This window comes from Corvus cornix, chromosome 1 (assembly GCF_000738735.6).
Source record: "Corvus cornix cornix isolate S_Up_H32 chromosome 1, ASM73873v5, whole genome shotgun sequence".
Classification (NCBI taxonomy): domain Eukaryota; kingdom Metazoa; phylum Chordata; class Aves; order Passeriformes; family Corvidae; genus Corvus; species Corvus cornix.
Window position 1 is genome coordinate 89,813,459 of NC_046332.1, and position 144,179 is coordinate 89,957,637.

The following is a 144,179-nucleotide window of genomic DNA, read 5'->3' on the forward strand; positions in this document are numbered from 1 at the left end:
TATTTAAAATTAATGCCTACATCTCAACACTAGTGTGTTTCTGTATGCATACATGTGCTTTGTTTCTGTGTGTATCAGCCAGCCTTCCTATGAATGCATGTATGCGGGAGGGAAGGATATGATTATGGATTTGCATAACATCCTGCGTGAATGTAGACTGAAACTGAAAACATGGAGGAAATTATAGAATCTATTTTTAAAGTCTACATTACTGCAAATGTTGCTTCATCAAGCTCTTATCATTGCTGATTAATTATGTAGAATGAATGAAGATGAGTTCTACCATCTCTGCATTGGAGAAGAAATTTAAGCAGGGTGTTTTGGGACACTCACAAAGAGGTGTTTCAGCAGACAGTGGAGTACCATAACATTATTTTTTTGTCCCCTGGACATTCCACAGTTACTGGTGTCTCTCTCGTGCATGAGATTATTGATCTCCATGGTAGTAATGAAAGATGAAAAGGTCAATTTTTAACTGTGAACAGTAGGGACCACTTGCTACTACAATGGCTGATGTAGGAAATGTGCGCCCTTGCCTTTTGCAAAGATCTCCATTATGTCAACAAGATTGATCTACTGTGGGAAGATCTTGCTTTCCTATCGTTTTGTCTTCATACCACTTCTGTCCAGCACTTCCAGAATGAAACCTTTTATAGTTTTGATGGCTCCCTGCTTTCTAATTTTCTTCTTTTCCAGCATGGGAGGCACTTGTGTTAAGCCACCTGAAGCACAGCTCTTGGCTGTGCTAGTCCTTTCCTGATGGCTGCTGGAGGAGGTGACCCATCTGGAGGGCACCCTCCCCACTACAGCACCCCAGCCTCTCCTTGCAGCCCCCAGTGGTGCCAAAGGGTGCCAGCACAGGCGGGAGCCCCTATGGCTGTTCTCCTAGGAGGGCAGTGCAGCTGCTGGCTGTGCAGATCCAGGCTCCACCACAGGAGACAGAGGTGGGATAGAGAGCACTAATGTAATTTGGTGCAATCAGATGAAGAAAAAGGGGAGCAGGATATGGGCAGTTAGTTTATTATATTTTATTATATAAGGAAAATGAAGACTGCGTACCAGGGATGAGAGCCCAGCAAGAGAATCTGAGCAATCCCAGGACTGACAGCCTCACAGCTTGGGAATACAGGGACCAGGGAACACCCCACCCTGATATCAGTGGTACGACAGTTACAGCTACTGCAAATATCAAGGCATTGCTAAGCTGCAGACACAGCTGCATCATGTTTCAGGTAATAGAGTGCCTCAGTCTTGTCAGTCATTTTAACTTCCTTCCTTCCTTCCTTCCTTCCTTCCTTCCTTCCTTCCTTCCTTCCTTCCTTCCCCTCCCCTCCCCTCCCCTCCCCTCCCCTCCCCTCCCTCCCCTCCCCTCCCTCTCCTCTCCTCTCCTCTCCTCTCCTCTCCTCTCCTCTCCTCTCCTCTCCTCTCCTCTCCTCTCCTCTCCTCTCCTCTCCTCTCCTCTCCTCTCACTCAATTTTTCTCTCTCCCCCTCCGCCTTTCCTCTCCTGCCCCACATGCTGAAAGAACTGAACCAAAAATATCCTAATTTCTTTCCATGTTTTCTTGAACTCCCATATTTCTTTTTTTTTTAACAGTATCACACAGTTGTAGACAGGAAGATTGATCTGCGATTTTCTGGTTTTCTGAGGGCTTACTGCAGCTGGAATACTGTCAAGAAAGATATTAGCCTGGACTTATTTCTGTTCAGCAAGGGGAGGAATTAGGTATGTGAGAAAAATAGGAAAGTTTGATGCTGGTATTCACAATGATTCAAGTTCAAGTAAGCAAACCCAAAAAGGCATTGTAGAGGAGACTCTCACTAACAACCAGGAGTTTTGGATTAGATGTTTAGTACAGGAGGTAAGAGGCACAGAAGAACATTTGGAAGGTGTACAGGAAACTAGTCACTATGATGCAATGGAATACATCAACAAACAAGCCAAACAACATGAGTTTCTAAGAAAGTTGGGGAACTCAAAAAGAAACCACAATTGCAGCATGTCTGTCTACATTCCCCACTACTCCCCATCCCTGAAATAGAAAACAGAATAGAGGAAGAAGCAGGCAGTGTGCCTTTGGAAATCCTGCTTGTCAGGCTCTGCTCAAGTTCCTGGGAAGAGATAAAACTAGCAAGAAAACAGAAGAAGTGAAGGGCAGCCAAAGGGGCATCAGATAAGACAAGTGCTGTGCTAAAGAGGAAGCAGACCCCATTTTAAAGAGGCAACTGAAATAAATTGCTGTGAAATGGGAATGATGCACAACTATATTTAAACTTTATTTTATGTAAGCTAAAATGAAGATGGAGTGCTGGCAATTAAGAAGCATCGACAAAACTTTAGCTGTTGATAAAAAAGCATGTGAGACAACATTTGGTAAATTAGCTGCCCTGACTAAATAAATCCACAATATTGAAGGGATTAATATTGAATTGCCTATCATTTCTCATGTCTCAAAAAATGGAAAAATACATTAAGATGGGGAAACAATATAAGGAAAGACTCATCTTGCTGATTTAAGACAATCATAAGCAGGGAGGTACCTACAAATGATGGAGGCATCAAAAGTCCCATTATAATTGGTAGCAATTTAGGGCTTTGTTCAGTTGCTTACACATAGGCATGGCCTGATGGCCCCAGGGGACAGCAGATATGCACTGGAGACTAACAGCTGTATGACAGGAACTACAGGAAACCCACATCTCTCCAGAGCATAGGGCTGGAAGCCAGGCAGCAGAGGGCAGGCCTTGGACATCTCAAAATGACACCTCTGGTTCACAGCCAAATCAGGAGCTGGGAGCAGGAGGTAAGTCCAACTGAAGGGTCCAAATGCCCATTGCCACAATTTAGCTAGATGTTAGACCTCCTACTACATTCCCCTAGTGAAAAATAACTCAGTCTAGCTATTGGCATCTAAACATCATACCTAAGGACTATGTCAGCTAATCTAAGGTATGGGCACCTAAGGCCCTTGAGCGAAAGACGCAGCGGACAACATCACTGGGCTGTGTGATACGTGGTTATCTTCACTATCCTGGTCTCACTTCAGACCTGTCCTTAGGAGAGGTTTATGATGGAGCAAGCTCCCCCTCCCCAGCTAATGAAGAGAGAGATGCACGGAGGTGCAATCCCTCTTGGTCCAAAGCAGACCTCTAAAATAAAAGGGATTCCCTTTCTCAAGTGCTTGTTGCTTCTGAGAGAGTGATTTTTTTCAGCGTTTAGAGCAACAAAGCCAGCTTCCTGGTGGTCCACGCAAGAGGAAAGCAGCTCTTTTTCTTCTCTCTGGCATTTGGAAGTGATTTCTCCTGAAGATGCTAGGAGGCCCCATTATATACAGCAAAATTAAAAAAGAGCTGCAACATGCCTAATTTTCATTTGTGGTGTGTTGGCAACCATGCTGCAAAGTGATCCGAGGCCTCTGCTCCCCTCCCAGCAGAGCTCAATCTCCTACAGAGCTGGATCTCTGCCCCAGGTCCTGCTTGTCCTGACACGCAGAGTCCCATGGGAAGGGGCACCCACATGCAGGGGCTGCTGCACGGGTCCCTAGTGAGGATGGGACACCCGGGGTGAAGTGTGACACCCTGAGCCACAGTGATGGGCCAGATCCAGGAACTGGGTCAGTCACTTGCCTTCACCCTCTGTGGCCCATCAGGGCCTCATTAGGTACAGGTAGCTTTATTTAAAAACAAACCCCCTTCAGTACATAAATGCATCATAACTTGACACCACAGCACAGCAGCCCTTGCTCACGGCTTCCTCCATTTGCTGCCTCCTTGGGGTGAAGTGAATCCCAGATCCCCCTAGGTGAGAGTTGCAGCAAGTGTGCCCACAACAACACAGTTGGATTGGGTGATGAGCTGGAAAAATAGGGGGTGATTTTTCAGAGGGGGTGTTGAGAATACTTCCTGCTGACAGTTTTGTGCCCTGATGAAATACTGCATCACATCTCTACAACTCCCACTGCTGAAGAGGGCAAATAAAATGCCAAGGGGAGGGAGGGGATTCCTACAACATGTATGTATATATATCTCATGCAACTGGAAGAGATTCAATTTGCAGATATTAAGGTGAACATTAGAGCAGAAATTCCATAAGGATGACGTCTATGAAATTACAGAGAGCAATTTGGAAAACTGTGCTTCTTAAGCACGAAGGGGAACAAGAGTGCATTGTAAGGCACAGGATCTCTCATAGTTAATAGCTGTATTACACTGATGTAGTGTTCATGCTATAGTTTAACATGAATCACAATGCTGACTGATGCATAAATACCATATTATTTTATATAGGCTATATATGCACTGTGTCTATGACATTATTTTTATCTGTCCCTATAATGTAAGTTTAGAACTTCCCTGAGCTAGCCCATAAGAGTATTGTACAATACTGGGCAAAATCTGTATGAAGTTTAATTTGACCAGTGCTCAAGGAATGTGCTAATTTTTTTTTTTTTTTTTTGCATTAGGAAGTAAATAAAGTTCAGAAGTTTCCCTTGACAGTAAGCAAAAGTTTATCTTCAAGTGGTTTTGGACTATAATGCTGTACTTGTAATGAAATTTGGGAGTTCCAGTAGTTATCTGGCAAGTGACACAGATTAGGGTTAAGAATGTGACCATCCACTATGAATAGTTCCCACTTACATCCTTAGTATGTGTATTTATAGAACTACTTATTTTATGCTTAATGCATTTAGTGGTGAGATCACCGGAGTTTGTTCCTGGGCCTACTTTCTTTTAGAAAGCAGCACAGACTGCTGTCTGCTAGGGGTCTGACAAGAGACGGTATTTAACATTTATCTTGTTTACACCTAAAAATGAGGAAGGAGTGAGCCTGGTATGTATAGATGTCAGCATTTGCCTGTCCATTTTCTAGCTGAACATTCAATCACAGAAGTTGCACAAACAAATTAGGCATACAGCTATACAAACCTAGTTTGAAAAATTGGGCCATGCGTGGGTGTGTGCATCTAAATATTTTACAAGCTGAACAATCACCCTGGAGTATTTTAGGTTAGAGATAGATAAATGATATGTCCATCCAAATTTACATCTAAGCAAAGATTCAAAGATCTTTATGCATAAAATCTTTCAATTATCAGGTTTTCAGGTGTTATGGGCGTCCTTCCTTCAGAGCAGTGCTGGGCAGAGCTCCATGCTTTTGCAATTCAGTTACGTGACACAAAAGCAGCAATAAGGCTACTGCCAGAGTCCAGATTAACTAATAATATTTCCAATAATCTATTTCATTGCTGCAGTATAGCAGATGTTAACAGTGACACAAGCACCCGAAGAGGTAAACCAATGGAGTGACTGGGAGAGGGGATGCTCAGCATTGCCACTCAGCCACAGTGAGGAAGGCTCACTGGCAGGTTCAGGAGTTTGGGGGGGGTTTTGTTGTCTCTCCACAGCATTACTTCAGCCCACATGCAGAGCCTGGAGCCTAGTGATGCGGGGCTTCCTATGGATGGGCGGTCTGGAGCCTTGCCTTTATATCTCAAAACTCCTGGGAGCAGGCAGCAACATCTGCTCCATGGTATCATCCACATGCCAGCATAGCTGGACTTTGTCCCCTCTCAATGGCTTCACCTCCTCCTTGATGAGGGCACAGCTCCAGCAAGAAGAATGATGAGACTTATCCTCCTGAAATTACCATGCTGAACCATTTTCTTTTCTGAATCCAGGACTTTATTTTTATGTCTCATGTTGTAATCACAGAATCTGAGCTACTGGCCCATGAAGTGGTCTGCCATAGGCAAGCCTATGGCTAAGTCATGAGCAGAATTTGGGAACGGATTTGGAAAGGGGCACTGGCTTAGACCAAAGGACATTGTTTGTTTTCCAGCAGTTTAGCCTTGCTGTTCAAGGGTGCTCCCAGGATTTCCCAGGTGACTGACATTACCTCCTGGCACCAAAGGCGTCCCTGCTGTACTCAGTCCTACCACAAGGCTCATATCCCATTGCCACTTAAGTAAATTATTACTCTTATTGAAACACTCCCTTTTAATTAATGGGAGAGTTGATGATCTCATATGTTTATCTGTCAGCACTTTTGTTACTTTTTAATAATGAGAACCCTAGAATGACACAAACCCGCCGCATCAAATGATGGTGGCTGATTGTCACCTGAAATGGTAGAGAGGGCTGTGGTTTGGGGGAAAACCCTGCTATTCAGGGCCACATTCTTCCATGTGGTGTTTGGTGTACACCACCAGCTAACAACCACTCTGAGAGGTCCAGCAAGTCTCTTTGAAGGACAGGCAATGGAAGGGGAAAAAGCAAGTCAACAACAATAAAGTAGCAGCCTTTTACGTGACACACCTACAAGTGAGCAGTTCTCATTCCTAAGAGGCTGGCACATTACCACAGTGATTCTTGCAGCTGGTTGATCTGTCAAAAATTATGATTTTCTCTTCTTTTCTGCAAGGGAGATCTTTTTATTTTGCCTGCTGACTTGAAGAAGCACCCGGAAATATATTTCCGTTTCAGTTTCTGCTCATCGGGAGGAGGATGAGAGGGGAAAGGGAAGAAAAGGCAAACAACTCCCCATGTGTATTTCCTGGTAGTGTTGCCTGAACTGGTACATGTCAAGCCCAGAAATACAGAAGACAGAGTGCACCAGAACTGCCTACAAACTATCACCTTTACCACTTTTCCAGCAGCATTGCCAACGTCACATTTCTCTGCCCAGAATGTTCCTGAGCCACCAAGACTGGGAAAACCTGTGGGAAAAGTAAAGAAAGCCCAAGCTACCTTATTTGCCCACAACAGTCCCTATGGGCAGCACCTATATGTGTGCCTCTCCTCCTCCTTCCCCTGCCCTGAGATGCTGAGGGTTGGTGCTCATGGGTCTGCAGGGACCTACTGAATGGGCACTGCAGAGAAACTTCTGGGTGTGGGATAAATGCAGACTGTTCAGAGAAGATCCCTCCTGGTACAGATTTCAGAAAGTATGCTTTCTTCATCAGTAAACAAACAATGAGTCATTGGCTGTCACAAGGGAGAAAATGAGATTACAAAGGATGTATAAGTAAATAAATTAGTTCCCGTTAGTCATGGCAACAGCTTAGTGTTTCCACCCATGTGTTTTATTCCAATTCATCTTTCTGTCTTTATTTTTGTAATATTGTTGCTCTTTTACTTTGGAGAATAAAATTCTAATAAGATTCTCTTGGAAATACAGATTTTAAAAATGCAGTTCTTGTGTTAGACTACTTTTGAGGACACAGTCTTTATTTTTTGACACTTACGTTCAGGGATGGAGCTGTGGGTGAAGAAATGAAGTTGTACCATCCTCTGCCCTGATGCTGCTGCAGGTCTTTCATGTGACATTTGTCACTTGACCTGCAAAAGGAGCTTTCACCATACAGGCATCTGTTGCTCAGCTCCCTGCCCCAAATATGGGTGCATTACACTCTGTTTTACAGATGCCATCCAATAGACCTCTGGAGGTCTGCTGACCCCTGTCCCCAGGCACTGATGTCAGAATACTGTGATCCAAAGAACTGTATCTCTCTGGGAAAATGTCTGTTTTAAAACATGCTTCTGCTCCAGTCCTTTCCTTTACATCTGCATCTCAGAGTAGTTGCTGAAAACTTCTTGTGTTTTCCCCAGATCCTGCAAAGATGGAAATCTTGCAGAAGAGCTGTGTTTTCTTCCTTGGTTTAAATTTTTTTTTTTTCAAATACCTTGTTTTGCTATAGATGTTAAATAGTCTACAAATTATATAAGATGTTCTAAATATGTGTACTTATTACAACTCCTATAATCTCAGTCCATACCAAAAGTGTGCCCTCCAAAGTAGGGGAAGTTGGAAATTGTCAGAGTCACATCTTGGTTTAAATGTCACAGTTCTCACCTATAGGCAAAAGTGGTTGTTACTGTTTTCACTAAGATATGAAAAAGACTTCAGAAACTATTCCAGAGAACTGAATTACTTAAGTATTACCATTATTCACAGATTTCCCCAAAACTACTTTCTGACTGGTTTTGTCTCTTATTATAAGATGTAGGAGGAATTTAGGGAGATGGCGCATTTTCTGGTACATTCTTCAATACATGAAACAAAGAAAATCACTTCTTTTAAAATATTATCAAAAAGCATGTCTCTCCCTCTCTGAGTACAAGTGTTTTTATATCTGCAGATGTGTTAAATATATCTCTTCTAATTGTAAAATTCACTTCAAGCTATAAAGGTGACAGCACTGTCTTGGGGCAGCTGCTCAGGAGTGACTTGGGAGCCACTCAGCAGGACTACAGAAAAATGCTCATTGGCAGCATCAGCAATAGAAATCTCTTCATACTATGAATGAATCAGTTTGACTTGGTTTGAATTTTTGGGTCAGTGGACCAAAATTGTACCTGGACCTTTAGTTCCACTGTGTTTCCTGTATCTTCAATGACAGTACTTTATGGCCTTTATTGTCTTCTTGTCTAAAGACATTTAATAGCCATTACCCAGCAGAGGTGATGACTGAGGGAAGGAGAGGAGGGAAAGCAGTGTGGAAGGGGCTTTAGCCCCTGTATGCACCAGCAGGTGCTGCAAGGTTTGTGAATGTATCAGGTAGACAGCCTGGAGCCACCTCTTCCCTGCTGTTTATACAAGGACTCTTCTTATTCCTGGTCTTTGCAAACATGTTTAGGCTGCAATAAATTGAAACTTCCCAGTCAAATTCTCAAGGCTCTCAAAACTTGGAGATAATGTTTCTAAAAATTTAAAATAGGGGACTTCACAGATTATTCATGCAGTCAACTTAAAAGGTTGTGGGATTTGTTCCAGTACAGCAGAGAATTTTTTCATTATTGTTGGTAGCAATAATCATAAGCTGAGGCCTGTGATTCAGTTTATGGTGGTCTTAATTTATGATGGAAGACTTTATTTTTAACAACAAAAGTGAGTGGATAACAAAATTCTGTTAAAGGTAATTAACTCCACAGATGCAGGGCTGAAGGCTGCCCTAAAGAGTGAAAAAAACCCAAACAAATCTATATGGGTGATGGATTTTATCCTCTTTCTTTTCAGCAGGTTAACTTTAAAGTATCTTTTTTAAAATTGACACTCTTAATGAAACAATTTAAATACTACAAAACTATGTTTAGTTCCACTTATTGATGTTGTCAAGGTCATTTCTACGTGAAACCTGAACAAGAACAGGTCAGGTGGAGCAATCTGTGGGTGAAAGCACTTCCTCTACACAAAGTATAGCAAGACAGATTGTATGTAAACAAATACTGATTCATTGTCTTGTCTTTGAATGAAAAGGACAAATTTGTTTCTAAATTATCCATCTTCACTTCTGACTGGAGAACTGATTCTCTGATGCTGGACTGAATAAATCACAGCTTGTGCTCTGTTATTTTGATTTCTGCTTTTATTTAGAGGGTTTTTTTCTTTCAAGAATGGAAAGTAAATATATGAGTCTCACAGAGAAAAAATAAATTAATTTCTTTCAAGGCAATCCATCTGGTTTGAGTTGTTCATTTAACAGAGGAAAGTGAGGTTGAAAACCAACTCTCCAAAGGCCAGCTCTGACAGAGCATGAAGGTAAGAATTTACCCATCTCAAACTGTCAAGAGCTGATGCTATTAATCCCTATGCTGCTGCATAACAAATATGTAAGGTTAACAATTAAAGGATGGATATTTTCATTTGTTTAAATTATGGGCAGAGTAAGAAATTGAGGAATGAATTTATTTTTTTTCAATACTTTTGAGGCATCAAAAGCACTTGAAGCAAAATAATTTTGATTCTTATTTTATGAATGTAAAAGTATTTGTGTTTTCTTGTTGAGACAGTGGGTGGGAGCAGTGGAACCAGGAGTTTTGTGTTGAATTTTGTCTCTGATAATGAATTCCTTTTTGATCAAAGACAAGTCTCCTAACAGCTGCACACTGTAATTTCTTTGTCCTAAATGTAGCTGTATATAAAGTATACCTGTCTCATGGGATATTTCAGCAATGAATAGAGCTGTATATATTGAAAGTGCTACATAATGCCACTATCGGTGATATTTAAGTTGATGCTTTACAGCCTAGGTGCCCTAAACACTTTTCTCATTACCTCATTATTTTCTTTACTGCTTATATTGTGGCCCATCCAGGCAGAACCAATTAGGCAGTGACAAGGAAAGAGGCAGAGATCTTTATAATCAAGTCATCAAGAAGTCTAGAGACTTTTTTCTTGATATATTTGAAATATTTGCAGCCAGAGCTGGAGGGAGGAGGAGGGGAGGCTGGAGTTTGGGGTTTTTGTTTGTTTTTTTTTAGGACTCTGGTATTTGCCAACATTTGGAAGGATTTCATGGTTCCCGAGTGTTGTCTAGCTCAAGGTGATACATAATATGTAAATGTACCAGCTATTTTCTGAGATTCTTGGGAAGTCACAATAGAGACAGAGTCACACGGGAAATGTAAAAACTTGTGCACCTCAGAGTATCTATTTAGGTAAGAAAACTTTATGCAGCTTATGGAAGAATCACTCTGTGACGAAATTCAATTTCAGTAGCTTTTTTATCTCATTTCCTCAGTTCCTCTGTCATTCCCCAAGTTCAACCCTTTCTTTAGGAGCCCTGAGTGAGCAGGGAAAAATGTACCGAATGTAATGGTTGGCTTGGGAAGTCTTCCCCAAAGGACTGTTTGTCCATTATAACTGGCTGTCTGCTGCACTTACTTTGTTTTACTGGCTAAAAGGACATGAGTACTTACATTTTCTCTCTTTCTCAAAATATTATGCTTTGGCTGAGTGGTTTAGACTAAACTGAAGAGATGTATCAGTACTAGAGAGGATGGTTTATTTTGGTCTTTTTACCTGGGTGTTTTCAAACTCCATCTGTACTGCGAGCATCGGGCTGTGTGTGGGAGTGGTGCTGCGGCGGGCGGATGTGCAGGAACCCTTGTCGCCCATTCCTACACACACACACACACACACACACAGAAGGGTTTTCTCCAAATGCTCTGCTCTGTTGTAGAGGGGAATTTGGAGATGGGAGCAAGGCCAGGGCTCTCTGCACAGAAAGCTTGGTGTGCTGGGGATAGGCAGATTTCACAGGGACTTAGTACCATGTTCCTCACAAGCACTGTGCAATTTAGCTGTAGGCAAGGCAGGGTTGACCACACTGTGACTTGCATTAATTGCACCACTCAGACCGAGCCAGAGGACAGACTGCCGTCAAGGTCAACCAGGGCTGTCCTTGCAGTCGCCCTGGCTTCGCCCATGCTACAGAGGACATGCTGAAGCCACTCACCGCCCCTTCAGCTCGGCTGGGGTGCACTGCTGCTCCTTGAGGACCCCACACCGTTTCAGCTGCACTGCCTGGCTGTGGGGCTGTTCTGCTGAACAAAGGGATACCTACGTTTCACCAGAATCAGCTTTGATAAAATGTTTCTTCAGAGGGGCAGTCAATATGCCTGGGCCCTCGCAGCTCCCCAGTGGCTTGGCCTCCACCTCCAGGCCGTGTACTCTGGCAGCCTGTCTCCTGCAGTCCTGGTGCCAGGACGCCTGCTCGCCCACGGACAGCTGGGCTTGGCGCCTGAAGAAACCTGTTCGCACTCTGGCTGCAACGAGTCCAGCAGCCTATTGCTTGCTCCTTCTCTGGGAAAGACTACACTTAGACCAGCAAGGCAGCCCCGAGCACGCTCCAGTCACGTGCAGAAAGGATTTGGATTACAACTCTCCAGCTGCATGCGCAGCCGAAGCATCCTGGCCTTGTGCAAATTCAGTGCACTTTGCCTATTGATCTATTTTTTTCCTCTCCAAGAGGACTTTCATATGAGACAGTTGTTCAGAAATTAATTTGTGCAGCAGTAGTTATTGTATTATTATTGCTCCCATGCTGCTATGGATATAGATGATATTTTACAGGAAATCATGAAGAAAAGACTATTGCTTTGAGCAAGGCTGTAATTTAAAGTTGTCCAGACAATATGACCCATACTCGTATTCTCACCTCTATAGCACTGCAGTGGTCCAATACCAGCTCTAATCCAGGTGATGTTCTGATCTAGGTTTTTAACATGATCGTGTTTATTCTAATTGATAGATTTAAAATTTTAGACCTGGTTCATCAGCCTAAAATATGAATTAGTGAGCACTTAAACTTGAAGCAAAATTTTCTTGCGTATGAATAAGAGACACAGGAGTCCAGGACATGTACTCAAGGTAGAAATGCCTTCTTTCTTTTCCTGCCTGGGATGTATGAGATGTGTCTGCAGTTCATGGTTTTATTTTATAGAGGGTATATTTTATTGCCTCAGACTTCATGAAAATGAAAAAATCAGTGATCATATTCAGTTAGTCTAAATAGCATCACTTCATCATTTGTAATAGGAGACAAAATAACCTAAAAATATGCCCATGTAAATTGCTTCTTGCATACATACTATTTCTTTTATGTTGTCCTAGAGTGAACATCCCCCTTAAATACTTTCCTGTATTGGACATACTGATTACACTGTTCATTTAGCAAGCAGAAAATGAATGGAAGTGCTATTAAATACTCCAAATCATTTGGATCAGAATATATCCACTTCCTTGAAAAATGAAGGTTGGGAAGAGCATGTAGGAATAACAGCAAATATGTAAATTTAGGAGGTGCAGTTCAATCTGGGAGCTGAAAGTGGAGGTGATGCTCATATGTCTGGCTCTGCCTGGGCTGGCAGCAGCCGCAGGGCAGGGTGAGCCAGGGCTTCTGCTCTCTGGGGCCAGGGGTGTAACTGGGAGCAAAAGAAACCGGGTGGAGGGGATAGGATTACTGCCTGCTGTCTCTCCCAACCAGAATGAGGGTCATCCACATTCCACCGATTTATTTGTGGGAGAGGAGTTACAGGAATTAATTTACTAATCCTACACCCAGCCTCTCTCTTTCCTGACTGCAGTCTTCCACTAATTTCCCAATATAGATTCTGTCTTCCTCTCTGCAGCTGTTTGTTATTTGTAATTTTTTAAAAAAAAGTGCTATTTCCTAAGACTTGGAGACTTTTATCTCTTCATCTAATCCACTTCCACCTAATGTACATAAAGGATTTGTTCCAAATACATGAAAATCTGTAAACTTAGCCACTTCTAGTAGATTTTTTTCTTGTCTAAATACATCTATCAATTTAATCTGAAGAAATTAGACACCTGCTCTAACAGTAAATAAATGTTCAAGAAAATTAGGGAGAATAGGAAGGCTGATTCTTCAACCACTTAAAAATCATGAACATATACTTTTTCAGTAGCCCTGAAATAGCTTGCAGGAGTAGTTTTTAGGTGGCTAAGAATGGCTCACTGCACTCCTGTAGTTGTTCAGGAAAGACAATGTGGGGGCAGAGGCTCTACATGACATTGCTTCAGCTTCCTGATTGTATGACTGCAACTTAATGAGCTGCTTAGGGCTTGACCCAATGAAAGGTTTAAGTGACTAAAAAAAGGCTTATGTATTATTAAGATTCCTGTACTCAAATCCATACCTTCCTGTTTAATTTCACAAGTCTCTAAATGCTGCCAGCTCTGCAGCTGCATGTGTCTGGGACTGTCCCTGATACTCTTGTCATGTCTGGGTGTGATTGCAACCCAAAAATACATCACTTTGCCTTAAGGGTCTGTCACAGTAGGCTTGGCACACAGCCATTGGATGGATCCACCACAGGAGGCAGCAGTGGTTATGGAGCAGCTTTGACGATGAATATGCTCCACCTTTGTTTTTGAAGGTAAAGGCAAATTTATGGGGCAGGAGAAAGAGTGTGTAGTGCCACTGCGTAATATGTCAGGTACTTACATGGAAAAGAGGGAGTCAGTAAAATCCAGGGATCTCTATCTCCTAGTCAGCAAAGCAAGCTGACGATCCCTTCATCCTGACCAGAGGAACAGGAGTGGGATCTCTAAGAGATGCTCATGCACCATGTCTCTTGGTGCCAGGTTCCTCCCTGCAGAAGGTGCTGGCTGAGAATGTTCATATTCTGACCCCTTTGCTCCAATGATTTGGTATCACAAATCCCAGGGAGTCAAATAACCACTTTGTGACCCCAAAAATGGAGGTCCCACCCATCTCTCACACCCCTGCCACCACAGAGTTTCTTTCTGTATCTCACAGTGACACCAGCCCTCACGGGTTGGCTTTGTACTTGAGTCACCTCAGTTCAACAACCTGGAAGAAAACAAACAACAGCAAATCTACATAGCTTTATGCCACACTAGTGAGTCAAAGGGAGGGTCCAGTCAGGGCCAGAGCTGGTATAAGCAGGATGCAGGACTGGGAAAGGAGGAGAGGCACATGTTGCATTTCTTCTTTGTCCTTAGCTGAACATTTTGGTGCATGCATCCACAGGTTGCTCTGCAAGGAACACACTGCCAAGCTCCAGGTTTGGGCCCTGCTTGCTCATAGTGACCACTTCTGCTGGTGAAGACCAGTAAAAATTCATTAGAAAAAGATTAAGTAATGTAAGCATAGGCACCTGTACAAATAGTCACATACAGCTCAAATGGTGGCTCCTGGAGATATGTTTGTACTAGATACATGCTCTCATAGCTTTGGATAAATGTTTTATCTCAGAGCATAAACATTTATGATTTAATCTAGGAATTAGCCTTAGAGACACCACAAATGTCTAGGGTAATATTAACCTTTGTCTCAGAAAATCAATTGTTGTTGGTCAGCAAATAATTAATCTGATTGAAGGAGTTCTTAGGTGACACTGGTCAAACTCACACACTTCTGCACTGCTGCAAGCAAAGAACTGTGACCAAAATGCAGCTCCAAATGGGACAGGTTGCTTCATCCTTGGCACTAGCTCAGCTGATGTATGTAGGCAGTAGAGATCAAGTTTACCAAGACCCTTCTGCCCACCCTGCCCTTTAGAAGGCAAGGAACTGACAGATGAGGGCTCATAAGTAGATCACAATTTGACCTAGAGATATATAAAAGCAGTACAGCATTCATCTAACTGAGAGAAACTAATTGGTAGATATATTTCTCAAGCTGCTTTATTCTGGTTATGTATAATGTTACATTGATTGAAGACATAAGCAGGAAGTACCTGGGAAATGACAACTGAAAAGTGGATTTGCTATATATCTTAAATTTACATCATATCAAAAAATTCACACAGGCCTATTTGAGATTGAAACCCTTTTTTAATATGCATATTATTAAAGAGAAAGAAAAAGAGAGAAAGAAGAAATTAAAAGGGAAAAAGGAAAATAGGAAAAGGAAAAGGAGGAAAGAAAAATGTCTTTTAAGAGTTAATTCTTCAGCCATTTTCCTCTGGTTTTGAGCTGGCACTCCATGACAACATTTCCATTATATGCTGTTTCTGGTGTATTGCTATCAAAGCATACAGGACTTTTCCATTGAGTGGAAAATTTGCGAGGCTTTCTTGTTTACAACTGAAAAGGTAACAATTCTGATAAAGTAATGGACATAATTATGACACCTTTAACCAAATTGTGGGAAAAACAACTTTACGTTCCCTTAGCCTGGCCATTGCACCTGAATGTGTTATTCTTAAAATCGACACTGATGTTGCTCGTTAACAGCATCCCTGCTCGGAGAGGGCTGTGCGCACTCAGTGACCTCCTGGCTTCAAGAAATCGTAGTAAAAACACTCTCCCTGAAAGTGTAGCTTAAGGATTTTCACAGCAATTGGTGCTCTCAACAGGCTCAGCTTTGGAAGAAGAGTGTGAGATTGACTTCTAGAGGCAGCAAGTGAAGCTCTGGGCTAGAAGGGGACTGGGCAGTTGTATCCATCTCAGCAGAATCCCTCTGCAGTCCTTCCAGGCTCTGCTGTGGACTGCTGCTTCTTCCCAACTGCCCTTGAAAGACCAAGTCCCACCTAAGACTGAAATATAAATGGGTAGATGCTGCACTGCTGTAGTGACCATGCCATCCCCATTATAAAGATTCACAGACAAAGCGGTGTAGTGCAAGTCGCATTAAGAAAAACACTCTGAATGCAGTGGAAAGTAGATCTAGGCTGTTTAGAAGCTCTTAAAAAACCACAGGACTACTACTCCTTCAATGTTTTCCTTTTGCGGTTCTCAAAGTGCTTTATGGACGTTTATCAAGCTTATAACACCTGTGAGGTGTTAAAACACTGCTACTTTCCCAAGGGTGGGTAATGTGATTTTTGGGCACCCACATGGAGATGTGTGAAAGTTTCAGAGATATGAAACACCCAGAACCACCAGCTTCTGGTACACATAACTTGTGACCCCAAATAAGCATGATTAAAAATGCAATGGTGGGCTTGCTTTTATTTACCTCCTAGGAAAAAAGAGTTTAGAAGTAAAAAACATTTTCAAGTGTGCCTCCACAGCTCTGAGAGCAAGAAATTTTTCATTTGCTTGCGCTTTTTTGCCTGAAGGAAGCTGGGACAACTTAACTAAAGATGCAATTCCGTTTGGTCTGTAAGTAAAACAAAGTACACACCATATTGGATGACTCACAGTGAAATTGCAAGAGCAGATGAAATCAGTGGGAGCCACGAGCTTTTCCATAAACAATTTCAAAGTTACTGACACCAAAGCACAAGGCAGTGCAGTGTTAGGCACCTGTTAGGGGAACATACAATTAAAATACACAGCATTGTGAGGCAATGTGTTGAATGGGCAAAGAGCAGTGTGGGGACCAGCACAAAGCAGGGTTCACAACACCTTAAGACCAATGTGAACAAAAACATGTCAACATAAAGGCACATTTCATTCCCTCTGGCTTGGATACTTCCCAGGAATTCCCCTCCCAGGGGTATTTCGGTGGAGAGGGCCCAACGACTAGGAGGTTTGGGACAGGAATGGGGAGAATGCAACCACTCCCTGTTATCATTTTTCCCACCCACCCTCCCACGGTGAGGAGTTTTTCTCTCTCCCTATGCTTTCACAGGAGCTCTGAAGCAGCTGGCAAGGGGAGGGAGGCATGCCAGCTACAGCTCTGCTGGCAGGGGCCCTCAAGGGGGGCTGCAAAGACAACCGACCTCAAGCTCTGACCCTCTGCAGGGTTCCCTGTGGTCTGCTGGGAAACTCCTAAGGTAAATGAAACTGTTCTTTGGGGTGAGGGCAAAGGAAATGGCCTTGTCCTGAGTGACCTGCAAAAGGACCATCACGACCTACCAGTATCAACACAAAGTGAATGAGCTGTGATTAAATTCGCCTACACAATTTACCCTGTCAGCTAGGGACTTCACCCATCCAATTTTAAATCCCATGAAAGCAGGTTACTGCAGTGTTGAGTTCTAGAGAAAGTCAAACTGTAGGTAATTTCAAACCTAGAACAGACTTTATTGTTAGTATTGGGTCAAATAACTCATTGATTGGACCGCTACATTTTCATATGCCAGCTGAACAGCACTGTGCCTCCTGCCTGGTGTGCACTCACAGCTATAGCAAGCAATCTCCACTCAGGAGAGCTTTGGCATTGAAAGAGCTTCAATATTTTAAATTGGGAATTTGGGGAACCATGTGCACCTTTAGTCTGGAATAGACTACTTCCTGCTGAGAGTAGAAACTGGTCCTGTATTTGGCAGATGGCACTGACTCAAGTGTTCATCCAGAGTGCTCTGATGCATATGTCCATGTATGTTCACAGACTACAGATAAACATGTAGTCACTTAGGTTAGTGTGACAAAGGTGTTTGGCTAATGAGTGTCAAAACTACAAACACAACTGATCTTCCCAAAATTTGTTGAAGAAAAAATAGCACCTGATATATTTCAGCTGGGTACTGGATTTTTCAGCTAAATCAGGACTGACTTTGCTGCTGCAAGCCATAAGGCTAAAATATACCACTTGTATAGGATGACCTCTGTGCTTTACATCTACAAATTATCCCTCTATCTTCCCAGTGAACTATTACTATAATCGTATAAAACCCAGGAATACCAAACTATCAAAGCTTTACTGACCAAGCCAAAGCTATACAGCACTTGGGTGACAGTGACAGCTGGAAAACAGACTAGGAACACTGATTTCTGAATTATTTTTCCTGTCTCTAGACAATTCTTGTATGTAATAGAGATGAGGTAAAAGAATGGTAGTGAAGCAGATCTGAGTTTACATATGCTCAGCCATTTGCTATTGCCATGTTACTGTCTATGCAATAGCAGCTTTAAAAGGGATTGCTTTAAAAAGCCCCAGCCAAGACATCCCTAACTGTATTTTGAAACCTGATTATTTTTTCATAGCCCCTTCGTCAGTACTAAAAAGTTTGTTCCTTAATGTAATTTATTGTGATACAATCAATATTTAAAATAAATTTTACTTTACTTCAGTTAACAACCCATAGTTATGATTTTGTATAGTTAAAATTTTCTCCATCTCTGATTTAAATTCAGTGTTTCCAGATTTTTTTATGAAGTATTTGTATTTGACCACTGATTTTTATAATGCTGTATGTTATTCGGTTTTTCTGTTATGTATAATCATTCAGCAATTTCAATTATAACTGACAGAGTCAGGAAAATTTCACTTTCAACCATATTAGTTCTTCACACTATTTTTCTCTCAGCTAATTCTAATTTTAATTAGATTGAGCAGCAATTGATTGTACTGATGTACTATTCAATTAATTCCACAGTGATGACTGAGGTTATTTGCTGAGAGACAGCAAAATACCAGAGTACACCAAATTTTACAATAATTACGTACCAGTTCTACTGGAAACAGTGGTCCATCACCTTTTCTACCCAAATGCTGATTTTAAAGTCACACCTATTTAGATACTTTTTAACCTATTTCCCATTAGAAAACAAGGACAACTTCATTTGTTAAGTGTAGAGATCATAAGCTCTCTAACATTAAGAAGGAACTTTAAAGACTGACCATACAATATATCTTGAATTTAAATTTTTCATCAGAGGCAGGTGGAGTCTTGGTTTGTTGTTGTGTGCCCGTTGTTTTTTGCCTCCTGTTATTGTAGATCATGTAGATACAGGGAAAATCATCGACTGATCACACTACTCTTATGGTCTTCTTTGTCTTTTAATTCTGGATTGAAAAGTAAAATACAGGCTACACTTCTGTATTTTCTGAACCAGAAAAAACCCAGATTAGACTATGGCCATTGTAGATGATGTTTGATCTGCATGGATTGTGCATCTGTCTAGACTGTAGGCTAAAACCTTTTGCAGTGATCGGTAAGAGTCTGCACTACCCATTCAAGTAGGAAATGTTGCATGAAGGTAAAATTCATGCCAGCATATAAAAGCAGAAAATTACTTACACTGTCTGACCTAATTCAGAATCCTCAACCTCAAACATTCAAAAATTCAGTCATGACACCAATCATGAAACTAATGTAAAATCCTCATTTAAAAGCACATTGATTTTTCTTTTATCTACAGGTCTCTAAGTTCACAGAGAGCAGGCTTCCAGACTTTCCCTGGCAGTCATGAAGGATGAAAACATTGTTTTGAAGGTTGCACTTTTCACATAATCTTATGCTTCTTGGGATCAGTGCTCTGAGAGATATGAAACATTTTGTATAATAATTACAATAATTGGCAAAACAGTTTTCAAAGGCAGGGCCTATGAATAGTCACCAGTTATTAGATTATAATTGGGAAGGCTAATGAGGAGCATTTGTTTCCTTCTCTGCAGTTAACTACAGTATTGTCAGTTTATGAAACTGACACCAGTCAGACCTCTAAAGGGTAAAGTCAGCTCTTTGATATGAAGTTGATAATTAAGGCTGTAGACACATAGTAGAGAGCCAAGCAGGAACTTAAACCCAAGTCAGCATGATGTCACAGGATTGTTGCATTGCCTTCACTCACAACCTGAGCTGCTTTTTCAACCTCTTGGCCCAACTCAGTGCCACCATCCCTCTGCTCCATTTGCCCAGGCTCTTGGGTAAACATGGTCCAGTAATGTAGCTACGGATCTGAGGCACAACACTTTGCCACTTTTTCAGATCATGGCTGCTGTACCAAGCCGGGATGGGCCAGAGAAGAAGTCCTGTTCAGGCACCCAAATGCTGCAAGGTTGTGGCTGTGGGTCCTCAAGGAAGCTGCCTTGGAGCTTGGCCCAAGGAGTTTGAGGGTCCATGGGATAAGCCTCCCTGCATCAGTAAACAACTATGTAAACTTGGAAAATGTTCCTCCCAAGCAAAGAAAGAACTGGTTCCTGGGCTTATACAACTCATAAATTGGTCATGCAGCCTGCTGGATCTCCAAGTAAGACAACCTCCTCTGTTTCTCTTCTGTTGTCTCTCCCTACACATTTTTTCCCCATGAGAGGGGAGTATCAACTTGCAGTCCTGAACAAAGTCCAGTGTGGGCAATTGCATTTTGCTGACATAACCTACCACAGCAGTGGAATGCTGTATCCTGCACCACTGGCTCTGAACTGTTGAATGGTTCTGGCACACGGCAGGGGGTTGTGCTCCTCCCTTAAAATGGCTGCACCTCATGGCTGGAAGATGCAACGCCCATGTCTCTGCACTGTGCAGAACAGCCAACTCTGGACAGAATTTGGTATTTAAGTGCAAAATGGATATTACACAGCAGAGTCAGAACATTTAACAGCAGTATTTTGAATTTCAAAACTGTATGAAAGATCAGTTTTAACCTTTGAATAGAGTTCAAAAGATGTCCCTCAGCACACTTCCACTTTTAAATAAACAGGAGAATCAAGGGCCCTGACATTTCCAAAGCCCAAAACACCAGTTTGTTTTCCTTACATAAATACTTTGAATCTCAGCAACTGTCTACAAAAGATAATGATAGAATTTGTCATAGTAAAATGTGATCTGCTGATAGATTTAGCTTGCAGTTTTACAGTACCTTTGGGGAGCTTTGGTCCATTGAATAGAAGAATTTGGATGTATTGTGAGCTCTAAGGACACGTTCTTCCCCTCAACATTTTTCATAAATGTCACTGAAGATGCAGCAGCCATGCACTAAGTGAGAAAAGCAGCTGCCTTACCGTCAGGCTGAATTAGAATCATAGTGCAAATATACTTAAGTGACTCAGCAGTAACTAAGTGAGTATTTGGGATCTATTCTCCCCTGGTCATGTAATTCCCCTTCATCTACATGGGAATTGAGCATATGTTTTAAGCAGAAACTAAACGTGTAGTGCAGTAAACCCTTCAAGAAGATTTTTTCTTGAGGGAAAAGACACTGATAGAAATTTTCTTCTATCATCTGTTATTCTGTTGTTTGTGGAATTAAAATGAGCATTTTTTTTCAGGTTAGGGAGAATTAAAAAATCACCTTTTTTTTTTCCTCCAGTGCCCAGGGTTTTTTTACCTTTCCATTTGTTAGTGACACAGTATTAACAGCCCACCTGTATAAATGGAATTTATTAGACTATTGATACCTTTAAAAGGCAGTTTTGAAAGTTAGGAGTAGTGGTTTTTGAAAGAGGTTGATCACAGAATCATAGAATAAATTAGGTTGTGAAAAGACCTCTCAGGTCATGGAGTCCAACCTACATTAACTCAGATTTAGGTATACTTTGTCCCCAATGGACTAACACAGAGTGACCAAACACCTTTGCTGTCTACCTCTGAAATGGACAATGTTGTTTTCCAGATTTTCAACTTACCAGTCCCTCTTTCTCACATCCCTGTTAAAATGTCTCCCTATGGGAGTGGGTAATAGCTCATACTCTAGATAGAGCAGCTGGTGAGCAAACCTGATGCATCGGGAGAAAAGATCAGGTATTTGGGCAGAAGGCAGAAGCAGCCGCATCTGGGGGGTGGTGGTTGTCTCCTTCCACAACCGGTGTAAATACATTTGTGTGGTTAGGATCTGTATGGCTGGGATCCATATGGTCACATGCCCTTCCTGGGGAAGCCACTGCTCTGCCAGGCAGGTGGTAAAGCACAAGCAGCATCACATAGGGGACAGAAAATGGGTAGTAACAAAAAAAGAAAGGCCAAAAATAATAAAGAAGTTTAAGCCAAAAGACACACTATTGTTTTTTTAGCCTCTTGTGCAAGACATGAACAGAAAGATGAATTGACTGCCATTATGTAATTGTAAAATAGATCTATGACACATCCTCTGGATTTGGGGTTTGCATGTAGCCCTGTTTGAAGCAGCAGCATGAGGCATGCTGTTTCTTTGCCAAAGACACAGATACATATTTCTATTGCTTAACCATATTTTTCTTTTTTTTTAGTATATAGCTATGGCCTCAGGCTGGGAAAAACATTCATGCTCTTCTCTCCGGTGTATGTATTTTCTAAGGACAGCACCACTCTTATGCATATGCAAAAGTGCATGCTTTACATATTTACTTTCTTTATACAAAACAGCGTGCCTGCCACATCATGTACTGCTTTCACTTCTGTGCATATTACCCCAAATTTATCATCTTCTCATATTTAGAATGTAATTCTCACTCAAATCATAAGCAGCCAGCTTTTCTTAATAACAGTTATTCCAGAGATAACAGCTAATTATGACATTTCAAAAGGCGTACATTAATATTTCAGTAGGCTCAATGTTTTGAAATACTACTCAGGGCAACATCTTGGTTGTTTTTGCGGGGAAACCTAAGGATCCATTCAGCAAGTAGGCAGTTAAAACATCCTTCAACATACAAACCCTTGCAAACACTTTCTACAGTGTCTTCTGTTCATCATAAGCCACAGTTTGGAAAAAAACAGCTTTAATGGATCGCTTCTTAATGCAATTAAGTATATTTAACAACAGTATGCTTCAGAGTCCTTAAATTAGTCCTTTGCCTCAAGACAATGTATTCATCCAAATCCCTCCCTAAAACATTCTTATTTTGTAAATCCTATTAGCATTAATCTGCTAAAGTTAGGTGTGCTTTATCTTTTTTTTTTTCAGATACCTGGAAAGCTTTGAGAGCTACTGCTCATTCAGCAGCTTATGGTTCCAAACACTTCTGGAGGTCTAACTTAGCCTGGAAGCTTTGAAGGATTCATGCCACCTTGCTTTGGACATCCTCAACTGAACAGTGCTATAGGGAAAAGAACAAAGTGCAGGGATTTACTGTAGGATGGCATTAGCGAGGGTGTGGTATAAGAAGGGACAAAACTGAGACCGAAACCTAACTGTGTACTATAAATGCAAAGGAGAGAAGGGATAATTCATGTCTCTTTTACCACTTCCACAGTGCAACTTGTTCCAGAAACAACAGAGATTTTTAACTGAAAGTCCTTGGATGACCGATCCCATTTAAACTCAGCCTAAGTCTCTGCAAGCTGGAGTGAGGCCTGACTGCTGTGAGGCAGAGATAGCCGGGACCCCAAATATTTTCCAGCTCTAAACAAGCATGGTCAGATTATTGTTTCAAAAGGAAGATTAACACCACTCTGAATTGAAGTCAAATGCACGCACAAAAAGCCAGGAAAGGGCCCTTCTGTTCCTCCCTGAGGTGCATGCAAAGTCTTTCTTGGAAGAAAGAAGTGGCCACATTTTCCTTTCAGGTTTATCTCACAGGCACGTGAAAGGCACTTGGGGCTTCCCAAACCCTCAATTAAATGCTGTGAGAATTTGTAAAAGTTAGCAAGCGGAAGAGGGAGTTATTTGAGGATTTCTAAACTATTTTAAGCAGGAACATGGAAAGATTGCGGAGGAAACATTTTTAAATCATCATATTTCAAGCATTTAAAATTTTTGTCCTGAGATCTCACTGCCAGATTAAGCTTGGTCACAGAAAACAAGACAGCAGGGCTGCTGACTTTAATTTGGATTCAGAAAGAGTGGTGTTGCCTAGCCTTGCCTCCCAAGCCAAGAAAAGTCTCCTGAGGAGAACCAGTATGGTTAACACTCCAGCCTCCTCTCCCTCGAAGCTGCCATGTTGCAAAGGGCTTACAGTGTTTTAGAGTGGCTTCCCCCTTCCCCCTGCCCACCCCGAGGGATGATCTTTCCCCATAGCCCAGGGACACTACTGGGGGGAGTGTGCCAAGGGGAAGGCACTGGGGCTGGCAGGTTGGCTATTCCCACTAGAGACCAGGGCTACCATGGGAGGCTTCTGTTCTCTGCCTTTAACCACTCGTGGAGGTGTCTCCCGTGCGCGGAGGGGCACAGCGGCTGGCATGGACTGGACATACACCCAGCCACAGGGCTCTATTTTGGAACTGGTTTACCCCAGGGACTGGCCTGAAGTTGTGTCAGGGAAGGTTTAGGTTGGGTATTAGAAAAAGATTCTTCACCCAGAGAGTGGTTGGGCACTGGAACAGGGTCTCCAGGGAAGTAGTCACAGCACCAAGCCTAACAGAGATCATTTGAAGAAGCATTTGGACAATGCTCACAGCACATGCTGGAATTCTTGGAGTGTCCTGTGCTGGGCAAAGAGTTGGACTCGACGATCCTTGTAGGTCCCTTCCAACACAGAATATTCTCTGATTCCGTGACTTGGGGCGGCTGCCGTGCCCACCACCCTCTGCCAAGGGCACAACACCTGCGCAGGTACATGCCGAGTCCCCGTAATACCAATCACCGCCCGACCCGGCTGATACGCGGGGCGCTGAGGTTGAAACTTCGCCCCGGGCTGGCAGGGAAGAGAAGGGCCGGGAACAGCTGGGGCTGCGCCTGCCGCGCGGCCAATGGGCGGCGGCGGAAGCACCCCGATTCGGCGGCTGGAAATTCCCCGGCGGCAGCGGCCCCGCGCTCCCGGCCCGTGGGTCTCCCGGCCCGTGGCAGCCCCGGGCGAACCGCGGCGCGCCCCTCCCCGCTCCGGGGCGCTTCCCCCGGCCCAGCCCCGAAGCGCGCGCGTCCCCCCATCCCCGGGTCTCTCAGCGTTCTCCAGTACTTTTCCCGGACGCTTCCGCTCCCAGCGGGGCAGCTTCTCCGGGAGCGCCGGGTCTCACGGGGCTGGGCGGGGACCAGGGAGGGGCAGGAGGCATCAGAGCGCTCCTGCCGGGCAGGGCCCCCTTTGCCCCGCCCCGCGGTCCCGGAGAGGTCCTCCCGCAGAGGGGAGGTAGCCACCCAGGCTGTCCCTGCCCGTCCTTCCTGCGCTGGAGCGGGGGAGCAGCGGCCCTCCCGGCGGGCAAGGGGGAGCCCAGGGAGCTCCTCCCGCGCGATCCCGGCAGCGGCAGCGGCAGGAAGGGCAGGGCGGGGGCGGGGGCTGTGCCTGTGCCGGGGGGGGCGGTTCGCGGAGGAGGGGCCGCCGCCGCCGCCGCCGGGCGCAGCAGGCAGAGGGAAGGCAGTGAGCGGAGCTGCCGCCGTCGTTGCCGCCGCCGAGGGCCGGGGCCTTGGACGCGTCCGGCGAAGAGCGCAGGAGGAGAAGGAAGGAGAAGGGGGGGAGCCAGCCGGCCCCTCTCGGAGGACGCGGCCCGCATCCGCCCGGGGAAGGGCAGAGGGAAGCGGAGGGGGAGCGAGCGGGCGCCGCCGCCGAGGAGACAAAGAAGCGGAGCCCGCCTGGGCTGGGAGCCTCCCCGCCGCCGCCGCCCGCCCCGCTCCGCTCCCCGCCGGCCGGCCGGAGGTGAGCGCGGCCGCGGGCGGGACGGGGATGGGGCCGGGGCGGGGGCTGGGGCCCGCCGCAAAGTTGTGGCGACCGCGGGGGGCGACGCGGGGAAGGGGCGCCGGGAGCGGGGGAAGGGCGGGTGTCACCTGGGCGGCCGAGGCTTCGCGGCCGCCCCGCGCAGGGGGGGGGCCGGTACCTGCTGGGGGCGGCACGGGGGGCCCGGAGCGGGAGGACGTGTTTGTGTGCCACGTCCAGTTGCGGGGGGGGGGGGGGTCGGGGGCGGCCCTTCCTTCATCCTCCCGAGTTGCTGCTTGTGTCTGTGTGCGTGTGACAGCCGCTGCTTTGTGCCGCTCGGCCGGGGGGCAGCGCCGGGCCGGGACACCACCCCCCCACACCCCTCGCGGGGCTCCGGTGAATGGAGGCGGCGTATCCGGCGGCCGCGGGGCAGCGCCGGGGGAAGGCGGGCAGCGCCTCCCGGCCGGAGCGCGGCGCAACCCGAAAGTTTCCCGGGCGGGAGCGGGAGCGCCGCCGCCCCGCACGGGGACCGGCGGGCGGGCGGGCACACCGGGCTGCAGCGGGGACATGGCCCTCGGCCCGCTCGGTTCTTTTTTCTTTCCGTCACCGACTTTCGACTTTAGTAGGGCTGAGGCCGGAGGTTTTCTCGAGGAGCGCGGTGCACTGTGGCCCCAGTTGATACCAGTGTAGGAAAAGGGCACAAAGGTAAAATTACACCTCATGTACTGAGTGTTCAGTGAAGCGCATCCCTGCGTGTTTTGGGAAGAAAATTACTGAAGTTTGTAAGTCTTCTCGCCCTGTTTTTAGTTAAAAATGTGCCCAGGCTAACAGCTACCCCTTCCTGGTGGGGTAGGCACTTTGGCCTATCTCAGATCAGGTTGTCAGATTGGGATTCAGGTTTGTAATTCAGGTCTCACAGCTGGCTGATCATGAGTGCTCTCAGTTCTAGTTCCTATGTTGATATCTTCCACTGTTTTTTAACCGTGAATGTGGCCCTCTGCATGCATCAGGGTTATTCCCTGAATTCCATGTAATATTTCACTCGGAGCTGTCATGTTTTTGTAAAACAAAGTGAAACCTTTTGTTGTTTTAAAAGTTAAATGGTGACTGAAAGTCGGCAAGAATTTAAAGTGTTCTTCAGCTTGAACAGCGTTTCTTCCCCTTCTCCTTCCCATGAAGCATTTTTGTTTCTGAGGAATATACTGCTACTGTTCTAGCAGCTCAACGTGGGAGAATTAGACTTCTCTTTCATGAAATGTGGTAGTGGCCTTTGTAAAAACCAATTTTCATGGCCCAACCACGCGTGGTTTGTATCATCGGGAGTTTGGATTAGTAACTTAACATGGAAGAATTTGAAAGGACTTACTGGGTAGGAGATTATGAAGAATTTCTGTTTGGAAGTACTTGTTTTGCCACTGCTTTTTAGGAATCTGAAGCAGTCTGCACCACATAGATGATGTTAATGGTACTGTGTTTTAATTTTTAGGATTATAATTTCTGATGCAATGTTGTTGCTTCTCTGAACTATTGATTTCACAACTTTGGAAATCAAAATCCTCTGTCTTGCTCAAGTCTGTTTAAGAAGTTGAGCAGATCGCTTTGTCTTTGTAACTGACTTTCTTCTTGTGACTTTGACAGAAGATGTCACTTTTGGGAACAGTGAATAAATGTAGCAATAGAAGGCACCTGTACCATGAAGATCAAGGCTGTAATTAGCAAATATTTTTATATAGGCCATGAAACAGATACAGATTCATTATATGCAAGAGCTTGTTGCTGTTGTTCTGTATTGCAACATTAGCTGTTGCATTTGCCTCTTACTTCTACCAGATTATGTTTCCGATTGCTTTTGTGAAAAAAAAAAAAAAAAGATACACAAAATCACTTTTGCTATATTTTCCCAAAACTAACAGCAGAGTTAGCCCTTGATAGTCTGGATGATCCTTTTTATTGCACCCTGGTTACTGAACATATGATAAATTCAGAACTTCAGCCTTTGCCTTGTTGCTGCACAGAAAGGGAACTCACCTCCCCTTCCTGTCTTTTCTTCTCTAGTTTCCTGGCTTGCTGTCTGGAAGCTTATGGAAAGGTGTTTGTTCTCTTCGGTGTCACCTTGCATCTTCTGTAGCTAAAGAAGAGAGACAAGGTCAGCCATGTCTGCTGCTTTTCCAGCCTTTGTTTTTTTGTGCCTTGTGTTGTTGTTGGTATGTTAATCCTTTGCAGTGGTCATGGCTTTCTTTGGTAGAAACTATAACAGTAGTGCCTCGAAAAGTGATACCCAGATAGCTCTGTTTGCTGGTCGTGGTCTTGAGCAGCAGCAAAACTACCCAGAGTATCTGCATTTTTCATGCTCCTTGAGCATAAAAGCTGCTTCCAGACTCATGGAGACAGGTGCTGTATCAATTTACTTGCCGCAGGTTTGAAATCAAAACCAAGGCATCTTTGAATGCAAAGCGCATGTTCTAGAAAAATATTTTCTGTTTGCATTGAGGGACTGATGGTTTCTAAGCTGTGGCTATTCACAACCCCCCATTCCCAGTGTGTTTTGAGGAAGGAGGATTACTGATGTGGATTTATTAGAGGTGTTTAAGGGAGTTTTTAGATAGCTGAAAACTGTGAAACCAGGTGCTGCCGTGTTTCAGTTAGTTTAGTCAGACAGGGGTGGGGTGCTGGGTGCTCGTCGCTGGACACCCTGCTTCCCCAAAGTAGGTCATCTGGCGTGTCAGAGAGGCGGAGGGTTGAGGAACTCTGCAGGAGAGCTACTTTCTGCTTCTCATGAAATAATAAACTTAAAGGCAGTGCTCTTTGTCCTTGTATTTACTAGGTATAGAGAAATGTTGTAGAACAATAGTTTCCAGGGAGTGAAAGTCAAGGATTCTTACTAGCTCCTGAAGTGAACAATGTTCAGAGACAGCTGGGATGGTGTTTGTAATGTGGGAAATAGCAGTGTTTCTTCATCCTGAGGTGGAGAAATGAGGCCTGCACTAATCACTTCACCTGTGAACCATTGTCCAGTCTTTTGAAAAAGTTAGTACATGAGATCCTGGTACACCTTTTGAAAAAATGAGCTTTCTGTTTGTTTTGCTTTGCAGATTTATGCATATTGGCCCAGGAATCCAGAAGTTATTTCTGTTTTAGGTAGTTCCAATTTAAAATTTTCTTGCAAATTAATTAGACCCATTAGTTTTCTCATAATAATATAGTCATCGGTGTTCTGCCCAATTAAACTGTTGCTCTGTTCAGTGGTGGGTAAAGTAATTCTTCCAAATGTTAAATTTTTTTTTTCTTGAAGTAATCTTTTTTCCTCTATCATAAGGATTCTTAATTGTTTCATAAATGCTAATGGCATGAGTAAATTGAAAGTGCATTGAAATATGAAATATATATATTTATATTCAATTAGGTATATGTGACACAACAAATTAATTTGTTTCTCACCATTAATGGAGTTCATATTTTAAACCCAGCATAAATAATAACTTTGTGTGCAATGAGGTGGCCTGACAGTGTACATTTTTAAACTTTAATAGAGTATTGCATATTTTAAGAATTCAGATACAGAGGAATATATCTTGATTAGAGAATACCAACCCATTGCATTTTAAATTACTGCAGCTATACACAAAACCCTGGTGTCAGTAAAGTTTTAGAAATACTCATGCTAAGAAAAACATATGTTAGAGTGGAAGCTCGGGCATGCTGGTATAGCCTGTATTTGTTCACAGTTATAGAAACAAACTTTGTGGTTTAGAGACTTTTTGGTACTATAGGTTTGCTGTGCTGGTTTTGGTCCTGATCTCATTAGCCAGTATTAATATGGTGACATGTAACTACTGTTGATCATTCGGTGGAGCAGACAGTGTGGTGAACATGGCATGCTTGGCAGATCCCTGGATTCTCAAAAGTGTTGCTTTTCTCTTACAATCATGACAAAATACAGGTGCAAAATAAAATGCTATTCGGGTGTGTTTTTACCTTACCCACTTTTCCTCAATTCATATCAGTTACCGTGTGCAAAGTATGCACAACCATAGAAGCAGACGTGAAAACAGGTAGTGAGATATACCACAGATAGAATATGGCTGAAATTTTATCAGACAAAAATGGTGAATGTAGTATGTTTACAGAATCGGGTAGCAATTGTCTTAGGCAACCTCCTTTTCAAAGTCTTTTTTTTAATTAATGAAATGAAATACAAACTTTGTTTCACATAAGATGTTTAAGCAAGAAAGGAAATATAGTTAGGTAGCCTGTTGTGTTTCAGCAGTTGTGCTGTTTGGATAGGTGGGGCACTGGTTTCCTCTGTTGCTTCAGAGGTATCTATTGTGTGGTGCTTGGAGTTGATGTGGATGGTACTTGCTGTGCCAGGACTGGGCTGATTAGCCAAGATGGATCAATAACCAAAAATAAACGAGCAGGCCTTCAGTTTATTACCTATTTGTTACAAAGGCAGATTTTAGCCTTCTGAGCTGTTTGAAGTTTCTACATTCTAGTAATGATCAAAGTATTTATGAGGGCCTTAATGAAGAGAAGTGACACAAGTGTGAAAGCAGGTACTGAAGTTTATGGAGAAGCTAGAGGATGCGGATGCTTTGCTGACGCTGGGTCATGTCCTCTTACAGTGCGAGAAGCTGCTTTTAGCTGAGTGCTGTCTCTTGCTTGTCTTTCCCTATGGGTTATGCTGGATCAGCTCTGTGCAAATATGGAGGAGCCATCAGACCCTATAGGAAAACAGGAAGAGGGTTAACAAAAGCAGGTGCGTTTTACTCATGCTGGAGTGGGATTATTGGTTGTGCTAGCAGTGCAGCGTTTAAGAAGTATGTGTTTTATTTTTAAGAAAATAGAAGCAAGCTCTTGGAGAAAAATTTGTCAATTTCTCTTTGGATTTAACTATATTGTACTTATTTATATTATTTTCAAAAAGTCATTGAACACTGTTTTAGAACCTTTCCTTCAAAATAAGATTAGATCCTTGGAAGGGTGGGAAGGTTTAGAAAGGAACGATGATATTCATTAGGCATATAAACTATAAATGAAATGTGGTGGGATTTTCTAACTCATCCTTGTCAAATTAAAGTTGGCTGAAATAATGCTTTTTGTATACCAGTTAAACATTAGTCAACTATATAGTAAAATAAAACATTCCATCAGTCCTTTCACAGGTTTGGGAGAGGAGAAGAACACTATATCCTGTTAAAACTTACTCTGTATATGGAGAGTTAAACTGGCGTATTACTCTTAAATTTTTTTAGCGGATTCTGGAGTAATAAACATTTCAAGGAACCAGCAATAAATTAAGCCTCTGGTTTAGCAAAACCTGTCACTGATACCTAAGAAGAGTCCCAAGCATTGATGATACTGACCTCTTGGTTTTAATGCAGTAAGAGCACCCTCAGCATACCATGGCTGCAAGGTTTTTCCTTCCTGTTCATGCAGTAGCGGTGTATCCATCACACTTGTTTTCTCCCCCATCCATTGTGTGTTGGACTTGGCTCCCAGTGCCATCTTGGGCCACTGCTGTTTCAGGGGAGCCGACTTCTTAGTTGACATCCTAATGATGTTTCAGATGACGACAAGGAAAGTATTTTTCAACCTTTTAATGCAGAAGGAGAGATATGTGGCTCTATGATATGCTCTCAGGCTGAATTTTGATAGCTGTCATGACAACAAATGACACGTTCATTTGCCTGAATGGATGGTGTCCTTCCAGACACACACAGAGTGTTATCAAATTTGACAGGTCTTGAATGATGGCATGTCAAGAATTCTGGATTCCACCACAGGAGACTTGGGCTGCTGCAAATGCACTCTGCCACTTAGCTTAGCAAAAATTACTGTAGGCTTTTTCTTGAGTTTGAGTTCAGAGTTTTTTTAGTTTGTTTTTACAAGTATCCTTTGAGTTTTCATTTTAAATAGATTTAATGTTGGTTAAAATATAATTGGTAATTTTAGATTGAAAGTTTGTTTGCTAAATAGTAGAAGAGGAAAAAAAGGTAGTTGAACTTCATCCAGTCACTTCAAAGGTGCATGTGTTTTAGACGCCTTCAGTATTTTTAGTAAAAATGTCAGCAAAACCAGAAGGATAGGTTTTGAGTATTTGTTAAGTTGGAAGCGAGCACTCTGTTCACTGATTTTTTTCATTTTGTGTTAGTGCTGTCAGTCAGTGATGGTACAAACACTCCATGGTAGTTCAGCTGTAGAGTGCAGGGCTAGGAGCTGACACCTGTGTAGATGGGCTGCAAACAGGGGCAGTCAGTGGCACAGATGGCTTATTTGGTTTATTTATAGTCTTGGCTGTTGTTTATTTGTAAGGGTGCAGTCTCGGTTGGCCAGGTGTTTCTGGTTTAACCGGACTGAAGAAGGTCCTGTAAGTTGGGCAAAGTCCTATAAATGCTGGTTTTTGTGTGTTTTGTATTGGAATGTTAAACTGCATTACAGTCTGTCAGTATCTAGTGCTCTGGTAACTGACTCAAATGATCTGCAAACAGCAGTTTTTCATGCATGGTGGTGTATTTATTTGCTTATAGTTATGGATTACTTTTGATAGCAATACTGTCTGGCTATACCTGTAATATAAGTGACTTGAAAACTGGTACCGTTTAGGTGCTGGGAAGGAAGTCCCATGTTTGTATCTTTAATTAGTCCTTCCTACCAGAACTTGAAATTCTGTGTATGGACCAACTTTGGAAATGTAAGTTGCAACATAGCATTTTTCCCAGTGAGCACTGAAATTTTGTAAAAATCCCTGCTATTTTTTCAGCTTTGTGGTTTTAATTAAGAATGTTTTTGTTCCAGTCATAAAAGAGGGTAGTTATGGTATGTCTTGTTTAAGTGTGCTTTCCTTTAATCATTGCATGTTGAATGCAAAAATATGTAGGTGGCATTTATAGGTATAAAGATGTGTATTTTTACCTCAAAAAAAGAGTGAAGGCATTTAGAATATAAACATCCTGAGCATCACCTTTTCTGTCTCTCAGAAAAAAAAAAGAAAAGAAAAATTGATGATCGATCTCCTTCCTTTACATTTTCAGGTCTGTTGGCAGTCTTTGTGCTAGTGCTGCAGGGATAATATAGAAACAATTATATTGTGGCCTATTCATAAATTCACACTGTTTTGAATTCCGTTTAATTCAAATAGAGAAAGAAATTAATGCTAATATCCCAAATAATTAATGCTATAATAAAGGGTCTGCCTTCCACTTGACACTAAATGACTTATGTTCCATTACATCAAAAGACTTAAATCATTTTGAGCATTCAATATTAAAATTCAAGTTCATGAATATTAGAAATTTAATCAGATATCTCAGTAAGGACTGTGTGGATTGTATTGAGTTTAAACACTGGTAATCACAAAGCGTGTGTTTAGCACAAGTATCAAAATATGACACACCATTTTTATGAGCTTTGAGGCTCTTAAGGGATGCATGGGGATCATAATGAACTCAAATGTTATAGACTTCCCATGGCAGGAAACTGTTAAAGTCTGGGTAATGTTGTTACTGTGACAATGTGTGTCTTCCTCTGTTAATCTTGTCTTGTAATACTCTTGGTTGTATTCCTTTAGGATCTTTTCTGGTTTTGCTGACAGGAGATTCTGGATGTTTATTTTATTCAGATATTTCTTTCACCTCTCTGGAAGGCGCAATGTCAAAGCTTTGCCGAAGTTTCATTCTTTGTTTTGTATCCCAACTTTTCCTTCCATTGCTGTGGCCCTGTGAAAATGCAAGCACGTGCTTAGTAGCCCTGGTGGTCCTATTGGAATGAATGTCTCTTATTTACAAAATATGAAGCTCAGCTGTAAGTACCTCTTTTCCAAGACAAGAACCACAGTTACATTGCAGGTCAATTCTTTTTTAGTTACACATTCTTTACTTGTCATGATATGTGTATTGAATTATGTGTTGAACTTCTGCTGTAGTGTTACACAGCGTATAACTGTGTTTAGAGACAGACTTTATACCTATACATTGTGTATGACGTTACTTTTCCAGCAGTCCCATAATGTCAGTGTGGCTCCTAGTAGTTCAGGATTGTTTAATGAACAGTAATACTGAGCTGTTGTAGAACAGGTGTGGATCAGGCAGTGCTTGATATAATGGCTGCTTAAGTTGATGGAATAGGAAGTTAGTCCCTCGGGGGGGAAACAAGGAATTAGTTAGTTTGGTGTATAATTTAAAAACATAGAAACCTAGAATGTGAAACAGAAAACCAAAATGTATGAGAACAGGAAAAAAAAGGGAAAACTAAAATGTGATGCAAGAAAAGCTCTTAAATGCATTGCGGTTTGTAATTCCTGTTTTGGAGGAATCAAGGTTTAAAAATATTAATGCAGATCATGGAAATTCATAACTTTTAAAATGCTTTGCCCCCCATGTTTTAACTGTATTAGATTGTTCAGTGGTGCAGCTAGACACGATTTCAATGTTCTGTTATAAAAGTCTTTTCAACTTGCCCTTGCGATTTGTCTGTTCTGTTCTTCGATATTTTTTTCCCTTCTTTCTGGATAGATAATTTTAGTGGTTAAGTAGCTGGTCATTTGGATTCCTTTGAGTTAATATAAGTGATATACTTGTGGTTAAAAGAAGATACCATACATAACTGCAATCTGAATTAATGGCCATTGACTTACTCTTCTGCAGCAATGGCATACGTACCATTACTGAGTATACATAGCATTTGAAACAGCTTGGTATTTAGTAGATTATACTGTGCTTGCAAAGCAGGTAATAAAATTTTAAATGCTTCATTCTTCAAAAGTAGCAATCCTGAATCTGATGTCAGTGAGTCATGAGTGTGGGTGAGTCAAGGTGGAGTTGTGCTAGAGAGGAGGTCATTTTTCCAGTGCCACTCCCTGGTCAGCTCTGCCTGCCTGTTGCCCACCTGAATGGTAGAAGCCCTTGGCTCTTGTTTCTGCACCATTTTCCTGCCACAGGCTTTTTGAATGTGAGGGATGTGCCTAGTTTGCAGGATGTCATGCCTGATGTTAAGCAGCTGGATTTCAGTGGATTTTTAAATTGCTGATACTGTTGTTCTAAAACTGTGGTGCCTACTAGATATTAAGAAGACCCCCACAAAACCCAACAACAATCAAAACTCCAAACCTCAATATTAATACTTGCACCTGGTGTAAATATAATTCTTAGTTTTGGCAGTTGTGTAGATGCACCTTTAGATTTTCTTAGGTAAGTACAGTTTGATTTTATGAATCTGTAAATACTTACTCAAGAGAAATTTGATTTAGTTGGTGATTATCTTTATTGTTGTGCTGTCTAAACTGATGGTGATCACCCATACCTTTGCTTAATCTTTTCCCTCCTTCTTTTCCATTTTGCTGTATTTTGTAGATAATTAGGATTGGGAATAGCCTTGATTGTGAGTGGACGTGTTTTAGGGTTGTCTGTAATCCATTCATATGGCAGAAATATTTAAGCAAAGAAAATAAAATATTAGATAAAACTAGAAAAATATGTATTCTGTTTAACATGATTGCACACATTTGGGAATGAGTAAGATTTGACTGGAACATTGCAGTTATGTGATGTGCAGAATTAGAGTTGATGAGATTTCTGAAATGAGGATACACTTGAACCCTTGCTTACAAGATTTCTGTATAATTGTTTTTAACTTTCTTCTTCTATGAATATATTCTGGAATTGTGTTAGGGTATTGGGTTGGGCTCCCACATGGGTCAGTCAATACATATCCTTCCTTAAATAAGAAAAAACATTTTTTACATTGGGAAATGTAATAAATAAGTGTTTTGCATTGTTTTTCTAGAATTTTCAGTGGCATTGATTTGAAGTACTGTAAATTTATGGAAGGCTAAAATGACCGTGTGTAACTATTTTGTGGAGAAATCTGTGTTCCTGCAGCTGCTCCGTGCTACTGATCATCATATGTTGTCTTGCATCATGCAGCCCTTTGCTTTAACACCTCTTTCAAAGCATCCAAATCTGCCTCCTTACCCCATCTCCCTTCTGCTCCCTTTGCAGCACCGGGGAGCACAGGTCAGTGCCTCAGAAATCACATCCTCTGCTTAATGCACTCTTTCCATGCAGCACAGGGGCTGCCGGGTAGCTGAATGGCGTCCAGCTGCTGTGTTATGAAGCCCTTTGTCTAACGATCTGCTGTTAAAGTTCCCGTGGAGGCTATTACTCATGTATTCTTCATGCCGGAAGAGTCTTTCCATTAAATTAACAGCTGTGAATAGGATTTGGATGAAGATATTTTTGTTAGTGTTTTGTTGGCTCACTGTTCTAACCCTGTAGTTGCACACAGTCACAGAAAGGAAGTTTGCCGCTTATGTCTGCTCAGGGTAGGAGTAACTGTAGGGTGCTTTACAGGTTATTCTGTTGAATATAATGTTCTCGTTTCCTACCTTCATATGTGTATGCTTGCAACTTGGTATTTGGGAATGATTAATTAAATCTGAACTTAATGTGGTCCAAATTGGGGTAGGATTTACCAGTATGGACTGGCTTTGGGCTAAGACGAATTGTATAAAAATAACACTGTACTTTCCTTCACTGTACATCCTCCTCCTTCTGCTTGTCCATTCTTCATAGTGTGGGAGAGCTGCCCCAGAGAGAATTGTGTGATGAGGTTCAGCACTGGATCCCAGTTTCATAGGATGTTGGGGGAATGGTGGAAGCAATATTATTTCAGTTTTTCTGTTTTCCAATAGCTGGATATGCTCTTTTCTGTAATATTTTTTCAGAACTTTGCTGTTCTGAAAAGTCTGTGTTGTTCTGTACTGAAATGAAATGTAACCTGGAGTTTTCAGCTTGTAGATATGCTGTAGTATACTTACTGACTGTTACTGATTCTGAGGACTTTATATGCAACATTGGTCTGAAACTTACAAATTTTAAAGGGCAGGTAAAGGAATGAGAGTTGGAAAATAGAAATCTTGAGTTCAGGAAGAGTTAGACAAAGGATATATGATTCACAGTTAGTAGCCTTAAATGTATATGTATATTTTAAAAAGTTTCGTTTGGGCATACTTCCAAGATTTGTTTTTAAAGTAATTGTTTTGTGGATATCAGCTTTTGCTGCAAAGTGGACGTAATGCAGGTTGCTGAGTCATTGACCCTTGTAACCAACAATTTGTATATCTTCAGCTTGTTTAGCTTCATACCAAGAAACAGTAGAAAAGTGATTTTTATATAAAATCACTAGATGAATAAACTGTTCACAAAGGAAAGACTTAAATTTTTCTCTGGTATGTCTAATTTTTTATCATTATGTATGGACTTACAAAATGTGCTCAGCTGAGATTGATCACTGGTGTGTGAAATGACCAAATTATAACAATGGAGGTTTTTCTGAGGTGGGTAATATATTTTCATATGTAGCTTCCAGCAATGACTTTAATACACTGAAGGCCACACTTTCAATGCTTCTGTTATTGAAATGTAGTGCTGTGACTGTTTTTCTGCTGAACTTCAATTTAGAACTTCATCTGGAAAACATCCAAGGGAAAAAAGCATCAAAGCAAAATAATAAGAATTGTCTCGGAATGCAGGAAGATCTTTAAGTATAGAATTAAAATAGGTAGCAAGAGCTTGGAAAAGTGCACAGGACATATTAAAGGCTAAACCTGTAAATAAGAAAGGAAAAGACTGGCACATACCTTGATGTTGTAATAGTTTGCTAGCCTTGCATACAGGAAGTAAACTTTTGCATTCTTACTGTTTATAGCTTCATTTCCCGTCTTGAATCTTTTGGCCTTACTTTACTTAAAGGGTTGTTACCACTTTACTGATAGATCCTCAAGAAGTATATTGCCGCTCGCAGAGCCCTGAATTGGTCCTCTGCTGCACTTCAAAGCCACCAGGTAAACTCTTCCAAATATTTAATCAACTGAGTTATGATACTCAAGCTACTTATGAATGTGTTTGGTTAACTTTTCTGAGGTTTGGATTTGGGACTTTGTAAAGAAAGGCACATATGGGAAGAAGAAAATGATGATTAAAAGAAGTGTATGCACAGTTGAGAATCAGTTCTGGCTCTTGGGCATTTTAGGTGTGCCAGTGAGAGAACTGTTTCTCTAGGTTTCTCTAGTTCTTCTACCAGCGTAGTAATAGCTGTGGCAGGATGGTGGTGTGCTTGAGGCTTCAACAGCTGACAGCTTTTTTGTTTTCTACACCTACAATTAAAAATGCCATAGAAGTTGAATTTCACACTGCTTTTATTGAAAGAATGATTAAAGAAGAAATGTAATCTGTATTATCCAGGAAAACCTTTATATATCATGCTGAAGTCATTCAGGTTTTCCTTTCTTTACAGTAGGTCTGGACCTGTCAAACACAGATTTTGGTGGTTCCTGAATTGTTCTGGGAGCATCAGCAGATGGTTTCAATGCAATCTGCAAAGTACATGGGAAGTTCGGTAAAGTGCAGATTTTCTAGGGTTTTTGTTTGGTTTTATTCTGCCTTGCAATGAATATTAAAATGTTCAGGAAGTTTACTTCATTTGTCTGCTGGGCACAGTAAAATTTTGCTGTGGCATGTGGAAGCTGCTTTTCATCTTACCCACAAGCTCAGTGTACCTGAAAAATCCGATTATTGGCTCTGGAGTGTGTTGGGGGAGAGATCTGCTCTTCAGCCTACATCTTAGCAGACATGGGGATTTTCTTCACCTCTTGTATTACAGAGGACTCTTCTGCTTGCTTTAGTTTCTACATTGTCTTTTCAGCTCGGCCCACACATTTATCTTGCTTTTCTAGGAATAGCTTCCCTAAATGGCAACACCGGCGGCTGGCAGCTCTGTGCTTGTTATGGCTGGGAAAAAGCCCTGTCTTTCTCAAAGCCCACTGCCTCTAGCAGCAATGAGCAGATACACTCATTGTTAGGAGATGTGAGTGGCAGGTATGTGGTAGTCTTGTCTCTGCGTGGCCGAAACCATTGTCAGCTGGAGCAGCTGAATGGATCCTGGTCTTGGATGAGCTCGATGGGTTAGTGTAGTGGAAGAGTGTCTGCTATGTAACATATGTCAGTTGATGCTGCCATGAGTTGTTGTAGGTGCTTGCAAATATTCTCTCCCAGATACGGTGGAAATGCTCTCGATTTTCTTGTTTATTCATAGATATGTTGCAGTAGGTCTGAATTGGACTCTGATAATAGAATCACCTGTATTTCCACCTGCCATCTTTTTCCAAGTCACCTCTGCTTGCTGGATAAATAGCACACATACGCTTGTCTCCAAACCAAGGATTTCTGTGGAATACACACATGGGAAGTTTGTTACAGATTTTAAAATCTATCCCTCTGTAGTAAGACTATTTCCTTGATTTCTGTATGTGTTTAAAAACATAGTATCACCCCCAAAGCAGGTCTTGTCAACAGTTACTACTCCTTGTTAATTTTCATCCTTGGGGTAAAAAGTTGTCTGTTAAGGTAACTTAGTTTCAAGATGCGATATGAGGTGTTAAGAGAGGACCTGTATGTGCCTGCAAAAAGGTGAATGATTCCCTGTTTCTCTGTATCTGTGATTCCGTCTGTGAAAGAAAAGAGCAAGGAGAAAAGTCATTCCGGTCATGTAATGTTGTTTGATTTCAGCTAGTCTGAGTTTTCTTTCTCAGAAAAGAAAGATCATTTAATCACAGATTGCAAATAATGCAAATTAGACACCCCTGGAAAGTAGAAATGATAGTAGAAGGATGAATTAGTTGATTTCTACCTACAGCACAGGACTTGCTCATTTTGGCAACAGCAAGATGTTTAGTTCAGCTCCGCCAGTTTTTTTTTTTGAAATCTCGCTCTAATTTGCTGAGCTTGGAAACTGTGTGATTATTTCAGCCAGCAGGAGAGCCTTATTTCTTTTGTCAGGGTTTTTTTAAAATCTGCTTGCTAATTCTTCTGGGTTTTGTTTCGGGGGTTTTTGGTCTTTTGGGGTTTTTTTTGAATGTAGCTTCATCATGTGCACCATTAAACATTTTATGCAGGAATGAGAAGTAATTATTTCTTCTTCAGTTGGTTCACAGTGGAATAGCCATAAAACCCTTGATCCTGATTCTCCCCTGTTCTGCAACTTGTAAGTCATTTACTTTGTGCTCCAAGTGCAATATGTTTGTATAAATCTACTATTGATGTTGATGTATCATTTCTACTTCAGTCTCACTTAAGGCAACTGTAAATAACTTTACAGAGTTGCAAAACAGTAGGGAAATGAGCCTCCACAAGATAAGGCATCAGATTTATTTTCTGGGGCAAATGAAGAGGTTCTTTGAAGCCTGATCAAAGCCCAGGCTCTCCTGTTGTACATAGTATAAAGCTGGTGGCGTTTGAGCAGAATTTGTTGGCTTCAGGAGTTTTGGTTTTGTTTTCCTTTTTTTTATTTTTTTATTGGGGCTTTATATCTCTGGAACCCATATTCAACATATTTCTGGAAATGACAAGTGTACTGCCATATGGCATACCAGATTTCAAGCCACTCTGAGGTGCATGTGTGAATTTTAGAGTGCCTGGAAGAAATGAATGAAAACCACATTCTCAATTTTATCTGTTGCCGAGCTCTGTAGGCAGAGGAACGGGAAGGCTTTGAAGTAAATTCTGCTGGAGGGGTTGTGTGCTTATTTCTGAGCCACCATGCTAATGCATCAAGGTATAGAAGTAATTTGTGTTTCAAAATATGCACTAATTTCAGCAGGACTGTTGATTTATCTGCTGCTGTGCTGTTCTGGGAGATGGTAAGAAATACTGAGCATCCTTTTGCTACTGGCAACTGTTACCATTTTCAATTCTTAATTTCCAACCCTTTCTGTGCCTAAACCTCTCTTTCAGACTTTGATGCCTGAACTTAATTCTTAAGTATTGTTGAACTGTTATTCTTGTATATGCTGTGCTTCCTTAAAAGGTGCTGTATTGATTGTACTTTGAGTAGATTTCTTAAGCTTTTGTTGGTTAATAAAAGCTCAGGAAGCATTACTGAAGGTATTTCTACCAGGGTTATTTTTAATCCTGGAGACTTTATGTGGACTTTTTAAATGCAGAAGAGATGTTTGGGGAAATTGTATCAGGTTTTGGTTAGAAAAAGCATCTCCTGCTTGCAGAGGGCAAGCTATTAAGGTAGTTCCTTAAGATCAGTTGTGTGATCAGCTTACACCATTCTGTGAATTTTCTTCAGAATCAAAGACAATTAATTTTGAAGGCTTTTTTTTTTAATGTAGAAAGGGGGGAGAAACTTACTTGTGAGATAGCTAATTTGAGTGATTAATATTTTGCCACAGTAGTTGCTTAGCTGGTCGAATTTGTTAAAATTAATTCTGTCTTCCTCTAACAATAAGAGAGTGTTCACAGGGGAAATAATGTTACTCTACTAAATCCTTTCCTCCAAATTTTTCTTTTAAAAAATGTACCTTGATACAGTAACTGTTCATGATCACTTCCAATGCACAGCCTCATGCTCTTTGATTTGTGTGAAACCCCAAGGCTTTTCATAAGATTCTAAGTTTCCTCTGTGTTAGGTCATCTCCATGATTCAATTTAATTTTCTGTGTGCCAATTAATTGCTGTTTCTGACCTTGAATGAAAGAGTATGTTGTGTGTTCCAGTTGTATGAAAAAGGTGACGGCAAAGGAATGATCCTGAAGTGATGTAAAGCAGCAGTTTTACGTGTATTTATGATTACCAACATTTCTGATGTTCTCACACACGGTGGAAAAATGTTTTCCTTCTTCCTAGAAAGTACTGATTTGTTAGGTCTGTGTTGTTTAATAAATCAATTTGACAAGGTTGGATGTCCTCATGGGTCGAGAAGCAGGAAGCTGTGGTTCTTGCCAGTGGCAGAAGGGCCAGGAGCTGCACTTGGGATCTGTGTGTGTGGAATCCTCCTCTGGCCCTTGGGACAGCTCTCTCTGGTTAGAGGTCACAGTCAGAAGCCTGAACAGACACAGAGTGAGGGGTTCCTGATGCTGACAGCATGTCCTCTTGTAGGTGACAGTGGGCAATGATTGGAAAATTCATGGCGTTTTCAAGGAGGAGAAAACTATATCCCTTCTTTCTTTCTGAATGCTTTTTGGTGATTTTTTTTTTTTTCTTGGTGTGTTACATGTTTTCAAACTATCTTCCTCTTTCTGAGAAAATGGATTTTTAAAATAATTTAAGCAAAGTTTTTTTTAAATACAAAATCTTAGTTCATATCTGTCTTCCACTTAAAGACTTCTGGAGTATAGAGATTCCCACAATAGTAATAAGCCATTGTTCTTTGCTTTTGAAATTCTGTGGCACCATATGTAGCACCAAGTATGTATTCAATGTAATGTTTATTTGAAATCAAGGATTTGGCATTTGTGAAATGCAATTTCTGTGTGTTTTGGTAGGAATAAAATAAAGGACATTTTAGAGTTTTTAGCTTTACCTGCTTTTATGCACAAACAATTTTGAAACATAAGGTTTTGTGTCAGAATGGCAATACGCTTATTAAATTGCCATCCATATAGAAACTGGTTTTGAAATGGTTTAAGAAGGGTATTAGTACACTGTGAATTTGTTAGTTAGTCCTCTTTCTTCATACATTTGTTTCAAAACTCTTCTTCCAACTTCTGTAGAAATTCTGTGTATAATCATATCTGTAAAGAAACCTAGATAAGAAACTCTTGGAAAAAATCACAAAATGGAACATGTAGTCGGCCATTTGAAGAATTCCTGTATGCTGAACCTTTTCATCATATGTCTCTGATGTGGATCAAAATTAGCTACAAACATCTCCCCAGTTCTTCCCTTTCTGAAAGACTGACTTGAATTTGTTAGCATTTTATCTTTCAGGATTATAGTTTAAGCTGTCAATACAAAACCTTAGCTAAAACCTGAGCTCTTTTGGTGTAATAAGTCATTGCAGGTGATGTGTGTTTCCTTTACTGTGTATAAATTTTCTTAAATGTATTATCTCTGAAATTTTGGTGTATCAAAAGTGATGTTTCTTCCAAGGCTACTACCAACCAACCCTTATTTTCTATCAAATTGTTTTGAATGATGTAATAATTGGTGGTTGCTTGTCATCAGTTTAAGTAAAACTAAGCTCTGCATAGCTCTTCTGTGTGTATTTGTCCTTCCCTGTCTGTGAAGGGAATTGCTAATTGCTTAAAACATTTCTGCATGTCTTTCAGTGTTTCTCCAAAATTTTGGCTGTTTTTGTCTTGTTTCTTCCTCTACTTTTGCACTGCTTGACCTTCTCATGTGAGTTATCTTTACCAGCCACTTACTAAAAGACTACATCTGCTATCCATGCTCTTGTTTTGAAAACACCAGCAAAGAGCAATTCTGAAATAAAATTGTGATTGCATGCCCATCCAAGCTTTATTGCTTGGTAGATATTGCAGGTAATGGCACTAAGGAAGACGTGATAGCATGCTCTAGCAATCAAAGTACATCCCTGCTAGATTTGTACTCTCATTCACATCTTGGTCCTGTTTGGAGAAGCTCTGTAGACCTGAAGCAGAACTCTTGCTGCCCTTAGGCCATCAATTTACACATACTTCTAGTTCTGCAAGTTTTCTTTGAAATCATAGATGTGTGTGGTTGGCTTGTTTTGTTTTGTTTTGGGTTTTTTTAGTGAAGAGTTGTTTCATAACATTTGGCGGCAATTAGCCTGAGTCAGTCATTTGAGTTGGGGGGGGGGGGGGAATCCTGCCCTGCTGAGAATCACAGAAGTCTTGTGATTCTGATATTTGAGGACCCCACAATCTCGTTCCATTTTGCAGTAAAGCTTTTGTATGGGCACGCAAGATGCCTTTAGAAGTTTGTGGATGTGTGTGTATTAGTCTAATGGCTTATTCTTTGTTATTATAAATTCGACTGATAAACATGTGCCAATAACTTTAAGATGGTGCTTAAATCAGGATTACTTACTCTTCTGCTCACCAGTGTAAGTTGCCTTCAAAAGTATCAGGTCCAAGCAGTCCTCCTGCCTCTCTGCTCCAGGGAGAGCATTGATAGGAAAGAGAAAGTTTTTTGCCTATGGGTACACTGAAAGGCTGGACAAAGAAACAATACCACTGTCCTTTGAGGTGATTCTTCCTTCAAGCTTCCTTCAAACAGGAGGCATTTTTGCCCTGTGACAATTTTGAGCTTGGTTCTCAGACCCAAAGTGCTCATTTGAAGATCCCATCAGATTGTATTTAGCAGAAAAGAGGAGTTGTGTTTCTGTGGTGAAGCCAGCTAGCTTTTTTAGGTGACAAAGCTAAAACTGGCTTCTGAGATACAAGCTAAGCAAAGTGTGCAACATTTATCCTTGCAGTTTATAAGTGTGGCACTACCTACTTCAAAATTTTGTTACTGATAAGTAATAGGCATAGAAACCCATGCTAGAGATTTTGGTTGCTATGTCCTCTGGAGGGTTGGTCTTTTTTCTGTCCTCTCTTTCCTTTGTATCTCATGAAGTAAGACAGTAATGTCTTTAATAAAAATAAATTGCCCCCAGTTGCTTTGTTTTGGGTATTTTTTGACGTGTCGAATATTGATTGACCCTTCTTGAACTCATTAATGCCTGTCATCAGCAGGAAATATAAGAATTCTGGTTGAAGAAAGCCTGCACGTGTAAAGTTACTATAAGCTGGTAAAATGTAAGGTGAGAATAAATTTTTTTTTGGCAAAGGAATGAATGAATGGTGTACCCCACTTATGGGGTTAGAACCAGTACTAGATGGTGCATCATGCTTTTTATCCTTAATATTGTTTTGTCATGGTAGATTTATTGCTGAATCTTGGAGCATCACCAAAATTTTGAATCCTGTTCACACAGTATGTCTGTTCCTGGGCTGTTTTTTCTTTCTTTTTTTTTTTTTTTGTTTGCCACCATATGTCAAATGTGCAAAGAACATGAAGCTTGTTGTACTCCTTTCTTAAGGTACCTAGTGCTTCTAAAAATACAGTAGCTATAATTTGAGAACTTGATATGTTCATAGTCTGTAGGTTCTAGTTCTGAAAATACTTAATTCTTACTGGGAATGGCTACTTTGTATTTGTCAAGAAGAAAGCACTTGTGTCATCTGTGATAATTGCTGATTTAAATGAAAGGTTGCTATAACTTTTTTAAAGCAAAATTGTGTGTATGCTTTAGTAATTAACAGTGAGTTTTTGAGACTGTTGCTCTTAGGCTTCATGGCAATAGACTTTGTGTTCTGAAGCATGTGGGATATTTGTGCTGTTTTGCAGTTTGAGATGTGTAACTTCCCTAAAGGATCTGTTCTTATTACATAAGGATCCATACTTCCATCATAGTCTACTGAAAGGAATGGTAAATTACAAAGAAAACAAATACCATTAAAATCACACAGAAAGGAGAGGAAATTGTTCTGCCTCCTTTAAAGTTAACCAGAATTTTCAAAATTATTTAAGTATACAAGTACAATCTAGTGTTTTCAAATCTTTATTAGTTTTAAAAAACTCAGAGATGATACTCTTAGCTTTATTTTTAGGCAAAGATGTTTGGATCATGAAGCTGGTGTCTTCATATTTCTCTTAGCGAAGCTTCTGTTCCTTCAGGTCAATAAAGACATTTTAAAGTGTGTGCAGAAGACACTATGGAAACACACCAGAAAAGCCCACGTGATCAAGTAATATGCATGGAAAAATACCTCTGCCTTTTGTTTCCTTTTGTCGCAGAAAGGAAAAAAAAAACCAAACCTCATGTTATTGTCTTCTAATCTCCCCTGCACCGAGAAAGTTCTGGCCCAGATCTTCCCATTTTAATTGTGGAATTGGAGTACAAACCTTGAAATTACTTAACTACCCTCCTTCCCTCCATCAGCATTTTCTCTCTCTGTCTGGAATTTATCTGTTTCTCAGGTTGTCAGTAGGCATGTAAAGGACAAAATTTAATAAAACTATAACAAGAATTGTTTAATGAAATGACTGAAATATTTTAAAGTCTGTTCTTGAAGCTTTAAGCCTTTCTGTACTAGAAACAAAGTGTTTGGCATGTGTGTTTGAAAGTGGACAGCATATGTTTTCTTGGCTTTTGTATTTTAACAACAGATCATGTGTTTAAATGGCATCGTGACATTTTGATTCCTAGCCTGCATGAGGAAGATGATTTAGTCAGGTTAGCTCTTGAGAAAGAGCTATTCAACAAGGCTCTTGTGTACCCTTCAGAGAGAGCTTTGACTGTTGTGACTGCCTACTACAAATGAGGGATTTTTTTATTTGTTTTCTTTGAGTTTTTTGTTCCCAAAGAAAGGACAGACCTGGACGTCTATAAACATTTGGTTTTGGGTAGTTGGATGAGCTTGGGAAATACTGTATGAAGAGAGAGACACGTGATCATTATATATCCATAAATAAACTGCACTGAACTGGTGAAGCATTCAGAGCTTATGAAAGTTATCTAAACTTACATGGAAATATTTAGCAAAGATAGTTTTTAAAATCCAGATAGGATAAGAGCTTATTTTTAAGAATTTAGTCATCTTTTCAGTAGCCTTCAGATTGGTGAGTTTGTTTTGATCTCCCTCTCCCTGTTTTCCAGCCTGATGTAACCCTGTGTCAAAAGGTTCCTTACCCAGGAAATCTTTAAAAAACAACAAACAGAATAAAACAACCCTAGCAAACAAGAAAATGAGAACTGGGACACCATTGGAATAAATGTTGAATTCATCTGGTGGTTGTTATGGTTTGCATACGTTTTGAGCATTGGGACCAGCACAAACTTCTGTGCTGCAAGCAGAATGAACTCTTGTTTGAGAACTATGAAATAGCAACTGGCTTTTTCAATGGATGGTGGGAAGAACAGGCATTTCCCAAATCTTTCTGAAATGCCTAGCAGAGAAAGGTAGCTCTGAATTTTCTTTCTTGTAAATGAAATTTTATTAAGCTATGATTGCCATCTATGTCATACTGTAAAGATGGTTGAAAAATGTGCTGATTCTCATTTCATTCAGTTTATTGTCGTACCGTATGGGATTTAAATGAGACCTAATGGAGTAGTAATTGGATTTGATTGGATTTGCAGTGCCTGTGTGACATGAAGGAGGATTCATGGTACTGTGCTCAGTCTGTTGTAGAGAGCAAATGCAAAAATTAAATCTCATATTAAACTGGAAACAAATAGATTGATTGAATATATCCTTAAACTTAAAAAAAAAAAAAAAAGGAAAAATTGTAGCTGAAGAATTTCATTCTAGGCTTTGTCAAAATGCTTCTGACAGGCTCATTGACTGTGTGATTCAGCTGGAAGATACTTTCAATTAACTGTATATTTTCATATATATATTAACTTTATATTTTCAGTCTCTTAACTGTATATTCTAAGTAAATACAATAAAGTTATTATTAGTTTAGAAGTTTAGTTAAAATTGTTGTCTGATATTCTCTGTTATGCTTTAACAGCAGAAAACATACGGGTTATTGATTTGAATTTGTTCCAAACCAGTAATATCCAAAATTGCTGCCTTGCAAAGAGATGTCTGTGAATACCTCTGAAAAGGATTTTGGGACTACATGCCCCAAGAAAATGGTAGCTGCTCTTCATTGGCACTGCTTTTGAATTGAGGCTATCTTGAGTTCTGGAATGCAACCCTGCATTTGTGTATTACATTTTTCTTTGAATTTCTTTTTGAATTAGCTCTATACTCTAGAATGTTCCCCATTTTGACCAAGAAAGTTTCTTGTTTTCAGACTTTTCTGAGTATCGCTAATGACTGTATTCAGGAAAAAATCAGTCAAACAGAAACAAAAAATACCCAACTCTAATTGTGTGAGTCTTGGTGTAAGAAGCACAGGCTTGGAATATGCAGTTCTAAATTTAGCCACATTAATAATGAATGCTTTACTCTCTCCTGAATTTTATACTGTCTTGATACCAGAAGCACTTGCAATATATATAAAGTGAGTTATATCCTTACCATTGAAAGTGCTCTGGACAGATCAGGGTTAGAAACTTTGTCTAAACCAGTCTGCTATTTTTAATCATCATTTACTTATATTTAAAGGTTTATTCATCTATTCGTAATAGAGATAAGGGATTCTCGATAGAATGTATTTACTAACCAACATATATTGCTCCAGTTATTTGGCATGTACAGTTTTTTTCTTTCGTTTCGTAGCAGTTTCTTGAATAGTTTCATTTTAAAAACAGGTAAAACAGGTAAACTTATATTTTAATGTGCCTGCCACGAAGGAAAAAAAATTCCTTATATTTTTTTCTTTGTTGAATTAAAATACTGTTTCCCTTTTTCCTTGATCCTTATATGTTTTAAAACAACGAATAAACAGAATCCTGTTGCAGGGTTCAGCAAGCTGAATTTGCCACATAATTAAACAGTAACAGAGACACTTCCAAGGAAAAAGGAAAATCAACAGTTAAAATGGTTTAAGGGAAGCAGCAAGAAATCATACTCTTAAAATACATTTGTCAATGAATACCATTTGTCAAAGTGAGGGGGAATATTATTTTCTTTTATGTAAACTTCATATAAATTTATTTTGTGCTTCTGGGAAGTTGGCATGTTGTACTACTGCTGTTAGTGTTTTGTCGGGAGAAAGAAATTTTGGGAAAACCAAAATGGTAGTTGAGGATGAAGAGGTAAGCAGAAATCTTTGTAATGACTTGAGTCAGTATGTCTTTTTTCAAAGAAGTGGACCTGGAAGCTATTATCTTGGGGGGCAAATTTGGAGAAGGTAATTGGCTTTGACCTTTAGCCAGATGTCTAACAGTTCTTTTTCCCCTCTCCCTTGCATCCAGATAAATGTCATGCCTTCAGGTTTTTGTTCCCTTGTTCTGGTTTCAGGAGTGGAGCTGCTTATGTAGCTAATCTGCGCTTAAAATTATTTCCACTTCTAACCCCAGTAGGACGCTCTTTTGGGGTATTCAGACAGAATTGACATAATTGGATTTCTGCCCAGATACTGTATTTAGATAGCTTTGGAGATGTCATTAATTTGACAGCTGCTGTAGGAAATCTTTGTTTTGACTATTGTTACAGGGCCTGCAATGTTTCTATTGCATTTTCGTTCGTAGTCTGCCACTGAATTGCTGTGATTAAAATGAGTAGAATAAGACACCATCAAACATGTACAAGACATGAGAGAAAATCAGCGCTAAAAACCTCAGAAGGTAGACTGTTGCCAAATTTTATTTGAGTATGATGAGATTCTGGAATACCTAGTTATCTTCCAAACACCAGTAACAGCAGAGCCTGTGGCTAGAGCTGCTGTGTGCTGTGATGGAACCAAAGCTGTGTTAACGTTTCTCTTGTTGCCAACCTAAAGCAAAGTTTCTGTGTGGTTCAGGCAGAATCTGCTTCAACTGCTTTTCTGATGGTTAACTTGGAAGAAAAACAGTTTTTTTGGGGGACTGTGTTCTTGGGAACTAGCAGTCTTAGCAACTCAGCCATTATTTCCAAAAGGCAACATGGATCTAAGGATCTTTGTCCTGCACATTGAAGGTGGTGAATTTGGAGGCTGCTGTTCTGCCACGTTGAAAGAGGATGGTCACTCTACCACCTACCAAGTTGTGTTAGTGGTAAAAACACTTCAAAGTTTCATGTGTTTGTCTTCTGCTTCCCTTTGGCTCTTATATGTGAACCTCTAGTTTTGGTAGTTTTGTACTTGAACCTTATGCAGGTTGTTGCAACTTGAACCTTTTTTTTTGCCAATTGCATCATCAGTGGAGACTCAGAAAAACTTAAATGTGAAATACCAGTTTTTCACAGCCTTTGACATACAAATAGACTGTGACAAAAATATCTTACTCCTTCCAAGGAAGATAGCTTTCATCAGTGCATTACTGAGTGCTAACACCAGATATTATTTGAGCCTATTCCGGTTTCAGTAAGGCATTTTGTGTTGAGCCTGCCTCAGTTGTACTATTGCATTCTAGGTTAGTGTCTGTTTATGTGAGTTCTTCAGCCCTGTGCTTTTTGGCATTGTAAATGAAATACTGAGTTTCAGTAAACAGTAGATATCTGCTCTTTCTGATGGTTATGGTTTAGAGAGGTTTCTTCAACTTGCTCCCTGAGCTGAAGTCATTATTGATTTCACCTGAGGGCCAGGATGCCTGGACTTTTCTGCTGTCCTGTCCAAGTCAAGTGGCTCGTTCATGCTGGCAGTATTTCAGATTTGCCTAAAGAGTATAGGGCAGAACTTGCAAAATCTTTGGTGTCAGATATTCTACTTGGACAATAATGCCTAGAGTATCATTACATCTGGTGGCTGAGCATCTGGAGGAAGGGTAAAACCCAGACACCCTCAGCAAACAGGCTCAGCTGTGGGGCGTGATGGCAGCAGCTGTTGGTGATGGCAGCTTTTGCTGGGGAGTGCCCAAACCAGGCCTTGTTCTGTCAGTGTAAATTATCCCCTTGCCACCTTGCAGTTTGAGTTACAAAGAAGTTTCTGATAGTGGTTTCCTTGAAGATAACAGTCACAAACTGCTCTGTGCTTTTCTTCTAGTTCTCTGTATCTGCCTGGTGGCTTCAAAGGCAAACACTGACCTTGACCCATCCCTCTTAAAATCACCATTGCCATATATTTTAGCACCAAGACAGTAGTGGCAATATTGTTTTAAATTCGGACAGTGCTGTGTTGAATGTACACATAGGAAAAAATTTCTTCAGACTAAGAAAGAATGAATAATTTACCACAACAGAAGCTCTAATAAGGATTTCAGTCAGCCTTTAAGTTTGAATTGCCAGAAGGCTAAATCTGCCTTACTTGACTCTGTAGCCCCTGGTACAGTCCATTTTCTGTTATATCTCACCCTTCCAATCTTCTCAAACTGTGTAACTGTGAGATTTATTTGCTTATTTTAAATGTTAATCTTTTTAGCCATGAGAGGTAACCAGTTGTCTCTGCCTGGTTTTTCTCTGATACTGAGTTAATGTTACATCCTTCTGTGGTAGCTAATTCATTAGAATATGTGGTTTTCAGTTCTCCAAAAGGCATCTGTGAATGTCTTTTTCCAGTGGAGGTGTTAATTTTCAGTAATCTACATGTACAGATTACTAGATTAGTATAATATGCTATTTGTAGTCATCTTTCACAGTCCTGAAATCCACAAGTATTGAATTAAAAGCTCTGACTCTAGTAGAAAGGTTTGGAAGAACTGGTATAATTCAGTGGGTCATATATGTCTGCAATTACAATGTTTTACATAAAGATGCAATAGGAAAAATAGATTTGTGAAGGAGTTGCTTGGGGCTGGTAAGTTGCTAACCACTGAGGTCATCCTCAAAGTTTCTGAGAGGATTGTATATCTAATGGAAAAGACTGTCATCGTACAGTTTTTACAGAGCATTAAATTATTGGTCAGAAAAAGGCTGAAGCTCAAATGCAACCAATTATTAAACTGTATATACAAAGTACTAGTTTATGAAATTTTTACTGACTGTAGATGCTAAGATGTTTCTAAAAATGTCTGTAATTTGAATAATAAAGCATCCTATTAAGGAAACCAAAATAATTAATTATCTCATGCTCAAACCATGGCCGGAGAAGCTCACTTAGGCTGAAGTCTAATCCTTTCCTTTCCCTAGAGATGCTGTGAGGCAAAGTTTAAGAACAGCTTTGGTACATATAGTTCAGTTTCTGCTTATCTATTGGCAGTTATAATTGGTAATGCAAGTCTTTCAGGGTACATTTGTAGGGGTTCTTGAAGTGGTTAGAGCTGTCCTAAGCATGAATCATGACCTTTGTTGCTTCTCATATGTAGGCTTTTAGGGGTATTTATCCCTATACTTACAGATCCAGCTTGTAAACCCCTAAAGAAAGAAAACCATAGAGGTTGTGAGCTCTGTTTCCTTATTGCAAATAAAAAAGAAAAAAAATAGGGGAATTGATATAAAATGGAGTTTGAATACTTCACCTTTCACTGATAGTTCTTGAATAGGAATGCTTAAAGAAACTGGAGCTATGATGGTGGCACAGCACATTTGTTGTGAGCTTCCTTCAGCTTGCAGAGTGACTGGTCGCAGCTTGCACTTATTTTGGTGCTTGATTATTGGTCTGAACAACAGATGTGTGGGGTTTTGGTCATGGGTGTTACTTGGTTTTGGTTTTGAGACTGCAATAGTGCATGTCTTCTCAAAGAGTTCATAGCCTTCCTGTCAGGGAAGCTTTCTGGCCACCCATTCATGATTTTTCCACTGTGCTTTATGTTTGGTTTTTTTTTCTTTTTCTCATGCAGGGGCTGCCATGGACGTTTGCAGCTCAGCATAATCAAATATGAATTAGATCAATATCAGCAAGTATCAAGATGGAAAATCCTGCTTAATCCAGGAATTTTAAAAATTGCATATTACAATGAGTTTAGGTAGTAATTTGTTATTAGGGGTTTTTTATAGCTTAGACTTTTGGTGGAGAGCTAGAGAATGTAAAAAGCGTATGATTTCTCTTAAAATAATGTAAATTTGTACAATATATGTTGTAGAATTCTTAGCAGAGGCAGCCACTAACAGATGTAACCCTCCTCCTTTCTTTCCAGTTTAAAAATTTGCTAGTCATGCAAGTGATTAGAGGATATACATACAATACATAGGAAGCTTGCAATGGCAGTTAGGTTTTGAAAGACAATATTTCTTTTAAATACTGGTATTATTTAAACAGCCAACTACTTGTGTGTCATGAGTAGATCAGGAGTTGGTGGTTGTGCAAATAGATGTAAAAAATATCCTTGTTTTTTGAAAGCATATCATGTATACACCAGTCTACAGAGCGTATGCATTTGACTGCAGGAGTTAAATGAGAACACAAGTCAGCATAGATTCTTTAATTGTGTGTGATTAAAGTGTGAGCCATGCATTTTTTTCTAGCTGCATTTCTTTTCCTATTCTCCCCAAGTATATGTTTGTTTTAAAAAAAAAAAAAAAAAAAAGAGTTGTTTGAAGGACCAATGATACGTGTCTAAGTGCTTCCTATTTGATACAGACAGCATGGCCAGAGGTGCACGACAGCTCTTGCATCCAGACAGGAGCACAGAGAAGATGCACAACCTCCTGCCTGTGTGCTGTTCAATAGAGACATGAATTTCTTGGGATAACCTGAACAGCCTCTGGTGATAGCTCCAAACCTGGACTGCTTAAAAAAGCCCATTTAAATACAGTAATTTGTCTTTGCTTCAAGGGCTAGTCCCATTTTTATAGCTGGCATATGAGCACAAATCTTTCCCAGTGTTTTAAGGATCTCACAGTCTTTTCTGCATGCAAGGCAGTGAACCTATTCTTGTGCCTCATTTCACTTGCTTTCTTACTGTTAGGGAACCACAATATTAAGAGAAGAAAAGCTTAGTTGTATAGACTATATAGCATGACAGGATTTTAACTTTTTTGTTTGTTATTAAAATGTTATACACGTTGTAATGCAGCATTGTAATTTGCTGCCTTTTTGAAACCTTAAATATGATATAAATCCAGTTTCCCTTATTCTTTTCTCCCTGTGTTTCTTACTGACTCTGAAAGTGTGTTACTATTTTAACATAACCATTTTCTTAGCTGTAGAAGAAGGTAATATTAAGTGAGTTTTGAGAGGATTTATATGACTAGGTGGTTTAAAATACTAAGCATATACTAGAGTATTAAAAAACTTGTCGGGTTTCTTTTCCCTTTAAGCAAATTCAGGCATTGGGCTTTTGAGTGCTTAGGCTGATCTGTCTGCTGCTCCATGGAACTGGATTGTGCTTCCCCAATTGTCTGCATAGTTAAAATATTTTGAACATTGCCTATTTTAATGTAACTTCTTTTGAAATATCTGCCTAATGTAGAAGTCTTAATGGAATACTTTAATAGCCCAGAGTGGTTACCTGCAATTGCTCCAGTGTATTTGAGTCAATTACAAAGGAAGGCAATATTTAATGTTGGAGTGAAGCTAGATGGTATAATGAACTGGCAGATTGCCAACTTGATCTTCTCCACAGGAGAATTTGTATTAATGTGATGCTTTTCATTTGTTCTCCAGAAGGTCAGCAGTAATACGTCAATTGGAGTTAAAATTCCCACTCTGTGCAGTACAGGTTTATGGTCAGATCATTCTTGTGTATTAGCATATTAAGTATCAAAGAGATTATTTTAGCTATTTCATGTCAGAATTTAAATGGGAGGTGGCTGGATATTGGGAAGAGAGCCTGAGAGAATTGTCGTTGAAATTGTTGCTGTAAGGCTGAATCTGGATTTTAGCCATGGAGATGAAGAAAATGGGGCACATTAGAGCTATTAGTGAAAGATGAGGTGGTTAATAACTGTGGATGTTACTTGTAATGTAATCATTACAAGACCACTAATTTATTCTGTGAGGTAGTAACCTTTTTAATAAGGTGCTTATTATATTAGATGTTACTGATATTTACCTTCTGGTGCTCGTTTGCAAGCATCAAGTTCGAACTTTTATTTCTGACTGTTGACAGGAGCTTTTTACAGTGGAACTTTTATAGTCCTTGTGTTTGGAAGACCTTGGTTTAGAAAGCAAATGAGTGACTAAAGTTGCTATTGAAAAGTGGATAAATTTGTCTTTTTGCCTTATGTGTTTGTAATCACGTGTTCATCCAATTGCTATACTTTGCCATTCCTATTCTTTGTCATAGTCTTCTGTTCCTCTGCTTTGGGCCTCAAGGGAAATGTAGGATATGAGGAGAGTCATGAGTGGTAAGGTGGTGTGGCATTTTACATGGGGCAGGGCTGGCATTACTCCAGTAGCAGATGCATTGAGTGAGGTACGGCAAATGGACATCATGCTAAATGTACAGAAGTGATGGGCACTGGGGATACCATGGGATAAGACTGTCTACCTCTGTGCCTCCATTTGCTTTGTTGCCTTCCAAAAAAAAGCTGTTGACTTGATTTCCCAAGTTTTCCAGTGTTGCACCAGTTTGTCTTTTGGGTGAACACTAAGTCCTGTGTGCTGCAAGGCTTTTGAAGGTGGTTGGAGATGATCGTGTACTCTTAGAGTTTAACAATTTGTTCCCCAGAATGGCTGCGCTATCAAATATATCTCTCTAGTCCTGGCTGGTAGAACATAGCAGGAGAACCAGAAAACTCCATGTGTGGTGCAAACTCTGCCTGGGGCAGATAGTCCCAAACCCTAACTGCTTTTACAATTTATTGACCTTTGAGAAGAAAGGTCCTGAACTTCTGTAACTGAAAGATTGTTTCAAGGAACACATTTTAGATAGAAGTGAAATATTTGAAGTCTGAGTTTCCATTCTGAGTTTGTGTCACTTGGCAAATCACAGTGTTTTGGGCAAAGCTTTGGACTGTGGGGGTGTGTGATGGAAATTGGCTACTCCCCTGGGGAAGTGACTGTTAATGTGACTCGTAGCAGAAGACTTCCTCTGGCTCTTCCAAAGCCAAGTGAAGATTTTTATCATGAGAAAAATAGAAAATGGGGTTACAATGCAACAGGATTGAACCCAAGGAGGGCAGAGACCAGTGTGCATCTTGTACTTCTGTGTCTGTTAGATTAACAGAATTTTATTTCAATCTAAATATTGTTAGGGAATGATGGTTTTTTGTGCATCTTCTTCCTTTGACTATTTGCACTATTACCATTAACATTCTGAGCTACTTTCAATGTGTGTTAATTAAGCTGCCAAAATAAAACCATTCTTGCTCTACAGAAGGAAGTCAGCATTGTTATGTTGAGATAAACACTTGACTCATTCTTTTCTTATGCGTTTAGATGAAATGTGGACTCTTTCCCAACTGTACTTCTCCATTTAACTAATATATACAGGGCTAGTTTTTTAGATATTGATAATGAACAGTACTGTTTTTCAGCTCACTTTTGAACACATGTTCCATATGCAGGTGTGCATTTGTGAAGGTGGAAGCAATAATTGAGGGAGGTATTGTGTTTTTCTTTAAGGTACAAACCAAAAAAACCCCAGACAAAATCAGAGGCTTGCTACAGCACTTCAGTGATAGATGGTAATGGACAGTAGATGATTTGTGAGGTAGGACAAGGAAAGATAGTACTATTCAGAAGATCTTGTACCAAAAAAATGAGGAGACTTTTATTTTCTCATTTTTACCTCTTAATATTAAAAATGTCCTTGTGTTATTGACAGGAGAAAAACACATACTACAAAACATTCAGCTAGCAGGAAAATAGATCTGCTCTGCCTCAGGGTTTTAATGTTGCTTCATTTATTAAAGTATCTCTCTCATTTACTTGATATCTGTCCTACAATTTCAATAGAGCAGTTTTCAGTGGGAACACAGTTAAGGTCTATAATTGGTTAGAAAAATTGATATAGCAAAGTGTGGTTGCCTGTAGTCTGTGTCTGCAGAAAGCTGAAAACCCAGGTGAGGCAGCAGCTATTCTTGCCACCACCTGGCAGAGGAAAAGGGATTGGTCACTATCCAGTCCCGTCTGCTTTCTGCTGCCACAGGCAAATCTTCATTCAGTTGGTGAGTTGGATCAGGAAGCTCTTCTGTTGGAATAATATTTCCTCATGATTTGCTATCCTCCATTATTTATTTTTTTAATCTTGTGTGTTTTTCAGGAGGGTTGGCAACAGTTTGTCTCCCCTTGCAGCTGCTGGGGACCAAGGGGTGAGCTTCCAGGAGCAGAGGGTCAGGGAGTCTCTTGTTCTTTACCCCCTAGCAATATGTTTAGGCTTAAGTGTTTGTCAAACTGTGACTTTAGTAGTTCTGTTACTCCACCTATTAATGAGTGTGAGAGTAAATCTCACTTTGAAACATTTGTGTAAGGTATTTATAACACCTTTGTCAATACTTTTTATTCTTGCCTCACTTCATTATCGTGCATGGGATCACTGGGTGACTTGCTCCTTTGAAGTTAATATCTTCCTAGGATGCTTTTGTAGAGTCACAACTGATTGGAATCTGTTCAGAAAAGACTTTGAACAGAAACATTTGTGCATGAGTGGCCTGGGGTTGTGTAGGAGTTTTAACACATCGTTCTTATGAGGTAGAGGCTGCAGCACAAGAAGTTGCTGAGAATTTTTTTCTTCTTTTTGAATTGGATCTTATCGGGTTTACACTACCTGAGTTTGTCAGACATCCTATGGAGTGAGAAGGGTCATTAAAAAAACAGAAAGAAGGGTTTAAATACTCTGACCTCTCTTCTGAACAGTTACTTTTGTGGCTAGAAAGACTTAACTGAACAATGGAGGCCAGGAGGGACCTCTGGACAAGCCATCCACGTCCTGTCAGGGCTGAGGCTGCACCTGGGGCCATGTTCAGTAGAATTTGAGACTTCCAGGAAGAAGGCCCATTACTTTCTCAGAGGATATGTGGCTGTGCTTAACCACCCTTGTGCCTTCTTTACATCCAGCCAGAATTTCCCTGAATGTAGTTCTCTGACCATATGACCAGCTTCACCACCTCTGTCAGAGCTCTCTCGTTGGGCCACCATCTCTTGTGCCAGAAGGCCCCAGGCCACATGTGGTAGTAATCCAGCTGAATTACACATCTGTATGTGTGTGAGTGCCTTCTGGATGGAAATACTTCCCTACCCCACAAAACTCCTGGCGGTCCTTTTGTTGCTGTACCTCTTTTCCACATGTAGAGGCATTTCCTTTTTCTTAGAAAATACAGTCAAGTTAAACCAATACAGGAGTCAAGGAAACAGTAAATAATGGTGCTTTGTAAAAGATAATCTTTCTAAAACTAGGCTGAATTTTTAATTCCATTTCTTGACTGATTTTTTTCTGTATTATGTAGGCTTAACATTGTACATGGTCTGGATTGTTCGTGATTAAAATTACCTTGTATTCATTGAGAGAAGTTAAATATGAAGATGGGGTCTGTTTTTGCAAAACGGTGGATCAAGTTCAAGCGATTCTGCCTGCTCCTCAGCATCTCACAGGAGGTTTTGGCAGCATGAAAGCTAAATTACCTAGTAGAAGTGTTCTAAGTTTAGTGCTAGAACTAAAATATATGTTTGTTGTTTCAGGTGGTGGTGGTGGTGTATATAACTTTGTTGGAGAGTCCTGCCTTTCACTGACTGGATCCTTTTAACAGTGTGTCAAAGGTGAGTGGTTCAAGTTCAGTGGTTATTTTTGTTACTAAAGATAACAAGTGAACTGGATGTATTGCTTGGTTTTGGCTTTATGTAATAGCAGTGTAGTTGTGATTTTAATTTTTTTTTTTTTAACTGCTGCATGATTGATTAAATAGTAAGTCTTTTTCTGTCAGTGATCTGGGGCAAATGAGTTCTAGCTCTTGCTTTCAGGAGAAAAAACCCAAGAAAAAATGATAGTCTCAGACTGTGAATGAAGCAGTAGGTATTGCTTCCACTGTTTCATGGCCCCTGTCTCCTGCTACCTACTGCTTTGACTTGGGATGTTTTCCCCTGAAGGTGCTGCCTGAAAGCACAACATGATGGTGTGGGAAGTATGGAGGAGAAGCAGTCATCCATACACCATGGTGGGGCAGGCTTAGTGTTATTCTTTGGTTGGATTCTGAAAACTAAGTAATAGCTTTGAAAGTGTTGAGTACTGAAAGTATTGAGTGGAAAGAAGGTTTTTGTGTTTTCTGTGAGAGCAGAAGAGAATTGCATTCAATGTATAGAGAGCATCTTCCTAGCCTGGCTCTGAAGACCTGAAATAATCTAATGAAGCTGATGTTCCTGTAGAATTCTTTTTGTGGTAGAGTTTGGCTAACTTCTTTCTGTTAGTTTGTGTACCCTGTTGTCAGTTTGTCGTAGCTGTAGTTGATCTCTGTGGCTTATTAGGAATTTATTAGCAGAAACCTTTAATAAATGACACCTCATTACAACTGTACCAAAAAATAAAATCAAAATGGCAGTACACTGAATAAACATTCAGCATTGTAGTAGCTGCAGCATGAAACAGAAAACTTGGAATCTTGGCTTTATTCAGTACTTTATCAGGTGGATTTATTATTTCTTACTCAAGTTCTCTGTTTATAAAATAAAAGTAATTTTACCTTCTTCAGAGGGAAGTTATGAAGTCCAGTTATTGACATTTTGGAACATTCAAATGGAAAGCAATATATTAAGTTGTTGTGTGCCTTGATATTTGCTGTGAGTTCTGTTAAATACTTGTTCAATGAAGTGTTATGAGCCATTGAAATTAGACATATTTATTCAATAAAGTGAAGGTGAACCAGTTAGAATGAAAAATGCAATCCAGTCTTAACTATAGTGTCTCCATATGTTTTTGCAAATGATTGATTTTCCTTTAAACTGAAAAGGAAATTCAAAAGTAATACTGAGGTAGGGGGCTTTTGCTCTATGTTTTCAAATTATCTGACATTTGTTTTTAAATGTACTGAAAAAAATTTATAATCCTGGCCTTTCTAACAGATCAGAGTGTAACCTTGACGACTTAGGTATTTAAAGACTAATAGTGAGAAACCTTTTGTACTAATTTTCTGGAGTAGAAATTTCAGTAAGTTTTCTTTAATACTTTTTCTATGATGTAATGTAGCAAAATTAAAATATTCTTGAAAGAGCTGTTAATGTGAAAACAAAGTACACAATCCTAAATGATTAATCAAGCTGTTGACTTAGTCGTTGTAAAATTATTTTTCTATGATAATTTCTACTCAAGATTAAGCCTGTATTTTACTAACTATGGGTCAAATTATGTATTTATTTCAAGTGTGTAATATAAAACACATTAGAGTTTTATCTTTGGAATCTTTCTTGTTCTTTTTTATAATAGTTTTAAGTTAAATGTTCAGTGAAAATAATTTTTAAAATAGTCCACTGCTCAGTTAAAGGAAATAGGTGTCTGAGATCCTGGTTATGTACTTAGTCATCTTTATTTCTTGAGCTAGTTGCTGTGATATTTGGCTTATTGGGTAATTTTTTTTTGTTACTCTTTAATCCGATAAATGTGGAGGGTAACCAAGCAGGCCTAAAGTAGAGTTCTTTACATCAGGTGAAGGTTTTATGTATTTCAGGAAAAGGCAGTAAGTAGATAACAGCTCACTAAAAGGAGGTGAGGAAGAACTATCTGGACATGTCAGTTGGTGGGGGAGTGTAAGGAGTGTCTCTCTTTTTGTATCTTTTTTCTTTCCCTTTTTTATTGAAGATGAGTACCCAGCATATTTGCTGTGTACAATTAGACCACACTCAATTTCAGTAAGAAAATTAAATCTAACTGTATTAATATTTTATGTCTTTTTCCATCCTTCGTGTGCTTGTTTCTGATGGACTGTATTCAGCTTGGTAAATATGTGAATCTGCAAAACCTGGAGCATTCTAATGCTGTTCCCAAAAGGAAATGAATGCGTAGATGTAGGTTCACTTCACTAAAGCCTACATTTGTAATGCTTGTTGAACCAGAACATTGTAACCCTTTTGCCCTTTGAAAAGGAATTGAAATGGCAACAATGTAAATATTCAGAAATTACACTCGAAGTCCTTAAACTTCACTAAACTGCAGGCAGTCATGTATCCTTTCAGGCTTTTGTTGTGGTCATCAAGATCTGCCAGGTCTTCTTTTACGTAGCTGGGCAAGCTGGCTTTTTTCAGTTGTTTGTTCTCCTCTCCCCCTCTCTCTCCCTCTCCTCTAACATCATATTTTATGTAGTGGTATTCTGTACTTTTGAGCTTGTCCCTCATTCACTTGCAGTAATTGAATCAAAACCAAGATCTCATGTTGTATTTTCACAATAAAATATTTTGAAAAGTGGTTGCAATGTTGATATGTGCATTGAACATTTTGTATTTTAGATTAAAATCTCCTGGGAAATGTTCTGTAATTTTTTGAAACTTGATACATTTGTATGGAATGATTGGTTTTTTAGGTTACCCCTGTACACGGGAGGGAGATTGATGAGATCAGAAGCAAACCAGTACGAGCAAAGTTATAGATGTGTTAGTACTCAGCAGATCTGTCAAAGGCTACAGTACCACAGCGTACAACAGAAATCCTTGTCTGTAAAGATTCTCAGAACAACCATGACAGAGATGAGCTCCTTATATTGTGAGACTGGGGACCTGTACACAGCTTCTGACAGACTGATCCTCCTCCTCTGTTCAAGAGCAAAAAGCACCCTAGACATTTCAACTTGATGGAACTGTTTGTGATGCTGTAGCAGAATATTTCTTGGTATTTTTCTGTGATTCAGTATGTTTGTAGTTGTTGGCTTTTTTTGAGATTTTTTAACCCAAGGAAAATGATACCTATTCTCAGTGTTTCATATGAGTTAGTTATGAGAGCTTTGATTCTGACAGTTATGAAGAGAATGAAAGGTATGTGCTGAGTGGATGTCTGGATTCCTTTCCCTTAAAAAAATATTTCTGTAATTACGCCAATTATCTCAGGTGCCCGAAGTGATTTTAAGACTTTGAATGTAACTTCAGTGTTACTTAAATATACTTACAGACATTTAGTATAATAAATGAATTTATAGAATACTGCCTGTTATGTTATGCTAGTGTCATAATACTTCGTAACCTGTAATTGAGGACAGTGGGGAAGAACACTTTCAGCCCACTCTTCCACTTCCATAACCACAGGTACACACCCTGAATAAATTGATCTTCTCTGAATTACATTATTTTAGTACTTTCGTTTTTTAGATTTTTCTTTGCTGCATTTTTTCTGTTTCTCCTTGTAGTAATTGTAGTTCTTTGCTTGAAGTACAGGCATGTTTAAATTTGCTAGTAATATAAAAGTTAAGAATCGGTTGTCTAATTTTTTCGAGTTTTGATACTTTCAAGTGCAACGCATGTTTGTGGGTACCAGCAGTACCTGTTACAGGCCACAAATGGCCTTTGCATTGTGCTTTAACTGCAATCCATGTGCATGCCTCATCAGAGAACACTGTACAGCTTTCATCAATGCAGGAAAATTAACTTAAGTAAAGATACAACAATAACCATGTTTTTCCTGGTGAAAGTAGTTTTGTGGTATGATAGCCAGTATGGACTTTTTCTGTCTTGTCATCCAGCATGTCAGTTTTTCCGAGCCAAAACCACTTGGCCTGCTGAAAAGAATCCAGCATGTTGCTCATGAATATAATTAAGTTATACATACATATGCATATACGTGTAGTAGTTATATATGAGTGAGCTAACTTGTGCCCAAGTATATTAGTGAACTGAGTATTAAAAAAAGTGACTAACCTTGTTGTCTTGACCAGTGTTCAGAGGAATGGCAGAACAGGGTATTGAGCCCCTGTTGCTGTAGTTTCTAAATAAATATATCCCAGTGTTACACCAGTTTCCGTTAAATGATTTAAATATGCACTGTACTTTTGATGGACAAGTGATGTGGCTTAGAATATGATCTTGAAAAAACCCTTCAAAGTAGCTTATGCAGTTAAACTACATCACAGGGAGGGTGCCCTTAGATGCTGAAAGTGGTTGTGACTTTGCGTCTTGTATATAGATCCAAATGTTGGGGAAAGTCAGCTTGAGGCTTTTGGGATGCAGGGACCAGGGGCAGTCCTTGTGCCAGCACTGTGTAGTGTGATTGGGCTGTACTGGTGTAGGGGAGTGGCAGAGACCCCACACCCTCCTGAAGGAGGAAGCAGATTAGCAGCTGAGTCCACCAAGCTACTCCAAGATTTAACTGTCCCTAAAGGAGCATCTGCTGGCAGACACATACAGGAGATCTCCTCTCCTTGGACTGCTGTGCCTCTTTTTTAGTTCAGGGCTGACTTCTTCAGCTGGTGCTTTGCAGAGTGGGCATGCATCTGGTGTTGGCATAGGTCATTTAAGAAAATCAGTTGAAGGCTTGTTCGTCCATTTGACAATAGCTGGAAGGCAAGTCTTCTGGTGTGAAGGCTTTGAGGGAGCTTTAAATGATTCGCTGTTCGTGTTAGTGTGTAGTAGAACTATAGCCTAAATAGTACATGTATGTAGTTTTGGTAGTGTTTTTAGCATATTCCATATGGCATCCTGTTGAAATGGTATGTATTGCATCAAATGTATTATGATATTAAAAAAGAGTTGGGCTTGCTGATTTACTGCCATTTACTGAGTGGGAAGACACTGTACACAGAGTTAATCTCGTTTAGTATCTGGTGAATGGTTTGGTGTCTTATCTAGATGCTGAAATTGGTGAATTTCACAGAAGAGAAAAATATTTAAAAATTAGTGTGGTGTATTTCTTGTGGAATTCTGTTTCTAATAACTTGGTTAATTAATTGTGGATTACAATTACTGTTCGCACTGTAGTAACAAAGCTCCTATTGTACTAAGCAGAAAGGACTGAGAAAATGAGCTTGTCCTGTTGTTTATTTTTTAAGCCAGTAGCAACACAAAGCATAGAATACCATGCATACAGATGCAAACCTTTTACAGTTTATTTTTCTTTCCGTGATTTTAAGTTTGAGGGCCTTATTTTGGCATCACAGGTTCCTTGCCTTCTTGTGGATTTAAACCCCGCTTTCCTTTTTACTATCTCTTCACACCCTTTTGTTTCAGGCATCGCCTGCAGCTCTCATCCCTCCTTATTTTGGAGGCTGTTGTTTGTGTCAGCTGCTCTTAGTTGTTCGCTGCAATAGAGCCTCTGCGTAGCCTATCTTCTACCTGCTCCATCCTTTCTTTTATCCCCCTACCTTTCTTTTAAATGACCCTTCTCCTGCTTTTTGATTCAGCAGCTGTATGCTTAATCCTTCCAGGTACTGTTGTTGCTACCCAGACTGGCTTTGTTCCTCACTTGTTTGGGTCCTTGAATTTTTGTAGCACACCATTTCCTTGCGGCTGCTTGTTCCACCTCTTCTTACTAATATTTAAAATTTACCAGTAGCCTGAATTTTTTTTTTTTTTTAATGTTCAATACCGTCATCTCAACAGACGTGTTCCTATATGCAAGTTAGAAATCTGCCTCATGCAAGCAGCTACAGCAGGTGATGTCAGTGAGATTATTTCCCTGAAGCAGCAGGTAGTTGGGGGATCCAAATTTTCCCAAGAGGTTGATTTTAAATTCTCTATCTTGCACCAAAATCCATAGCTCCTAGTGCATTCCCTGATAAGCTCAGTTGTCTCATACCATTAGTTCTCAGGTTATCACATACCAGCCCCAAAAATGCTGTTGAATGAGGGTTAGACTTCTCTTTATATTTGATCTCTGAATTTGTTTTTCGAGATTAAACAGTCAGAGTATTAGTTTTCCTTGCTTAGTTCTCCCTGAAGATTACTGAATTGTATTTTCTGCCAGCCCTGGATTTGCATGGGTTCTGGAAAGGTGTGTTCCGTTATTGCTAGAGAGAGTGCTGGTTTATGATTATGAAGATCTGGATGCATAGTAATGTAAAGCATTTATCTCAAAACAAAAGGACATCCTTGAGTTTACTTCCGTGTTTGGACTAGAGCTACAAAACGTGTGTGTATGTATGTTTATAAAATTGGTTTTGAAACTAGCTCATAAGCAAGGCTTTGACAATTGTGCTCCGTAGAATTTGAATTTACTGTCAAAGGGCTAATGGAAGCTAGCATTCTCAGCTGCTGACTTGCACTTCAGGCACTCTTTGGATGCATGGCTGCTGTAACATACTTTCTGACTGCAGTAAATTACTGAAACTTCAGGAAGTCTTGAGCTGTGAGCTGGAAGTCTTTCTCCATGTGACTGGTCACGCATCGTTATGTGGCCAAAATGGGGGTGTCCCATTTGTGTGCTGGGCTTATGTCCATTGTGTGAAGAGCAGCTGCTGCTTTGTATTCTTCAGGAAAAAAGGTGGTGGCAGAGAGATCAGAAGCCTGCTGATTGCTGTAGCCTGCTTCCTGTCTGTGGTTTAGGAGAAGGGGAGAAAAATGACAGCACAAAGTAGGTCACTGGTCAGCTAAAGATTCTGGCCTGTAGGTGGTGGCTGGGCATTTTGGCATTTCCACATCCCGAATCAGTATCCTAACGAATCCTGCAGAATTCTTGAAAATAAGAGAAACAAATGTGAGGGCAGTATTTGATGAAATAGTGCTGCTTACCTTTACAGACTGTAGCTTGATTTCAGGGTGGAGTTTTTTGAACCTAAATGTATTTGTTACACTCTAGAGGAGCAGGAGCAAGGCATCAAATAACAATTCAGACCAAGACCTGTTCCTCAGAGTTTAATTTGCAAGAAGCTAAAGAACAAATAAAATAAAAATGCTTGGTATTAGTCACTTGAAACAGTCAGGAATTCCGTGGTAGAGGAAAGGAAAAGGGATCTCTCTTCCATAAGCTCTCCTTGGAGTCCAGAGAAGGAGAGGATGAGTATATCTTCCTACTTCCCTATTCTTTTTTTTCCTCTATTTTCTTTGTTTTCTATTTTATTCTCTATTACCTTGAGGTGATTTGTGAATTTTTACATGCTTGCTCCTATTTCTGTTTAGTCATGGGATTATAACTTGCTGCTCCTTTAATACACTGCTCTGCACCTCCCAATATTTGTGTATCAGTTTTCTTCAGAAAGCCTTTCAGGCTTGATCCAGATGTGGTAACACTGTTGTCTTGTTTGAGTGAGGTCTGAGTTAGATAATGAAAAATTGTCTACTTCTGTTGTAACATTACTTTTAACAGGGTTGCGGTGTGTCGCTCTTGGATGTTGACTACAAGTAATGCTTAGTACTTGACAGCATCTTGTAATATTTAGTATTAGTATTTTTTATGGCTCCCAGCTGAACTGGTGTATGAGAGCAATGGCATAATAACTTTTATTGAAAATCAGTAGCAATATAAATTTTTAAATTTGTATTAATCTAGAAGGAACACAAACTCTGTAGTTGAAGTTCCACATTTCAGACCTGTGGTTTTGAACCTGTTTTTTCCTTTATTTAATCTTTGTTCTTGTACAAATGCTAAGATGCTAATCCTCACAATCTCTCTCCATGTTTGGAAGTTATTTGGCTGCTATTATTTCCCTTTAAGTTTTTTAATGCATTTTATTGTTATCTGGCAGGAGTAAGAAAGAAAATATGTCTATGAGCACGTGAGGATAGAATGTCTCATCAGTGCAAGAGTACGTAACATTTCTGGATGAAAGGGAATGTGGCGTAGCAGCCAAAACCAAATATTTAATTTTGAACCAAGTTATTGCAGGGAGGTTTGATTCAGGAAAAGTAAGCTTTGGAGAAATTTGAAAGAAGATAAAAATAGGATATTTAAAGGTGTTTGGAAGTACTCTATTTTGTTCAAGCACTGAAAGTGAGAGTAGGAATAAAGGAGGATGAGAGTCTGGCATTATGAGGCAATGTTGGTTTCTCGTGAATGTGTATTTTGCTCTTAGAAATGTAGACAGTTCTATTTGCTTAATTTTGGTTTTAGGTAACTGTTTCTATGGAAAAAGTCAGGTATTCCTGCAGTAAAAGTTTACTTTCAGATGCTTATCCTTTTGAGAGGCAGATCTAGTGCAGTGGAAAGTTGTGCTGGTTTAATAGCAGTGGAACAACTTTTTAGATTGTCTGTGTAAGCCATCTTAGAGCAGCTGGCACCTGAAGTGCAACGTAAGAATTCAGAATAAGGAGCATCTTCCTAATGTGCTTACAGAATCATGTGTTCTTTGGAGCACTCCTGGCAGAATGGTTTTAGAAAATCCCCTTTCATCCTCTTCCCTCTTCTATGAATGGTGTTTCTCTCTTGGCTTTGTGTCCCTCTCCATTGACTGAGGAATTACCAATAGCTAGCTGCTGTAATTGTGTAGCAGAACACTCACCAGTACAATTTTTTGGAAGAGGTCCTCATTTAAACTGGAAGATACGTAAGAAATAATTTGATTGAAATAAATGAACACTGCCAAAAATCCAGACCAAAAATGCAGTCTTGGTTTTAAATTTAAAGCATTCTTTAAGAGTTACAGGGCAAGTAATTTTGAAACCTGTTTTGTTCGGGAAAGTGTGAGGGATAGTGTTTCCTCTGTACTTGTGTTTTGGGAGCAGTAGGAGAGGATTCCTCTATTAACTCTGAAGTGCTGTTAGATAGAAGAAGAAATAATTTCAAGGGGAGACTGGGATTGCTATTTCTTGCCTAGCCTTATACTTTCTTGGTTAGCACAGCAGTCAGTATGACTGACAAGAGGCTTGTGAAGCTGCAGCGTTCACTTGCATCTCGTACAAGATCCAAGAGTGTTTCTTTATTTAAATTGTGCTTTCTCTGGATACGTGTCCTATCAGGAAATTAAAAGCATAGCTTTCTGAGTAACTATCTCATGTTCCAGTCTGTTTCAGGAAGGTGTACAGATTTACACAGGAATAAATTTAATACTGTTAGCTGTTTCTTAATGAAATCTAACAGTGCATCTTTCAAGCTGCCTGTTTGATTACATACATAAGTACAGAATCAAGAATGGTATCTTACATCTGGTGATTATTTTTACTTGTACTATTCAAAGACCCTGCTTCTAGAAAGTAGCTTTGTGCCTGAGAAACTCTCCTAGATATGAGAAATAGGTGTTCATTAACCCCAGTTCAGGTAGAAAACTTTGGAACTTTGCCTTGAGATTTAAATTGAGATGTATCTTTTTCTTTTTTTCTTCCCCACTGCTACACGCACCTTTTCATATTGGATAAATATTTTGGCCCAGGTGAGTTGGTAAGAAAATCCAGAAATCTAAGGATTTATTCAGTATTTAAAATGACATTAAACTGGAAAGCTCACAGGAGTATAGTCCAAACAGGACGTTTAAATTACTTAGTACTCTGTGAACTAAAAGCTTAAATTTATTTTAACAATTAAAATTGTTTTCTCATTTTCCTACTGTTATGAGGTAGATTGATTGGGTTTTTTTTTTTTGAAAAGCAAATGATAAATTGCTTAAGACTATAGAGTGAATGTTGTCTAGAAACGGACAATGTATATTTTTTTTTTCCCCCCTTAAAAACTTTAGAAATAAATGGGGTTTTGAACTGAACAAACATCTCTTCCTCTTTCTAGTTAAAAAGTGAATATGTGATTTTTCCATTGGGGAACAGAAGGTCAGCAGTCAGTTTTATTTTCAGCATTTTATAGACAGTTTAAAGTGAAATCCCTTGAAAAGTAGGTAGCGGTGTTTCAAGGGATTAGCAGTAAAACGTAGCAATCCACAGTGATTCTGAGCTTTGTCCTTCTGCGCGAGATCAAGGTTAAACTTCTTATGTCTGAGGACTGTTCTTTGTTTATACAATACATAAATGTACTAATACTTCCAGTGAAGTATAGCTCCTGCAGACCATTGAATGTTTGAGTTATGGGAAAAGAAGCAGCAGTGGAAGGAAGTCTTTCAAACACTTTATTATTTGGAATCTTGAAAGAAATTCAAGGATGTCTCCTTTATAAAATCTCATGGTGTTCACAGTGTCCTGAGTGGCTGACTGTTTTAATTTTGAGGAGAGAAGGAAGGTTTATTGATAGTAAGGATGAAAGTCCATGAACGGGGGTACGCTCAATTTGTTCTTCTGTAGAGCATGTTTCACCAGTCTATCATAAAGCTAATATTACCTAAATATCCTCTCAGCAGAGCATCTGGATTTTTTTTTGACCTTGTGTGCTTGGCTCCCTCCTACCCTGTTTTTGTAAAGGGCTGTGGAGAGGTTGTTAGGTGTGAAATTATTTGTAATTTTGTCTTATGTAGACACCTATGGTATGTTTTATTCTTCCCAGACTTTCCCTCTCTTTTATCTTGTTTGTTTTTGGTTTCATGTGTTTCTGAATAGAGAGGTAAACTTAATGCTGTCTGCCGGGAGGAATGAAGAGAGAGTTAGCCAGAGCAAGAGCAACAAACATTAAGCTTATCTGTGTCTCTGTAGAAACACCCATAAACCAACGCAGAGATGTGGTCATTAATCATTGCTGCTGTTTTAGAGGTGAGATGAGGTCTCTTTTCCAAAAATTTTCTTTAAGGAAGCAGAGTTTATTAACTGCATCATTTTTCTGGAACTGCTTTTAAAAGAATTCAGGAAAAGGTGAGCCAATGCTCTTTTCTGGCCTTCTTGCTGTATCTAAATGTGAGGCAGTTTGAGATTCTGTTGTGTTTACTCTGCAGTCAAGAAACATGGGCCAAAAAAGTTGCCACCTTGCTGTTTGTCTCATGTTGTTTGCAGCCAAAAGGTCTAAAGATGTCCTCTCTGCACATTCTGGGGTTTTCCACTGCTGTCTAGAATGTACCATTGCTCTTGATTGCCTTCAAAATAAAGCAAGAAGACTTTTTTGCACTAATAGTGGAAAAAGTCACCGGAGGCTGGGTCATTCACAGTAGCTGCATCTGCATTAGGCTGCTGATGGAGACAGAAAAAAAACTTGCAGCTGCTGCCTATACTTGCCTGAGCCCTGCCTGCTGCTGGGGATTGCAGCAGCAGGTGCAGGAAAGGGAGGTTGAGGGCAGATGGCACAAGCACATAGAGGCTAAAGGCTGGAGAAGGGGCTTGCTAGGAAGAGAGATATTAGCCAACTGTCTGCCATTGGAGTTGCTTTATTTTCAGACATCATTATTTTTTCTCATCTTTCAACAAATTAAAATCAGCAAAGATGACAGTTCACATTCCTTGTGTTTTCTGATAAGTATATGATGAAAGGGCATGAGAAGATGTATAGTCTTCAAGATACGGGGAAATACCTTCTTCCAAAAATACTGTCTTGGTGAGATGAAACAGTAAAAATCATCTAACTACCAAAATCCACTCTCTTAGTGTTGTTTCCTGGGGTTTTTTTTGCTTGGTCTCTAGAAGGTTGCGAGTACTGTCTGTTAATCTTTGTCCTGTTTTCTGAATGACATGTGGATACACATTTCTTAAAAACAACGTGCACCCCAAACAAACTGAAATATGTTTGTTTATTTTAATCCCTTAAGGTTGTCATCCCATATTTATGGAAGTATTTGAGTTAGGTTTTTCTTACAAGCCCACTACCTTGTCTGATGGTGACCGTACTAAGCTTAGTTAAAGACCTGTTTAAGTGTTCTCTCTGTAATTTCTATTACTATCACTATCTATCTTTTAAGCATAGGTGAGTTATAAGGCTTGTAGTTAGTACTGTGAAACTGTAACATGAGCTGCTATAATACCACCATGTTCCTGTAAAATACCAGCTTTTTGTCCTTTGAAATAGAACTTTACATTTAAATTATCTGTCAGAAGCTATAAACAAACACTGCCTGCTTTATAACAGGCATACTGTTCCAAAAGAGGCCATAGAAATATCCTTTTCAAGTAAAACATCAAAAGAGTTTTAAAAACTTAGCTTCCTGAAGCAGCAGAGCACTTATCACGTAAATAGAAAAGATAGTACTTAGTATTATGTGTTTTAAAGTCTGCCACATTGATTAGCATTTGTATCTTGAACTGCACCAGATGAGGAAATTTTGTGGTATAGCAGTATTACTAATGAAAATCTTAAAAAATACGGAATTGGGAGGGTTAGCTTGTATGAAATTCACAACACGAAACAAGAGTTAATAGCACATAAAATTAGAGTAGTATTGCATGGTTAGTAGAAGGCCAGAACTCAGATTTGTGTTCTTCTGATGTTGCAGCAGCCTACCTTAGCCTGGAGGGCTTTCTCTTTGTACTACGAGAGAGTTAGCAGGCTAAAGTATCTGCTACTTTTCATAGAATCATAAAATATTTAGGGTTGGAAGGGACTTCTAAAGGTCATCTAGTCCAACCCCTCCTGCAGTGAGGAGGGACATCCTCAAGTAGATCAGGTTGCTGAGAGTCCTATCTAATCTGACCTTGAATATTTCTGGGGATGGAGCATCTTCCACATCTCTGGACAACTTGTTCCGGTGTTTCACCACTCTCATTTAAAAAAAAAAAAAATACTTTAATCTAGTCTAAACCTACTGTCTTTTTTGTTTAAAACCATTACCCCTTGTCCTATCCCAATAGGCCCTGCTAAAAAGCCTGTCCCCATCTTTCTTATGTATTGGAAGGTTCTGTAAGGTTGTTTCTTCTCCAGGCTGAACAACCCCAACTCTCTGAGCCTGTCTGTATAGAAGACGTGCTCCAGCCCACTGAACATCTTGGTGGTCCTCCTTTGGACCTGCTGCAACAGGCCCATCCATGTGTTTTCTGTGCTGAGGGCCCCAGATCTGGATGCAGTATTCTGGATGGGGTCTCACCAGAGCAGAGTAAAGGGGCAGAATCACCTTCTCTGACATACTGGCCACACTGCTTTTGATGCAGCCCAGGATGCAGTTGGCTTTCTGGGCTGCAAGTGGACATTACTGGGTCATGTCCTGACTTTCATCTACCAATGCTCCACAGTCCTTCTCCACAGGGTTGCTCTCAATCCCTGCATCCCCCAGCCTGTGCTGATACCAGGGGTTGCCCTGACCCAGGCACAGTACTTTGTACTTGGCCTTGTTGAACCTCCTGAGGTGCCCATGGGCCCAGTTCTTGAGCTTGTCCATGTCCCTCTGGATGGCATCCCATCCTTCAGTTTTGTCAACTGTAGTTTGGTGTTACACGTAGACTTGCTGAGGATGCTCTCGATTCCCACATCTGCGTCACTGATGAAGACATTGAACAGTGCTGGTCCCAGTATGGACTCTGCTTGTCACTGATATCCATCCAGACATTGAGCCATTGATCAATATCCAAATACCCTCTGGATGTGACCATCCAGCCAATTCCTCATCCACTGAGTAATCTATGCATCAAATCCATATCTCTCTAAAGCAGAGAGAAGGATGTTGTGGTGGACTGTGTCAAAGGTCTTACTGGAGTCCAGACAGACAACATCTGTAGCCTTATCCACAGTTGTAGTCACTCCATCATAGAAGGCCACTAAGTTGCTCAGGCATTTGGTGAAGCCACTTTCTCACATAACTATTAGCAATTTTATTCCTATTTGATATTTTCCAAAGTCTTAGTGTTGTGTTTCTTCTTTCAACTTCTGACATTATATGCCTCAAATGATGAAGCTGTATTAGTCTGAATAATGGGCACCTGTGACTGTGAGGTGACTCTGGCTTTCAAGAAAGGAGGAAAAAATGTGAGCTGGAAAATTGCCCTCATTGTGCTTGGCAGCCTCTACTTTTGAGGGCATCCCCACTGGTCTTGCAGGACAGACACTTGTGCTACACCTTCCTGCTGAAGTGGGGCTTGGAGAGCTGGAAAAACCTACAACCATCAGATATTGACATCACTAAGAATCTGGACTGCAAGTAAAACATAAGTGGGTCTTGCTGAGGAGATGTAGCCTTTTTGATTATAACTATTCCTTTTCCTTAAATGTTGAGTTTACATTTTAAGAGATCATTTGAAGCAGTTCCTGCTTGCTTATTTCAACTGAGCAGACTCATTTGTGTGATAGACTTCATGAAAACTTTGGATGGGAAATTTTTTACAAACATCTTTTTATGCATTCTTACATAAACACACAAAGATTTCATTTTTGTTGAATGGTAAAATGCTGTACTGACTCCTTAGCAGGAAGGATGTATTTCTGGGTGTTTTAACATGTATTCTTCTTTATTTCTTTGTGTGTCTTTGAAAAAGACTTCTAAGCCATGTACAAGTCAAAAACACATGCTTAAGTTCTGTGCTCTATTGGAACTATGCAGAAATTCGTTACCACTAAACTAGTCTTGAGGTTTCCTGTTTGCTGTTGTTCTGCAATGTGAGATACAAGGTGCTGGCACGTAGCTGCAGCTGTATTAGAGATTGGGATATCAGATATGTTGTGGGGCGGAGAAAGGCCAACCTTGCCTAGCAGCTGTCAAAGGCATTTGACTGCAGAAACAAACCCCAGCCCTCACCACTGTGCCCATGAACAGTGGCAGGCCACACCAAGGGGACAGGGTCTGTAGGTAGCAAGGTCAAGTTAGTTGGTACAGCTCTAAATTACTGGTTAATTGAGAGTGATCCTTCCCTTTTATTTTGCGATATAGCGCCTGGTATTGTAGCAGCTCACGTTACAGTTTCACAGTACTAACTACAAGCCTTATAACTTACCTATGCTTAGAAGATAGATAGTGATAGTAATAGAAATTACAGAGAGAACACTTCAACAGGTCTTTAACTAAGCTTAGTACGGTCACCATCAGACAAGGCAGTGGGCTTGTAAGAAAAACCTAACTCAAATACTTCCGTAAATATGGGATGACAACCTTAAGGGATTAAAACAAACAAACAAACAAACATATTTCAGTTTGTTTGGGGTGTGTGTTGTTTTTAAGAGCTCCTAAAAGTCCCATCCTTTCGGTGCCTGTAGAAGGGGACCGTGGCAGGGCTGTCCTTCCTGGGTGCACAGGCTGTAGCGCCTCTGGTGCCATTAACTGTTGCACTGGCCTGGATTGCTCTCACCCTTTCATCTATAACTATGCTTTTCTGGTTGTATTTTAATTTTTTTTCCCCCGTAAGTGACTTAAAAGGAAACCAAGGGCTTTTTGTGCTTAAGAACAAATGTCCTGCTGCTGCCAGAAAACAGGACATCCAGCAACAGGAGTGCCATCTCGGCCTCACGGCACCTGCTGAGCATGCCTTTGAGTCACTCCTGCATTGTCCTGTCATTGGGGCTGTCCCCTCACTAATTGGTACATCTGTTCAGCTTCGGCAGATTGGGTAGACCTAAACCAGGATCTCAAAAGAAGTGGGAAAAAAAAATTTAGTGGATAGTTAAAACTGTGATAGCTTTGTGGATGTTTCTGATATCTTGGGGTGCATTTGAACATTGTTTAAATTTTTCTTATTACTTTTATATTCTAGTTAATGACACAGAAGAAAATGGTTGTCTCTGTAATATAATCCCACAGTGTAGAAATAAGTATTAAGCTTTTTTCCTGCATCAGGTACAGTCCACTTAATATTCTATCTAATTCTCTACTTATTCTTTTACTAATACTTAAATTACTCCAATGCAGTTTTAATACCTTTTTAATAGTTCTTGATGAGCTGAATTTTACTTCTTTCAATACTTTCAGTTTTCCTTTCTGGACTTCAGCTTGTTGCTATCAGTTTTTCCTTTTCAAGGAAAGGACCAGGGAGAGGGGACACAAGAAACCTCTAGAGCTTTTTATCTCACTTTTTTAACAGGTTCTTTTTTTAACCAATTCTTCTTTTGTAGATGCTGAATTGTGAGAGTAGGTTGGAAATGTAATTCTAAACATTCCTCCTTTGCAGTGGATTAATTTATTTACATCTTTGTTCATATTCATTTTTTACAGCTTCCACTTATCTTTGCTTTCACCTTTGGAAAACTGACCCCTAAAGTACAGACAGCAGCATCTATTGATTGTGACTGTGTCTCCAGTTTGCACATCAAAGTAAATTAGATAATAATTACTTGCACTTACTCAGCTATCACTTTCAGTTCTATAATCAATGCATCCTAATGAGACCTAATAGTGAAATCCCCCAAATTAATTGTCAAGCTTGTGCTAAAACAGTCAACTATTTTAGACTGCCTGGGCATGGGGGGGCTTTTTTGCTCAGGTATCGGTTTGACACCTCAGAACTACATAGCTGGGTGATGAATGCTTGTTCACTACAGCTGTTTAGTTAACTTCCTTTAAAAGAGAGAGAGTACAGTAGTCTTAGAGTAGTTTTTGATGCAGTGACCTCTTTCTGAAGAAATGTGTCTCTTGGGGTGGATTGACACATATTATATGAAGTACTAAAGTGTTAAACTGCAAAAGCAGTTAGACAAAGTGGCCTTTATGTGATCCATCTTTATTTGTCCAAGCACCAGCAAATAGCCCAAGTAACAAAGCATGGAAAGGGTTTTACTGGTTATAACAAAGGACTGTGATAAGCTGTAATTTGGGTCAGTTTGTTTATTCTTTTTAAACCTCTGCATTCTGACATTTTGAGAATCATTAGAAATAGGTCTTCCTTGGTTTAGGTTAACTTTGGCCTTTGAATGAACGAGATGATATTTTTCTGTTTCTTCAAACAAGTTCCACTGGAAATAGCTAAAAGTATGTCCAAAAGGTGTATTCTTTTTCACAAGTGTTTATTTGAATTCACATTACTGGTTCTTTTAAATGCCTTCTGAGTACTGTCTTTGCGTTGGTGTTTACTGATTCTCAAGAACTGAATGAAAAAATTTCAAATGTAAAGATGTGTTTTTTTGAAACTTTTCTATATATCAAAACTATTCATCTAGGCTGATACAAGAAAACTAACCACACACCCACACATGCAACAAAGAAAAAAACTGTAGGTGAAAACAAAACTTCAAAATTTCCTGAAACTGTAGGCAAGCTAACCAGAGATTGCATCATCATAAACAAGAACGCTTCAGACCTAGAGCATACTTCAGATGAAGTGATCTAATAGAAGTTATTAATTGCAGAATACAGTAAGCACATCCAGGTACTATGAAACAAGTCTTGATGAACACAGGCTTTTTAAAATTTATTTTCTGCAACTATATTGCCTTAGAGGACCAAATACTGGCTGTTTCCTGTAGCTTATGAAACATTAGCCGGGTGGGCACCAGATAGCTGGCCTGTCAGTAACAAATGCTGCGCAGTTCAAAACCCATTTTGATTTTTCAGGGTTTGGGGACAGGAGGAGAGGTTGTTCAGCCTTCAAATCTTAGAGAAAACCATGATATGTAATTAGTTTGTTTTCCATTCTTCCCATGTAATTAACTAAATATCATATAGTAATTATACCTTATTTAATATTGTATAGCAATTAGGTGTTTTGTGTACATCAGTGTCATGTAAAAGCCTCTGTATGAATTCTGTCCCTTTCTTTCAGTGTGTCTTAGGAAGACATCCAATTCCAGAACAGTCTATTATATCAATTGGCACTGCCTATTATTAGAATTTTTGCTTGTTCCCTTGGTGAGGGATTAAATTTCAAGCATTACTGTCAGTAATTTTTCAGTCGTGTTCCTTTTTGCAAAACAAATTATAAGGAGAGCAACTGCTTCCTTTCTCACTGCATCTTTAAAGCTCAAACATAGCTTCTGTTTGCACTGTCCTAACTAACCCTGACATACCTGTGAGCCTTCTTCTTGAGGGCAAGAAAAAAACGTGGCTTTTCTACCCACTGGACCAGGACATGAAATTAGTCATAGTGTTAACTTGTGTGTCTATAGGAGAAGGTTCCATTTCAGGTGGAATGCTGATAAGGGTCTTTTCCTATTTGTCATTGTGGGAGAAATATATTAGTCCTATATGGGGAAGGGGAGGGAGTGAGGATTGAAATCCCAGCCTGGTAAAAAGAGACTGAGATCTGTGTAACAATTCTATGTATTTTGATATTTAAAATGACACCAAGTAAATCTTTCACATAAAGAATCACTAGTAGATTTACAAGCTTGTTGGAGCAATTCTCTTACATTCCTCTATGTTTAAGTTTCCATAATCTCAAATATTACTTGCATGGTTCAGTTTTAAGCATGGCTTCAAAACGGCATAGGTGTTCATTTGTCTGTTTGGTTTTTTTTTCCTGTCATTGCTAAGTTGTTGGGTTGTTGATAGTTTATTGAACATAACCTTTTCTTTCCTGGGCTTTCTTCTCATAAAGTTGTACAGAAGATACAGTACTAGATATTCCACCAATGTCTGCCTTTATTCTGCCATATGGTTAGTTAATGTTCCTCACCTGTCTGAGCAGACTTTCAGTACAGCCTTAACTGACTTGACTTTGGCTGAGTTTTTGTTCATTGCCTTCTTGGCTGGGCAATTTTTCAGTTTTTGCCCTTTCTCCTAAGGGCAATTTCGGGTAGAAAAATGTTCGTGTGTGCTTCTTCAGTAGGGCAGCTTCCATTGAAGACAGGACTCCTTTCCTAACAAAACCTAAACTGGAGGGAAGAAACAAAGTGGTTGAAAATACGTGAGCTCAGTCTAAACTATATTAGTTTTAACATTTCAGCAAATACAATGTTGGTAAAATAAATTAGTTTTTTAGGACTGATAGCAATGAAGGAATTGCTGGATTAAAAGGAGTTGGAGTTGTGTATTGGTCACGTAGGTGATACAAGAATTACCTTTTGAAGGTCTGGGTTGTGGAATTCTGTTTGCTCTCATTTAATGTGGTGGTTTTGGTTTTTAAGGTTGGAAGTTGGATTGCCATAAAAGTAAAGCAAATACTCCTTGATACGGTAAGGTAAATACCAGGGTCATGTGAAACAATATTGTATGGAGGTAAGATTCGCATTTCATGCACTTACAGTTCCTTGCAGAAGTATTTCAAAGCTTTTCACTGGTGCTTTTTAAAGTGTGGAATGTTGTTCTGTCAGGTAGGAGAAGACAACTCAGTATTTCAGTGCTAGGACTTCTGAGCTTTTTGAGAAGGAACTTTCAAGGAAGTTGTGCACTCTTAGCAGTAATGGATTTTCATTTTCTTGATGTGAAGGAATCTCATGTTGCCATTAAAATCTTTGGGAACTGTGGTATGTTTTGTTTTGCAGTCTGTAAGCAGTACACTAAAGAAATTTCATGCTTTCAGTCCACGTCAAGTTTTTATGGTACTCTCAGATGCTTTGGGAGGCTGTGTCATTGTGTTTTCCTTTCATTTTCCCCCAGATCTAGTTATGTTGTCGGCTTATAATCTTTTATTTAGCACATGGCTGTGTTGTGGAAGCATTTCAAAACTATTACTTCTACAGCCCCCCTTCTGGGATACAAATGTGTCCTAATTCACATACTAGGAAATCTTAGCTCTGCAGATGTCACAGGAAGAGCCATATTGTCCTTGATGGAGCCAGTCTAATGATGTAATCATAAGAAAATAATTTTAAGAACTTTAATGTATTTCCCCACATTAAAAACAAACAAACAAAATTAAACAAAACAAGCAAACAACCCCAAAACACAAAATAAAATTCACCCCCCCCCCCAAAAAAAGAACAAACCTAAAACTAAAAAAATAAAAACCCAACACAACTAAGTTCTACACACATGTGTACAGCTTTAAATGGACAAATGTTGAGCTGCAATTACATTATGCATTTTGACTCTAAATTGTGCCCCACTTGGGAAGGAAAGCTTCTGCCACTAAACATTTAGTAAAACCTGGACTGCTTTACTGAAAGGGGTTGTGTGAGCATGGTACTCCAGAAACTTGGCTTCTCTATACCTGAATATTTCTGCCAAAATTGCAAGGGGTGGTCTGCTTGTGAAATGACATCATTTCTCAGGCATAGTGACAGTTTTACATGTCTACACTAATGAGAATTTAAGAAATCAAGTAGGTTTGAGCACCCTGTCCGGGTGAGTTTCAGAGGATTACAGTTGATGTTGTTGGCCCTGGTAAATATTCTCTTCCTGTGCTTCTGTCCTTGCCCAACACCGTGGGTAAAGACTTGATGACTTTTACAATAGGGATCAATTCAAATTCTTTTTTTTCTTCAGAGGTATGGGAAGAGTTTAATAGTTTTCCACCAGTCACTCCTCAAATATTATTCCTAATGTGGGCTTTTTTTATTATTAATATCCTGTAATATTTGTCATTTTAACTGGCCTGTATTGTGAAAATAACCTTTTTTAGAAGGGGAGCCTATGTAGTGACCACGTCAGCCAACTGCATTGATGATGTCCTATTTCTTCATATTCTCCATGTCCCCAGGAATAGTAAGAATTGACCATTTTACAATTGCTGAGATAAAATAAACCAACCTAATTTGGAGAGATAGATTATATTGACAACACCAGCCTCCAGAACATGTTTGATTGCAGTCCCCTGTGGCTACATCAGCTTATCGACCTGTAGGCTCTCTGTCCATTTTATGTCAGTCAGAAAGCAGGGCAGTTTATTGGAGACTGAGGTCCAAAGCTCAGGCTCTTCTCTGTCATTGTCAGATGGGATTATTATTTTAGGGGGAAAAAATGGTTGAATGGTTACTGACTTATTTCTTGTAAAACTATCAGTTCCACTGCATAAGTCACAGCCTGTTTGAATTGTAAGGATTGTGCTTTTCAGTTTTCAAAGCATCATAGCTCCTTTTTAAGTTTGTCTTGGGGACCTCAGCCATGCAAATGCACATTTGAATAATGTTCTAATTGTTGTATGTTCTTTCTAGTTTTTGAGTGGAAAATGAGAGCTTAAACCTGTTCAACTCAGCTTCAGGTTTTCAAAAATCATGTCCTTCCTTGGCCATGAGGGGTAATACTCATTTAATAGTTAGTACTGCTGGTCCTTGCGTAGCAACCATAGCTCCAGCCTATATGCTGTTCTCCTGGAAACAAAATTCAAGATAAGAGGAGGCTATTAATTTATAATAGGGTCCACTATTGTGTTTCATGATTATAGATTAAATAAGGAAAGCACTTATTTTTCCTGGAGTAGGTAAGCTGGGTTGTCTGGCATGCAGTTTTCACAGTTTGTACTGTAGCTAAAGGGGGAAGTGTGTGTGTGTGTATTTACAGACTGCAGAAGGAACCCTTTTGGAATGTAGGTGATGTAACTTACATGCTGAACAGAATTTCTGAATGAGGTTTGGTTTTTTAATTACCTTTCTGTCACATAAACTATTAGGTATCAGAGAAGGTAGGGTTGTGAACTTCCAAGACCTAGGCAACAAAGTCAAATGTTACAAAGATCACTGGACATGAATAGATTGAAGTACTTTTGCACCTCTTTCTACTAATCTGTAGTTTAAATAAAATTGACACCTTTTATTAAAAAAAACCCCAAAATCTGCTACATTGATTTTCAAATATGTTCTTACCTCCTACCCTCTCTGTCCTCCTCCACTTCCCTCTCCCAACCCTCATGGCAGCAATTAGAACACTTAAGGTGACTTCTCAGAATTTAGAAGGTAAAATCAATGTGCTTTGGTTGGCATTATAATATATTTGAATGTCATTGGTACTAGCGTTGGACTTATCCTTGCACACTATTGTGCTCCCTCACATTGTTCCTGGTAATTGCTGGGACGCGTAGGAAAATGTGGAGGCATGCAGCTGTCTTGGTGCAGCTGACAAATAGCTTTGAGAAAGATCATTGTTCTTACAGGTGAGTGAGAAAAACACAGCTCATTCAGTCTTAATGGAACTCTGGATATGTTTCAGGTAGGGAAGAAATGAAATCCAGTGGGTGCTCTTTTCCACCCCCCTGACTAATGCCTGGTGCAGGACTGTGCTGAGCTGGGATCTTCCTGGGAACAAAGGAGGAGTGAAGACTCTTAAATGCAGTTTTGTGCTGCCTGCACAAAACGGTGAACAAAGACTTGCTAAAGACAGTACCCTCTTATTGATGGCAGATTTCCTTGCTGGGTTGCATTACTTCTTGAATTATTTCTTAATTTTCTACTAAAAAAAGATGGATAACTTCGTTTAAATGCAGAAGACTTATATGTGACATTAGTGTGAGGATGCAAAACTAGTGCAGAAGGAAAAAATATTTTTGAAATGCTGCTATTTTATTTTTTTACTTGGATCAGAATTTGGAATGCCACATGTGAGATACTTTTATAATGCTATATGCAAAACCTAAATGGATTTTATAAATTAGCTTTTGTTACTATATATCCAGATAATATTTTATATATATTCTGAGGAAGTGTATGTAATACATTTTGACCAGCATTTACTATCAAGGTATTGCCATATTTTAGTGGCAAAAAAGCAAGAAAGGTCGATATGACTTCCCTTATTTTTAAAAGAGGGTTTTCCCTGTATGGCATTCTAATTTTTCCCTAGCCTTTTTCTTGCTTATTTTAGAAGAATTCAAAGAAAAAAATGAGTAAGAATTATATGACATAATTTACTGAGGATAATGTTTTAATATTTTGTTGCAGAAGGACTCCATGAAAGATGACAGAAGAAGTTATTGTTATTGCAAAGTGGGATTACACTGCACAGCAAGACCAAGAACTTGACATCAAGAAAAATGAGCGTCTTTGGCTATTAGATGATTCTAAGACGTGGTGGAGGGTAAGAAACGCGGCCAACAAAACAGGATATGTGCCATCAAATTATGTGGAGCGAAAAAACAGCTTGAAGAAAGGTTCTCTGGTTAAAAATCTAAAAGACACATTGGGTAAGTCCTTCTGTATTTTGGAGTACATTTAGTTGACTTGATGAGTTTCAGGTTGGGAATGTAATGTAGATACAATTTTTTTTTAACATGCATGTTTGGATTGTCTTTATGCTTAGTTTGAGGTGACATGGTGGGTGGATGATTGAGGGAGGGAGAGACAGAGGGTGTGGGTGGAGAATCACATGTAAAAATCTGTAACATGTTTTCTTGCATCACGTCCAGCAGAAAAAGATGTTACTATTGTTCCAGTTTGTCAGAGGTTGTGTATTTTCAGTGGCTGAAGAACTGTTATTTTCACACACATATCAACTGCTGAATCCTCTCCTTTCATGCCAACTCCTCTCACTTGAAAGATGAAGGATGTAAACTGGATTGTTCAGCATAGCTCTCATAGCCAAAGCTAAATCACTGTATGAATAGGCTTTTACAGTGTGGCTGTGTACAGAGCCAGAGGTTAAGTTTCTGTGGTCCAGCATGTTCTGTCAACTTCCAGGTCCTTGAATATGTATTCTATTTTATACTTGCACATAAAGTCTTCACAACAGTCTGTCATACATATAAAATAATCTAGCTTTGAAAATTTTTATTTGTATTTTAAAGAAATCTATTTGAAAGTCAAGTGAAATGGGTTTTTTTCCTCTTTGATTTTTAAGGACTGATTAAAAAGGGCTTTGCATATGGCTAGAGAAGTTTATAAACATAGTGATAAGTTGTTGTTTTATGCCAGGAAAACCTACTAGTGGTGTTTTAGGATGTTATTAATAAAACAGAAACAAGCACATTAGAAGTGTTTTGAGGGGTTTTCTTTTGCTTCTGTTTTATGAAGTCTTACATAGGGAAAACTTCTGTTGTGGACTGCTGTACAAAATGACTCTTCAACAGAAAAATTAGGATTTGGGATTGGACTTAATAGAAAGCTAAAAGGTTCACTTAAAAATAACACAGCAATAGCTTATGTAGGATTATCTTGTGCCAGTATTGTTTCTAACAAGTTTGGTTTCTTAGTCACTGTTTCATTACCATGTCTTCCACTGCTAAGTTGTCATAAAGTACATGGAAATTGAGGACTACGTAGCAGGCAAACAAGGTTATCATAAAATTTACCATGGTAATATTTAGTACCATAGTCCTTTCTACAGATACTCTTCGAATATACTGATTACAGTGCCAGGAAATGTGGTTATGCCTTTTTAATTATTTGTGTGGTTAAAATCAAAGTCCAAGTTGTGACTTTAAGCTCCTTTTATATAGATTTATGTTGTTTAAAACATAAATTTAATGTATGTATTTTGTCTGAAAGGTACCTTAGGAAAGGATTGCAGTTCTGTTGTAGTAATATTTCAAGTGTTTGTGTAAAATGTGGGCAATATCTGCTTCATGTAAACACATTTTAATGTCCAACAGAAATCTATTTAAGTGAAGGAATAGAGGTGTGTCCTGGCATATGTATGTGTTTATCTTTTCAGTCTTAACCTTAAGCTGCATGGTGCAGGGTGCTTCCCTTCACTCTGATGGTGAACAATGAAAAGGCATGAGAAAAAAAGCTTGGTGGTTTCATGGCTGAGCCATCCCTAGTGTCACATCTTCCAAGCCTCAGCCCTTTGCACATACCTACATGGGTTTTGAAGTTCTGAAGCACTGTTACGATAATTTACTCATTCCCTGTTCCCTTTCCAATGGTTTTCTTGGTGTGTTTGTTCAGCCAAGGCTGAAAATGCCTTATGATGGAGTCTGGCTTTTTGTGTGCTGTGACCACACTTACCTGGTGTGAGCATCCAGAGTGTAAAGCACCTCTCATGCTCTTTTAAGCTCATACATCCTGTGACAGTGAGAAACTGCCTAAGGCATACCTGTTAACAGCGGGGATTACTGTAACACGCATATATCAAACCAGGAGTCCCGTGGAAAGGAAATATGTATGGACGGATTCTTGATAGATGTTTCAGAGATGTTTATTTCTCCAGCCGCATGGCCGGGGCTCTGCTCAGGAACTGCCCCCAGTCACGGGACCCGAGGGTCCTTGCCCGCACAAGGGAACACAAAACAATCAATGAGGAATGAGGCTGACCAGGGGCAGGGAAACACCGTGCCTCCCCCCCAGGGCCCTCTCCCAGGGCTCCACGGCAGGGGGGGAGACCCCAACACATACCTAACTCACAAATTGATTCAGAATATTCTTTAAATCCACCCAAAAGAGTTGGTGCTTAAGAGTGTTCTTTTTTAATAGTTTAGGTGCTGTGAACTCCTTACCGTAATGAAACGTGTGTGCTGTGCACCACGTATCTGTACTATTTTTTTTACCTTGCTTGAATCAGAGTCCTCAACTAAACTATAGTCTTTAAGCCTTTCCTGTCTTGCTGTACAGTAATTTCCCATTCAGAACAAGCAGAGTATGTGTCCTTCCTTAGAGGAGCCATTGTTCTGAAAGGCCTTCAAAAATGCACTCCTTCTTTTTAAACAAAGGCTTGCAAATTACAAGACTGATGCTTCATCTAGTGAAACAGCTTTTGAAAGTTTTGCTTCACCCAGTGAAGCAAGTTCTTAAGTTCTCTCTATACAAATATGTCTAATGCATCATCACTCCTGCCTCTCCAAGGATCACAAGAAAATTCTCATTAAAATACCTCCTAAACCAGCACAGTTGGGAATGATGGTCATGAGTATTAGTCCTTAAACCAAATCTGTTTCCAGCCTTGATCTTGAAATATCAGGTACTGAACTAAAAAAAAAAAAAATCCAACAGTGTCACTTAGTAGTCTGTTAATAATTAATTATGAGTCTTGTGAAGTCTCAGGAGAGAAACAGCAGACTCATAGCTACTTCCAGTGACGTACCTGGACCCCCCTTTCATACTTGTGTCGCTCAAGCAAATGGTTGTTCCCATGGAGATGCACTTTTCCCTGCCTCTTCTTTAATAGATTACATTTCCTTGTGTTAAAAAATAAATTCATCTGAAAGCATTTTTGTCATGCAAGTGATGTCATGTGTTGTCTATGTGATTACCTGTAGCTATCTGCCACTCTTGTGCTTATCCACAGTAATTACCGGTGCTTGATTTATACTTTTATATTCAATAAATATGAAAAGTGACAGCCATAGTTCAAATTGTGGCAGGCCCATAGAAGCTATAACTATTTAATTAGTAGTTCCCCTCGTTTGCTGTTGAAGATGCATCATCTGAATAGTTGTTCATCTTTGGCAGTCTGTGTTCTAATGAAATTTTATCCCACTATGTTGATGTCTTGTACACAAAAGCCAAAGTACACCACGAAAGTTTACTACCTTTTTGAAGTTGCCTTTATCTGGAAAACTTATAATCTCATCAGAGAATGAAGTCATGCCTGTTTGATACTAAAAACTAATTTTCCCAGAACTGTTGACTGTCATTAATTATATCTCACCCCTTGAATATTTTATTAATAGAGTCCTATCAGCTTTATTGTTTTTTGGCTTGGGGTTGCTGGAAGGTTAATGGACATGTGGGTACCTAGAATAGGCAGCTTGATGTTTTAAAATATCAGCCCATTTTTAGCAGTGTCTTAACTCTTCTTGAATTTCTATTTTGTTTCAGTATTTTTTTGAAAAGAATATCAAATAAAATGTGTTCAGAGACAGCTCTCCTAAATGTGTTGGGTGCTTATTAAAATGCTGATTAATGCTTGTTTAGCATATGTTCATTAAAGCAGTTCCTTGTGAACTGAAAAACAGCTCACCCAAAATCTCAAATGACCCCCAGAAATTTCTGAAGAGATATTTTTGAATCATCCTATGCCTTTTTACAAAACAATAGCCTTTTCTACACGGTTCACTTTGTCTTTGCCTTTTTAAGGGCTTGCTCTATTCTACTGAATCTTCTTTTAGTCCGGACATTAGGGAATTTTCTGTGACTTTTAACTTTCCTTAAATTACTTGAAGAAACTTTGAGTCTTGTCATTCTTTTATTGATGGATGTCTGGTTTTGTCATTTTTCTGTTTGATATATACTACTTGTGTCTTCTTAAATCTCTTTCTTGAGTGAAGTCTAATGAATACTCAGCAACAATGGCCTAGTTTTAATTATGGAAATATAGTGTATAGGCCACCTATTGAGTATTTTAAATGATTCATCTTCTCATTCCCCTTTTTTGTCTTAGCTGAGTGATACTGCAAGTAAAAACGGTAATTTGGCCATTTCAAATTGCTGTCTTCTGTTTGCTCATATTGAATGAAATCTGGTAATTATTACTATTCTTAAGGCAAAAGCCAACTTCCATGCCTGTGATTAAAATTTCATCTTCATTATAATGAAGTTTAAAATAGTTTCCTTTTACATTATTTCTTTTGCAGGGAGGGTAATTTTTATACATTTTGAATAAGTCTTACTAAGCAAGAGACCTCCAGCATGCATCTTTTAAACTGTAATTTTCTGTAATATTATTCTTCCCATGTGCTGGGGGGTGGAAAGGAATTCCCATATCCATTTGGTTGGAGTGGGTGTTTGCCAGCACCACCCCCAGAGCTGCCTCTGAGTGTAACTCCATGGGTTTCCCCTTCTGCAGCAAAGATGATCTATGCCTGCTGGCTTGTCTCTGTCATGCCAAACAGAAACCTTATCTAAAGGAAGCCAAAATAATTGAGAAGTCAGTTGTTTGTGTACTCAAAATAAAACTTCTACATTTTTTCCATCCCTTTGCAAGTCATTTTCCTGGCAGCAGCACAACTCCCCAGGCAGCAGCGTGCCATGAGTGACTGAAGCGTGTGATCCAGCAGCAGGATGCCATTTTCATGGGAATCCATGATTTTCTGAATGTTACTGGTTTTGCTTCACAACCAGCACTGCATGTAGGCTTTTCTTACAGGTTTCTGGTCTTGTTCCCTTTAGTGAACAACTACATAAGAAACCTTGAGGACATTTCTACTCTGTTCTTGGTGTGGGTTTTTGAACAGATGTCCTGCAAAAGAAAAAGGTTTAATAAAAGGTGTATGGAAAGAGAGATTGGACAGCAAGAATACAGGAGAGGTGTTTGCAAATCTGTAGGAACAATAGAAATGGATGAGTTTTGGTGGTGACGGCAAGTAACAGTAACCTTGATAACGTTTTACAGAGATGTTTGAGTTGCATGAGAGACTTTTTAAATGGCTCCTTTATTAAGCTTCTGGAAGTCTGCAAAACTTTTCAGTAACTTTTTAGTTTTAATTCACTCAGTGTGCCAGATTTGGAAAGTAAGAATTGCTAAGCGAGGTGTAGTATAGAGAAGCCAGTCCTTGCTTGCATTGGTGATCCTAGCACATTATTTCAGAAATATAAGGAGTGTTCAGGAGTATTTCCTGTGTTTGTCAACCCTGGGGTGTGTGTCTGCGTGGGTCAATCTGTAGATCTGTGCAGCAGTCCCTGAATGCCATATATACTGGCACTTCCAGAAATTAACAGTTTTATATCTCCCCCCTCTCCCCAGTTATTTTAATGAAAATGCTGGGGGTTTTTTCAAATTTATAACTTCATATTTTCCCATTTTAGAGGTACTTAGTACCACTTTCTTGGTGCTCTTTTGGAAATTGACCAGGAAGTTAGCTCTTTTTTCTTTGCAGTGTCACTGCCTAGTAAGAGGCAGAAATGAGGAATTGGTCATTCTTTAATGCAATGTTTTCTTTAGCAATGGAAAACTGGGAAAACTGTTCCTCTTTACTGTTGATTAAGAGACTTGGTATACTTCCTTTTTACATAGAAATATTTCAACTTGGATTTAAACCATTACCACCATAGTTCTGTATAACATGGTTATGAAATCTCATTCTCCAATTAAATTATCAACCTTTAAGTTCTGGTGTGTGTGTTATTGGCCTTTATTTTATTTTTTTGCTTGTTTGCTTTGGTTTTGAGGATTTTTTTTCTTTTTAAAAATATCTTAGTGATCTGATTTTGGTAGTTCTGATGTGGTACATGTGGTAGATTTAATTGTATAAGGTGCTATTTTGACATTAATCAGATTGCTTCTAAATCTTGTTTTAAATATTGAAATGTGATTACTAAAGTCTTTCACTGGTAAAAGTTACTTATGTGACTCTAATGTTGTGAGTTTTAGCTGGATATTTTCCAGTTCTTCCACACTAGTTTTTAAAAGTGTAATAATAAGTAGTATGCACAGTATTTTTGGCACAGTCAGAGCACTAAATTGAGTCTTCAGTATTCTCTGCCTGATGATTTTGTTTGTTTATCAGTGACCTGCCTGAGCCTCATGAGCTGCAAGATCACAGAAAGCACATTAAATTCATAATATGACCAAGTAACAGTTTGAGAATATTTCTGTTAGTTCTTACTTAGTTATTTCCAATTCTGGTCTTCTCGGGACACCATAAGGGTGTAAAATTTGCTACAGAATGAAAGAATGGTGGAAATAAAAATAAATATGGTATCACTGTATAATAAGTACACTGTTGTATAGTACAGCCTCTTAAGCCTTATACAGCTCATGTTAACAAAAACAGGTCTACCTTACAAGACAAACAGAAGTTATTTTAATCTCTTTACAACTTCAAGCTCTCAATGTTTTTTGCCTTCCTTGTCACAGACCTGTAAGAAATGGTAGTCTTTCCATTCAAAAACCAACATTTAATAAAGCTGGTTTTAAAAAATAATTAACTTCCTGCGGTATATAGCTGCTTTTCAAATTATTTATCACATATAAAAATTCCTAAGAAGGAATTATATGAAGTTTTTGTTTAGCCAAATACCTCTAGCTGAAATTAGAATAAAATCAATCCCCTCATAGGAATTCAGCAAAAATAAAAGTATTTTTTTCTGTGTCGCTTATTGTTGCTTTGAAGCTTTCTAGCTTGTCAGAAAATGTAGACATGACAGTAGTGGCATGTCTGTTGTGTCTCTTGGAGGATTGGATGAGGGTAAGTTATCTCTATTTGCACTTTAAAGGAGTTGGCATACAGGAATTTAAGTTCAAATTTAGGGAGAGGAAGTAGTGGAAGTGTTTATATACAGCACAAATTCTTGCTCAGTTTCCTAGAATCCTAGAATAGCTTATTTCATGGTTGAAATTGTTCAACAAAAGCACTTTCTCTGCTGTGCTTTATGCTGCTTTGTAGTTGCATTGCTCAAAAAAAGCATGTTTGTTAGTGAGACAGTGTGGCAACAGTGGTGACTCTTTACCAGGGATGAAATTGAGTAACATGGTTTTGTGGTAGTGAGAGAAGTGATGGGAACTCCTTTTAGGTGTGGTGTCTTTACTTTCAGGGGGGAAAAAAAAGCTGGAACAATTGCATTTCTTCCATATTCACAGTAATCATTGTGGTTACGTAGATTGCTGAGAAAGGAGAAATGAGAGATGTTCACAATGATTTCAAACGAAGGGAAGAGATTTCTTCCATTCCCATCTAGAGCATGTGGCATTAGGTGCTGGCAGTGCTGATGCCACTGGAGTGGTAGCAGGTGATTTGTATAATAAGTAATTCAAATGCTTTGCTGCTTTCTGGAAATATATCTGCCTCATGATCATTAAAACCTGGACTTAAAGCAGCAGTTTCACTTTATTGATGATCTTCAAAAATATGGAGACACGCTCAATAGCAGTAGTTGTGCATGTGGAAAATGACACGAACATACTGATAACAGGGTAGGGTCTGCTTTCTCACTATCAGTGAGATATATAATGGCAAAAAGTATATTAATTTTGAATTAGCATTACTATAACATGTTAAAATATTTATCTAGAATGCGAAACATAACTCGGAAATTTATGGTTTTGGACCTTTTGTACACCTGCAAATATTTAAATAATTTTAATATGCATATCAACTGTGTCCACTGAAAGTAACATTAAAGGAATCCAAGTCTCTACTTCATGGAACTAAAATTAGACTTTCTAAAAAATACTGTGTTGTAATTTCTGAAGAAACATCTGCTTGAAAAGGAAAAAATCTGAAGTTGCAGAGCAGACTAATGCAAAACAAACAAACAAACAAAACCACAACAAAAAACCCCAATGAAAATTAAACACAAAATTTCATGCCTTTTAAAGAGCTGAAAGCAAAAAATTTTGGTGAATATTCTGGAGAACTCAAGGTACAGAATGATTCTTCTTTTCTTGCTTGATAAAAGTTTCTCTGCTGGATGTATGCACTAGGCCCTTTATCTGCACCAAAGTGAAAAGCCAAAAGCAGCAGTGAATGCAGAACCTGAAGCTTCTTGCAGGGCTAGCTTGTAATGGTTCGGAAGTTTGCTTTTTTCTGTTTACAATTTCATGTATTGAAGTTTTAGCTTTATTGGGGTAGATTATTTATTGTGGTAGATTATTTGAAGGATGTGCTGCTCCAAGAATTTAAAACAAATATATAATGGAAACCATGATGTGTGCTACCTTTCAGCAGATTTTTCTACTGTGATGGCTGCAGTAAAATGTTGCAAGGCTGAAGGCATAAAGAAATCCTCCTATTTTTGTCTATATTGAATGAATAAATTTATTCTTTGTATTGTGTTAGAAGTTTTATCTAATAGGTATACTTTTTTCCCCCCTTTCCCATGCAGAATGTGTGTGTGTGCTTGGAGGTACATTGACATTTACAGGTCGAAGAATGAGACTTTATTCATAATTATGTGTGAAAAGATAAAAGGATCACCTTAATTCAATGTGGCTGTGTGTACTGATGTCTTTGGTATTATCTCCCTCAGTTGTCACCTTGGAGGATCCTTGGTTTTGTCCCTCTCTGAGCCAGTTATATTTCAACCTGTAATGTCTGGCCTTAGAGCAAGCCCAAAACTTAGCTCCCAAGGTAGTTTCACAGCTCACTATTAGAGTCACTCCATTGCCAGTAGCTCTTCCTATGCCCTGTTCCAGCTGTGGAGGCAGTCTTTTACTTTCTTAGCATTAAAAGTTTGTGTCTGAACCCTCAACTCTTTTGATGTTTCATTTTTTACATAGAATAAAATACTTTAGGCACTCTGCTAATTATGTCTCTTCTGAACCAGTGAAAATAGAGTATGTTTTTTTCCAAGTACTGTCTTGTCCTAGATTCATTGCATTGTGTTCCCTTCTGTCTTCCTTTCCCTCAGGTTCCTGGGAGAGCTGAAGTTGGCTGAGGCAGCAGAACTGGGGCCGCAGTGTGCGGGTCACTGCATTGCACCTATCTGCCTGGGTCAGGCTTTTTCCATAAGTACATATTTGTGGGGGTACATGTATTTGTGTGCTCTGCATACTGCCCTCCCCTTTGGCTTCATGTCCTAGCACATGAAGGTGGTAGCAGAGCGAAGATCCAGATGACAATAGCTGAGGTATTGGAGGTATTGTGCACCTTGTTTGGTGTGTGGAGCTGGGTCAGCGTTCTAAAGACCAAGCTAAGGTAACTGGCAAAAATCAAGAGCCTGTGTATGTACTCTCAGGGACACCATTTTCCAAGGAATTCCAGTGACTCAAAGGACAAGAGATTTTTCAATACAGAGGTGACAGTGGCTGTGCTTTCTCCCACCTTAGAATCATCAGGGAATTATTTTCCTTCAGATGTGGCTATTTCCTTCAATATGAAACCCTAAGTAATTCTTTCAGTATTACCAGATGGATCTCTCTCTCTTTTTTTTTTTTTTTTTTTTGGTGGCCTTGGGCTGTCTTGAGGTTTAATATTCCAGGATATTTTGAAGTATTAACTTGTTTCTTTTTCTCTGCGTGTTTCCACTTCAGTTCCATTGTTTTCTGTTTCTCAGGTGTTTGGAAGACCTGAACAATATGTGGCTACTGTGACACGTTCTCATACGACACAAACAGAGTTTGTAAATTAGCAGTCACACCAAAAGAAATTGGACTTTGCCTTAGAGTGTGTAAGGGAAGGTTTCCTTCCATTTTCTGAGTCTCAAAAGTGTTTTGCTTTGTGGAGTCTGTCCATAAAGCAGGAATTGACATGCATTCAATGTATGCAGACATAAAGCACAAAGCTGCTATGCTGGAAAGAATGCCCACCTCTGTTGCTTTAAGGGGAAACATATAAACATATGTTTTTTGAGAGTTGCTTCAGTGGGGAACGTGTTTACTGACAAGTCATTTTTGTGGTCTTAGCAAGTGCATTTGGACAGACACCTCTCTTAATGGCTGGGCAGCTCAGGTGGACATTTAGGGGTGTTCTTTCTAATGCATGACTATTTGTAGCTGTATTTTGCACTAGAAATTGATTTAGGACTTAGGCTGTAGACTGTCTAAATTGTATGCAATCATTGCCATCACTCCTGTTTGCATTTTACAAAATCCTTTGGGATTTTGTAAATTAAAGAAAATGGAAAGTGAAAGAGAAAAGAAAGGGAAAATGTATTTTGATGTAGTAAAAATGTCATTCTTCTTGTATATGGGCTCTACCAGTTTACTAATCAACCTGTAAGATATTTTTTTAATTGTTCATTCAGGAAAATGTTCTCCAGGACTAGAGGTACATTTATTACTTTATTATTACTCTATAGTTACTGAGTTTAAATCTACAAAAGAAAAAGTTTCGTTTTCTGTGTGAGTTATGGGGTTTTGTGTTTTGGCTGTGAGGACTAAACCTCAGAGGAGATGGGCTGCTTTGTTAAGTGAGCCATTTCATCCTGTTACTTCCCCTTCAGAGATGGAGAGGCCTGGTTTTGTGTATGTAATTGCAAATAACCCGAGAGCCCTTGATTAATGGAGCTACATGCATTGAAATTCAGAGAGGAAGTTAGTACAGAAAAGATGGCATTAGTTTGCTTTCCCCTTCCTAAAAGGAGCTTACAAGAAAACTGCAGTATCTATGACAGGCTTCTAAGGATTTTGAGGTTTCTAAACCAAAAAAAGTAATAAACATCTTGTATTTTTTTGTAACCCTTACTTAATTTTCAAAAACATTAGTATAGTATAACATGGGCATTCTGGTCTTATGGTAGAATTACTAAGGCTTTACATCATCCTTGGTATTGGTATGGGTCAACTGGAATAAAACGCAGTAAGCTCAAAGAGTAGATGACTGTTGTACTTTCAGGAGGGACTGTCTTGAGCTTTTTGATGCTGACATACTGCCCTTTAGTCAGTATTTGGATCATTGTCCTCTAATGCATTTCTTTCAGTTGAGGAGCTGTATAATTGTTGTTTTGTAGTTTCTCTGTTCAGGTTTGGGCTTGGTGATCTGAGCTTCAGTCCCTTTCTGTAACATCTATTACATCTTTGCTTTTCAGGTACAGAATTAAGAGCATACAAGAAGTGAAAAGACTAAGTTAGAGCTAAAATGGAATGATTCCATCTTGGTTATTTGGAATGCTTTTAAATTGGAGGGTTGTCATCTTGCATTCAGGATAGTCTACTTTGTACTTGCTGGATTTTTTTTCCAATTTCTTTTTAATTGAGCAGGTTTGTGTTAGGAAGTCCAGTTTATATCCTGGGTTGCCCTGTGCACCTCTTTTACTTCATATAAATGTGAGATAGCTAAGTATAGATCATCTTCCCAGCTAGTGCTGGAAGGGGAGAGGGAATGTAAGCTATGATATACTTTCTGAGGGACAGGAGTATATATTGAGGTAGACAGTTCGGAGCATCTCATGCATATTAGTGATTTATTTGTCAATATCCTCTGTTAGTCTTTGTGAAGGAGAGGCAAAATAGTATGTAGCTTTCCCTCCCTGCATCAAGGGAATGGAAAGCAATGGGAAGTCCTACAGAGCTACTGTGCCTTCTCTCCACACTTTATAAATAATGTTCTTAGAATTATAGGGCTGCCTTAGATTTAAGGTAGTTCTGGTTATATTCTCTCATCAGGACATCCTACAAAATCAAGATAGCATCATTTATAAGATTACAAATTAGGTGGAAATATTTTTATTGTATTTGAAAGCAGAGACTGCGTATTTAAAGCCAGCAAGCTTCAATTTAAATATGTAGAGAGAAATTGGAATGGTGGGCCTTGAGAAACCCCATTCATTTTATATACCTTCTATTTGAGACCAAGACAGCCATTTTCCTATTATATAGAGTGTTTAAAATCCCAAGACCACTTAAATTTGCCTAGCAAGTCTTCTACTTCATCTTGCCACTGGGGTAGGAGCATACATGCATCAGTTTATGGAAGCCTCCAGATCGCATGTTTGTCTCTGTCCACATACGTCCCTGTATTACATCTTTATAATTTTAACCTTTTGCTCTAAAATGCTCTGGGTATAGAAAACTCAGTATCTGATACTGGAATTTGAGTGTACCTTTCTTAATAACAGATAGGCATGTGTAGCACAGTGTAAATTACAAGAATTAATGCAGTAGTTGTTTTTAATATAGTTGTTGAGTCGATTTCTTTACAGAAGCCTCCAGACCGAATAGTGTTTGATGCATGGAAAACTTTGACACTACTTTTTCCTGTATTTGAAAAGCAGTGATAAAGCAGCCTGGTTGTCGAAATGTCAGAGTTTCACTTTGACATTTAGAGAAGAGTTTCCATTTTCTGATTTGTTCTAGTGTGGCTTTTTTGATATTGAGCTTCTTCGAGAAGATACAAAAAGTCATTAATTGAGCTGTAAAGCTTCATTTCTGGATCACAAATGCAGTTGAAGATTTCTGGAATTTATAGCAGTGTCCTTTAAAGAGTGCTGTTGATGGATATGTTGCTTCTAAAACACTGACTACCCCATATGGATCTTGGCCTTTGAACATTTTCTTGGAAACTGGACGTGTAGGTGCAGGGGGAGAAGGAGTGGGAGGTTGCAGTCTGAAAATGTGCAGAAATGTTTGGTTTTTCTTTCTGTGTAACAGAAGAAACTTTAGTCTGCTGAATTCCTTAGTAATAAAGAAGCAAAGACAAGTTAATTTGAAATTATAAAAGCGATAATAAATAACAAAACTAAATGAATGTCTGTTTTGAATATTCCAGCTGTCAAGAAGTTGTGTTTATCTCTGTACTGAGTGAATGAATTCCTTAATTTACACTGCATTATGGTGGGGTTTTTTCTGAAGAATTTCCCTGAAAAGTTAATTGCTTCTTTCTTAGTGCAATTTTTGGTTTCTTTTAAAACAGACACTATACACTTTGCACACTTATTAACTGTATGCATTAATATGCAATATAATTCATTGTCACAGTATTCAGAGATTAATAACTTATTTGTTAAACAAGAAAGGATCATTGTTTTTAACTATATCTATATGAAGTCAGATGGAATTGGAATTTTATTAGAATAAACAAGAAAAATGTTAATTGGCTAAAATGTTAAATATTACTTCTAAATAAAAATGAGTTTTGGAATTTTCTTGTTTCTGCTGCATCTTACAGAAACACTTGATTAGTAAATTGAATGAAAATTTCTGGTTGCCTTGTCTTTGAAAATTTTTAAAACAAGGAGAGGTGTTCTGTAAAATGTGATTTAATGTTTGGGGGTACTAAAACATATCTCAATTTCAGCTGAAATTTCTTTCTTAACTTTTTATATAACTGTCTGAAATCAGCAGAAATTATTTAAAAGAAATTTTTTTTTGCTCTAGGTATTTTTATTGGGAGTTCTAGTTAATTTGACTTCCCCTCAAGTTTATAGCCTCAAACTTGTTATCTTGAACCTTTCAGCTCTTTAATGGAAGTTGTTTTAAAATATAATAATAAGGCACCCTGGAGTGCTTTGTTTCAGTTCGAATTGTAATGGGGTTACTTTTAAAGAACAAAACCCATTACTATAAAAAAACTGGTTAAAATTAAAATATTTCCATTAAAAATGTACTGTACTCATGTTCTTTGTGTGGCTTCTATGATTTTATGGAGTTCTTTGGGGTTTTTTTATAGCCATAAAGCAAGTGGGACTGTTAAAAATGTTTTACTCTAGAGGGAGGGTACCTAAATTAAAATGCATTAAAATTTGTATGAAAATTTTTACAAGTAATAGCTTTGTTGTTTTGGGTTTTTTTGTTGTTAGTTCTTTTGTTGCTGTTGTTTTTTTAATTCGGAAGATAATGGTCAGTAATATTAAAAAAAAAAAGAGTTACTGGATAATTCCTATTTCCAATGAAAGAGCTTTTTTTAAATTTTTTTTTCCTATAAATAAATTTTCAAGTATTCTGTTAAGTTTTAAACCCATGCTTTGACAGCCTGTGTGAGAGTTGTGGGTGTACATGTGTCCTTTTCAGCTCTAGTATAATTTTCTGTGTTTTTGCTTGGTGATACAGCACAATTTAGTTTTTTAATTGAGAAAAAGCTTGTTGTATTTGTAAATAGATTATAAAAGAGAGTTCTTCTTGGTATTTGATGCACTATTAATTCAAGATATCTCTTTGACTCTTATCTTGGTCAAGTTACTTTTTTTGCCAACTTACAGCTTTATAATATAAATAATATATAATAACTGATGGGAAACCAATTTCAAACATAAAGTGTTTAATACATGATAGAAAAATTAGTTCCGACTTGTTATGATAAAAAAATCTATTAAGATATGTAAATACAGAAATAGGTGAAAATGTACAAATAGTTGGTTTTCTAATTGCTGTGGGGAGAACTAACAGCTTTACTCAGCAGCATTCATTTTTATATTTCCAGCTGCATATTTAGACTTAAAACTGTCTTCTCCAACACTGATACAGGATATTTGAAGAACACCACTTAGTAGAACTCTAGTGCCTTAAAGAGAAAGTAGTTTTCAAAACTCAGTTGTATTGAGACACTTTTGTTGGTTTTGCAGTGTACTCTATAACTTAAAGGTCACTTTTGGAGGAGAGTGTCCATCCTTAATTGTTCTTGATATTTGAATAAGAAGTTATTGGAGGATTCTTAAGGAGTTGTATCTATTATATTTACTGGTATGATCTTTTTCATTGAGTTCTGAGTTGAGGAATTCTGTTTTGGAAATTTACACTTAGGATTTCTCAAAGCAATAGTTTTCTTGTATTAGAACATTTTTCTGAAAGGGTTTTTGGATTTTTTTTTTGTCCTGTGATTTTGATTTGATGTGCAGGTAAGCTGCAAAAAATATTTTTGCTCATCATTTATGTATTAAATGTATGTATTAAAATCAGAGAAGATTTTAGAAAAGGTAGATTGGGAGAATTCAGATGACACTAATTTCACTTGCCGATAGTTTCTCAAAAACTGTCATTTGGTACTGAATAACATTTTTTGTATACAGAAGATGGAAGAATGGAAAAGACACTAATATCAAATCAAAAGACAGTAATATCAAATCAACTTTAGAAAAAGTCAGGTATCAAATCAACTTAAAATTCCTTTAAAAAAGAAATGCAACTGCATTTAGTCTAAAGTTAAGCTACATATGAGATTTTACAAATTTAGGGAGAAGTCTTGGGAAGGGGATGCTAGAGAATTTGACTGCATATACCTTTAACGTTTGGTTAATCTTAAGCAGAACATAATAACCATATGGATAAGCCTGTGGAAATACTCTTTCATCTCTGGAGATTATCAAATGCAGTTAAAATACAAAATGTGGTCACTCATCAGTTTCAGACGAGGATACCAGCTTGCAGGAACATGGAAAGACTTGTCAAATAAAACTTCGTGAAATTAGGAGGTTGTCTGTTTTGTAAATAGGCTTTTTCTAGTAGTGTGGAGTACTAAACCATAATTAGCAAATGGAATACAAACTTCTACCAGTGGCAAAAAAAGTCCCTTTCTATGCAAGTGTTAAACTTGTTTATGCTAGGAATCAATTTTTGTAGAGCTTGTAGCTCTGCAGCCTTGTTTCAGTGCCATCACTGAAGGCAGGAGAGAGAGAGAAATCCTTTTAGTTTTAGCAGGAGAAGGCTGGGCAGTTGGGGCATCTGTGCTGTCTGACAGGCAGCCAAGCTTTGGTCCAGGAGTGTGGCCAGCATGGCAGGAGACACATGTAGGGGTAGGGGAACTGGCACTGTCTCAGCATCGGGCCAAAGGAGACTGACCAGAAGGAAATTCCACCACTTCAAGCTTTGGGGTCTGGGGGAGCTCAAGACATTTCCTACACAAGTCTAAGGAGGATGAGGTGGGAAGGCTGGAAGTGCTGTGGGGAGAGGGAATTGGAGGTGCAAGCTCAAGGACCTTGTCGGTACAATGGAAAGGCTGTCTCAGGGACAAGCTGGTCGTGAAGGGGTGCTTGCACAATGGAAGCTTAAGTGACAGGAAGCAAATTCATAGGAAACTGGTCTTCAGCCTGCTGCTCAAAAAACAAGCTATTCTTTAGAGCTGCAGCTGAGCTAGGAAAGGAAGACAGCACAAAGTGATGCGACAGGCATGTTTCTGAGTTTCCCTAGGACTAACTGTGGGACCAGAGGATTACTTTCACTGCAGAGAGGAGGATTTGCAGTGGGTCCCTTCTCTGGAAATGATGTTAACCAGTTGATTCTCTTTCTTTGTCTCAGTAGTATTTCCTAAAAATTATACCTGCTCACATCACTTGGCAATGTATTTATAAGAGTGAAAATGAACTAATTTACTGTAGGTTACTTGTAAATTGTGAATAGTGTTACTTCCTACAAATTGCAGTAACAAAACAGGCTTTCTGCTGCTTTGCAATATTTCTTTTCCTTCCACACTTTTCCTCTCACTTGAAAGCTAATCTCTTGCTTTAGATTACTCCTTACAACTGTTTTACAAAGGATTATGGCTTCAGGTGAACTGTAACCAACGAGTCAGAATAGGAGGAGCACAGTTGTATTTCATTAGTAGATAGGTTTTCATTAGAACAAAGACAATAAAAAATGCCAAAACTATCACTGCGATGGCAAGTATATTCAACTTTTCTACATGTGACTCCTGAAGTGCTTGAATGTTTTGTTTTCCATTAAATCCTTTATATGGATTTCATTCCATTTGGACATAAGAATAGCGATCCCCTTACGAACAGTAGTAAGTGAACATTTCTGTTCATAGTGAGTAATGGTAGTGTTTACTCTTCTAGAGATGACTCATGTAGATTGTACTTTTTTTAATGGAGTTGTGGTTTTTGTTATAGATTGTATATACAAAGTTTATAATTGTCCTAACTTTATTCTTGCTTAGCTATGACAAGCCATCCTACTAAACTGTATTTTTAGACTTGTTTCCTAAGGAAATGAAGCTTGCACTAGTCATGCTGTCACAGTCAGCTGTCATAGTCCGTCCATCTGTCCATCCTTGATAACTCAGCCAATTTTAGTAAAACTTGACAGACTGGCAGAGATAAACTAACTAAGTTTTCTCCAAGTCTGTGCCTGGGAGAGTCATTGCTAGTGTCCCTCACTGGAGGAGAAGCCAGAGCAACCCTATCTCTTAGCTCAGTCCAGGCAGGGCTGAAAGGCAGTGGAGCACCAGGCATTGTGCTTGGCTGGCCAGCCCAACAAAGGTAGGGAGGATGGCAGCACCAGGGGAGATGAGTATGCTTTGAAGGCATTTTGGAGATGGGAGCTAGAGATATGAGAAGGACCTGGGGATGTGAAAGCTGTCATACAGTAGGGGGACTTTTTGTGAATGCTGCAGGAGATGGGGGAGGCAGAGGAGGAATAGCTCAGCAGGAGGTATAAGGAGAAAAACAGGAACAGATTTTCTGCATTCTGCTCTTGGAACAACTTGTTTCCTCTTCAATCATGGACGCAGTTATGAATGTTGCAACCTCACATAAAAAATGATTGTTAGATAATGTGCGTGCCCTTCACTGTGCCTGACTGCAGATGGGTCTCTGTATAGTTTGTTCCTTTGGTCAAACCAACTGGAAAGTCTTTGGTGCACATTGCTGCTGTTGCAAAAGGTTAATCATTACCACGCTGTCAGCCTTAAAAAGTTTGTTCACATGAAATGTTAAGCTTAAACTAAAGAACTCCAGTTGTCTTTATTGATAAAAACTTCATGTTTCTTTTTTTTCTTAAATTTTCCTGCATTTGTAATGACTTGTGTTTAATGGGGAGGATAGGAAGCAACATTTGAAATGTCAGATGCACCATTGGAAGGTTTTTGAAAAAAGAGGGAATTTATGAAACTCCAAATGAAAGAAAGTGCTTGAATGATAACTTTTCCCTAAATATTTAGATGCCTTTATCAGATTTCAGTGGGGTTTTTTGAGAAATTTTGGGGTTTTACCTGTTTGTCAACATTTTTTTCCTCTAGATAATTCAGTTTATGGCATTTTCTTCGCACATTACATCCCCGTTTCTCACCGTTATCTCTGTGCTCTGAGTTTCAACTAGTTAGGCCAGCTATTTCATCATCTACTGCTTTTTTTATTAGTTCTTCCGCTGTAATTCCAAGAAGTGTACTGTGTATCTTCATAGTGTGCAGAAAGAAGCCTAAATTTTTAATCTGGAAGGTTCAATCTCAGTTGAGGGCTTTATGTAGAGTGAATCTATTGAAATACAGTTGCTTGCTTTCCATGAAGTTACAACAAGTAATTTCCCCCCTTTCTTAACAGAATGACCCTTAAGCTGTGTTTATTTATATCATTGTAATTTAATGCTCATTAGTTCCGAGACATCCTTGTCTTTCTGGTTAAAAATTATCTCTAAACTGATGAAAATTTCCAGTCTTGGCAGAGATCAGACCCTGACCAGCTTCTGATTAGTGCTTGCTTGGACACTCTTTTCCTGTGATTGTCTCCCCTAGTACAATAAGCTGCCCTCCCTCATTTTGCCTGAAAGTGCAGCCACAGGCTCTCGGCTGAAATGATGTAGTTAGGATTACATTAAGATGTAGCAGGTTCCAGCAGGAAACAAGGCACTACTGGGGAAGGTCAGGAAACACTTTAGGATCATCAGAATTTTCTGCCATATTCTGAGACCATAAGGCCATATATTAATTAATGTATTTAACCCTTCTGACAGTGATCCCTGCATGGTTATGTGTGCACTGTTAGTCTGTGCTGTACAGATGACTATGTGAAATAAGCATGAAGTTTTGTGCTGAAAAAACAGCTTTGCTGAAGATCCCCATTGTATATGCAAGTACCTATACTTATGTTAAATATATTAAAACACACTACAGCAGTGGAGTGGCTGGATTGAGTAGGCCTGAATCGTTAAAAACGGAATAGCATACATCTCCTTATTTGAGATTATTAGAAGAAACAAAAAAAAGTACTTTTATTTATTTTCCTTCCATTAAGTATTCCATAATCAGCATGTGTGCTCTGTTGTCTCAACTAAATCTCTCATCTGCCAGCCAGGCTCTAGGAGTATGGAGAAAAGTACAAATGCTCCTCTTTCTGTGGTGGTTTTGCTTTCTGTCCCTTGCATGACATCTTGGGTATTGTTGGGTTGTGCTATACTGAGACGTCATCTTTTGTTTTCAGAACTTTTAATGTCACAAGAGAGGGCTACTTGTTCACATCATTATTTTGTTTATATATAAGCTTAAGCAGGGGTTGCTGCAAAAGTTTGAAAAGTGCACCACGTGTGTTATGCAGTTTTTCTGTATGTAAACAGACATTAGTATGGTTCCTCTAATTAAGAAAAAAAAAGTGATGTGTTCAATGTTATTGTTGTTTCTTCTGTGTGTTGTATTTCACACTATAATTAAAGCCATGACAGGACATCAGAATTTACAGATTATAGGGAAACATATGCAAATGCTCTTCCTCATCCTCAGGTTTCTGCTGTTACAGTATGTGATGAAATGTAGGTGAAAGAATTGTGGATTTTGGATTGGGGGTTGCAGTTGGAAGGAATTGCAGCTGTACCTGCCTGGGTACTGCCAGAGCAAAGAGAGCAAAACAATCTGCAGAGAAACTATTGCTTTTATTTGCTTATTAATTTTTGTAGATTTTCTTTCACTTTTTGTTTGAGCCAAATTGAAGTCATCTCTAAAATTAAAAGGCATGGTGATTTGGCTGGAATTTAAAGATACATAACAGCAAGCTCAGAAATGTTTCAGTGATTAGCTGTTCTCCTAGTGAGAAATCACTGTGTTTAAGTGTGTTTAAACTCTGGTACTTCTGAGAAGAGAATAGAAGTCATCCTAACACAAATTGCTCCTTACCTAATGGTGCATCAGCTGGATGTTAACAAGAATCTCTTAAAGGTGTTGCTATTTCCTGACTATGTAGTGTTACAGGAGAGATCTTCATTTAGCAGTGTTGTTGAAGTGAGGGTACAGTATGTCACCAAATCCAGTGTTTGCAGTCTGGGGACATGCATTCCAAGTGACCACTTTACATTTCTGTCTTTAACAGGCTTGGGAAAAACCAAGAGAAAGACGAGTGCAAGAGACGCCTCCCCCACTCCCAGCACAGACGCAGAATACCCTTCCAACGGCAGCAGCGCCGACCGGATTTACGATCTTAACATTCCTGCCTACGTGAAATTTGCCTATCTCGCCGAGAGGGAGGATGAGCTGTCCCTCGTTAAAGGGTCCCGAGTGATTGTCATGGAGAAGTGCAGCGACGGCTGGTGGAGAGGTAGCTACAATGGACAGATCGGCTGGTTCCCTTCGAACTATGTGGTAGAGGAGGTTGAGGAGGCAACTGCAGATTCACCCAGCTTTCTCAGCCTAAGGAAAGGCGCTTCCATGAGTAACGGCCAGGGCACCAAAGTACTCCACATTGTTCAGACACTGTACCCATTCAGCTCGGTCACAGAAGAAGAGCTCAATTTTGAAAAAGGGGAAACGATGGAAGTCATTGAAAAGCCAGAAAATGACCCAGAATGGTGGAAATGTAAAAATTCCAGAGGTCAAATCGGTCTTGTTCCTAAAAACTATGTAGTAATCATTAGTGATGGTCCTACCATGAACACTTCCCATCCGCCTCAGATAAGCTACACGGGACCATCTTCTACCGGACGGTTTGCTGGAAGAGAGTGGTATTATGGGAACGTTACCCGGCACCAAGCGGAATGTGCCCTGAACGAAAGGGGAGTGGAAGGAGATTTCCTTGTTAGAGATAGTGAATCTTCGGTAAGTGGTGCTCAGCCCACAGGTTTGTAACCCCCCATGCATGGGTTAGCAAGCACAGCACTTAACAGGGTCCCTGTCTTTTCACCCATAAAGAAGCGAGCAGGGCGTCAGCGTTACCAGCCAATACCCTCCCTGCTTGTGCAAATTGATCTGTTAGTGAAATGCAGTGACATTTACACTGAAATTTAACAGCTGTGATCTGTATTATCCAGGGGTTTTTTAACTAACGGACAAGCAGGTAAATATTTCAGGTTTCCATTTGGCTTTTCATGTGTTTCTTATGCAATCCTCAAATTTAAAGCACTAGAAGATAAAATAATTCTAGTTGATTGAATATTTGGTCATTGATTTGATCTTAAAGCTAATTTCAAATAGAATCTTTACATTGGTCAGTTCTGTTCTGCTTTTAATTGAATAATTACATCATTTTTTTATTAGTTAAAATCCCATTTTACTGTATTTTTGATCTACTTAGATCATTTAGATTGTAATAAGGTAAAGTTATTATTGTATCTAGTTGTTAATAATCTAGTAGTTATAATATACAACAGAAAGGGTCAAGTCAGCAGCTCATATGCCTTGTAAATTGAGCCTTGATGACATCAGAGGGATCTGAGTAATGCTGATTATGGTTTATGTAATTCCAAAAGTTCAGATTTAAAATTCAGCTGAAAGGACTTTCATGTATGCTGAGGCCAGAGAATTCATAGTTAAAGCACTAAAATTTAATTATCCCTTGACTGTGATTTTGAAAAGGTGACAGATTTGAATCTTACATCATATGTAACATTGACAAAATTGACAAAGCACGATTTTGTAACAGTCCCAGATATTTTTATCTGAAGACAGTATTGTCTGATTAAATTTCAGGCACCTCTCCTTAATGAATTTGCTCTGCAAAAAACATGATAGCTATCAAACTACCCTTTCTTTGAAGCTCTGTGTAATTGAATTCCTATTTCTGCTTAATTGTAATCACTAAACAAAGGCAAATGCAAATAAACCACAGGAGAACAGGAAAAAAAACAGAGATTAAATAAAAATAAACCAGAGGAAGACAGGAAATAAAATAGGAATTTAGAAATCATGACTGATTTACAGAGGCTGAGAGGAATCAAGTTTGTTTAGTCAACAGAAGAAAATACTGATGTGGGACACATGGTCTTCTGAAATGTAGAAAGCCACTGGAGGATTATGGTAATCATTAAATTACAGTAGTTCCTTTTTTTTTTTTTTTTTTTTTGACATTATTTTTCTGTCAACATGCTTTCTGACAGGGGCATACTGGATGTGGTGGATTCTTGGCATGTCTGTCCCGCAGGTAGAAGCTCACTTTCAGTTCTAGAGGCTACATTGTGATATATCCTGAGACTATAGCTATCAATTTCCTTTCATTTCTTGGGAAAGTGCCAGAAGGAGAGTTCAAAATTTGATACATTACTTAAAATACAAAAATGCTCACCCGTTTCTCAGTGCATGACATGTCACAGTGACCACTATGCTATGGCTTGGGTTTTTTGCTCTTAAGAGTCTACCTTTATCTCTGGAGTAAACAAATTGCCTTGACAGAACACAGTAACCTTTTAATGTAATGTGACATCATAACGCTAAATCCTTGTATTCAGAGCAGTTTCAAACTTTTCTGCCTGCACTGTTGCTGGAGAAATCATTGCTTCGGAGTACAAAAGGATTCATTTCGCATGTGGTCTTCAAACTATTTCCGGCACCTAACACTTAGTGAGGTAATAGAAAATTTATTCAGTTCATATCACAGCAAGTTTTTTGCTCACCCGCAGGAAAAAAAAAGCGCTGAATTGAGGAACTTACCTTTTTTCCTTCTTTTTGTACTCTTTATCTGGTCTTGCAAACCCTGTACTTGAGACTTTTTTTAGCAATTAGAAAACCATAGTTATGCATGTAAATGCCTCCTTTTTATTAGTACTACATGAGAGTTCTAGTTTTTATTAGGTTTAAAGAAATAATTTACTGCATCTCAAACTTTCATCTGCCCCAATCCTTATGTATCATTCCATGCTAATGGTGTGTTTATGTATGTGAATTATAAGATGCTGGGGATTGCTAGTTTTTCCCTGAAGTGCCACAGGTGATATAATAAGCGAATGGGCATAATTGATAGCATTGAGAAAAGGATCATAAAATATCTATTTCGAACTTATTATGTATGGAACAAAGAAAGAGTTTAGCAATATCTCATAAATTTTTGACAATTGCTGTATTTCACGTGTATGACTACAGAGGTTGTTCATGCTGTGGCTGAAAGTCACCAGGAGTGTCTGCACAATCTGAGCAGAAGATCTTGATTAGAGAGAACAGACTGAGCAGAGCCAAGTTGTCAGCTCTCTGGTTTGCTCATCTGACCAGCAGACCAGCACTTCCCTTTACATTGTGGTGTTACCTATTAAAGCTGTGGATGCAGGGGTTATTCCTTTATAGAAAGGCCCATAGATAAAACTGTGACTCATACTGCTAATTCTGTGCCTGATTTTTGACCTGTTTTAGAGTTTTCTGTAGCGTTCCATCACCATAGTTACAAAAATTTGTCTGTATAAAAGTTTTACTTAGATTTCAGTTTTGTTCTTGTTACTGAGCTATGAAAAGCTCTCCTTGGATAGATGAAGGTTTGTATTATTCTGTAGTCACTTGATGAGACTGTAATGTTTTTCCATTTCAGGTGTTAGTAGTTGCAAGATTTTACAATATTTCTCTAGGTTTAATTTACCAGGTGTTTGTCTAACAGCTAGATTCCTTTAGCCAAAAATATTCTGCTCAGAAACACTTAGATCTACAGGATGCTGCCATAGTGGAGAATAACCTGAGATGAACTCCATAAGGTACCTAGGAGCCTGATTATCTTCATTAATTACGAAATACTATTATTGGAACCATAAACTTGTTTGAACCATTTAAGCCCATAGTTTATGTAACAGGCACAGTTACCTACTGATAACATTTTTGCCAACTCTGTTACAGCTCGGTAATGTCACCTTAGTTTTGGAGATCTAAAAGAACTGGGCATGTGCCTAGTTAGAAATACTGCTTGATTTGTTCTTTCTGTTGCAGGCTGCCAGGTTAATGAAACCTGATATTTGTCTCATTTAAGTAGCACTCCTGAACAAAAAAATGTAGATTTAACATATGCAGTCCCTGTAGAGTCACTTTTTGGATTGCAGGCTCTTCAGTGGTCAGATTTTTGCTCTCTTTGTGTAGTTCCTAACCCAAGACAAACAGGCCTTGGCTGATACTGGTGGTCTTAGTTGGGTGGGTGATTGTCGTGCTTTGAAGATCTCAGATTTAGAGAAGCAAATTTGGGTGGGAGAATGTTGTTTTGTTCAGATTCACACCAGGAAACAAGTGTGCTCACTAGTGCTGTAGCTAACAGGAAGCAGTAGTGTGTCACCTCCAGCTTCTGAGCAGAGCCTTTGCTGCAGACACCCTTAAACTTCAAAGGGAGCTTCTGTCAGAACTTGGCGGGCCCCTTGCACTCCTCTGCAGGTGGGTGCGAAACTGGTGATCAGGCAAACACCAGTGCTTCATAGTCCTATAAGGTCTTCTCATGAAGCAGAGAAGGTGTTATTTTTCTCAGACTCTGAGAGTCTGAGCTATGCAAATTTTTGGATGATTTCAGGGGCAGTTATTCATTAGGAAGTAATGTCTACCTTCTGCTGGTAGCATCACAGCATTCAAATTACAGTAGCCCATCCTAAACAGAGTTGCAGGGTATAGTTTAAAGATGATACTGATGATTGTAGATGTATTAAAATGATATTGAGGATTGTAGGTGTGACTGGATTTGTCAGTTTTTTGAGATCATATTTAGCTTTTCTGTTGTCTAGAAATAATGACAACAGAGGGAGGGAGTAGAGGTTGAGAATTTGTATGTTTTTTGATGTGCCAATTCTGTAGCATTCAGAGTGTCCTGTGTTTTCCTGGGCTTTTAATCCTGCAGCTGCTGGATAGAAGCAGTGATATGTGGCAGTTGTTTAAAAACTGAACATTGGTCATGTTCTGTGACATGTGGTGATTGATGAGTACAGCAGACATGAGGAGACAGTTTTTCTTTCAAAACAGGAATAAGGAAATATCCTAGTGGTTTATTTTAAATGGAAGAACAGAAATCTTATTAGAGCTATACTTGAAGATTGATGGAACCAATTCATATTTCTAACCTGTGTAATACTGATTTTGGAACATGAACATTACATAGAGAGGAGAATGGTATTTGGTTATATCCAAATGTCTTTCCAGCCTGACCTCAGATCTTTGAGCCATGACTTGGAGTTTTTTGGCTGGGTGATTGAGTAAGAGGAGAAGTGAGAGAAAACTTGGGTATGGAAGTGGAAGGAGTTGGGGAGCCCCAGGACAGGCTCACTGATGGGAGCTCAAAGGGTCAGGAATAGTTTGAAGAACGAGTGCATGAGAATATCTTTCTTTGAGAAACGGCATTGGCAAATGGAAGTGGATTGAAAGGGAAAAATTGAAATAAGTTACAGGATCAGTAAAAGGCTCTCAGAGGGAGCTGTTTTTCACAACCTTGCCATTAATAAATGATACAACTATCGTTTCATTCTCAAATGGAGATTGTAAGAGGAAACTCTCTTTTTCCCATTTCACCTGTTTTTCCTTATATTACTTTATCACTTGTTTTTGTAATAGTTTTCAATTGTTTTGGTTTTTCTTTTTAAGATAGTTCAGTTCCTCACCAAAGAAATAAAATTAAAGATACATCTTCCTACCTTTTGTTTTCCATGTGCTGTGGGCACCAGCTAGCTTATGATCATCTCTACATATAAGCAGGTGTTAAAAGAAAGGAAAACAATTCAAAGTAGTACTACACCTGGACTATAGATACATTAGAGCTAATATTTAATTTTTTGGTTTAGGGATTGATTTCACTTCAGGTTAGGTTTTTCAGGTCTAGGTCTTTCCAATTATGATGGTGCAGAAATACTCATAGGGTCCCTGCCACAAAGCTATGCTCTGTAACTGTTGCAGCACCATCAACTCTTCAATAACTTAAGGGATTAAAGCTTACTTCTGATATGCCTTTTTTTGGTGTATGTGAGTCTTTTATTCCTGGAAAAGTTAGTGTGTAAATATCCAAATGTAGCAATTAATTTAAGAGGGAGAAGAGAGAAAAATTGGCCAGCAGTTAGAACAAAATAGCTTAAACAGTAAATAAAATAAACAGCCTTGGAGCAAATCCAAGGAGGACAGCAGGGAACCAATTCAGACTGCATTGATCCAGCAGACTTTAAAATGGTAGTGTTAAGAGCAATAGTTTATTTAGATTTTTCTTTAAATAGTATTTTTTAATGAATTTGTATTTTTGGTAGGGCAGGAAGGAACTGAAATAAAAACAAAACCAAGTCCAATTGCTTTTGCTGTTCATTCTTGAATCCTACAGAAGTTACTACTCTGAGACCAATAAAGGGTTTCAGATTTTTGCAACAGCTGTTTGAGCTCTTCCATCTCTTTGCACCGGATGATGACTCTCAAAAGAGTTAGATCAGCCTTTCCGCTTTTTACATTTTATTTTAATTAAATCAGATAATGAAAAGAATAAACTTTGTAATATATTCTGCAGAAAATATGATAACGTCTTCTACTTATGTATCAATCTAACTAGCAGGCTCCACGGTTGTGGAGAATAGACAATAGTTCATGAGAAATGTTCATTCACTAAGGTTATAATTAAAATGGCAGAAAGAGTATTTAATGTATTGTGTGGATCACTTCACAAAGATAGAAGTCTGGCCAGTGTCTGGGTCATAGGACAGTAGGTCAGAGGTCCAGCATCTCTCTGCATGTCATTAGCACATCCTTAATGGTCTAGAAATAATGATTCTCAACAGATAACAAGGAGCTTTGAAAGCTCATAATTTTTACAGGCTAAAAACAACTCTGCTTTGTCAGAAAACATTAAAACTTTTTTGAGAGCAAAGTGATTATTTCACTTAAACTTTCGCCATAACATTGTTTCCTGTTCCTAAAACAAATCTGTTTAGTTCAGATTATGAACTTCCCATTTGTAAGTTCTTCTGTTTTAATTGAGGGCCTTCTGGTTAGTGGTTTTTGTTTGGTGTAGGCATCACCCATGGAAGCAGCAGAACTTAGCAAGATTTGATATTGTTTTTTGAATCCTAACCAGCTAATCTGTACTTGCTGCCTCAGTCTGTCCTTGGTGAGACCCTACAGACCTGCCTGTGTTCAGGGCCCAGCAATCAGCACACTGCCCAGAGCCCATGCCCTAAATTTCTCCTCTGTGAGCCCAAGGTCCCAAAGCTTCTGCAGAGCTTCGTTTGTGCGGGCCTGTGCTTTGTTACTGTTCCATGGCTGCAGCTTGGAACTGTGGAGATACCACTGGAACCAGGTCCCAGGCTTGTGTGGCTGTGGCTGCTGGAGGGTTTGTCCACGGTGCATTCAGAGCCTTAACCACACCAAAGTGTTTGTACAGCCAGGTTAGCTTTAACCCAGTGGGGTAAGTGCTGAAAAGAAGTCAGTCTCAGTGTCACTGAGTTCTGTGCGGCCTTCTTTGTGATGCTCCTGAGGCAGGGGCTTAGTATCAGAGAGAGCTGGCTTAAAATAGCAGTTTTCATGCTTGGAGTTAGGGATGGATGACAAGGCACAAAATGTATCTTGGGTGGAGCATTGGAAATACCAAAGATATGTTCTTATGCACATTTCTTTCCATCACTTTCCCCCACCCTTCCCAGTCCCCTCCTGGCAGTCACGGAGAGTGTTCCATGTATTTTGAGCCAGTGGCTGCTCAATGCCAGAGGAAGCCTTCCTGATGGAGCCTGTACTGACCCGGTCAAGGCCCGGTGACACTGGACTGTAGATGGAACAAGTAATTATCCTGTTGGTGTTACATAAAATAATTTTTGAAGAAGTGATGCCTGTTGATCTGGAATGTAGTGGCTTCAAGTAGAAGAGGGTTGGGCCAGGGGTGTGGGGAGGTTGCTGCTGCCTTTAGCACTACAAAAAGGGAAGAGCTGCTGCCCAAAGCCAAGCTGTGAGTCTGAGGAGTTGGACCAGAGCCAGATCAACAGGCATGGCAGGAGCTTTGTTTGCTGTGGGCAGGGTGCATGGAGTCAGAGGGAAGGCAGAGAAAGCATTAGTGCTAAAACAGGTGAGTGGAAAATGCAAGAGATGAGATTTTGGGATAGGCAGGACATGAGGGATGTGTGGGTAGAGACACACTTTATTTCAGGAATAAAGACAGCCTGTCTGAGAAAATGCTGTCCTCCAGCTTATTTGGACATGAGTATGCACTCGGTGTGTATTTGACCCCTCGCAAATGCAGTGTAGAGGACTCTTAGGGTGTGGTTTCATGACCTGAAGTCTGGTGACAGCAGTAACATGTGAGGGCTCCTGACCCCTCCACTTGGTCCTCTGCTATGCTCAGGGTTGTTCCTAAGGCAGGGCTGTTAACCAGCTGGTGGGTTTTGTTTAACCTGGACAAGCTCAGGTTTGCAGTGCTGGCCCAGCCAAAGCAGCATGGTGGGAAAGGACCAAGGGACACAGTAAGGTTGTGTCAAAAGCCTGGCACGTGCCTTCAGCAGTTTGTGCTTGAAGCCATGCCTTCAGTGGGCTGAGACCCTGCAGCAGGACCTCCAGACTTGCACCAGGCATTACTTAACTCCATTAAGTGCTTGTTACAAACTCCAGTGTGTGCTTTTTATTACTCATTTTCCTGCTGGCTGGTGACACCTACCTCCATACAGCTCTCACAGGGCAAACCCATGCTCCCATCTGTCACATCCCACTCCTACATGGAAGGGAGCATCCAAGATTCATCAAAGAATGGCAAAAACCAGAAGGGTCCAAAAGAAGTTCATGGAGTTTTATTAGCAAACTACTTGGCATAGAAATTCATGTTTTGCCCCCATTCTCTAATAGTGAGAGGAATAATAAAAGAAAAGAGGGAAGAAAGAGAAAGTGAAAGATCATATTGCAGAGGAAAAGAGATCCACAGTCCTGGATCCAGGATCAATCCAGCCAACAGGGTATCGAGGGCCTGGGGGACACATCCAAGGCGTTTTGGGGCTACCTTCTTATAGGTAAGTTTTCCCCTCCCTGGGATTAGGTTTCTTGCTTGTCATGTAAATGAATTGGCATGTGTAGTCTTCTGGACTTCATGAAAATGGGGGGAGTTTTGAGGGCCTTTTGGTGGTCTTGATCCCCCTCTACTGGACTTGCCTGCTCCTTGACCCCATTCCCATGCCTGCACTGTTTTGTGTTGTGTGGTCTTCATGGACCAGAACAGGAAAATTGGTCCCAGAAAGGTGCTGCCTTACCTCTGCATATCCCCCCTTTCCAGCCACATCCTTTTCTAGCTTGCTTGCTTGAATGGTCGTCCGTGCTTGAGGCATAGCAGCACATTAAATCCTTATTGCCCAGGCTTCTGCACCATCTCTGTGGCCAGCTAGCAGCAGTAGGTGGCTGGAGACAGTTCAGCTGGAAGCAAGGGACATTGTATCCTTTCTACCCTCCTGTGGTGGCTTGTGGTGAAGAAAGTGGAATGGTCTTATTCTGGCTGTTTGGATGACAGCACTCCCTTGTTAAAGCAACTGATGGCCAGGATGAAGAGATTTATCATTAGAAATTGTTACATCCTGAATAACTTAATTAGTGCATAAATTCTGTCTTTTGTGGGTGGTGGTGTGATGGTGAGATTTGTCCTGTGTTTTTCTTCTATAGCTTTATCTTTTTTTACAAAGAAAGTGTACTCAATGGGAGAAATTATTCCCCATACATGTGATAATGAAGATAAAAGGTGCATGTGTTTTTGTCTTTTGCAATGCAAAGCAAGAACAGCCCTCTAGTGGTCACGATATGGGGAATTTTCATCTTGCACAAGCAGTATTGCAGTCACTGTTTTCTCCAGGGCACTCTAGTGAGGAAGACATGCATGATAAAAAATTTTCCCTTCTCCTTGACATTCTTGAGCTTCTAGATTGAGTAACTAAGATAATATTTGCAATTTAGTCATGTAATTGGCAACTTCAGACTGTGCATCTGGGGAGCTTTTACTTAACTGACTTAACTGCACACTTTAATAACGATGGCAATTATTTATTGAATAATAGGCTATTGGGTTTCTTAAGTAGCTAAAGCACTGAGCTGTGGAACAAAGACTTATGTAAATTACTGTCAACTATATGACACAGTTTGTTCCTGAAACCAAAAATTATGCCTTCATTTTGTTCACTTTTATGTAATTTTCTTTTTCTTTTTGAATTCTTCTCAACAGCCCAGTGACTTCTCAGTATCTCTAAAGGCGTCGGGGAAGAACAAACATTTCAAGGTGCAGCTCGTGGACAATGTCTATTGTATTGGGCAGCGACGCTTTAATACTATGGATGAGTTGGTGGAACACTACAAAAAGGCTCCCATCTTCACCAGTGAACACGGGGAAAAGCTATATCTTGTGAAAGCACTTCAGTGACATTGAAGATGGACTTGGCCACCTGGGCCTCTTATAACTTACAAGCCTTAGGTCCTAAATTCACTTTTATAGAGCAGAGCAATATCTGAAGCAGGCTTAAGGAATAGGCTCTTTCTAAAGTGTTTGCTCTGTCAGTTGCTGTTTGTCCTTTCTTTTTGTTTGCATCTTTTTGTGTTCCAGTTTTGTTAACCTCTGACCACCTCTCTTCAGGTTGAGAGTTTCCCTTGGGTGGCCATGGCGAGCACTCACCTTCCCGGCAGAGTTCAAAACGCCCCTCTCCTGTGTACGTTTACATAGTTAGCTCAGATCAAGGAGGGGCGTTTTCAATTCGAACCAGTGTTAATCTGTTCAGACTGCTCATGCAGGCAGAACTCTCCGTTCAGAGACATCGGGCACAGTTTGAATGCACTGAAGCTGCAGCTGCTTGAGTGAGAGAGAGTAGACATAACAGTTGTGGCTGTGAGTTCTGTAGCTATATCGCTTACCGAGTAGGATAATACAAAATCTCCTAGTTCCTAGAAGCACTCTTTACACTGTACTCTGCTATTACATTGCCTCTCTGACTCTTTGTAAAGAGTACACTAATTCAAAACATTTTGTAATAGTACTTCTTAAACTGCTATGGTAAGATTGTAGTAAAAGAAAACTAGTGTATTTTGGTCTGTAATTGCAACAAAGAGAAATTTTATTTGAAAGTTGATTACTAGAGAAAGAATAATTGAATTGTAAAGGCTGAATGTTTTGGTAATCTACAACCAAATGTGCCATCCACATAATGCTTTTTCCTCTTGCCCTTCTGCTTGTTTGAATTAAATGATTATGTATTTAATTCTCAAAGTAATATGTATCTGTAGCTGATTGTTGACACTAATACAGAAGATTAATAAAAACTGATCTTGGGACAGGGTGGGGCGGGCTACCAACACTATATATATATTTGCTTTACAGAAGGAAATCTTCGGGTTTTACAGAGGATGGCGTGGTTGGTAGGAAGAGACACACAGAATGTTTATGAAGAAAATGCATTTTTCTCTTTTCTTTACATTTAAACTCCTTTATGGTTTAAATATACAGTCTTTAGATGGCACATTCCTGAGATTGAAGAAGGGATCATGAGATCTCAAAATCTTGCATACTCAGTTTTTTGGATATTGTAATAAAAAAGGTATTATGTCATGATGGAGTACTGGATTTATCCTTGGGTGGTAGTCCTGGTGTTACTTTAGCAAGGTGAAATAGGGTGAATAATGAATTTGTTTGTCTTGGAATTTGTGTGGCTTAAAAAGAAATCATCTGCAACTGCAGAGGACAGTTTTGATATGAGGCAGTGTCTAATGAGCTCTGTGTTTCTTGTTTCTGTGATAATTAAGTCCATTCAAAGCTTTAATGAAAACTGCAAGATGGACCTGTTTCCTGGTACCTCTTTGCTATTAAAACACATTTCTTAACCTATTCTGTATTTCAGCCAGTAGTAGTGGAACTACCTCTGTGTATAACTCCAGAGCAGGTTAAGCAGACACCAGCGCTGTCTGACTTGCTTTGGGGTAAATCATGCCACTGCCAGGAGACTGCACTGGCACCTTTGCAAATGAACCGCAGCCTTGCTCAGATCCAAGAGGCAAGTACAGTTTCTGAAGTTCTATGCACGTACTATTTTTCCACCGCTCTTGAAATCTTATTTCTGTAAGGTTTTCTGACTTGACAGCTTGTATTGGAACTAAAAACTGTATTTTTCTGTATGTGGATTAACTAAAAACTGGGCAGTGACACTTGTGCTTGGTAAAGCGTAATGAAAGAAAGCAGTGATTCAGAGCAATCCAAAATGATCATGCATTATCCTGAAGAGCACCTCCCCATGACTGTCTTCTAAGAAGATAGAAGTTTTCCTTAGGAAGTTGGTGAGAAGTACCAGTTGTTTACAACTTACCTACAGAAGGACTTCACAGTGAGCTTCTTAAACCTCATGAGTGAATTCTGCAGAGAATGTAGGGATTTGCCTTCTAATTCCTAGTTTTTTCTTTACGTGAATCTAAGCATGTACCAAGTATGGCAATAACATTAAGAAAGTCATATGTTGTATGAGCATTTTCAGGTTTGAGTGAATTGCTTTTCAGTCTCATTGTCTCTTGGTAGTATTTGCAAAAATTATATATGGGATTGGTTTACCTTTTCAGTAAACTGATTACTCTAATTACTGTTTCATGCCCCTTGTTCATTTTTTTCCTGAAATATTGCCTATGTTTCCTGTTTCAGGGGCCTTCATTATGCCTCTTGCAATCTTTTTTCACTTTTTTCTAGAGTCCATTTTTACAAGCTCTCTTAGTTCCTAACTCCTTTCTAGTCTTAGTAGCTTAGAACTAAGTCAAATAGACATCTGAATGAAGATTTTGCCATATGCTTTATATTTTAATGGATTTATCAAATTTTCTTTGCTTGTTTTTGTTACCTCATCCTCTGTAAACAGCTTCTGTGTCTTGAGGTGTGAATTGTAAAGTACTTTGTTTTGGAAGCAGTTAGTTAATTTATGACCTGTAAATTACTAGCTCATGTAATTTCTTTTCTTTTTTTTCAAGTAGGTCTCACCTGGGTTTTTCCCATGGTGTATTTTATCAGCATGCTTTCCATTCAACAGGCTCATTAATAGCTCTTCAGTTGTTCCCACCATTAATGAGATATATTCATACAAATTTTGCCACCTTTTCCTGTCGTTTTCATCTCACTTGTTGGACTTGGCTTAAGCATTAATAATCTTCAGTACTAACTGCTTGAAAGGGGCAATAGACATGGATGTTATTATTATTTTCCTATTTCATACATACCTTTCAATTATTTGACAAAACCTCACCTTTATTTTTTGACTACTTATAGCCTCTTTGTCAAAGCTTAGGGGAGGGGAGGGGGGTGTTTTTTAAAAATATGAGCTGAGTCATGGTGACCTGACTTCCTTTGCCTGCAGTATTCATTAAAGGCTCAAATAATTTCTGATGGAGTAGAAGTGGTGATTTTTCCTTATGGTGTTCAGTCTGGCTTTTGCCATCATACCTGATTGACACAGGTGCATAAGTTGTACTTTTAAGTATTATTCCTGTACAGCTGTTAATGTTTCTTTACCTTACTGGTGTCTATGAAGGACTGTGGATGACCTGTGAATCCGTAACAGTTGCTGTACTTTCCACACAGTGGCAGAAATTTGAGATCCGTGTTTATAATTTTAGCTCTGGGAGCTTGTTGACAAGCTCCCAATTGAAGTTATCTTGACTGTTTGTGGTATCACCCCTTTTGGTATCACATATTAGGTGGGGACAAATTAGCAAAGGATTAATATAAGAGTGCACTGAGAACTTGCCAGGTAAACTCACATGGACCTACTGTGTTTTAAAAGCAAAGGATTTGCTTACTCTTTGCTTTTGAGAAGAGGCAATAATATAGACATGCAGTTGGGTATTTAACATCACTGACTGCATGAACAAACTCTGAAGTCCCACACTTGAATGATTCTGCTCAGTGTTCTCTATTCAGATCTTCTTGTCTCATAAACGTATATTAAATCCTAAAAGTTTACAGCTGTTCTTCCAAACCTTTATTGTAACTTTTCTGTACTGTAAAGTTTGGTGTCTGGTTTAATGGTTTCACTATGGGAAAATAGAGATCCTCCACACTTAGAACAATAACTTCTGTTAGAATACAACGTTGAAGTACTTTCAAAATGCCACGATACAATTTCACCTAAAAAATGAGTCAGATTTTTTCCTAAATTATAAATAAAAAACTAGAAAATGGATCACAGTTCCTTTGAGCTACATGTGACAATTTACGTGGCAAAAGCTACTAAATAACTGTAAGGGCTTTCATTTCTTCTTGATCTTAAGCTAGTTTAATTCAGTGTTGTAGAGGTAAATGAAACTTGGGCAATCTCTACAATCTGAATCTGACAAGTTCTGTTTTCTTACTCCAGTGGGATGGGATGACTCATTTTTAAATGGAAACTTGTTAACATATTTGTAATAAGCTGGGAAAGTTGTATTGCTAAAGTAACACTGAGCTCTTAAAATGCTCAAGGAACTGTGAACCTTCTTATTCTTTTCTTTTCAGTACATTCAAAATTCAGTGCCTTTTTTATGAAGTGGAAAAGTGTAAGCCAGCAAGAGTACAGCGTGCACAGTCCTGAAGAGCACTACAGATCACCTGTACCACATGAATGAAAGTTTTTAGAGTAGGATGCAAGTAAACGCTGCCATTCATTCACTGTTTTGACTAACAAGTAAATCAGTTGTGCAATACTCTTTCAGAAAGTATACTGCAATTGCAATCCAAATGTGCACCAGCTTTAGTACGTGATAATAATGCCTAATGTGTGTATGTTCCTGTGCCAGTGTCTTGCAAAAGCAATAGCTTGCTGTCTTTCTCTCTGTTTTAGGTGGGTGTTCATATCTGTAGCTGTTAGATATATAATTTGGAGAAATCAACACAATGTTTTTTGACCTAAATTGACTTAATGTGAAAAATAACTTATATATAGTATACTTATAACTGTAGTATTTTCTGGTCTTTTGCCTGCTGCTGGAACCCTACACTCTTTTTGTATTTTAAAATGTAACTTTTTTTTCTGGCGTATTCTTAGTGTTTCTTTTCTTGTTAGAAAATAGGCTGTTTCCCCTGTTGTTACTTCAACTATCCACCCAGGCTGATAGAGAAGCTGACTAATAGAAGTGGCATGTAGCCATTGGCACATTAGACAAGTTTTTCCTTGCATTTTCTTTCCCATGTGGTAATATTAAACGGTTTAAGAGTGGGAGGCTTAACAAAAAGAAAGAAAAAAGAGGACTCTAACTTGACAGCTTATCTTCAGAGTGGGAGTTCACAGTTATGAGGAAATAGTAACAGGTAAGAAATGTTATTTTCTATTTTCCTAAATGGATTTAGTTTGGAATTTATCTTGACATCATATGACATGAGTGCATGAAGCAATACAAAGGTTAACAAATTAATGCTGATTTAGTCCATTTTATTGAAGGAGTGGATGGATAAAGTTGTTAATCTCAATGCTTTACTACAGAAAATAGTAGTCATCTTAAAAAGGGGAGAACTGGGATTTTGGGGATTTCTTTTGTGGTGGTGGGTTTTTCGTTTTGGTTTTTGAGGGAAGACTTCAAAAGAATTGTCTTGCTCCAGTTTTCAAGCCAGATTTTGCTTCTAAGCTTCTTCCCAAAAAACATGTCTTGAGTGTGGGCCAAGCCACAGGGAATGTGTTAAATGGAATTATTCTCCCAGCTGTAATTGAAACTGGTGGTGAATAATGGGCTACTTTCTTTCTTTATTTTTTTTAAAATTTTGATCTCTATTAGATTGGATACATACATCTATATGGTAATTAATTAGTGGGTTCTGTGGGTTACTGACTTAGTTTTTCACCTGGGTTCAGCTCTCTCAAGTTGAAATAAGCTTGATGACTTTTTTTTTTAATTCCTTTTTATGTCACAGAACCAGTAGCACATTCAGTGCAATTATAATTGGTAATGCAAAGAAGCCCTTCAGTTGTGGGCAGCTGGGATGTTTGGAATACTAAGTCCAGAGATGATGATGATGATAATACAGCCATAAACAATTGTGGGTAAGGGCACCAGCAGACAGAGAGAGCAGGCTCTGGCATCATTAACCAAGTGTCTTGATGGTTTCTCTTTGGAGAATTCGGATGTTTATTGTCATTTGAATATACATAGCTAATTTGTAGAAGTTAAACTTAACCCTTTTTTGGTGTGCAGTGTTTTTATATGTAAGTAAATTTGCAGGAATTAGCACTGTAGGAGGGAATATGAATGTTGACGCCCCAGGAGAATTAAGGGTACTGGTGTTTATGACAGCTTTCCTAATGAAAATCCTTCTAGGTTTATGTCCCAGTGAAAAGTGGGGTACTGCTTCATGTTCCTTGGTTTGGCATCGGCATTGGCCTGGCTTTGTGCTGCCACAACCTGTCTCCACCAAAGACAGGGCAACTGTGATTATGTTAGAAGAGATTTCAATAGTGTCAGGGCTCTTGTGCAGCTAGCTTGGGCTAAGCACAGAGTGCAGTGTGAAGAGAACAACAAGGTGTTGAAGAACCCACCAGGAATGGGTGGGCGCCACAGAGAACTCATTAAGCCTAGTTATTTTTGTCCTTTGCCCTTACTAGTTCAGCAGTGAATGCTGACATTATCAGTGTTTGATGTTTTGTGTTAGTAAGTCTCAGGGTTGTTTCTTGTGCTAACAGGTAACTTTGATCAGATGTACCACTTCTCTGGCTTATCTCTGTAATCATTCTGCTATGAAGTTCAGAATGGTTTAAGAGAAATTATGTCTTCATTTTAGCTGGTATTTCTGATGCAGCATATAACCATACATATCTTGTTAGCCTTCTGATGCTCTTTAGTATTACTTCTTCTGTAAAAATTAGAAGTCTGAGCATGTTTCAAAAGTTATCAATCTCAACTCAGTCCTTTGCTGAGTGGTGAGTATTAGATTACCAGTTATGGGCCCCTCCATGGCAACATTCCATATTGTAAAACAGTGGTCCTGGAGACTTGTCTCCCTAAAATAGCATCAGACTTACCTTTTCCTTTTTTTTTTTTTGTTGTTCATTTGGCTTTTTTTCTCTCCAATTTTTTTTCCTTAGAAATACACATGCATCTGTCTTAACAGTCTTCTTAGTTCCTGGAAAGTCTCCTCGTCCTTGGCTGCTGTTCTGGAACTTTGTGGATCATTTGGAAAAATGGCCTTTCCATCCAGTGTTGGCTTCTTGGGAAATAATACTCGTCTTGATTAATTGCGTTATCCTCTGTTGGGGAAATAAGAGCCAAAGGTGCTTTCCTACTTCATGGTAGTTCTGGGAAGCACTTTGTGCTAATAGAATGAACTCTGGCCATTCTTTTGAGAAGAAAGAAAGAGGGAACAGGTTACCATTCTGGTTTGAATAGAATGCTCTGTATAAGCTTGCAAATCATTTTAAAACTAATAACGGAGGAGCTTGTTATATAATGCAATGTCAGGAACCACTTTGGTTACTTATGGAAGGAGAAGATTGCGTTCCTCGGCATTACGAGGATGTTAATTAGTTTTAGAATTTCTGAAGAACAAACCCAACCACCTCCAGGAATATATCTGAAATCAAGCTGTGCATACTACAGTTCTGAATCTTTGAGGGTAGGGCACCACACAGTCACCTATCTTAAATTTTTATTATTTTACTGTTAACTGCAATGATTTTACTTTTATGATGATTTAGATGAATCAATTTTCTTTTGTTTTTCCTAGTGCAGTTGCATGTGGTCTGGCATAATTTTCTTTGAAGTTGGTTGAGCTTCCAGGAATCCTGCTTGTCCTGTGCTTTATTCATCTGCACTGACTTCCTGCCTCATTTGTACTTGGTCTCCTATTCTGCCTTTTTGCTTTTCACACCTGTTTTCTCTTTTGCCCTAGAGCTTCTTCAGTTTTTCATCTCCTTCTTCTTGTCTTCAATTATTTCTACTCTCCCTCCATTTACAATCTTTCATATTTAGAGCCTGCCTAATGAAGAGGAATGATTGCTTTGCTCCACACTTCTCCCTTACACCCCCAGATTGCAGAGGAGCAGACCTATTTCCCTACATGAAGCGGTATTTGTGCTGTGGGAACATCAAGGAACAGACCATTGAGCAAATAACTGTATGGCCTGATCAAACCTGTTCTTACTCACGCAGGTGGTTATTGGATGGTATAATGCCCACTTGAATCAGCAGCTTGACTTCAGAGCCTCAGTGCATGTGTTCTCACTGTGGAAGGTGCTCAAACAGGCTAAGCATCTGCAATTCTGAAATGGGGAGTGGGAAAATAAATGGCCAGTATTTCTGCATATTTACCCCAAATGCCACACAGCATGCTCATCAAAAGAGGGGTAGTGAAATTCTTTTGCTGGTATTTGGGAGTGATGTCCCATCCCTCCTTTCTTGCTGCCTGAAGTTTCTTCTGCTTGACCTACTGGATGGTATTTTCCAGCACTGAACAGAGAGAATAGCAATCATTCCTCCAAGAGAGTTGCAATTCAGCAGTAGCAGCTTTTGAGATCTGATTTGCTTGAATTGCATCGATCCATATTTAGGCTGATACAGTGGAGTTCTTACAGTGGCATATAACTATTACACTGTGTTACAGCTGTAAATGCCAGTTTGGGCTATTTATTGGGACTGTTATAATTATGGTGTGTGCTATAAAATCTTCATTCAAAACCTGATATCATAAACAAAGCCTTTTAATTAAAAAGAAAAAAATAGCGCCCAGCCCACATACAAAAGGAAGGAAAAGCTCAAACTGAAAAGAGGAGCCAAAGTAATTGTCATGCACTGTACAGTGATGATGGAGAGCAGACAAAGAGCATACACCAAGGAGCCATGGAAACGAAGCAGCATAAAAGGACTGGTGACAGTGCCATTGGGAGTGTGCTCACCCACACGAATGGAGTGATGCATGTGTTGGCACCAGTGAGCAGGAGTGGAGTTCAGAATGATCACATGAGGCATTTGCTAAGGGACTGGGCTGAGCAGGCCCAGCCCAGAGGAACTTCAGTTTCATTCTGAAGAAATTCATGCATTTTCTCCCAAGATACAGAGACGGGATATAAATAGCAGTGGGCTTGAATAAGCAGTCAGCCTCTGTGGCAGGAAATGAAGACATCTAAGAAATCCCCTTTGTCCCAGATAGATATGTGTGTCTGCCTGTTTACTTTCCCTCCATTTAAAAGACTGCTTCAGATTTGATTTGTTCCAGAACTAACTCAGTTCTCCATTCAGAATCAGTGCAAGCCTTTTCGCAGCAGACTGATCGCCAGGGAAAGTTTGATTACCCTTGAGCATGAGTGTAATCCATGTTGTCCTAGATTCACATGGGTGCTTTAATCCTTGGTGAGCTCAGTGCCTTAGGAAGGAAGAACCAATACTTGAACAATTTTAGTGTAAGGTACTTAATTGCATTAAAACTCCTCTGCTCTTCCTCCTTCCCCACCATACTGATGGCTTGGGGACACATATCCCTTTGGTTTCCATGGTTGATATGGTTTGCAGCCCTGATACTTGCTCAAGTTGTTTTAAGTCTGATACTTGGAAAAAAACCCCTTGAACCTGCTTCTCACACCAGCCATACCCACTGAACGTGAAAAATGTCTGCACTTACGTAGTCATACCCGTACCAGCCAGAGAACCTCACTGCCCACTGCCATAAGAAGAATGTGTTGCCTGCCATCAGTACACAGAAAATACGGGATTGCTCCATCCCTGATGGAAGTGCAGTATGAGGCTATTTGTATGTCATTTCACATCAGCATGGATATGAGTTGGATTGGGAGCTGATGATGCATGAAACTTGACGACGAGAGGTAAAATAAGGTGTGTGTCAATTCTGAATCATCTCTTTTCAATGAAGAGGTGTTGATGTCTGTGCTGGCCCTCCTATTTATACAGCTCTAACAGTAGACTTAACCAGTACACTTATATTAGAGGGATGCAAAGCCTTAAAAACACTGCATAAAAGGCTCTCTGTGGTGCTTCTGTTTTTAAAGCAAGAGAACATAATTGTTGCAAAAGTAGTGAATGTGGGTTAAAAATACACCTTTCTTGTTAGTAATATTGGCTGATGTGGTCTCTTTGCTGGTTCCTCATCAGTCCTTGTGAGGCCTTGTACTTCTGAATGGGACCCATCTCCTCCCAGTCAGGATGGGTGCAAGTGAGTTATGAACTCTTAACATGGTGCTCTGAACTAATCCTCCCCTGGGCTTTCAGCTGCTGTGCTTCCCAGTCATGAAAGCCATCTTTTACTGGCTTGATAAAGAAAGCTGAGAGATTTTCACAGAAGCTTGTATCTGTGTCAGCAGACATTGGGAGGAACAGTCTTGAAATTAAGTCATGATAAATTGTGATCTAGAGAGCTATAGATTTTTATGCTCATCTAACATGATAGGTACTGAAAAAAACAGAAGTTAATGAAGGCATTTCTTTCTCTGAATGTCATTCACCCTTCCTGTAAGCCTTATCCTTTCCAGATGGTAGAGAAGTTTGACAGTGCTTCCTCCTGTCTGAATTTCTTGCCCTAGAACTCAGGAAACTGGCCAGTCTTGGTACTGTCTTCTGGTAAATGATTGCAGTTTACACTCGCCACATGTTTTGAATATACAGGCTTGTTAACATGTTTCAGCACGATTTGTGTGTCACTGCCCCTCAGCAATGCTGCCTATACTGAGAAGCACACATGTAACTTATCTGGCACCCTGATTGTTAATTTGAGAATGCTTTGGGTTTTAATGGGCAGTGGCCATGAACTGAGATGCAGAAGAAGGAAATTACTTGCAGAGAACCTTGCAATATTATGCAATAACCACAAAGAGCATCAACATTTACTTTACGTGTTCTCTAAGGGCTTATACTGAGGCAGGCTGAAATTTAATGGAAAGATCAAAATGACTAGACTTGGCTTTGGATCAAACTCTAATACAATTCATTTCTTACTGACTTCTGTTTGATATCAGAAGGTATTAAGGCACTTGCACTTATGATTTTAAGAGACCTAATTTTAGAAAATATAGGGGATCAGGAATGCTAACTTGTATTCCAGAGCAGCTGACTGGAGTATACATCTGTGTTTTCTAAACTATCTCAGATGAGGCATATTTACCAATCTTGCAGGAAGTATAAAAAGTGGAGATGGTGCCAAATCTGCTAAGAGAATGTCATATTTCATGCTTCCTTCAATATGAACTATTGCACTGTTCTTAACTGAATCTGACTTCCTAAGTTTTCTGCTGTAGAATTAGTGTGGCTTTTCTCAGATTTTCTGGTTATTAAAATTCAGCCCTCCAACTTCAGAGCTCCTTTGTCTAATGTTATTTGATCCTAGCTAGAGGAAAGTGTTTTAAGTGTTAGATATATTTTTAATGGATAAAACCTTAATAGTAAGAATTTAAAGGATATTACACTTTGGGACTTAGGAACCTCAAGCTGGAGAAGAAAAGGATGCTATTTGTTTTCTCAGTTTATTTCACCTTTCCATATCTAATGTTTCCAAATAATGTTCCAGCTCTTCAAGGAACACTATGGTATTACTGTGCCTATACACTTGGACCTTACATTCCCATCCCATAGGGATTTTGCAAGTTTTCTTCATCTATAATAAGCCAGTATTAAAAATAAATTCTGGATGTCTCACAGAATCACAGCATGGTTTTGGTTGGAACAGACCTTAAAGATCATCTAGTTCCAATCCCCCTGCCATGGGCAGGGATAGCTTCCATTAGACCAGGTTGCTCAAAACCCCATCCAGCATGGTCTTAGACACTTGCAGGGATGGGACATCCACAACTTCTCTGGGCACCCTGTCCCAGTGCCTCACCACCCTCACAAGTAAATAATTTCTTCTTAATATCTAATCTAAATCTACCCTCTTTCAGTTTAAAGCCATTTCCCCCTTGTTCTGTCACTACATGTCCTTGTGGGAAGTCCCTGCCCAGCTCTCTTTGTCAGCTCCCATTAGGTTCTGGTAGGTGCTGTAAGGTCTCCCCAGAGCCTTCTCTTCTCTGGGCTGAACAACCCAGATTCTCTCAGCCTGTTTTCACAGGAGAGGTGTTCCAGCCCTCTGATCATGTTCGCAGCCCTCCTCTCAACTCCAGTAGGTCCATGCCTTTCATGTGCTGGGGTCCCCAGAGGTGGATGCAGCTCTCCAGGTGGGGTCTCACAGGAGCAGAGTAGAGGGGCAGAATCCCGTCCCTTGCCCTGCTGCCCACGCTGCTTTTGATGCAGCCCAGGACACCATCAGCTTTCTGAGCTGCAATGTGCACATTGCCAGGTCATGCCCAGCCTGTATTTTTTTAGAGACATACTTTCCTCCAGTCCTTTGGAATTACAGAGAAGACAGTGTCACATATATTCCCAGTTTCAGGACTTGCCTTCGAGACAGTCACTTGTTGCACCATCGTAGTGAGAAACGTTTTCAATGTGTGAAAGAGCTTAAAAAGTAGATCAGGAATGATTGCTTTCAATTCCTTCATCTCATGGGTTTTGATGTTTATCTTTGTGATGGTATAGCAATATAACACAACTGTAGCTTGTTTGGCAGTTTGTTCCTCTTGGGTTCTCTTTCAGCTTCTCTGAAAGAAGCATTAAGCTTGCTGTTTAATGATGTTCCTTTCTTCTCTGCTGGTTGGAACTGACTGGATTCACAAGCTTCACATTTCAGTAATTACTCTGTAATTCATTATAAGATGTTTAGTGCTAGACACTGGATACTTAAAAGAGCAGTGAGTTTCCAGGCGGTGATCAGCTGCTGACTACTGCTTGCAGAAGGGTTTAGCAAGGTTACACCTGTTTATCTGCTGCAAACTGGTCTTTTTTTAGTTTCTCTTGCTGCCATTTTCCCATGTCTTCAGTGATTCACAGCCTCCTACACTGCAGTCCACTGGGACTGCCAGAGATGACTTTGTTATTAGTTGATGTTTCTTGAATGACCCAAGTTTTCCTTGTAATCGGATTCCATCAAGGGGATGGTGTTAGGCCTCTGGGATTTTCAGGAATGACTTGCATTGCACACACTTAAAGAAAGCTTGTTCAAAGTGACCTAAAACCTTAAAAGTCTCAAAGGAATGAGCATTTTTTTTCAGTTCTAGACTCAAAAACATGACTTCCTCAAATGCCTGTGCTCTTTTGGATGAGTGTTCTTGCTCCATGCCAAGATATCCTGCTCCCTTTCCTCTAGTCCTAAGCTCCTCTGTGCAAGCAGGGTCACAATCCTGCTTGGACGTGAGGCACCCATGTCAAATAGACCCCCTATGACCCCAATGCTTTCACTGTTGTGCCCTCCTCTTCTTATCTGTGTGCTTACTATGTGAGATTTCTCAATCATATATGAAACTGAAGGCACAATCTTGGGCCCTGCTTATGAAACACCATTTAAAAAGCCACTACAGACTTCAGTTTGCCTTGAATGTGTGAAAGTCCACCTTCTTGGCAGAGTGGTATGTTTCCATTTTCTATTTATGAGAAGGATAATAAATAACAAATGTCATAAGATTACTCCTGTACACTGTATACATGTTTTGTAGATGCCCCCAAAATAGAGGGAATTAAATAAGGAATTAGAAAAATTAAATGGTATTGTGCATTTTCTGCCATTGGCCTGTTCTTCCATGTGCTTTGCAGCACTGAGAAATAAAAACCCAGCCAGTCTCTTCCTTTTACAACACTACTTAGACAGTGTATCCCTCTGCTACTAGAATTTATTTCCAGAGTTGCCAAGTGGCAAATCACATGGATTCATCACATGAATGGACCCTTGTTCACGTGGAATTGCTTTGCTGCTGCAAAACTGTTTCCTATAGGTCACTGATTTGCTGTTATTCAGGTGCTCAGCGATGTTATTCATCATTTCTTTTTGCTGTTGATCAGAGCCACACTTCAGGCTGTGAAGAAGGGTATAGAGGATGTTCAATATAAATCTGAACTGTGCAATTCTCTCTTAAGGTGCATGTTGTAAAGAAGGAGGGAATTCATTCCCCTGCTGCTTCTGCCACAAGTGGGATTTAAGGTGAGCCAAGAAACTTCAGCTGATGCTCCATATTTTATTGTGTGTCAGGCAAGCCCAGAAACTTTCTTCATGAGGGCTGTGCATGCTCTTGACTGATGAAATATTTCACCCGCTTCAGCAGTGGGAGGTTGTTTAATTAAAGGGAATAAGTAGCATGTACTATATCAAACACTTTAATTCTGAAAACTTGGAAATGAGAATTAATAGATTCATGCAGAAGTGTGCTTACAGGGGATTAATGACTGTTGTTAAGCTGGTGATTATTCATTTCCATTTTGAATACATTGGTCTGAGAATATTCTTGGGATCCAAAAAATTAAAAAATGGAGACATGGGGACTTGGGAGTGGGAACTCTGGGACTGAAATGTATCTCCCTTCAGTGCTACAGCATTAAAACTCACTGGCTCATGCTTCACGTACTTGTGACTGTCATTTCAGCCCTGCACGTGGCCCTGCGACTTTCTGCTCAGTTTTCAAGCATGCCATAATACTGAGGATGAGGCTTAAAGACAACAGTGAAAATAAAAGTGTGAAATATTAGTAAAAGCCCAATTTCTTGTCACTGATTGAGGGGAAACACAGTGAAGGTTTGTATGATGTTCACAGAGGCTTTGGTGTCATGCTGCTGTCACTGAAATCCACAGTCCTCCAACAGTCTCTGGGACTTGAATCAGACCTAGTTTGCCTGGATTATCAGTGCAACCTGTTTTCTCCCATCTTGCTTCATCCACAATAAAAGAAACTGCCTCACAGTTCTAGGACTGGCATTTAAAACAAATGGGCAGTATTAAGAGAGATAAGTAAACCCTTTTAAAAAAGGTGCCCTGTGGAATGGTATTGGAAGAAAAACTGATCATGCGGAAGAACAAGAGAAAGCTGAGGTACACACGTGAGTTTTTCATGCAACAAGCGTGGGGTGGGGGGTGAACAAGAAGATCAGGATGAGGAATGAGCTTCCACTGATACTCACACAGAAAGGGAAGAGCATTAAATCAGGTCTATTGATTGGCACTGATACAAAAGTAATGCTTTTCTCTTAAGCACAACTCTGCTGTCACAGCTTTTTGGCTACTGATGTGTGCTCCCAACAAAAGACATTACCTTAATGCAGAGAGGTTGCTGTGAGCCACAGGAGTAACTGAGGCTGTGACATACTCTCAAGCATGGTTATGCAGACAATTTTTTCCTAGTGCATTTTTACATCTGTATTTTTCTCTCCTGAGTGCTTCTGTTGATAGTCAGACTTTCTTAATTGTTACTGCTCACATTAAGTGGTAGGAGGAGGGAAGAGTAAAAACCTGAGTGCTTATAATGTCCCTCACTGTTGCAAAATCATTATTGGGAACCAAGTGACATCAGCACGGGGGATTAGAGAAGCACAAAAATAGTACATGAGGGGTTAAAAAGACAGTGTTAGTGGCTGTAGAACATCATCTTCCCTCTCTCAAATAAAATGCTCTCATCCACTAACTCATCTATCTCAGTCCTCATTAAAGTTAGTGGGAGCCTTCCCATTAACTTAAAAGGATATTGGATCAACCCCAGATCCTCCGTGCTGGGTGTAACGGGCACAGTTGTTAAGCTCAGAGGTGAGCAGAGGGAATTTTATGATGGAAGAGTCAGTGTGAAATGTCAGCCCTCTTGAATCCACTGGTGAAACTCCCATTAACTTCATTAGTGCTGGGATTTTGCCACTAGACTCAGCATGAAGTGAAATCAATGTGGCAAGAGACGGCAGGATGTTTGACAACAGAGATGCTAGCTGTGTTTTATCCATGGCTGGAATGCTGAAGTGTAAACTGTTTCTCCGCATTTCAGTTGCAATAGGAGAATTCAGCCTGACTGTGGCTGCCTGTCTCATAAGGAGAGAAATTCTGGCGTGGCAGCTGGTATGGGCTTTCCTTCAGAAATGCTCCCTTGGGAGATTTCCAGTTTATCCAGAGGTGGCTGTATCTAATATGCAGCAGATAACTGGAATATAATACGCTTCCATCCAGCAGCAGACACCAAGCCCATAATCCCTTCCAAGGTGGAAGAAAGCATAAAGCTGAAGTTCAAATAAAAATAGGGAATTTGGAAGAAAAGAAGCTTCTAAGAAAGTAATGAGCTGTACCCATCCAGCTGTGCTATCTGCAGGGAAATGATACATTTTAAAATTGGAAAGAGATGTGTGTCTGTAAGAAGGAGGAAAAAATGATTGAAAACACATGAGAATGGAAAGGATTTTCACCGCACTCTCCCCCACTCTGAAAAGAAAGATGTCCATTATAATAATTGCAGTATAAGGCCCAGAAATATGCTGCAGTGTGAGGCCAGATCCATCCCTGGAGGGCTTGCAGGCGGAGATGAATATAAGAAATCACAGGAGTTCAGGGATAGGTCAATACAAAGATTTCAGTTTTTAAGCAACTAGTACGTGGTTTTCTAGAAAGGGCTGGAAATCTTATTTCCCTTAAGCAGTTGAACTCTTAAAGGCTCTTAAAACACTGGTTGCTTTCTGAAATGTTGTGGTTATCAGTATCTAATTCCAGCCTGTCTCCCAACCTTGGGCTGCCTTTGAAGTATCACTACCAAGAACTGCTCTGTGCTCCTTCTCTGCCCTAGCACATGCTTCACCTTTTATTTCTACGTGCTGTTGACTGGTATTAGTGTACCTTCCTCAAAAGAGATGAGGATGATGAGGTAGTGCTTAACTGAGGTCCCTGAAAGGACCTCACTGGCTTTAGGCTCTGTCTGTAGCCACCAAAGATCTCTGTCCCTGGGGAAAGCACGTAGTGCAGCGTTGTAGTGCCTGCATTTAGATGTGCTGCCTGTCAGTCAGACTCCTTCTGGGGTTAAATGGTTCATTTGTTCACACACTATCTTACTGGTAATGCCAGTGTGTCATTAATGTAGGGAATCATTAAATGGGGAACATTTTTTCTGTCTACTTTTCTGTGCATTAATGTTAAATGTGGTCCCCCATTCCTGCCTCCAACACCCACCCTCCACACCCCCCATCCATTTCTTTTTCTGGAGCATTCAGAGTGCATGACTTCATCTGCTTGATTATCTCGAGCCTTGGGAATGCTGGCTTTGTCTCTGAAACCACCAGAATGTGCTGAGCAAACACCGCTCCTGGTCAGGCTGCATCAGGGCTGGTGGTTAAACCTCCTATGCAAGAAAACTTGCAGGGAGCTGCTTTTCGATGAGATCATCTCTAATGATAGGGGGGTGTCTTATTTTGGTGAACTGGAGTGAACACGAGGGCAGTATCAAGGCCAAATAAAAGAGCTGTTGTTTCCGAATGTTTTTGTAGCTTTCTAGGATTGCATTTTTGCACAAAAGTGGGCATTCATTCTTAGTTATGTTGCAGTTTCATCTTTCATACTGACAGTGTGGTTTCTGTCATTGGCAGCAGTGCCAGTAAAATCTACAATGGATTTTTAAAATGTAATTGGGGAGGGAGTGGTTTTTCGCTGAGAGGCATGAAGAGCTGTATCTCTGATGATGCAAACTTCTTAAGAAGAGCTGTGCTGTTCACTGAAGTCTGTCTGGCTATAGAGCATTGTTGTTGTTGTGCATCAAGCAGCAGGAGTAAGCTGAAGCAATGGAAGGGGAAGGATTGCTGACAGGTATCTAACAGGAGCCATTTCGTGGGAACTCCTGTGATGGGAGTGCAGGAGCTCTCTGTGCAGCAGTTCCAACTTGTTGAGGGGAGTATTTGCTGCCACAAGATGTTCTGATGTGCAGAACAGGAAATTAGGATGGGTTCAATATTACTGGGATACAAGGAAGAATATTATGTTTCCATGTTAGCTGATAGTATCTAAGCTATGCAAATGCAATCTTTTATGGTCTGCAGGTATCTCCTTCTGCCCTCCATGAGGAAGATAAGTTTTTAGAGCTTGCTCAGAACTCAAGCTGGGGCATTACATTGTCAGAAGTGATCCAAAAGAGGGGAGGTAGTGTGTGAAAAAATGGACAATGTGAGTTACATACCCTGACCCCCCAGTCTGTGAAGGCACATCTTGACATCTTGAATTTCCTCCTTGAATATTCAAAAAATGTGGGCCTGACACTGTTCGTACATAGCAGAGGCAAATAATGGAGATGGCAATTACAACCACTGTTCAAATCTTAGCCAAGCATGTGCTTATTAGTTTGAACAGTGTCAAGGTCCCAGCTTTCTCCCTGTCAGGCAGTACAACCCCTGCAGGTTTAGGAGCTGCCAGTGCATGTGAGGACATTTGCTGTTTTCTGTCACTGTTCTTGCATATATATGAAGTTGAGTGTTACCCTGATGTTACAGTGATTGCTTCCAGCACAGCTTTTTTGGGGAAATAAATCATGCCAGTCAAATTAGGAAGTGATCCAATACCTTGCTCATAACCCAAATTAAGTAAAACAAAGCTTGCATTTTATTCTGGTTTAGAAGAGGTTTAACTATTTGGCACGAAGCCCTCTATTCTCACTTCTAGTCCATCACACAAGCATCAAAGAAATTGTTATACCTTGGCCAGAAATGCTTAAAGATGTTCTAGAAAAGAGCTTATTCTCACTGAGCTGAGAAGATAAGCTTGTGCAGAGCTGAAACCAGCTTTCAGGAGTTTTGCAGGTGGAAGCTTTGAATGTCTGGCTCAGTTTTGATTGTTTCTATTGAGATTAGTGCTCAAGCCAGTGTTAATACACAGTTTGCATGGCCTAACAAATAGAAGATATAGCTTTATCACAGATGATGAAATTGAAGTCTTTTCCATTGAGATAGAAGCTAGAGAAGGTTACTGTGGACAACTGCTGACTCTGAACGTTTTAGAATTCTTAAATCCAACAAATTTGTACCCATGAAATTTTAAAGACCTGGAGATAGGAGCTCTGGTGATCTCTGTATGTTGCTTTTTAGTCAGTAAGTGGAAAAAAGTGTACTGCTAACAGGCTGTGAAAATTGAGTGCTGGTGGTAAGTATTGGTCTATCAGCTTGACATTGATCCAAAGCAAAATAATGGAACAACTGAAATAGGAGCCCTTTATTAACAAATTAAGGGAGCAGCACTTTGTTAACATCTATCTACCTGAGCCTAAGGAAAATGGATCTTGTCAAATCAGCCTGATGTATTTTACTTTACCAAGATTACAAGCTTGCCTGATAAAAGTCGTGGTAGTCTCCTGAGTGGGCCTTCTTCACATCTTGATCCGGAGAGAAAATGAACAATGTCCAACAGAAAATGGTTCTGATGCTGACAGATCTCCAGGTGGAGATGGATGGAGGCAATAATCTCTGAGCATTTGGTGTAGGGCTCCTCAGAGGTCATTTACTGTCTTTTCACTATTTAACACTTGTGTCATTAGCTTGCTAGAAAACATGAAATGATTACTGCTACTGTTTGTAGATGTGCATGCAGACTGGACACAACTGAGGGAATAAGTCAGCTCACTGTAAGAGCCACCCACATTATATGATAAACTGTGAGAATGTAAGAAACGCTCATATATTACTTGCCTGGTACAGGGTCTTCTATTTAAGCTCAGGACAGCAGGTCTTGAAGGGGCCTGAGGCTTTGGTCCTGCAGAGCAGCAATCAAGAGGCCCTGGTGGATGGAAAAGGGAGTATAAATCCCGACACTCTGCCAGGCTGTGGGGTTTGATAAGGCACCATTGTGGATGTGGAAGGAAACATTAGAAAACTGAACTCAGTATGGGTAAAATGGAAGCGGGTTGTTTACAAAGTCACTGTATGTTGGATAAAATCCACTTTTGTGCAGAGGGCTAGCACAGATGATATCAGGGCTTGGAATGAGATTTTCATCTTGGGTTGCCTTTCAGTGCAGAGGTGGAGTTTAACCTCAGTATGTTATTGTGCTACATCAGGATTTAAATTCCTTATTTACTGTTTTCTGGCAAACATTTAGGTAAATGTTGCATGAAGTAACATTTATTTTTAATAACATTGACATTTATCTCACTTTTCTCCTGACATTTTTAGCATCTTCACAGATACCTGTATAGCTATTTCTGTTCTAAAATTTGCAGTAATTAATTGCTTTTCTGTATATCTGTGGAGCAGCTATCAGCAAAGAGAAAGGGAGGCACTCTAATTTCACATAGTTTGATTAAAAGTAAATTGAAATAATTAAAGATGTGGTATTTAACATAGAGGCTTTAAGGCTGAAAACCAACATCCTGATACCTGCTGAGAAATACCTTACTCCACAAATAATCCCTGCTCTAGTAACTCCTGCCATGGCTAAGGCTAGCATTGGAATGTGGCCCACAGTAATTACTGTTTTGAGACAAAGGGGACGCTTTCTGCTCACCCAGAAATAAATCACTTTGATTGCTTTTCTCCTATGGCAGAGTGCTGTATGTATAATTTAGGATGTACAGCACAGCAGTGGAGCCTCTTAGAACTGGATCATCCCACCGGTCAGCAGTAAGAAAGCTGATGCAAGTGATGGGTGAGCAGATAAACAGTAACAGCGCTGGGAGCTGGCAAGTGCCAAGGATGCTACACGTGCTTGTACAGCTAAGAGTGCCGTACGTGTTTCGGTCTCTGGTATCAGCCTGTCTTGAGGTGAGACCCAGCTTGCCCATGTGTGGCTAAACTGCAGGAATGTCTCAGGAATGCTCTTGGGGGATTGTCTGAGTGCTGACTGGAGCTGCAGTCGTGTCAAGAAAACCAGTCCGTCGTGTTAAGTGCTAATAACAGGAATTAAATCATTCTGTAAGCACATTTGATGAACAAGTATAATCAGTTTAGTGTCTCTTAAAAGGCTGGTATGTGATGACTCTGAAGAGCCTTGGAACAGCTTTAGGAAGGGGAGGCAAGGCAGAGCATCATCCCCTTTGAGAGGGTATTTACTGAAAATGTGGAGCTCTCTTGTAGAAGTGAGTGGGGCTCTCCATGTGCAGCTGGGGGCTGACCTCACAAATGCAGGGTCGTTTGCTGTTGTAGAAACCAGCCACCTGAGAAAGGTTTCTAAACACAGTTCTTTTTCATTACTTGGTGAGCACTCAAAACAATTATATCTATGGCAGGAATTGCTGATGGGCTTGTATCAATTTCCTTTTGATGGTTGTCTTTTCTTTCTTTACTCTGGGGTCTGAGATGTTTTGGGAATACCGGGATCTTTGTCCCTCTCTTCCACAGCTCCAGCTCCTCTTGAGACTGTGAAATCAGCTTCAGTCCCTCTGTGTCTCATCCTGCTGTGAAGTCGTTGAACTTTTAACCAGTTCTGTAGTTAAATAGTCCCTTCTCACCGTGCCACGAAAGCACATCTCGCTCTGCATGCCCCAAGTTTCTGTACTGGAGGCACGGCAAGAACCGGAGGAACTGCCTCTGCCAGCAGCCACCCACCTCTTCCAGGGCTTTCCACCTGAGCAGGCAGTTCCTGGTGCTTGGTGTCATCCCTGCTCTGGCTGAGAGCAGAGGTGAAGAGCGAGCATCAAGGTTCTGTGTCACAGAGCATCTGGCAAAGTTAGTGAACCTGGGCTTGATACTGCGCTTTGTCTTCTGGATCAGGTGAAAGGCTGACACAGGAATTTTAGTAAAACGTGTTAAGTGGGCACCCAGAACCTGCCACAGACAAGATCACTTCATTGTCTTGCATGGGTTCATCTGAAAAAGCAAATATATGTAGTTTGCATGTCTAATGCAACTAGAAGAGACAGAAAAAGACAGAGAAGAGGTTGTTCTGTTTCATTTCTAGTTATTCTACTTTTGTGTAAAATCAGCATTGTGATTGAGGCATTCTTATTATAATTTTGCACTTACTTGTTTGTAATGGGAGGCATTGCCATGTGGCATCTTTACAACCCCCTTTTTTTTGTCCTTTATGAAATCTTGTGTTTTCAATTCTGAGTAAATTAAAGGGTTTGGATTGGCAGTTCCAGATGCAGATGCTGTCGGTTCATAAAGCAGGTCCTGTACAGTAACAGAATTAAACTGCCAGTTTAGCTGTGCTTGAGCACCTCTGATTTGATCTGAAGAAACCTCCATGTCAGCAAAGAAAGTTAATAATTTTGTTTTCAGCACAAACATGAACTTTTATGATGCAGAAGTTATGCAGCTGATTTAAGTAAACTGACTGGTGGTATTGCTGCTCTTCCATCCCTGCCACTACTTACTGATTATAAAACTCTGCCTCTTTACCCCTGTTGATAGCAAGTTTCTTACTTTCTGCATCTGCTGGGCTTCAGTAACATGTTTGCTGAGAAAAAGTCCTGATGTCTAATCTTGAGCCTGGTGCATTCTTCTACATTTTCTTTTTAATTACATTAGAAAGAAAAAAAGCAGGTGGGGGAGAATTTGGATCTGAACGATGTTATTTAGGCAATGAGTTCAACTTGGAGGCTAAACCAGACCTTTTGCTTTTGAATCACTCCGTGGGTGGTGCTGCTTCTGTACAAGCACAAGGTGCCCTTATTATGTTTGTAATTCAAAATAATTTCCAGCAATATGAGTGCAGATGGAGCCAATCATTGGTGCTTATTTCTAGGCTCTTTCTACCTTCTCATGGAGAAAAAAGTCTTTCTGATGCACTTTTGAAGCTGAACACGATGCAAAAATCAGGTAGACCTTTCATCTTCCTCTGTCCTGATGCTTACCATCTTCTCTGTTGAAACATGGGCACAGTGGCATGTGACTAGCATATGGATCAAGTCTCCTGTACAACAAACAACAGCTGTTTCTTCCATGCAGGACCCTAACAAGGTACTTGTCCCAGCCCCAAACTGTGGAACAAACTGCTTCCCTGAGGTCTGCGCCCATCCCTCTTGCAGGACTGGATCCCCATCTCACACTGGTCCCAGACAGGAGCTGGGGAAGGCTGTGTTCACACAGGGACAACAGCTCCAGGGTGAACGGCCCTTGCCTGCCCCAGTTGCTATTAAAACATGGGGGAGGTTCCTTTACAGAAGCCTAATGGGAGACGTGTCAATCTCTTCTAATTGAGCACTACTACAAACCAGAATGCTACTTGAAAATCAAAATCCCTTTGTACGCAGCTCTTCTCTTTCGCGTATCTCACCATGACCAAGGCATGGAGCTGAATTACAAGCCCTGCAACATCTGGGTGATGGCTGACAACAGGGCATGTTCACAAGGGGCCAAAGCTTGGTCTAGACTAGGGAGTGGGGGCAGGGAAAACCATCTCCTTTAAGGAAATCTGGCAGCTCAAACAGACTGACACAGTTTCTCTGCCCCTCATCCAGACCATGGTTAGCCACTGGTCTGGCACACCAGTGGCATGCTCTCCACACCCATCCTCTCTCTGCCAGGCACAATCTGTCCCTCTGTGCTGACCGCTGGAAAAGCTTGTAGGGGTTATAGAACAAAGGTTTGCCTGTGCAGCTGGTGAAGTGAGAAGCGCTCACTCTTGGATAGAAATGACAACAGCTTTTTTTTTAAACCAAATTATTTATTTGAGTAGATGAAGCAGTAACTGTGCACTGTCTTCAGAGTCATCTAAAACCAAATTAATGCCATGCACTTGTAAGCCAAGGCATAGGGAGGCAAGTAAATCCTTCTTCCTAGTCTCAGGGGAGTTGCTTTTTCCCTGCAGCACAGGACACAGGCTCATGCATGCTTAAAATGCCATGTATCAGTTACAGAGCCCATGCTGCTGTTCAGATGACACCACTGGTAAGTACACAGTTTTCTTCCCTCTCGACCTAGTAATGTGCCTGCCCTCTCATCATCATCCCCCATTTTATTTTAATAGGGAGCAGGCTACACCAGCAGCCTAACAATTTGTTTCACAGGGTTCCTCCTCATCTCAGGATGATTGTTAGAGAAACGCTGGGGTTGGATTGACTCATGGGAAATTGTTATACTAAAGCTGGAGTGCATGAGGAGTATGGCTTAGCCCATGTGCATTCAAAGGTAATGCTGCTCTTGTTTTTTTAGGATTTTTAGTTTGGGAAAAGTTAAGGCTGGGTGCAGCAATGCTGCTCTTTGCAGCTGGAGGTGCAGGGAGAGGTTTGCTGCTCTGTTACATACCATCTGCTGTTGGGCTGCTGGGGAAGCTGGTAAGTAGCTCCAGCTTACCACCCAGGTAAGGTATTTTTGAGAAACTGCTTCTGGGATTGTCCTCAACCCAAAGACCTGTTAAAATCAGTGTTAAACTGATGATCAGGGATTTCTGCTCGTTGCCATAAAGGCTGAAATGACTGGATAGAGAAAGCTGCCAGTTTTCAGTTCTCCTTGAGCAGATATTTCTGCCCAGGATAATGCTCCTCTGGGGGTGGAGAATAAATGGAAATTAATTACAGAGAATTCCATGGGAAGGCAAAAATGAAAGCAATTTAATCATAAGGTAAGTGTTTATGTTGCAGAAATAACTAATTGGTTTTGAGCAACAAAGATTTTAGGATAGAAAACAGAGAAATGAAATATTTTATGTGTGGAAGTACTTTTGATAGATTCTGAATACTAGATTGTATACTGGAGTAAATTTGTACCATTAATTCTGTGCAGAAAAAATGAGGTTTTTATAAGGGAAACAGTAGTAGGACGTTGTCTCATAGAGATGAAGAAAGAGGGGCTTTCTCTCACCCTACATTTACATCCAGAAAATTTTGGTTTTTTCCTGTTAGTATCTTGACCAAAACCCCAAACACTTTTTTTAATGCATACTCTGAATGCTGCTTTGCACTGTACTGCACAGAGTAGGGGCAAGTGACTGAAACAGACCGATGGGGAAAGCATAAAAATTATTGTACAAAGAGAGATTGTTTAGATACCTTTATTTAGCAAGTGAAGTACATTGCCAATAGGAAGGAGAAAAACGGAGACTCAGCTGTGTTTACCAAGGCAACAGAAATTTTCCTGAAGTGAGGCCAACTTTGATATGAGCTATTAATTTTGCTTGATTTTTGCAGGGCTACTTCTGAATAGGATTGGAATGTCATGTTTTCATGTGAGGGCATAAACATCTTGCTTTCAGTTCATGTTAGTTTTGCATCTGTTCTTCTAAAAACTGACACCCGGTCTGGCACTCGAAGACCCATAACATGGCTGAGGTTGTAGCACAACCTGAAACAAGTTGTGCCCTGTGCGCTTTTGGGAAGGGCTGGGATTCTTGTGGCACCAAAATAGGCTCTTGAAACAGAGCCAAGTGCATTGTGTTAATCCTGTATTTTTTGCCCTTCTCTTCTTCCATCTCAGCAAAGCTTTTCCTTGTGGCCTTGATCCAACAAGCCATTTAACTGCCTGCAGGTGCAGGCACAGGATGGGACCACCTGGCATGTCTCACTGTGTGCTAAACTATATTTTCAATGACAAAACAACCACAAGACAACTTTTGTGCCCACCTGCCCCTACCAGCCCCAGCCTTTGTTAGTGCTGAGTACAAACATCTTTCCAGAGCACCAAGGTCAGTGTGACAAACCAGGAAAAATACCAAGTGAAGGTACAAGTCCCCACATTTCACTCTCTGACCTTCAAAGATGGGTGCAGCTGCTGGGATTTACCTGCAGCACTCTGGCTTTGTCCATTAGAACAGTTTTGCTGGGCAGTACAGCAGACTGTGCCTGGGTCTCAGTGCTCCCTGAACACACTTGTCTGAGCACAGGTTGGCTGGTCATGCAAGGCCACCTGCAGCTCTTGCACCACCAGTGATCCATGTTGTGCCAATTGTCAGTGGCCGGCGCAGGTGGTGATGTCCTGGAGATTGCCATCCATGAAACACTAGAGGAGGGTGAACTGTTTTCCGCAGGGTTTCCAATGGATCACATTTTTTACTGTTCCCTAGGCACAGCTATTAGTTGGTGGCTTCGATACCTGCCAACCTATGAGATGTCAAGTCTATTTCTGCCTTCATTCTGCCTCAGGTAAGTGCCAGGCATGAGTGCCATGTCCTTTCTCATCCCACTAGGCCACTCACACTCTGAGGGCGCAGTGGCCAGGAAACACTAAAGAATCCCAAAGGTCTGGCTGCACCCTCCGCTTCACGGCGGCTTCCACACAAATGGGTCAGAGTGAGCTCCTCGCCTGAGGGAGCTACTCCTTGTATAGATTGCACATGAAGCTTTATTCGTGAAGGGATTAGGGACAAAGAGCTAAAAAAATCTGAGGGTCCAGGGATTTTATATAGATGGTTGGAAAGGCAGGAATAAGGGATACAGCCAATGGGACAAAGGGAAGGAGGTGGAGTTGAGGCTAAGAGAACCAATGGGGACAAAACATAGGTGGGAGCAAGGGAAGCAACCAATGGGATGTCGAGGACAGAACTTTCTAGAACTAATACATAGTTAACTAAGGGAAATAAATATTCACAACTTCATACATAAAACAGGGAGGGGAAAACATGAACCAATCATTTTAAAGTGTACAAATTACTGAACCAGGGGATGATGGGTTCTCACCCTAACCACGAGACAGTCTTCAGACATTGGTGCCTGACCACCAAAGATTGGGGTTTAGTGTTTCATTTGAGGTTAGGGTGCTTGCAGCCATTTACACCGCCACAACACTCATGACCCATTGAGCATTAGCCAAGTCTTGCTCCTTGGCCCGTTTTCTACTGCAGATGGAAGTGAGAAGGAGTTCTGAGGGGTCTCCTGTATCTCACACCCACACTGATAACTACCTTTCCCCATCAACAGGAGCTCTCAGCCTTCTCTTCCTCACTGATACCTTTCTTCAGTATTTCACCTTATTATTCCATTTTTCCTTAGTTCAAACTTTTCTGCCAAGAAGAATTTGTTTAGCTTCAAGTGTTTTTTTCATCTGTCACTGGACTCAAATTACAGCACCTCAGAGTGAGCTTGCCCCTCCTCATCGCCTTCTTAGCAGACCCAGGTTGTAAGAGCATACCACTATTTTACTTCTGCCCACTCCTTGGATGAAGAGTACGTTTTGTAGGTATTGTTCAGCTTTTGGGTGTAGTGAACTGTCCCACTGATTGTGTCGAGAAAAAGAGAAAAAGTGAAGGCTAGGAATTTTCTGGACCTGCCCAAGCATGTGTTCTGTGACCCATTTGCCTGAGCTCTTGCATGTGTGACTGCCCCTTGAAGAGCTCGATTGTTTTGGCAAGACAGGGCTGAATTGGCCATATCCCAGTAGGGAATTACTTGGTGCTACTTAAGTGGAAGTGTCAACAGGCTTGTAAGTATGAAGTTATGACAGAATCTGCTTTTGAGCAAGTCCTGATAGACTTCTATCCACTGCAAGAAAATTATGAATTTGTCTGTAGATCTGGTTTGCACAACTGAGAAGAGAGAGTCTCGTGGAGATATTTATGGTGTTTACCTCATACCAATATTTTCCTCCTTTTGAACGCTGTGAGCAGTAATTTGGAACAGTCAAGTTTGTGAGATTTGGTTGGGAGTTTTATTTCAAAAGACTTCTAAGTAACATTATAAAATAGGATTTGATTTTAACCCTGAGGAGCAAAATACAACTAATGGGCATGACCAAATTCCCACTTACTTAGAGAGAAAAAAATCTGCTGACATCCTTTGACAAATGGACTTGAGTGAGGCTTAACCAAAGACCCTAAGCAATGGGCTCAGATGAAGAGGTTCCCAGAGAAGTCTTTGCACAGCTTGTTCTTTCCTTTGGCAACCCCAGGCTTCCTAGGCAAATGGGAGCTCTAAAGTTTGTTCATTTCCCAACCCAAACATTAACCCTAGGCACAGACTAAACCCTTTTCCAAGGACCACAAGCTGTAGTAGAAATCAAAAAGCTATCATGGGAGAAATATTTTTACATTTTCCCTTGTCAGCCACAACACAACTAGAGTTCAAGGGTTTTCCCTCTCCTAACCCTAAACATTGGCCTTGGCTGGATTATCACAAGCCACACCAATGATGAAATTTTCAGAGACAAAATCCTAATGAATCCAGTCCCTCCCTCTGAGGGAGGTCCTTGGCAGTTCAACATCACATGCAATTCTAGGCTTTGACATTCCCCTGAACCTAACCCTAAACTTTCTGTGAGAGTTGAGCATTTGCCTAAGAGACTAAGCCATGGCCAAGATAAAAACTGGTGAGGGGAGAAAGCTTTTTGCAGCCTCTGCTTTTCCTTTAGCAGTGCATTAACAACCCCATGCCAGCTGGAGCTATAGGACCTCTAAGTGCTCCCACTGTAACCCTGAGCCCCAGTGTGTGCTGCTTCACAGGTAAGAACACTCAGCCGTGGCTGAGATGAAAATGCAGCAGGGGGTTAAATTTTTTCCTGTTCATTCTAGCCTTTTCCAAGCCCTTTGCAGACCTTTGCCATCTGGAGCTCTAAGCTTTGTCCCCCTTCCACCCTTAGCCCTAAAGCCTGGGGACAGCTGATCTTCAGTCAAGCACACAGAGCAATGGTCCAGATGAAAAAGCAATCAAAGGAGAAATATTTCTGTGACCCACACTTCCCTTCAGAAGTCCCTCACCAGTGCCATGTTAACTGTTGCTGTAGGCTTTTTCCCTTTCCCAACACTGAACTCAACTCTAAGGCTGTGCATGGGATGAACCATGGGAGGAACCAAAGCCCAAATCAAGCAATTGTCGAAGGAATGACCTTCTAGGAGACTGCTGCTTCTCCTGGCAGCCTGTGGCAAATGCAACATCTACTGAAGCTTCAGGGCATCTCACCCTCCTAAAGCAAAAGCCTGACCTTCAGTTAACTATAGTTAGGGATAACCTGCTGTGGTCCTGACCAAGATGTCAGAGGAACAAGCTTTCAGGAAACCCATACTTTAATCCTAACACTGAATGTGGAATGAGCCCTGGGCCATCATTTAAATGAAAAAGGTGTAGGGAAGAAACATTTTTCTTGCCTTCTCCTTACTTTGGAATCCCCTTGGCAGCCCCATGCTAAAAGAGCTCCCATCCCAACTTTCTCCCTGTTTCTGTCCCAAATTGAACCCTGCCCCAGACTCTCACCTCAGCTTACCCAGAGCCCAGGGAAAAAGGTTCTCAGGGGATAATTTTTTTTCAGCCTATACATTGCTTTGACAGTGCAATGCCAACTGGGGCTTTAGGCTTTGTCCCATTCTTAAACAATGTTACTGTAACCGGAGTTTTATCCCTATCCCTGAACTGGCCTATTCAAGAGATAGCCATGTAACAACTCCAGTGCTGAAATGCTGACAGTCTCTAGCCTTTCTTCTAGCTACATTGACTCGCTATAGTCTTTGAGCCCTGTGTTCCTTTTGACTCTTAATGCCACAGCCAGGCACAGCACAATTAAAGGTTATTAACAGTCATGTGTTGCTAGTGTGTTTGTAAGCCGTATTTAGGGTTCTTCCTCTCTAATGGAAAAAAAAAAAAAAAAAAACGAAACCAATCACCTCTGCCAGGTAGCACTGTTGTGTCTGTGATTAATTATGGGGAGGATTGAAGACAGACGACATCCTTGTGAAATGTGCACATTTGTTCACTAACCTGTGTGGACTGTGTGATGAAGTGGTGGGGAGAAGGGCTTCAGATACCAACTATCTTCCTGCCTGTTCTGGTGCAGGCCATGCAGTTTCCCCCCCATGCTGAAGACTCTCCCCTGGCATCCAGTTGGAACAACAGAAGGATCAAACCAGCTCCCTGTTCGTTTGCATCCGGCTCTTTCTGTTCCTGCCAACAGCACCCAGAGAAAGACCACGTGTTTATTTTCATGTAGTGTCTCCCACTCATCTGCTGGAGCAAGCCATGGATCCCTGCCATCTAAATCCTGCAGGCATTTCCCTCCCCTCCCACCCCCTTCAAATCTGTGTGCCAATGTTGGAAAGTTACTTATTAATAAAATAAAAGGCTTCCCATATTAGGAGAGATTATTTCTGTAACTTCTGCTACATGTTCCAATATCCTCAAGGACCTCTGCATCTTCCCTATTGTGCTTTAATGCTGGGAAGGATGGGGCATCCACCCCCAGAAATATTTTCCATCAGAAAATTGAATGAGCCATGTGTGTCTGGAAAATGGAACAGTGAATGTTAACAAGTCCTCTCCCTTAGGTGTGCTCTGGTACTTATTGTTTCAGATGGCTCTGAATGAAGGTTATCTCCTCTAGCTTCTCAGATCTTTAGCAAAAGAATAAAATTTGCTCTGTGAGATCAGCCCAGCTGCATCTAAAGCTGTGACTGTACCACAATTCAGAGCTGTAGGATGGAATTTAGACTGGTGCAGTGGGTATCAAGGTAAACCTGCAGCATATGCAATTGCTTTTTCAGAGAGCTTGGGGGTTTGAGGCCAGAAAGGGAGGGTGACTGAAAGCTGGAAGGAAAATGGAAAGAGCCACTGCTAGGAAAGAAAATTGCTGTAGTAAAGATTTCTGTAGGCAAATGCCAGGTCAAGTGCTGATGGATGGTAACTGCCCAAGCATCGCTCACGGGTTATTGTGTGGTGGAAAGTAATAGACTACACTGAGCACCCTCATTCAGCAGAAAGGACCCCGCTGCATATTCATGTGATACACAAGGGTTTACCTACACAGTTTTGGTAGTGCTGTAACTCCATCTGTAGCAATTAAATCAGGACATCCATCTGGCATGGGTTCAGTTAGACTGATGGGACCCAATTCCCACACATCTAGTAGAGAAGGCTGTGTGGATGTGAAAAACTCCAAGATAGAGCTGCCACCTGCACAAAAGTTAGTAGCATCGTGATGACACCAGTACAAAGTCACAACTATCTACCCAAAGGTAGAGTAAATCACTAAAAAACCCAAACCCAAACCCTGTGGCATAATTAAAAAAAAAAAAAAAGCTTTGTTTTGCTGCATACTCATCTTTCCAGCTCCTTGACACTGAAGACCAGAGGGATACATAGATCTGCAGGCAGAAGAGGTGAAAAGCCAGGTGAGGCAAGGGTGGAAGAGCTGCCCTGGCACAGCATGTTGAAACCATGCTGCCAGTGCCTCCTGCGGGGCTGTTGTGCAGGGTAACAGGCAGCCAGCAGGAGCAGGGTCTAAGGGAGGGTTTGATGAGGCTGGAATTGCCAAAGGGCTCTCCAGCTGTAGGGGACAGCGATGGTGCCTACAGGAGGAATGAATGGTGGAGTGGGTACAAGGGTAAAGCCATAAACCTTCGGCCCTGGCACATATCTGGCCATTTCATGTGCTTGCTAGGTCAGTGATGAAAGACTTATTCATCACATCATTGCATGCTGAAATGTGCTGCATTTTAGTAGAAATAATCTTTTGAAGCAAGATATATTATTTATTTCTGACCCTTTCACCTCAGCCAGAACACTTTTTCGTGTGATTTAACTGAATTAACAAGTAGGCTGTGATCTGATGAAACAGTGTATTCTGAAGCAGTGCTACAGGACAGAGCTCCCCTGTCCCTGGGTATGAGGCTGTGACACCGGATCAGAGCAGCAACTAGGGGAAAAAGTAAAAAGAGCTTTAAAAAGCGTTTTTTTTTTTTTTACTGTGTGTTGAGGTGGTGCGAACAGGCAGGCTGGGGTGAGGTTTTCAGCTTGTCTTGCCATGAAGTTTTCAAGTCTGAGTCAGTGGTTATGCAAAACAGAAGAAGCAACAGAAATAACAGTCTGCCTGTATTTGTTCTGATGTGTTTTGGTTAATAGTGCTCACAAAAGCTTACAAAAGATCACAGCGTGCTCATGGGCTCAAATTAAGCTGGGGAACATTTTTTTTAGATTTGAAAAGAGACTGAATTTCTTAGATTATATATCCACAACAAAAAATAAGTTCATTCTCATTACAGAAATCAGGAAGCGCATTTCCAGCAGGAGGCATGAAGGACATGCATGACCACCACTCATGCAACAAGTTGAAAATGTGCTTTTAAATTATAGTCTTCTCTGGTCATAGCATTTGGGGTGACATTTAGAAAGCCCAAGGAAATCTGTGGGCCTCTAAAATGACTAGCTGCATGGAGGTGGATTTTATTCTTGTAGGAGTAAGTGATTATTGCTTCCCATGGTTACTCTGAGTGGGGTTTGTGTTTGGTGTCCAGGCAGTGCCTTGTTGCACACTCAGTTCCCCAGCTCAGGGTCTTTTGCAGTGTCTGAGGGGAATGCATTGAATGAAATGTTTTTACTAAGTCTTTCTCAAAAAGCACAGCAGGAGGAAAAAGAGGAACCCCCTTTCCTCAGAAAGTGCCAGCATTAGTCCAGGATGTGGTACACAGGGATTAGCTTCCTCCTCTTTCCCTCAGGCTCCTTGGGCTCATCTCTCACACTTTCCTGTTGAAACTGCTTCGCTTTGTTTCAACAGCCGCTTGGCTAGAGAAAAAAAGAGCAAACACAGGGCAATTGCAATAATAATATTGGTAGTAGTAATAGTAGTTGTTGCAGCAGTAGTAGTAGTAGTAATAATAATAATAATAATTTACTCTTGACAGCTGCATGAATCACATTGGGTTCTGACCATTTTTCTGATTAGTTTCTTGCACCTCTGGGAGTACAGGAGACAGGAGATTTGTTGGCCCTGCTCTCCATAGGTGAGGCAGAAGGACACTAACAAATCTGAATCACTGGAGTTGCTGTCTCTTCTTACTCTCCAGCATAGCCAGGAATGTAGGGTTACTTCCTGTTTGGCTCTGCCTGGGAGAGAATGCAGCTGATCCTCAGAAATCAGAATAAATAATTCCTTTTGCACAACAAAAAATTAAAGTGTAGGGAAATGACGGGAAGGAAAGAATATACAAAATTGCTTAAAATTATTAGTATTGGCAGATGCAGAATTTGCCTAATCGGGAAGGTAAATGACTGGGGAAAAGTGAAGTCTGAGCTTAAATGTGAATATTTTTCCAGCTTTGCACATTGCCACTCTGTATTTAAGGAGGGATCAGTCAGGGAAGAACTTGCAGTAGTGATTGTCATGTCTGAAAGCAAAGCCAAAAGAGCCCTCTTACAAAAATTAAATCTTGATCCCCGTCCTGCCTTTTCTCTCCCTCTCAGATCATTAACCATTGGTTGCAGCTTTTCCAGGCTCAAAAGGGAAAACACTGAACTATTATTGCTGGGCAACTCTTCCTCCTCCAGGACATTTATTAAACTAACACCTTTATTATTCAAAATATTTGAACAAGTGGTAGCATGGTTACCTCCCTGTTTCAGACGTCTGCTGACGCCAGCCCTAACACAGCAGAACAAAGCAGAGACTTTTGCTCAGCACACCATTTCTCCTCTCCCCTGTTCTCCCTGCACAAATTGACCCCTGATGAAGGGCAGGCAGAGACCTGAGCTTTAGAACAGATTATTTTGTTCAACCTTGGAAAGGAAAGCAAGCCCTCCCAAGTCTCCTTTGATGCCAGCTGACCTGAATCAAAGCTTGCAGACCCCTGGCTGATAATGTTTACCAGATGCAGCAGTGAAAAAGGGTTTCCAATCTAGCTTCTCTCTTTCTAGGCATCTATACCAAAAATTAAGTGCATAGGTAGGAGTCTGGCATCTGAGTGTGTGAGGGAAGGCTTGCTGCAGAAGAGAAAAAGCAGAGAATTATCTTTCTGCATAGCCCAGTATATTCAGATACTTAAGTAATAGCTTGTAATAATCCGGGTAAGTGCAAAAGGCCTGTTACAGGTTCTGCAGTGATGGGGGCTGCTGGCAGGTGTATCTGTACTAACATTTGGGGGAGCAGGGGGAGTCCTGTGTGGCAAACACATTGGCAGGAAGGCAGAACTGAATGAAGGGAAGGAACAACAAAAGCAACATTATTTTTGCTGACAGAAGCAGAAGAAAATGGAAAGTGTCACCTGAGGGACTCTCAGTGGCAGATAGAGACACTGGCGGGGCCTGATTGACACTGGGGACACAGATGCCTCAGTCACCTGCCACAGGGACAGAGAGAGATGGTGACAGCTACCTGATCACTAAATGTAGAAGAAAGCAGTGATATTACTTGCAGGTATTACTTCATAACCTGCAGTCATTGTCTTGGAGAATCCAGTCCTGCTGGCAGCTCAGTGATGACAAAGCAAAGGTGCTTTGGCACAGAGGGAGGAATGAGGTGGTCACACAGCAAAGTCACAAGTGCTCGACTTCCAGAGGCTCAATCTAATATGCGAGAACTCCAGCTGACCCTGTTGAGAATGGGAGAAGGAGAAGGAAAGGGGGAAAATGTAAGCATTCATATTTCAGAGCCCCAGCTGCTCGAAGCAAATCCAGACAAAAGGCACTGTTGTCCCACTGCTGGAAATAACAGCATGGTCAGGCTTTGGGGCAGCAGGAGAGAGTTAAGCATCACATGACAGGACATGTCCACCCTTGTGACGGCTGTTGTGCTGTATATACAGCATTGTATATGATACAGAAAAATATTAAACAAAGGAAGAATATCCAGGCCCCACAACTCCCTGTGTGTCCGTGTATACCGTGGGGTTGTGCCTGTACTCCCAGCACACGACAG

The 144,179-nt window shown here is 40.1% G+C and overlaps 1 protein-coding gene and 1 long non-coding RNA gene across 3 annotated transcripts in view; both read left to right on the plus strand.

The window, feature by feature from the left end:
• The window catches only part of LOC109143907, a 15,534-nt gene extending 6,084 nt beyond the window's left edge, over nt 1–9,450 (plus strand). The window contains exons 2-4 of the long non-coding RNA XR_002044312.3: nt 1,041–1,232; nt 1,596–1,724; nt 6,420–9,450. This is a non-coding gene — a long non-coding RNA (uncharacterized LOC109143907). The remainder of the gene's footprint in view (nt 1–1,040; nt 1,233–1,595; nt 1,725–6,419) is intronic.
• Nucleotides 9,451–25,041: 15,591 nt separating this feature from the next.
• NCK2 (NCK adaptor protein 2) lies at nt 25,042–111,786 on the plus strand. Of its 2 annotated transcripts, XM_039549236.1 has the most exons (6): nt 25,042–25,368; nt 27,421–27,511; nt 57,210–57,287; nt 79,828–80,069; nt 100,144–100,865; nt 110,140–111,786. In XM_039549236.1, exons 4-6 carry the CDS (start codon nt 79,844–79,846, stop codon nt 110,332–110,334), a joined length of 1,143 nt encoding a protein of 380 aa, XP_039405170.1. In that variant the 5' UTR covers nt 25,042–25,368; nt 27,421–27,511; nt 57,210–57,287; nt 79,828–79,843; the 3' UTR covers nt 110,335–111,786. The 2 variants fall into 2 exon arrangements, with proteins under 2 accessions (XP_039405170.1, XP_039405161.1); XM_039549227.1 differs by lacking the exon at nt 27,421–27,511.
• The last annotated feature ends 32,393 nt before the right edge of the window (nt 111,787–144,179 follow it).

Excerpts from the sequence above, each read along its gene's own strand:
- NCK2 (XM_039549236.1), top strand. The coding sequence starts at position 79,844 with ATGACAGAAGAAGTTATTGTTATTGCAAAGTGGGATTACACTGCACAG. Across the intron at positions 80,070-100,143 it reads AAATCTAAAAGACACATTGG|GCTTGGGAAAAACCAAGAGA; the intron begins GTAAGTCCTTCT and ends TGTCTTTAACAG. Across the intron at positions 100,866-110,139 it reads TTAGAGATAGTGAATCTTCG|CCCAGTGACTTCTCAGTATC; the intron begins GTAAGTGGTGCT and ends TCTTCTCAACAG.